Below are 124,261 nucleotides of genomic sequence, written 5' to 3'. Positions count from 1 at the left end.
TGTGTTTTTCAGATTCATAGATTCTGTAAGGAAGCCCACTGATGAGGAAGAAGGAAAGACAGCTTTTAATGACTGTGCTCTTTGTGTCCACAAACCAAAAAGCAGGGGAGAAGGAAAATTTTTTTAAGACACATGTATTTAATTCAGTCACAGGCATGGAGAAGTTCCCGTTGTTCAAAGCTGGGTGCAGGGATGTGCTGGTAAATTGGCTCGGGGAGGAGTGGAGGTAGGGAGAACCCAGATTTGTAGCACTTGCTGATTTCTGTGGTGTCAGTACTCTCCCGATGGCTGATTTAAGCTACCCATGGTTGTTTGGCTTGAAACAATCCTGAGTATTAATAACCAGCTCTCACAAGCAGCCAGGAGAAGTACCCCACTGGCTGTCATGGTCATGGCCTCAAGTCCCACAGTAATCAGGAAGGTCTTTTCTAAATCTGAGTCAAATATTCTTGGCCCTGAAATCTTGTCTAGTTGGCACCATGGAAAGAGGATTTGAGATTGTTAAATTTCAAGAATGTCATCAGGGAAATAACATTCTTCAGGGTTCTTCATGGTCCACCGTGAGCCATGTATAAAATCTCCCTGCAGCCGGTACTCAACTAGTGATAGGGGCATGAACCCTCGGCCCTGTCCCTCCCTAACCACCAGGTTTATTGCTCTCACTGGGCCCCTGCAAACCCTCAAGCCATTGCCCCCCTGAGTAAATACAATAGCCTCGATAGAACAACTGGTAAAATCCAAAAGGAACTAGTCCAACCTCCTCATTTCACAGATGGTGAACCTCAGCCAAAGAAGAAGAAATGTATCAAAGGTCACATAGGATTTTAAGTACTAAAAGTGTGACTAAAAGTTAAGTCTCCAGTCTGTCTGCAGTCCTTTCTAACACCTGGCTGTTCAAGCAATTAAACCTTATAATAAATATTTCATGATACTATTTGAATAGTACCCTATCTTCCAGATTAACTTGGGAGCAACATCAGGAAGGTGATAATTTGGCTGTTGGGAGCCCTGACTTCTTTCTCCTGCCTCTGCCTTTTTAAATTTCCTAGAGCTGGAAACATGAATCACTGCGCAGATAAGTTTAGCACTGCCCAAGTCAAACAGCAGCTAGATTCCCCACAGAAAGCAGAGCCCAAGACACAGGCTTGCACCCAGACAGTTTATTTGGGGACATAATCCCAGGGAAGCAGGGAAAGGCAGAAGTGCATGCTATTAAACTGTGGACAACTGGGACTTGAGCCCACTGGCACCCCGTGAGGAGTCTTATAGAATGAATTTCAGAATCAGGAGGACCAACTGCAACATGGGATGCCCGGTGCTAGCCCAGGGAAAACTCAGGTCCCTGGAAAGCCAGAACGAGTTGTTACCCTTTCAGAATCATCTGCCCAAGAGTCAGAAGAGAGGTACATTTCTCCACTAGTTCCTGTCCTGCAGTGGGTAAGCTGCCCCATGAGATGCCAACTCCCTTACACTTGCACATTTGTATATGTGAAAGTTAAAACACATTTCTGCAAATGCCCAAGGACATGGAATGAGAGCAGCCTCGAGGTGAGGCAAAATGAGATCCAGCAGCCAGGTGAAGGAATGTGGGTTCATCCATCCAGCAGCAGGTGCTGCAGCACTGGCTGGAGTCAAGGTAGGTTGAGAGAATGTGAGGTGGTGCTCAAGACGTGTCCAATACAGGGCATGGAGGGCATGCAGACAGCGTTGCTCCCTAAGCTGTTAGGAGTTCAGTAGCCAGGGACCCTCTGGGACCTGGGATTTGGTAACTACCAAAGCTGATGCGCAGTTTACCAGGCTGTTCTTTCATGAATCTACCCATGGCAAGATATGCAGCTTTCCTTCCTTTCTCCATTGCTTCCTTCCTTTCCTCCTTTGACAAATATTTAGTGAGTACCTACAAGACGCTAGAGACTATGTATGCTAGGTACCTAAGATATAAGAATAAAAATAACTAAACACAATCCTTGCCCTCGAGAAGTATGGAGAGGAGGGGCCAACCAGAAAAGAGACAGCTACAATATAACTCTAGTAGAGAGAATAGGCAGGAGAAGAATAAGGAAAAAGAAAGAATTCACAGGAGGAAGTAACATATAAGCTGAATCTCTAGGGATAATAATAATAATAATGATAATAGCAGATAACTTGGATGGGATGCTTACTAAAAGCCAGGCAATGTTCTAAGGTATTTATAGTATTAATGCAATTAATATTACAGAAACCCTATGAAGCAGGTGTCATTATTATCCTCAATTTAGAAATGACAAAATTAAACCACAGAAAAATTAAATAAGTTTGCCAAGGTTTAAGGCACAATGGCACAGACTGCTAGCTATTCATTCGCCAAAACTCATTTTCTCCTCTTCCTGGCACACAGCTAGACTACATTTCCCAGCATCCTTTGCAGGTAGGTGTAGCCATGTAGCTGCATTGTAGCTAAAGGAATGGAGGAAGAAGTGAGGTGTACCATTTCCAGGCCTAACTCATTAGATCCTCCATATCCTTTTCCCCCTGTGGATGCCTGCAAGGGCTGACCTTGGAAAGCATGTGTTGAAAATGTTTGCTGCTCCATTAGTTTGAGTCTCTAAATAGAGAAGGGTGTGTCCCACTGATTGTTCACCTGCCTAGGAATATTATTTGACCAAGAAATAAACTTTTATTGTATTTGAGCCATCATAGACCTTTGGGTCTTTTTGTTACAGCAACAATTCCACCTATTTTATGAATCTATTTGTTAAGGTAGTTAATCTATCATAATTAATATAGGTGCATACGAAGACATGGCAGAAAGTTAGGTTGAAAAGATAAATGAAGGGCATCGTGTATTTTTTCCCAGAAATACTGATGCATTCTTTTTCTGAGATGGAGCAGAAGGAAAATAATGGGTATATGCAGCTCCAGTTGGGTAGAGAGGATAATTGAGGTTCACATAGCTAACAATCTTTTTCGTGAGCAACAAGAGGCAGCATTGTCCTTCTGAGGGTGTGCTGGATGTGTGGGTGTGTGGTGGGGCATGTGGATGGGACCATGAGAAAGGTGGTGAAGAGTTAGAATAATGTGAAAGACAGTTAGGAGAGCAGACTTTGGAGCTTGTATCAGTCAGCTTCTTGTGGGACAAACAAGTAACACTCTAGGTATTTCAAGTAGAAGGTATTTGATACAGGAAATTAGGTGCTCACAGCACTGGTGGAAAAGGCTGAGAAAGCAAAGTTCAGCGGGATCCCCACTAGCTTTTAATTTCATTGCCTTAAGCCGGACTCGATGGCTCACACCTGTAATCCTAGCACTCTGGGAGCCCGAGGCGGGTGGATCCTTTGAGCTCAGGAGTTCGAGACCAGCAAGAGCAAGACCCCATCTCTACTAAAAATAGAAAGAAATTATATGGACAACTAAAAATAATATATATAGAAAAAAGTTAGCCGGGCATGGTGGCACATGCCTGTAGTCCCAGCTACCCGGGAGGCTGAGGCAGGAGGATCGCTTGAGCCCAGGAGTTTGAGGTTGCTGTGACCTAGGCTGATGCCAAGGCACTCTAGCCCGGGCAACAGAGTGAGACTCTGTCTCAAAAAAGAAAAAAAAAAAAATTCATTGCCTTAGAGCCAGAGAGCTGCTGCCATCCAACTTAGAAGCCCATGGGAAACCACTGCCAACTTCAGAGACCTCCACCATCCCAAGGCAGGTGAAATGGCAGGGGAACGTCATGACTGCTTAAAAAACTCATATGTGAGAAGTTACTGGGGTTTTCTAAAACCATAACTGCAAATCCTCTGATACTCTTTTCATCAAGAGATATGGCCTATGTCCTTTCCTCTGGAATCTGGGTGGGCTATGATTGTTTTGACCCATGGAGTATGGTGGAAATACAGCTATGTGACTTCAAAGGTGAGTTCATAAAAGGCCATGAAGCTTCTGTCCTGCTTGCTGAGAACACTCATTCTTGGAGCCTTGAGCTTTATCATGACAATCGATAACTGATACAGTGAGCTTCCAAGTTTCCAGGTGAGGCAGAAAGTCTGATATATGAATTATTCCTGTATTAATCAGAATAATTAATTAATCAGAAAACAGTAATCTAGGTTGCAAGTAACAGAAATCCGACTCAGACTTGCTTAAACACTCAAGGGAATTTATTGGCTTGTGTTATTGAAAAGTCCAAAGGTAGACACAGCTAGATCTAGACACCCAAAATTTGTCATCAGGACTCAATTCTCTCTTCTCTCTTGGTTCTACTTTTGTCTGTCTTAGCTTCATTGTTGTGTAAGTCCACCAGCAGCCTCCAGCTTTTACTCTATTGCATTAGTCACCAAGTAGAAAGAGGGTTCTGTTTCCCAATAGTTCAAGTAAAAGTCCTAGGTTCAACTTTCACTGGACTGACTAGGATCACATACCTATCCTTGAATCAATCACTTTTTTCCCCAGGGAGATACACTCGCTCTCATCTAGACCTGGGTCATGCATCCAACCCTGGAAACAGGGGCTGTGTTAGTACCAAAACCTTATGGATTCAGAATGAACAAAGGGGGGATTTCTTAAAAGATAATTGAGGTAATGCTACCAAAAAAAGTGTGTGGGTGGCAATAGATGAAAATAGCATGTCTACTACAATCCTCCGTATTATTAATGAATTAAAGAAAAAGAGAATAAAGTGATGACTGCTCAGCATTGACTGTTTTTCAAAAAAGTAGGCAGTTCACTCCTACCTGCAAAAAATTTCAACACTGATGCTCAAGTAGCCATTGCAATGCATGATACTTCCTCAACCCCACACAGATAAACCACATCTCTCTGTCACATAAGTGAATAATAAGACCAAGTGGCCATACACATCAAAGGAAGCACTTGCGACAGTCATAGAAGTGGTGGGGTATCTGAACTGATCTCAAAGACTCTTGAAGTCTGCCTGTGAGCTACCTGAATCATAAAATTACTTCCAAGTCCTCCTAAATGGAGAAGTAGCATAGTGCAGTGGCCAAGAGCTCCAATTCTGAACACAGCCCACACGTTTGGGTCTGACTGCTTTATGAGGCTATATGGCCTTTGCCAAGTTACTCAGTCTCTCTGTGCCTCAGTTTTCTCATCAGTAAATGGTGATAACAACAGAATTTACCTAGTAGGAGGAGTAATTAAGTCATTATATACAAGGCACTTGGAACAGTGTCTAGTATGTAGGAAGAGCTATAAAGTGCCAGCTATTAATCACCTGAAGATGCATGTGGCACCAAGTCCTTCAGAGCTGGAGGAAGAAAGTCTGGCACCATCAACTAAAGGTATGTGACCTCAACTGAGTCCCTTAGTGTTTCTGGGATTTATTTCCTTCTCTATAACATGATGGAAATTATATCTACCCTGCTTACCTCACAGGACTGCCAGGAAGATCAGAGGATGTAATGGATACTAAATTCTTTGAAAAGGTCAAAGTCCCTTATAAATAAGAAGTCTCATTAATACTAATTATCTCCAAAAAGATTACCTGCTTTTTGTGTAATCAGGGCAGTTTTTCATCCCACGCTGTTTTGTGCAAAGAATCATTACAAAAGAAAACATGCTGCTGACATAAAATAATGGATTCCCCAACCAAACCCAGTCCAAAAGTCATTAGAATTGTTTTGTGACTTGAATTATCCACCACCACCTTTTGTACCTGGCATGAATTAAAGTTTATTGTAATGGAAAGGGTATTAAACTGGTGTCATGTGCATTTTCCCAGGTGATTAATAGCTGGCACTTTATATTAATAGCTCTTACTACATACCAGACACTATTCCAAGTGCCTTGCATATAATGACTCAATTACTCTTCTGACTAGGTAAATTCTATGGTTATCCCCATTTACTGATGGGAAAACCGGGGCACAGAGAGACTGAAGGGGTCAGGACACCTGGATTCTAGTTCCCAGTTCTGCCATTAATTTTATGTGTCATCTTGGGTAAGTCATCTTATTTCTCTGGGTTCCCCTAGTCTGTAAAATGAAAATTGGATAAATGCTTATAATTCTGTGACTGTATAGCTCTTGTGGCAGAGGTGTTTGGGGCATTATGGGGTCTGTTCACTTCTTAGTAGGGCATTACTCATCACTTGGGTTAAATTTCCACTGAATTTCTGGAAAATACATCTTCCCAGACAGCACTTGATTGTAAATAGTGTATTTGATTAAGAGAATACGTCCACAAGTATACACTGAGCCCCACAATGTCTTTGTCTCTAGAATTCCCTATAAGTATAAGCCAAATTCAACTTATAGATGCTCCAGAAGGGGATGGCATTCTTCCTTTCTCTGGTCCCACAAGGCATCAGGCACTGTCCTCTTCCATGGACTCTCTTCCACTGTCCTTGCCTTGGGACTCTCTGTCAGCTTTTTGCTAGAGGCTGTTTCCAGAATTTGCTATGAGGGCCTATAAGGACCTATGTGATCTGCCACCCACATGTCCTCTGATTTTCTCTCCTCTTTACTGTGTTCCAGACATGTCCTGAACCAGCCTGGAGCTCAATCCTGCCTCAGTGCCTTTGCACTTGCCATATTCCTCTACCTATCTTTGTCCACATAGTCCCGTGGCTCCCTCCCTCCCTTTTTTCACATTTCTACTTAAATGTCATCATATCAGGGAGGCCTTCCCACCTTATATAATGTAAAAAAAACTCCCCCTCACTTTGCCCTGGTGCTCCCTGAATTTGGTACCCCGTAAGCTATAATAACAAAGTGCAAAACCAAAGTGGCTCATATTAGATAGAAATTTATTTCCATCTCATTTAACAGTCAAGAATTGAACAGCCTAACGCTAGGGACTCTGCCATCTTTTACTCTTGGCTTCTAAGAATTCCTCAATCAGTATTTCTCAGCCAGTGAGAAAGAGAAAGAAAGAGTCCAAGATAAGCAGCCTCATCTTTCAGCAAGTGACCTGGAAGTTACACAAAGAACTTGCACTCACAACCCATTGGGCTGAACTTGGTCACAAAGCTATACCTAGGTGCAAGGCGGAGAGGTGGGGGTGGGATTGGGGAAATGTAGTCTGTAATTCATGGACACATAATCAAGTAACACTTGAGATGGGGCCCTTTTCCTAAAAGATGAAAGGGGGAATGAATTCTGTGGAACAATTATAAGATTCTGCCACAATCTTCTTTCCACTGGCTATATTCTATCTCTGTAGCACTTATTGCATCTGACAATCTATAAATTTCCATGTTTATTTTTTTTCTCCCCACACTAGAACCTGGGACTCATGAGGGTAGGAACTTTGCTCGTTTACCACTGCACCTTCAGCCCTTACACCAGTGCCTGGCACCTTGTAGGCACTTATGAAATATTCATTGAGTGAGTAAATGAATTTTTTTTCCCAGCTGGTGTCTGAAGCACTCACTTCTCTTTCTGATTCATTTTGGATCTCAACAGGTCCAAATTTTCCTGGTTTTTCGTGTTCATGAGATTCTTGTCCTACTTCATCTTGGGGCTCCCAGGATTCAAGAGCAGGGTGTTGTCTTTTCAGATGCCCTCTCAGGTGGTTGTGATGTTCTCCAAAAGACTCCAGGTTGAGAAGGAGAAGGAATTAGGGACAGATGCATTTTTATTAATAAATTAATGGACTTTACTTTTAGAGCAGGTTTAGTTTTACAAAAAAAAAAAAAATTGAACAGAAAGTACAGAGAGTTCCCATATTAGTCCAAGGATGCTAAGGATGACATTAATGGCCAATACTAACTTGAAAGAGTGTGGCTTTGTCTTAGGAATTAAAAATAACTAAATTTGTCTCAACCATTTTGAACCTTTGCATACACTGTTCCCTCCACCTAGATAACACCATTTGTGTTCCTGCTCCTCCCCTGCCTAGCTAACTCCTATTCATCTTCCAGGTCTCAGCTTAGACGTCACCCCCACCCCGAAGCCTTTTCTGTATTCTACTTCCATGTCTAGGCTGAGTAAACTCCTCATGTGCCCTCCAAGTCCCTTGGGCTTAAAATTGTAGTGTGCTAGGTGTGAAGAAATGTGAATTTAAAAGAGCCAATCCTTCATGATGAATAGAGTGGGTAAGTGGAGCTAAATTTAAAATAGAGTCAAACAGCCACTTGCTGACTAAAGGTCAAACATGTACTCTGATTCTCCTGAAAACCCACACCTCTGTTCAATTTTGGAACTGTCAGAACTCACCTGACCAACCAATCAGAGCTCAGCTGTATGAACCAATCAGGGCTCAACTGTGTCAACCAATCAGCACTCAGCTGTATTGACCAATCAGAGCTAAGCAAGTTTGAGGCTTTCATTTGCATAAATGGACCTGAAGGGGAACCTGGACAGCAACTTTTTCTATGAAACTTGAAACCTCCCTTTGTTTTCTGGAATACACCTTTGTTTTACACCTAAAGCTGCCCTTCCCTGGTTTTCAAACTGTTCACTAGAACAATGTCTCTATCCCCTAAATCCCTTTTCAAAGATCTTTTGTTCACCTAGGCAATAAGGAAACAAAGATTAAAAAGCAAAACGTCCAGGAGATCCCTATAAAGCTAAAAAGGAAAGAATAAAGGAATTATATGCATAAGTTTCCTGGCTGGAATGAATGGGGAAGGCAGAGACATGACAGAAAAAGGAAACAGAGGATGGTATGGGGTATTCAAGCCCTTGGTACAAGGGTCAAAAGCTAGGGGCAGGGAGATACTCATAAGGAAATGGTGGTGCTTTTCATAGCTGCTTTGGATATTCGACAGGACCTCAGAAACTTAGCTTTGGGAGAAACCTTAAAAATCCTATCATGTAACCCACAGCCAATTCAGGAATTATATTACTCTTAAATTTGTCAGAGTTAAATTAAGTATTGTATGCTTTGTTAGTGCAACAAACATTCATTAAAAAACTTTTAAGTTCAAGGGACACAATGGTGACACAAAGTTGCAAATGTATGTGGTTTCTGTTTTTAAGGAACTTGTCAGGTAGCCAGATAGTAAAGGATAAATGGTCATTTATTTATCCATTCAGCAAACCACTTATTTCATGCTCTATGCACCAACACAATATCTTGAAAGATTGCTATTATTAACACTTCCATTTTATAAATGAGGAAGTTGGGTCTCAGAAAAGTTAGATGATTTGTCAAAGGTTGCACAATCATGGTGCCTGGCACCACTGTAAGCATCTATCATTAGTTAGCTTATTTACCCTGCACAACTGCCTACGAGGTAGGTACTTCTGTTAGCTCCATTTACATATAAGAAAATGGTGCTAAGAAAGGGTAACTTATGCAAGGTCATTCTACTAATAAATGGCAGAACCAGGATTCAAACCCAGACAGTCTGGTTCCAGTATTCATGCTCTCAAATACTGTGTTATATTGATATATTGTTAAACCAATTAAAGTTAAGTCAATATGTGGTTATATATAATGAGTAATGTTGACCCACAATAAGTGGCTGAAGCAAAAATCTCAATCGATGGAGGTTTATTAAGCCAAAGTTGAGGAAGCACTTGGGAAAAACACAAATCACAGGCGAAACTGTGGCTGTCTTTCCAAAAGGGAATTTGGAAGTTTCAGCAATTAAAGGCCTAGAGAAATTTAAAATAAAAAAGTGTGTGTGGGGAGGTGGTTAGTGAGACAAAGTGCTTAATTTCTTGTGAGACTCAGGAAAATCTACATTTTACATAAGATGAGATGAATGTTGGAAGAGAAAAAGAGAGTGAAGGAAGCATCAATTATGTAGATGTCCCTGGGTAAGTGGAAGAATGTTTGATCCTATCTTGTCTCTGTCCTGTACCTGTGAAGCTAAACTTGTAATTCATTATTACTGTGGAATCAAACAGACTTTAGTTTTAGCAGCTAGATGTAGCCTGCAGATCCAAAGCTACAATTTCCATGTCATTGCTTGTGGGAGACCAGCAAGGAATTTCCTTAATGAATGATCTGTTGGACCAGTTCTTCACAAGTGTTTGAGGCCTTTACCTTCTCTTTTGTATAAAGAGTTTGGGGGTGGGGGGGGAGAGGCAGTGGTCCTGAGATTTTTATTTTCTTTTTACAGTAACAATGCAAAAAAAAAAAGTCAACATAACTTGTGTCACTTCTTTTGGTTTGATTTTTCATTTTTCTCTCCATTCCTTATTGTCCAGTTAACTCTATTACCAAAAATAAATAACAGAGAAAGAAAAATACACAATTACACAGGGGTGACTTTGGCAATAGGTTGGGAACATTGCTTAGAGTGGGAGCTACTACCCTCAAGAAGCTTCTGTAGGCTTCTGATTCTCTGAAATCACCTACACGTTTTTGTGTGAATTAGCTTACTTGCATTTTTCTGGAGAAAAGTTTTACAGCTTTCTTAGATTTCTCTGAGGATCTGTGACCCATAAAAGACTAAGAACCCTCTAAAGAAAAAAAAAGGCCAATTATTAGCTTCCTGGAAGCCAACCAAACATTGGGCACTTCAGTATTTTATTATAAAAAAATAAAAACCATAAGTGCTACGAAGGCATTAAAATATTTAGAACTACCCTGTGATGACATAGAAAATGTTGATGCTATAATGCCAATAACAACAATTTGAAAGTGTTCTGTCCACTTTCTCAATTCTGATTACCTCCTCAATCCATGTATATTTGGCTTCCTTTCTTCCAGCTAGACTGTAGTTGTCAAGGTCCTCAGTGACTTCTACCTTGTCAGATCCAGTAACCACATCTCTAACCTTAACTTTCAGTATAGTTGGCCACTAGCTCCGCTTCCATGCCATGGCTACTCTGTTTCTACCTTACTAGCTCTTTTTCCCAGTCACAAACACCTCACACTTGAGATATTTAGGTGTATTTAAGGTATCTAAGTCACACCTTTAGCCCTGACCGCTACACTGAGCTCTATACAGCAATGTATCCAGTTGTCTACTTAACATCCCTCCTTGACTATCTGAGATGTAAACACCTCAAACAAAATATCTATTAATACAAACAGAATTAGTAATACTATTACTGTCTTTCTCGTTCAGCCCCCAGAACAGTGCCTGGCCCATAGAGGACTCTCAAGAAATAGTTATTGAATGAATGAATGAATAAGTGGGGGGTAAAATTTTTTAAAAATTATTTTTAAAAATTACACATATATGTGTGTGTATATATAAACCGTTTTTACAATTATCTTTAACAGCACAGAGACAGTAAAGTGGTAGGAAAAACACCAAAACATTAACAGTGGTTGTACATGAAATTAAAAGATGTTTCTTTAAAACTCTTCTGTTTTCCAATTTCATTTTTAGAGCATATTGGTTAACAATATGAGAATTTGGAGTCTGAGTGAAGACTGCCGTTTACCAGCGGCACAACCTTGGTTTCCTCTTGTGTCAAAGGGGCTTAAAAATACAACCTGTACCTCCTTTGCATTTATTTAGCATTCCCAGTGGGCTTTACTGTAAAATTATTGATGGAAAGAGCTCCGCACGGTGTAGGGTACATAGTGAGGGGCAGTAATGTTAGGTGATAATGATGACAGACTTGTTTTCTTTTATAATGAAAGTACATATTTTTCTTGCAAACTTTGCCGAAGTGAGTGAAATCAACTCCGCGCCCTTTACAAACCCGCCCCCTCAGCAGAGCGCTGACCCCTGCCGGCTCCCGGGGAAGGCTGCGCCTGCTCTGTCCTCGTTTCCGCCCACGTGACCCAATCAGGCTCCTCCCCGTCTCCAACATGGCGGCGCCCAGCGGCCTAAGTCGCACGTGAGAAAGTCTGGGCACCTGGGAAGAAGAGAGTACAAGCTTGTGAGCCATTTTCCCCTCCCTACTGCGGGTTGCATCCCTTCGCCCCTCCTGCAGGCCCTCGCAGGCCGCTGCCCCCCTGCAGCCATGAAAACAAGGCCCGTTTCCCACAAGACTGAGAACACCTATCGGGTGAGTGTGGAAACTTGGGTCGGGAGCTGCTGGTCCCTGCTGCCTCAGCCGTGAGACTGGCTCTGAGGGGACTCCAGGAGCTGTAGAGTTCTGGGCCAAACGTGAATCTCTTGCCTGGAGGCTCTGGCGAAAGAGGGAGACCCTGCGGGTGTAAACATGGGGTGGGGAAGGAAAGAAGTCTGGCCAGCAGATTTCGCCCGCAAATTTACCGAGTCTGGCCCGTCATGGGAATTCCCTTCAGTCCAGAGTTAAATTCATTATCGCAGGAGATTGCTTAGGTCCCATTCTCCCCTGCTCTTTTACCTTTAAAGACCGAGTTGGGGGGCGGGCCGGCTGGAGGAGGTGAGTGATTTCCAGCTAATGGCTGCTACAGCACTTTCTCTGTTTGCCGCTTGATAGTTTCTTTACAGGTCTTACTATACAACCGTAGGTCTGTATATGTTTTAAAACACTTATTGCGGCGACTTGGCTAGTTTCCTGTGCTTGTGGCGGGGTATGAAACCTAATAGATCTAGGGAGACCAATCGCCAGCCTTCACCTCACTTCACCGGCTAGCATGGAAATTTTATTTGAAATGACATGGTTGGAAGAACTTGTACAAACACACAGAAGTGTTCATTATCTTTGAATAGTAATGCAGTACATTTGTTGAAGGGTCTGTGTTTTTCAGTTTGTTTTTACACTTATTCTTTGTGATTTATCAATGATGTCTGCTTTTAGTTTCAAAACTCAGTTACACATTTTACGGTATAGAGAAAACACATCTGAAATTACAAGCAAAGCATACCATTAGTTGTAATGATAATACATAAAGCTTATTGAAGCTTTAAACTTTCTACTTTTACAAGGAAAATGCCCACATGTAATTATTATACAGCACTCTAACAGATATCAAGATCTGATAAGTGATGATGTATCTTAAATATGCCTTCTCTCCCAGTTTCTTACATTTGCTGAACGATTGGGGAATGTGAATATTGATATTATTCACCGGATTGATAGAACTGCAAGCTATGATGAGGTAAGAGAATGTGATATTAACCACCTTCAAATATTCATAGTTGGTGTTTTAGTTTCTCCTGTTAGAAGTGAATTGTTTTTCAAGCCATTCCTTTGTGAACATGAAATGCATTAGATTCGTGTTGTCTAATACAATAGTCACACATGGCAAATTAGATTTAAAGTAAATTAGAAATTCAAGTACTCAATAGCCATATGTGGCTAGTTGCTACCATATTAGACAGGTGCAGATATGGAACATTCTGTCATTGCAGAAAATCCTATTGGGTGATGCTGTGTTAGACAGTTAACTTGAAACTCAGCTGGATTTTGTGATTCTGGAGTCTCCCTTTTCTATATGCTGCAAATCCACATTCTTGTGGCTATAATTTTAAAGTGATTTTGAGCAAGTCATTTTTCTGGGGCTTAGTTTCTTTCTCTATAAAAAAAAAAGGGAGGCTAGATGTATATACCTTTTTCTAGTTCTTATCATGCCTAACTCTCATTCCTCTATGCAGAAATCTTTTTCTTTTTGCTGTATTAAGTCATTATTCTTCTGCTTACCTTTTAAGATCTTATATAACATGCCTTTAACTTGGGTATTCAACCTCATTTCTTACTATTCTTCCCTTGACTCTAGTCAAACTCTACTCACTTGTCTTTGAATGCATTGTCTCTACTGTGTAAGTTCAATATGTTAAATGATGTTATCTAAGTAAGCACATAATATTTTGGGAACTCATAGTGAAGGGGGCCTAACCTAAATTCTTTGGAGATCTAGGATGGGGTGTAAAAAAGGTGATCTAGACAAGGTCATGCCTGAATTGAGTGTTATTGTTTATATAGGTTTTAGCATGACAAAAAGGTTAGGAAAGGTTGTTCCAGGCTGAGGGAGAAGCCTATATTAAAGGATTTGAAGATAGAGGATGCATATCACACTCAGGAAACTGCAGAGTTTCTTGCAGAGTTTGTGATTATAGGTTTGTGTAGGGTGTTTGTGTGTGTTGGCGGTGACTCGGATAGGGGAAAGGGCCAGTTAGTAAGATAAAGCTGGAGAGGCAGGCAAAGATCATAAAGGGCTTCATATGTCAAACTAAGTTTGGATTTTTTTCTGAAGCTGTGGGGTATCATTCTAGGACTGTGTGCAGGGGAATGAGTGACATGATCAGGTTTAAGTTTTTTATTTCTCTGGCTTTAGTGTGGAGGAAAGAGCAGGACTGGAGTCAGGGCAACCAGTTGTAAGAATCTGGCAGTCATCTAAGTAAGAAATTATTATGCTATTGGAAGTCAATATGGACAGAAGAGAAGGAATCCAGAGATATTAAAGAAATAAAAAGGATAGGACTTGTGACCTACTAGGTATGCAGGGAGGAAGAGAATGGGGTTAAGGTTTTTGGTTTCAATAACTGGGTGGTTGAGGATGTCACTCATCAAGACAGATTTATAAGAAGAGGAATGTGAGGTTGTGGAGGGAGGATATTTAGTTCCTTTTTGGGTTTGTTGAGTTTGAGATACCTGTGGCCATCCAAATGATAGTGTCCAAAAGATGTTTACATATGTGGATCTGGAGTATAGGTGACTTCAGAGGTGGAATTACAGATTTAGCTTTCAGCATATGGTTTATAGTTGAAGCCACAGGAGAGGTTGAAAGCATCAAGGGGTAGAGTATTAAGTTATCAGAGAAGAGCCTGGGACGGGGTCCCAGGCTAGATGGTCCAGAATGGCCTTAATCACATGTCTGGCAGTTAGCTGGGGCTTATTGATCTTGGTTCTCCTCTTGGTCTCTTATTTTCCCATAAACTAGACTAAGTTTCTTTTCATGATGCAGAATCTTTCCAAGAGAGTGAAAGCAGGAGCTACAAGGCCTCAAAGCCTTGCTTTGGACATCACAGGGTCACTCCCATTGCATGTTATTGGTTAAAGCAAGTCATGAGGCCAGGCCAGATTCAACGGGTAAGGAAATAGACTCCATCTCTTGGTTGGAGGAGCTGCAGAGTTACCTTGTAAAAGGACAGGGACATAGTCTATCACAAATGGCTGGGCATGTGCCAGTCACTTTGCTAGGCTAGAAATGCCTTCTGCATTTAAGTTTTAAACTGTGATGTGTATTTCTCTTCTGCCTTAAAGGACACTAAAACAAAGTTTAATAGTATTCTCTTTTTTCCTTTTTATTGTCAATTGGTTTTATATCATTTTTATTTTTTAAAGATTTCCAAAGCACAATTTAAGGATTTCTTTCTTTTTAAGATTCTAGAAGATTTGGCATGCTGTTTGTATGCTTATGTGTTTGCTCTCTCTTTTTATCTCTCTTTCTGTATATACACACACGGTTTCCACACACATACACACATTTATTTATATATACACATAGGTACACATATATACACATTTATTGACTTTACCTTTCAGTGTACAAAGTAACATATACCGTGTTAACAAGCTAAACAATGTAGTGGTGAATTTAGAAAAAGCCTATTATCTCATGCCTCTCACCCCTTATTGCCAAGGAAACCAACATTGACAGCTCAGTATATGTGTGTTCTTCCACACTTTTCTCCATGCTCATGTAAATGTGTACAAACATCTATGGAGGGTTTTTTTTTTCCTAAGGAAAAACTGTATCCTACCATATATCTATCTCACTGCATAACTTGCTTTTATCATTTTGGGGGCATATCATCAACATCCTTCTAGTTCAATATAGATATAACTCTTTTTAATTGACACAGAATGTACCTTAGTATGTATAGACCATAAGTTATTCCAGCTATTTTCCTGTTGTTGGATATTTAGGCTGGTTAATAATGTTTCCCTCTTACTACAGTAAAGCTAAATAAACATCTTTTACTTATATGTTTGCAAATTTTATAAGAACTATATCCAAAAGTAGACTTGCTAGGTCAAAGAGCATACCTGTTCTTAATTTTAATGGAAATGCCAGATTACTTCCCCATAAGGTTGTAGCAATTTATATTTTCAAAAGCAGAATGAAAGAACTGTAGAAAGTTGACACATTTTTCTGTGCCTAAAATTGCAAAAAACACAAGTTTTTTTCCTTAGTGTGACTATTATATATAGGCTTCAGAGAATAATTTGCTGCAACCAAGTCAATAAAATGTTGTTTTTATAAATCATCTGTTGATGCTATACTTCTGATTGCTTTTTTAAGTATGTTAGTTAATGCTTCTTTTTTTAAAAACTAAAAGTTTTTAAACTCTTGGCTATCATTGTTTTAAGATATTAATATATCATTGTTCTATTTACTTCTATCATAGTTTTCTTGGAGTTGTCTGATTAATGGACTGCTTAAATCTTGACAGGAGGTCGAAACCTACTTTTTCGAAGGTCTGCTGAAATGGAGAGAATTGAACCTCACGGAACACTTTGGTATCTATTTTGTTCATCCATAATTTGCACTTTATATGTTCCATACAACTAAATAGTGGTGTGATGGAAAAGAACAACATATTCTTTTTTTTTCACTCAGGGAAATTTTTCAAAGAAGTTATTGACAAATGCCAATCATTCAATCAGTTGGTCTATCATCAAAACGAGATAGTTCAGAGTTTGAAGACTCATCTGCAAATTAAGAACAGTTTTGCCTATCAGCCGCTTCTGGAGTAAGTAGCATCTTGGGAGAAAGCTTAACTACATTTATCAGCGTTTTAAGAAAGGTCATGTTTCGTAGCTACATGTCTTAGATCAAATGTTTATAATTTAGAAACAAGAAGATTTTACCTTTTCTATTAGGAAAAGGTGCATTACCATTTTTGCTTTTGTTATATACTCCTGAAAGAACCCCATTTTTATTTAACACCATAGGAACAATTGACCACAACTTGTGATATAACGTACCTTTATCACTTGAGGCTTTACTTAGAAATATTTTGGTTTAATTAATCCTATGATCATAGGCCATCTATTATCATTAAATAGATTTGTAGCCTTTTTTAAAAAAAACTACCTAATCATTTGCTTTTTTTATAATCCAGTTTGGTTGTACAGTTGGCACGAGATCTGCAGACGGATTTCTATCCACACTTTCAAGATTTTTTTCTAACTATCACTTCAATCCTGGAAACTCAGGACACAGAGTTGTTAGAATGGGCTTTCACCTCGCTGTCATATCTTTACAAGTACCTGTGGAGACTGATGGTGAAGGACATGTCCAATATATACAGGTGACCCTTTTCTCTCTAATATATTTTTTAGTTGACTTTCCTTTTTTCATTGGCTTCTGTCTGACTCCAAACTACCTTTTCAGCTTAGTGCTTAATTATTTCCTTTATACAAAGTTGATTCTCCAGCCAAAATGGTCTGTAGTCTAGTCTGTCAGTCTGTGTTGACTTGGCCATCTCTCATCTCCAGCTATTAAAGTTATACTCACCCTTCAAAGCCTGTCTTGGGTTCCATAACCTCCACAGGTATTCCCAGGCACCTCATGCAGAAGTGAAAGCTTTGTACTCTGTATCCCCTTGGCATTTTTTAACCATTTATGCTACCCAACTGGCATTGTAATTGTTTGCTTCTAATGCAGTGCTGTCCTAAGAACCCTGTCTTAAACATCTACATTTCCCCAGCCACAAATATACTTACTAAGCCACAAGAGACACTCGGTATTTGTGAATAAATGTGGACAGGGGAAGAGGTGGAATTCTTTAGTAGCTTTTTTGTTTAAAATAAGGGAAAGATTGTTTATTAAGTCTGGGATTTGATGAAATTTTCCATTTGGTCTTCTGATTGTTTCTACATACTACAATTGGTGCAGGGATATTTAAGATCGATGATCAGCCCTTTACTCATCAATAAAAAGTGTAGGTGTGGGATAAGACAATAGATTTTTAGTGCCACCCTCTTTACCCTGCTAATCCTTTTCTTTTAGGAACTTTGAACAGAGAATGAGAAAGAAATATTTTTTTAGCTTTCACTAATTCTCTATGAAGCTTTTGGTAAAATGTGTTAGAGACCAAGATTATTTCATTAAACAACCAAGAAGGTCTTTGGGGAATATAGTTTATTTGGTTTTATGACTTGAGCTGTCATAAAAGCTGTCACTTTTAGGTCTGTAAGTCAGGCTCTTCAGTTCTCAATTTATTTGGTTTCAGTATAACATCTTCAGTAGCCTGGATATTTTCACTTGAGTATTACTGAAACCAAACTCAACATGTTCCTGTTCAAACCAGCTCTTCTTACCTTTTCACTCATTCCTATGTTTGGTAAATATGTACTGAGTATCTGCCATACGCCAGGCCTGATTTCGTTGCCTGTTTTCTATCAGTGGTACCATTTTTCCAGTCACAGAGTCTTGGCACCTTACAGTGCCAAATTGTTTTCAAGGACCCCAGATCTTCTTGATTCTGTCATTTACACACTCACTCAGTGAATATTTATTGGATGCTGTGTGTATATCAGGCATTTGAGATACAATCAAAACAAATAAAAATCCCTCTTCTTGAAAAGTTCACATTTTGGCAGGGAGAGAACATCTTGGACACACGCCTGGCATGTTCAAGGAACAGCAAGGAGTCCCAGATGGCGGAACAGCCTGTATGAGGCTGCTGGTAATTAGGTGATATCAGGGAAGTGGTAAAGGGGTCAGATCATAAAGGCCCTTTTCGACCAATGTAAGGTCTTTGGCTTCATTGCAGGGCCTCCTGGAATGTCTCTTGGGTCCATCATTTTCCATTCCCTCTCCTACCAGTCTCTTTCATGCCTGTTATTAGCGTAAGCTTGACTTGAACAACTTTCTGATTGGATTACCAGCCTCTTCTTTCCTCCTTTACTTCATCCTATATATTGCTGTCAGATTAATCTTTCTGAAAATATTCATTTCTCATTCAGCCAGTATTTATTAGTATTAATACCTGCTGTGAGCAAGGGGCTGTTAGATATTGAGGTTATGGCAAAGATAGGAGAAACACATTCCATGCTCTTCTATCATTAAGGAGACCAATTTAAGCAATGTGATCATATATAAGTAATTATTTAGTCATAGCTGCATGGCCGTATGACTTCGAGTAGGTCGCTTATGCTTTCTGTCTCACATTCATTATCCATAGAATGGGGATAATAATAGTACCCATCCCATAGAGTTTTTGTGCTAATTAAATGAAGTATTAACACAGAGTAAGTGCTTACATAGATGTAGGCTGGAACCCAAATTCCTCTGCTTGCTATTCAGAGCTTCATGTTTGCCTGGGCAGCTTTTATCTGCTGCTGCCCTCCTCAATTACATCATCCTTCCTGTTTTAGACAGACCAGCCTCCTTGTTATCTCTTGGCCGTGATTATTTCTGCCTGCCCATCTTTGCTCTCACTTCTATCCTAATATGTACTCTAGTCCCCACCTAATTCTTCCTGCCATTCAGAACTCACTACAAGTTTCCATTTTACATGGAGTCTTGTCTGTAAGAGCAGCACCACCAGTCCTAGGACTCCTAGTGTTGCGGCCTTCAGTCTTCTGTTCAACGTGTGGGCGTCTCCGTAATAGAATGAGATTTTAAACTGGTTTTATGCTTGCCGTGTCAAATGAGATTTTAAACTTGTGATATGCTTGCTGCATATTCCTTGCATACCTAGCACAGTGTTGGAACATATCATTGACATGTATGTCTTTATTAAAATTATATGATTAATTATGTCTAATTTTTTCTTGTGTAGCATGTACAGTACACTCCTGGCTCATAAAAAACTGCACATAAGAAATTTTGCTGCTGAAAGTTTTACTTTTTTGATGAGAAAGGTTAGTCTGATATTTTATATATGTGTTGGTAGTTGATCATCAATAATCTGATGGATAGAATCAGGTATCTTTTTTTAATGTGGTTATTATGGACTAGTTCTCTCTTTCTCTCTTTCTCTCTCTCTCTATATATCTACACACACACACACACACACACACACACACACACACACACACACACATGCAGAAACCTGTTACTATTTTCAGTTTATCTCACAGTAAGGTTTAGTCTTTGCTCACAAATTAATGTGATGAAATTTCGGTCACTCTTTCGTTGTTATTTAGGTTTTTGGAAGCTTTAAGAGTATATTAAAAGTGCCCTCTGATTCAAGTCAGTAAATGTATGAACAGTGAGATTAACAGAAATTTTTGTAATAGTTTCCTGGAAGGAACTGGCAGCATAATGTTATTTGTGTTTGTCTAAAATTTCCATAGTAAATTTTAGAGGGTTTTTGTAATAAAACAAAAATATTGGTATTAAATTTTTTTCATGTTCATAAAATACAAATATATGATTTACTTTAAAACATAAAATGTTGCCTTGTGTAGTTTTCATTGTACACACCTTCCTATCATACCAATGAATTCATGCTTTTGTGGGGCATTCCAAGTGAGAGTATACTCTTAGGGTAGTTTGAGATCATTTCAAATGTCTGTTTCTTCAGCATTTTTTCTTAAGTACATTTAAATATGAATATGTTGAGTAGCAAATAAGATTTCTTCATGTGGATATATTTATGTTTGTGAATGTAATTTTCCATTTTTATTTTACATTTTAGGTCTCTGATAAAAATGCACTTCTGAATTTAATGTTCCTTGATCTTGAGGAACATCCAGAAAAAGTAGAAGGAGTTGGACAGTTGCTCTTTGAAATGTGTAAAGGAGTTAGAAATATGTTTCACTCCTGTGCAGACCAGGTAAATAACAGTGAGGAGTACTTAGAGTCTATGTGGAAGGATTAAAGAGAAAATAGAAAAGATTGAGACAAATAATGTGAAAAGAGAATAGCCTACAATCAATAGAAAGCACTAAATGAGGAGTGTTAGAGGTTTAACATTTGTCTAATGTAGGCCCTGGGCAATTAGGTATTTTTACTTATAAAATCATTACTGTCGTCTTCATCCTGGATACCAGGAGGTAACATAAATTGATTAATGTGTTAGGGTAAGTTGGGAAGGGAGTAATTGTGTGATAAAATTACCCATCCCAGTTTGGAAATTCCTTTTGGACACATAGTTAACTTAATCATTAAAGCTGGCATAGCCTTGATTATTCCAGACAAGAAGTAGCTGATAAAATCAGAGTGGTAATCCCAGGGTGATACTTAAAGGTTTGTGTGTTGATTTTAATGACTTACATTCATTCCCACAGGCAGTGAAGCTAATTTTGCAAAAGCTAGGACCAGTTACTGAAACCGAAACTCAACTACCATGGATTTTAGTTGGAGAAACACTTAAAAACATGGTCAAATCCACTGTACTCTATATCTACAAGGAACATTTTGGTACATTTTTTGAATGTTTGCAAGTGAGTTCTAATCTTTAAGGGGTATGTAACAAGGAATCTAAGAGTTTATTATTGTTGCTCTTAGATTTGCAGAGCACTCCTGGAGATTTTATTTTATAATTGTTTTCTTTATACTTCCACACACATACTAAGATTTTCCTTCCCTCCACCCCCTGTACTATTTTTATTTGATATGGTACCCTGAGATGCAGTAGAGAATAGTGGTTAAGGGCGGCTCTGGAGCCAGACTGCCTCTGTTTGAGCTTTGGCTCTGTCTCTTACTTCTAGTGTCATTTGAGGAAGTTATTTAAAGTCTGTATTCCTCAGTCTCTTCATCTGATAAATGGGGCTAATAATATCCCCTACCTCGGGGTTGCTGAGAGGATGGTGAGTAAATACTGGTAAAGAACTCAGAGCAGTGCACTCAGTAAATGTTAGCTGTTACTGTCATTAGTGATTCCTGGTAAATGTGTCTTTTTCTTCCAAAGCAAAAGAATGTGAAAAGTTGAACTGTTCATTATTGGATTAACAGATGAGTTCGATATTTTGTATTTATTCTGTTACATTCTTTGTTTGCAGGAATCCCTCCTGGATCTAGGTAAAAAAGTAACAAAAACTAACTGTTGTGAAAGTTCTGAACAGATTAAAAGGTTGTTAAAAACATATCTGATACTTGTGAAACATGGAAATGGATCAAAGATAACCACACCTGCTGATGTTTGTCAGGTGGGTTCCCAAATTAATATGCCTAAGAGTCTATTATTAAAAGCTGAATGCCAAGTATGCATTTTTTTTTTTATTTTTACAGGTATTATCTCAAACATTACAAATAACCGATCTTTCTACATCGTGCCGGGAGACCCTCTTGGATGTCATTTCTGCTTTGATTCTAGGTGAAAATGTTTCCTTGCCGGAGACCCTCATCAAAGAAACCATAGAAAAAGTAATTTCAACAAATATTAATTGCGTGGTTAATAATATGTTTAGCAGTGAATAAGCTGCTGGGAAATACAAGTGAAGCATGACAAAGCCTCTTCCCTCAAGGAATTTATAATCTTGTTAAGGAGATGTGAATTGTATGCTATAATGGAACTAAGCAAAGTAAAGTGTGGTGAAAGCTAAATCTATACAGCAAGTATTCTGCAAGCATGTGTAGCTTACTGCGTCCTGGGTGTGAGCTGGGTATTCCAGGGTAAATGCTGTGATAGCTTAAAGTTTTTGATTGTTTTGGGGGACCTGGGAATGAGTAGTTATATTCTATGAACTGATCTGTTGGAGACAGATTGAATTATAACTATTAATTCTGCCTGGGGTTGAGAAACAGAAAGCTTTTCAAAGGACTTGTATTTGGGATAATCATCTAAAGTTAAATAGCAGCCTGCCAGTCAGAAAAGGGGTTAAAAACACTAGGAGAGGGAACAGCAAAAGCATGTGTTCATAAATGTATACAGTCTGGGCACATGGACACATGATGAAGTGTGATGTGATATCAGCAAAGCTCTGTTTGTCTTTCAAAAGTGAGATTGGGTTTTAGCCTGCAAGTAGTGGAGGGCCCTGGAAGAATTCTAAGCAGAGACATGATTTGCTGAGATCTGCATTTTAGTGAGTTTGGAAGATGGAATTGAGTTTGGAAGCAGGGTGGAAAATAGAAAGATCAGTGAGGTTCTTCTTAGCTTCAAGGAGTGCAGTAATATCCTTTGGGGAAGGTGTAAGATTGTGCTACTTGTGCTTTTGTAATTCTTTATAGCTGGTCTAGAATCAGGCAGCTTTTGGGCAGAGCCCTATGTATTTGCTAGGAATATACTGCCCTTTGCATCTGCTGAAATGCCTTTAGGGAGGGCTAAACATTTGGGCAGAAAACTGGTTGAAGTGTGCCCACCATTTCTTTCTATAGCTGCTTTTTGCGGGGAACAGGGAAAGTACTCTCTGTGTACTTACATTAATATTTTTTACTTGTGGTCCACAGATATTTGAGAGCAAATTTGAAAGATGTTCAATTTTCAATTTTTCTGAAGTCATGTTTGCTATGAAGCAGTTTGAGCAGGTAAGCAAGATAGTAAGTTTGGGATATTTTTTTTAATCGGTCATGATAAAATAATCGTATTTGAAATCCTGGAATTTTTATTTGTTTTTTGAGAGGAGCAGAATAAGTGTGTGATGTAATGTGTTTGTCAATGTTTCATTAAAGAAATCACATTCAGTTCTAGGTTGCAAGTAAAATTATTCTGTATGCTGAGGCTCTTAAAATGATACCCAGTAGCCAACTTGGTTTTTTAATAATCCTTTAGCTAGTTACAGAACCATGTGCTAAAATGGAAAAATCAGTTTCAGGAACTTTTATGTGAATTTGAAACATAGAAAATAGTTTCTGAAACAGTTTTTATTGGGAGAAAGGTGCGAATTCATTTCATTGCTACAAAACAGATACCTGAATGAGGTAGAAATGGTTCCTCAAATCGTGAGTTTATTTTATCCCTTTCTCCTCACCCCCATCAAACATCTGCCCCTCCTAGCTAGTAACCCTATAATATACTTCATGGAAAACTGTCCCTGTATCTGTCCTCTCATTCTTCCTTTTAATCTTTAGTCATATATATTCTCATATAATATATAGTCTCATTTGTATAAAAAAAAAAAAACCTGATAAAACCTTTTGTATGTGTCCTAGACCCTGTTTCTTTCTGCTCTGTGAGGATTCTTTAGTTCACTCGGGTTTTCTAAGCAACTGCTGCTTTCCCTTCTCCCCTGTTCCCTTTGGTCTTTTTAGAAAACAACAAAAAAAATCTTATTTTTAGCAGAGTATTACATGTATGTATGCAATTTAAAAGTCAAGCAAGGCTAAGAGGCAGCCATTTGTTCTCTCCTCTTACCAGCAGCAACCACATCGAATGGTTTTTAGCTATTTTTTTCCGGTATTTACATTTTTAACTCATCTGAATATACTGCCCTTCCTTGGTTTGTTAGTTTCAGTCCTCATTTGTAGACCTCTTCCCATGGGATATGAATTTTATTTCTTTTATGCCCCTCATCCTCCCAGTGGAGTTATGTCATAAATTTTGGTTGCATCCATATTCACCACACAGTTAATCCTTATAAACAAGGAGTATTTTATGATTACATATTCTTTTCTGTATGCCTTCTCATTTTTCCTAGAGTTTGTAATTGCCTCATTCTGTAAAAATGAGGAAATTGTTTTCTTTGACTAACTGCTCAGTGAATCTATCTTTGGACAGTGTGGTAAATGCCTTTTGCCTGCAAACTGTGTGATCATTTAGCAGCTCAATTTTTCTTTTTCTTCTTTCTTGGAGATATTCCTCCTGGAGCAATTCCAGTCTGAATGCACTGCTCTCTCAGCCCCTGCACAATGTTATACTGAGACTTCCCTTTGCTTCTCTTCTGTTTCTTGGATCCCATGTTTTTCTCTTGTTATAGTTTACTCTCTAATTTTGGAGGAATACATTTTCCAGAGGTTCCTGAGAAGAGGTGATTGAGATTTAGCACATCTGAAAATGTCTTTATATTCTCTCTTCACACTACACTGTTAGTAGGCTGGGCACAGAATGTAGAATTCTAAGTTATTTTCCCTCGGTTCGTAAAACATTGCTGCATTGTCTTTAGCTTCTGTTGTCCTGCAAAGAGGTCTAATGCCATTGTGATTCCTGATTCTTTGTTTATGATCCTGTTTGTCTGAAGTGTTAGAATCTTCTCTTTATTAGGTGTTCTGAAATTTATATCTGTTAAAAAGTGATTTTTTTTCTTATTTTTAGCTTTTTCTACCAAGCTTTCTGTCATATATTGAGAATTGCTTCTTAATTAACGATGCCACGGTCAAAGATGAAGCTCTGGCCGTTTTGACCAAGCTCATTCTGAACAAAGCGGCACCTCCCACTGCTGGTTCGATGGCCATTGAAAAGTACCCTCTGGTTTTCTTACCAGAGACAGCAGGGTAAGTTTTAAATTTTTATTCCATTTTAATATAATGCATCAAGAATACTGTGAAAAATGAAGATCTGTATATATCAGCTGGAATGATGTCCACAATAAGTTGTTATGTGAAGAAAGCAAGTTGTAGAACTACATACATAATACATGTAGTATAAGCTAATTTTGCAAAGTTAAAACAAAAACTATATGTAAGCATAGAAAAACATACGAAAGGCTACACAAACCTATTGACTTTGTTTATATCAGAAAGATGGTAAGGGAAAGAAAGAGGTGATTATTAATTTTTTAAGCCATTTCTTTGAAAATAATTGTAGATTCACATGCTGTTTGTAAGGAATAGTACAGAGAGTTTTCATATCTCCCTTCACTCAGTTTCCCCCACTGGTGCATCTTGCAAAGCATACTCGAATATCACAACCTGAAAATTGGCATTGGTACAATCCATGAATATTCAGATTTCATCAGTTTTATGCACTTTATGTGAGTGTGTATATGTGCATGGACATATAGTTCTATGCAGGTTTATCACGTGTGTAGATTTGTAACCACCACCAGAGTGAAGATACAGAACTGTTCCCTCACCACAAGGATCCCTCATGCCACCTTTTAATAGCCACACTCACCCTTCTGCTCTCTACTCCCTAACCCCTGGCACCCACTAATCTATTGTCCATTTTTATAATTTTGTCATTTTGAGAATATTATGTAAATGGAATTATACAGTATACTTTTTGAGACTGGCTTTTCCTCCTCAACATAATTCCCTTGAGACTCATACAAGTTATGTGTATCAGTTGTCCCTTCCTTTTCATTGCTGAGTACTACAGTATTTCTTGGTTTGAGTGTGGCATCGTTTGTTTAATCATTCACTTTTCAAAAGGCATTTAGGCCATTTCCAGTTTTTGGCTATTATGAATAAAGCTCTTATGACATTCTTCTTTTCATCTGTCTGAGATAGTGCCCCAAAATGGAATTGTTGGGTTGTATGATAAATATATGTTTAGTTTTATAAGAAGTGCCAGTTTTCCAGAGTGACATTTTACATTCCCACCAGCAGTGTCTGAGTGATCCACTTCCTCTGCATCTTTACCAGCTTTTGGTATTTATCACTATTTTTTATTTTTGCCAGCCTGATAGAAGTGTAGTGATATCTCACTATGGTTTTTATTTTTATTTATTGTTTTTTAACCAACAAGATCAATCAGACAATCACTGTAGTTTTAATTTGCATTTCCCTAATGGCTAATGATGTTGAAACATGTTTTCATGTGCTTATTTGCCATCTCTTCTATAGTGAAATATCTGTCTGTTCATTTCATTGGCTTCTTTTCTTTTCTTTTCCTCCGCTCCCCTCCCCTCTTGCCTTTCCTTTTTTTTCCTTTCCTTTCCTTTCCTTTCCTTTTCCTTTTCCTTTTCCTTTTCCTTTTCCTTTTCCTTTCGTTTCTCCTTTCCTTTTCTTTCCTTTGATGTAGTCTGACTGTGTTGCCCAGGCTGGTCTCAAACTCCTGGCCTCAAGTGACTCTCACCTCAGCCTCCTGAGTAAAAAAAGTCTTGAAATCTTTAAATTAAAGCCCTCTTGCTTTATTCTTCTTTTTCAGAATTGTTTTAGCTCTTTTTGGTTCTTTGCTGGTCAATATCAATTTAGAATAAGTTTGTCTATATCTATAAAAAACTTTGCTGGGATTTTGTTAGGAATTGCAATAAACCTATTGATCAATTTGGGGAGAATTAACATCTCTCCAAGGATACACAAAACAATTAACTTTGTTTTGTCAGGAAGATGTTAAGGGGAGAAAAGAAGTGACTATTCATTTTAAAATTATATACATACCTTTGCATTGTTTCAGTTGTTAAAAGGGCCATGGATTACTTTCTTAATTTCATTCAAAACAATATATACTCTTTAGAAGTTAAAAATCAAAGTTTATTTAAATAATTGAGAGGATTCAGCTTATTGTTTTCCAGATAGTTAAGTGGGTATACCTCTATATAGGTTAGGAAATCAGTTCCCTTACCATTCTTTTGTTATACTTAATTTTCTTACTTCTATTGGAGTAGTTAGAATTGTCATTGTGTTTGTGGTTTGCTTTGAGGCAGTAGGAATAGATATTCCTTGAGTTTGTGCTGAGTACTCAGCTTTGAAGCTTCCCAGCATCTGCTAAGGCGGGAGCTATTGTCGCCTGGTCACAGAGCAGAGCTGTTTAATAGCTTTTGAGTTTGATCACCATGAGATTCTGGAGGAGCCCCTCTTCTTACCGCCTCCTGACACCTTCTGTCTACCTTCAAAGTAGCTTCTCGATCAAAACATGCCAGCAGAGTCTTGTCGGTTTTTTCATTTACCGAGCTCTGATTCCTAAGGAATGGGTAATGAGCAACTCTTGTAGAATTATTCCTTTGGAACTTTTCTCTGGATTTTGCAACACGAAGCCAATCTCCCACAGACACATTCCTTGCAAGTGTCAAAACTGTGGGTTCTGTGCAATGGCAGTGAAGCTGCTTTGTTGGTCAGCTTCCACGAGGTGAACAAAGGCACTGACTGAGGCTGGGTATCAGGCCTTACATTGTCATCTCAGCTCTCAGATCCTCCTGGGGAGGTCGCATGGTAAAATAAACAAACAAAAATTTAGAGGTATTAATTTGCAGCAAGTAACACAACTTCTGTGTTCTTTCTCTGAGAAAACATTCCTCTCCCATCCCCCACAGAGACACGGTATGCCCATATGAATGAATGGCACCTTTGTCTTGATTCCTTCCCTGAAGTTTTAAATAATAGTTTGAATATTTGTAGTAACAATCCACTCATCTGAATGGTTTGTTGTGAGAATAAAAAGAGATAATAAATATGAAAAGGCTCTTTGGGAAATAAATTTATTCCATCATTTGACAATTATTTATAACATCAGGTATTGTTCTAGACACCAGAGTACAACAATGAGTAAGAAAAAGTTTCCATCGTTTGGGGATGTAACATTCTTGTGGGAAGGGATGTGGTGAGGCAGAGAAGCCAGTAGCAAGATGATTTTCGCTAGTGATGAGAAGCAGCCTGTAGTCCCAGCACTTTGGGAGGCTGATGCAGGAGGATAGCTTGAGCCCAGGAGGTCAAGGCTGCAGTGAGCTATGATTGTGCCACTGCACTGCAGCCTGGGCAACAGAGTGAGACCCTGTCTCTAAAAACCAAACTAACAAACGAAAAGGTAAAATAGCAATAAGAAGATACAATGGGGTGTTGAGAGGGAGAGTGAGTGGAGAGCAGGCACTTACTCCTTTCCTGAGATGGGACCTTTGGACTGATTGTAATGATGGGAAGGATCCAGCCTTGCAGAGATCTGGGTGAAAGACCTTCCAGGCAGAGGAAAAAGTTACTGCAGGGAATCCAGGACAGGAGTAAGCTCAGCATGTTTGAGCGACAGAAAGGAAGCCTCTGTGGTTAAAGAGTGGTAAGCATGGAGGAGAGTGTGATCAGAGGAGCTGAGGGAGGTAGGTGAGGGTCAGATCACACAGGGCCTTACCGGACAAGGTAAGGGGTTTGTGTTTTATTGGAGGAGCTCATTGGCAGGTCTGATAAAGCAGGGAAGGGAGTGACATGGCAACTAATGACTCAGTTTTTTTTAAAGCATCTCAATATTTGGTAAGACTTTTGCAGATTGTTGGTCATAGTTATTACTGAAAAGACTGTTTCAAGATGTGGTGACATCAGGGAATTGACAGTTGAAGTAACTTAATTATCTATCATGATTTCCAAACACTCAATATCCTGATAAGTATGAAACAAAAGAAAAGGTAGCTTTGGGTTTAATTTTAATGATCAGAAGGGCACAAGAGTAAAAACCTGATAGTCCACTTGATATTCCACTTCTGTTGCATAACAAGCTAACTAAACTGGAGTTGGAGGATAAATTGTAAAACAAATCATTTTGCTTATTATTTCTATGACTTTTCTTTTGATTAGATTTCTGTCTTACAAATAGGGCTGAGATATATAGTACACCAGCAAAAATGAAAAGAGGCAAACAAGAATAGTACCAGAATAACAGATACCCCAAACCTAGTGCCATGTCAGAAAGTATCATTGAATAATTATAGATCCTATTTAAGCAGCAGGAGAAAATTACTTTTAAATCATAATCATTCTAGTGGTGTTTTTCAGCTTCATCACAGTAAATTTGCAACATCATTCTCCATTTGTGAAGTAGTAAAATTCAGTCAAAAAGGAAAGGGAGATGGAAGAAGTCAGTTCATTCCAGTGAACTACCTCTCAGAAACGTGCCCTTGTTTCTCATTTCCCGTGCCCACCTGACCCCTGGGATACACCTTATGCTCCAGAAATAATACCTAAAACTAAAGGAGACTTCTTGGTTTAAGTTATGAGGCAAATTAAAATAGAAATAGAAGGAAGTAGAGCCAATGGAGTTGAAAAAGGCTTTCACCGAAAATTAAGTGACCCACATTTGGTTATTTATATTCAACCACCAGCAGCAGTTCCTTTCTCCGAGTGCTCTACAAAGGTAAGGAACCAATTTTATTTCAAACTGCAGAGGGCAAGAGTGATTGTATTCTTTCCTATTTTAAACACTTATTTATTTTTTATCCTTCAGATCCTATGTAAGGCAGAGGAGGACTAGATCCAAGGGAGGAAACAAACAATTTCCAGTATTGGACCATCTCTTATCGATAATTCAGTTACCTCCAAAGAAAGATACTACTTACTTTTCACATTCGTGGGCAGCTCTTGTGGTGTTACCTCATATTAGGTAAGAAAATAAACTCTGCTTAACATGCTGATTAACATATGTTAGCCATTCCTTGCCATTCCATGAGAAAGCCGTTGAGTGCCAGGCTGAACTTTTCCTTTTTCTCCCCTCTCCTTGGACAGACCTCTTGAGAAGGAGAAGCTGATACCATTAGTCACAAGCTTCATAGAGTCGCTCTTCATGACAGTTGACAGAGGGAGCTTTGGAAAAGGTCAGTTGCCATCACCGTTTGTTTTCTTCTCTTCTTTTCTGGCACACCCAAGTAACTGTAAGCACGTGAAATGTTAGAGAATAATACTAACATTGTGTTCTGGCATAACCCCTGCTGGATAAATACAGGGAAAAAAAAGAGGATACAAAGGGCATGTTTCACTTATACCACATAATGTGCTTGACCAGGTCATGGTTGCTTGAATATGAGGAAGGTAAAGTATCAAATCCCATGGCTTAGATGGCCATTCCTTTACAAGCCCCGGACTATGTCTTGTTTCCCGTCTCCCACACCCACCTGACCCCTAGCATACACTTTATGCTCCAGGCATTTCTATTTGCTCACCCTGAACAAGACAGACACATTCTTTTACAACTGTCTGGCTGCCTTTGTACATGTTTTTCCTCTGCCTAGAGACCTTTCTAGGCATAACACCTCTAGAAAGACCTTCATGAGTCCTCCAGACAGAATTAGGCTGCCCTGCCCAAAACACCATTTCCTATTGTATACTTATGTCTCCCCTACTAACCTGCAAACGGTAGTTTAAAACCAGGTGTTTTGTTTCATTCTAGCATAGCATTTTTTTCTAGCACATGTGTATAGTAGTCATTTATTCACTTACATGTTAGTGTGCTACATTCTATGTTAGACACTAAGCAGACATGTTAGAGAATAAAGTAGACTCACCACATCTCAAGTGCTCAGTGGCCACATGTGGCTAGTGGCTACCGTACTGGATTGTGTCTACATATTGGCACAAATATTTTTACCATTGTAGAAATTTCTATTGTATAGCGCTGATCTAGAGCCTAGAGTAGAGTCTGATAAAATCTTTCTGTAAAGGACCAGATAGTAAATATTTTAGGAATTGTGGGCCTCCTTCAGTCTTTATAGCATATATATTTTTAACAACCCCTTTAAAATGTAAAAAACCTTCTTAGCTTGCAGGCCATATAAAAACAGGCTGCCTATTAGATCTAACTTGTGGGCCGTAGTTTGCTGACCCCTGGCTAAAGACTAAATAAATGTTTAATTAGTGTCATTAATTGAATATATTATGAGTAATGGCCATAATTGGATAATGTGACTTATTATAAACTGGAGAAGTAAAATCAACATGAGTTTTATACCAGGATAATTTCTTAGATATTGAAAAGTCCAAGCCTACTCTCTTCAAGAGTCCTAGTTTTGATAATGCCAGTGAGTGGGACCGTTATACTTCATCCTCATCTTGGTTAATGAAGCAGTATTTTTTTTTAAGAGAAAGTGTCTTGCTTTGTTGTCCAGGCTGGACTTGAACTCCTGGGCTCAAGCAATCCTCCTGCCTCAGCCTCTCAAGTAGCTGGGTTTATAGATATGCCTCACTGTGCCCATCTCTGAAACAGACTTTTATTCACTACTTCTGAGTGTATATTTTTCTTGAGAGATAAAACGTAAGACTTAGAAACTTCTCTTTTCTGTTATATTTGGACATTTATTTGACAGATAATACTTTAAAAGGCACAAATTCACTTTAAGAACTTCCCATAAATAGCAAGTATTAGATAAATGAGATGTTTGGTGGTTCCTATGTCAGAGAAATAAGTAATGTGGTTTCTTCTATTTTTCTGCCCTTAGGAACCTTATTTGTTCTTTGTCAAGCTGTAAATACTCTGCTAAGTTTGGAAGAGTCTTCTGAACTTCTTCATTTAGTTCCTGTGGAACATGTGAAGAGTTTAGTATTGTAAGTAAACCTGTCTTCCATTTGGCTTAGTAATGGATGAAATATAAAAACCTCAGTTTTTGTGAAATGTTGGACATAAGAAAAATCTTTTTGATCTATTTTATACATGAATTGTATTCATGCAGTGAAATTTAATATTGATTTAGGTCCTCCAATTAAAATAAATACATTTTTTTGGCATAGTCTTTAATGATAGATTCATCTTTGTAAAAAGGGATATTTTATTGTGTGTGTAAATTAGCATTGTAAAGTTTAAAGGATTTATAATGCCTGTCATTCCCGACTGTAACATTGCACAGTGTTGAGCGTTTGTAACTTCTTTAGTGGTTTCAACATACACATTCCCACTGCTTTCATATTCTGCCTCAGCTTGACACGATCCACAATTCAGAGAACTTTCCTGTGGTCTCTTTTTTGAAATATGGAAGCAATCCAGTTTTTTTGTTTGTTGGTTTGGTTTATTTGTTTTTTAAAGTTTAGTTTAGCCAGGCCCTGATTTTTATAGTATCACAGGGCCATTATTGTACCCTTTCTAAAGACCAGGCCTGTTGAAAACCTGGTGAGTCTATTCCATTATATTCCCAGGCTTTTTAAAACAGATTTACTCATTCACTTTATTCCGTAACTACTTGTTTCCGTTTCTTATGTACTAGGCCCTTTTCTAGGCACATGGAAACAAACAGTGGATGAAACAGACAAAATCCCCTGCCTTCGTGGAGCTAATGTGCTAGCCAGAAGAGACACTAAGCAGAGTAAATAAGTAAAACATATAGCCTGTGAGAAGGTGCCAAGCGCTGTAAAGAAAAACAAAACAGGGCCAGGGGACAGGGCAAGTCCAGAGGTTATAACGGGACAGTAGCAGTTTTACATAGGGAGGCCTTAGCAAGCAGGAGCCACCTGAGCAGAAGCCTGAAAGCAGCAAGGGACTAAGCCGTGAGAATCCCTGGGCTCCAGACCTGGGGGCGGCGTGCGTGCTGACCCTCAGGGAGTGGGTGCCTGGCTTGAGCAGCACAAAGGCCATCGTGGCCCGTCAGAGTGAGGGGGTAGGCCATAAGAGAACAGGATGCAGAGGTGGAAGTGGCAGATGTGTATGGCTTTTAGGCCACTGTGGGCCCTTGCTTTTACTCTGAGTGAAAGGGGAGGCCACAGGAGGATTTGGGACAGGGGAGTGACTTAGGCCTACACAGGATCACCCTGCTGCTGCGTTGAGAAGTAACTGTAGGGAAATAAGGGAGAGCAATTAGGAAACTTACTGCAGTAATTACAAATCTGGGCAAAGTTTGAATTCTTCCATGATTAATTGAATTGGTTTAAGTTAACTTCTTTTAGGGAGGATTATTTCTTTGAAATCACCATATTGACCATATTGCATGTTCCCATTTTCTTGACTGTTCTGTTTAAACTTCTCATACTTTCATCCTTGGTGTAAGCAATTGAAGGTGCTGTGGAGGTTTGAAACAAAATAGCACAGAGTGGGGTCTGTACATCCCCTGGAAAAGGCCAGCTGGCCTCCCAGCCAGTGCCTCTTAGCCTTGCAGACTCGGAGATGTCCAACGGGACACTTGAGGGAAGGAATGTAAACTTCAGAGCAGATACAGGATTCTGTACTTGGTGCTGTGCTGGTGACTGGCTGAGCATGTTGGTTTCACAGCCAAGACAGCCTGGGTTTGAGTCTTACCTCCACCACCTACTGGCTCTGTAGCCTTAGGTGAATTAGTTGGCCTGGACTTCATTATCTCTCAAAAGGGGATAGTATTATAAAAAGAAAAAAGGAGGGAGAGTGGTAGTCCTTACCTCGTGGAGATTAAGTTGTACAATGTATGCAGTAATAATAAACAGATTGCATTTATTGAGTCTTTATTATGTGCCAGTCACTGTTCTGGGCCCATTATGTACATTAGTTATTCTTCACAACAGCTTCATGAGATGTAGGTGCTGCTATCATTACAGATGGGAGAACTAAAGTTTCAAAATAAAACCCTGGTCTGAACCACTGTCTCTCCTGTGGGTTATCGCGTTAGTCTCCCAGTGAGGCCTGTGCTCCAGCCTTGGCCTGCTGCTTTCTCTTCTGTACCCAGCAACCGGAGTGATTCTTTTAAATGTAGGTTAGATCATGTCATCCCTTGGTTCACAGCCCTCTAGGACAGTGCTTCTCAACTGGGGGCAACTCTGGAGACGTTTTTGGTTGTCTCAGCTAGGGGGTGGGGGCCCTGCTCCTGGCAGCTAGTGGGTGGAGGCCAGGGATGCGGCTGAATGAGCAGCCCGCAGTGCACAGCACAGGCCTCCACAACAAAGAAGCATCCAGCCCAAAATGTCAGTAAGTGCTGCTGTTGAGAAACCGTGCTCTTGTGGTACCCCGTCTCACTCCATATAAAATCTAACATCCTTATCACGTTCCTCAGGGCTCTGTTTAATCTAACCCCTGGCTGCTTCTGACACCTTCAGCCTCTCCTTGTTAACTCACTTCCAGCTGGACTGATCTTGGTGTTCCTGCAGACAAGCACACCTTGGCCTGGGATTTGGCATTGCTGTTCCCTCTGCCTAGCATGCTTGTCTTCTAGATATCCTTCCAGCACACTTTTCCACCTCCTTTGGTGGGCTCTACTTTCTTCCCCACTCCATGCTGGTCTCTCTCTCTAGCCTCCTTCCCCTAGTTTACTTTTCTCTACAGCACTCATCACTATCATCCTTACTAGGGTTTTTTGGGGTGGTTTTTTTGTTTGTTTTTGTTTTTTGGCTACCTCCCCCTACTAGAATATAAGCTCCAGGAAGACAGGGACTTTGTCCTGTGTTTACTGCTGTATCCACAGTGTCTAGAAAAGTCACTGGCACATAGTTTGCACTCAATAAGTATTTGTTGAACGAGGATGGCATATAGAGATTAAACAGCTTGCCCAAGGTTATACCACTGATGAGTAATGGGGCTGGGTTCAAACCTGGGCTGCCCTACCCCTGAGCCATGGGCTGGGCCACTCATCTGCACTGCTACCCGTGTTAGCTCGGTGCCTGGCACGTGGCAAACACTCAGTGAATATTATATATGTGTATTTTTATGTGATTATCATTTACAACTATGGATTGAAGAGACAGCACTGAATTTGTAGTCAAAATATTCTGCTCCCACCTCTGCCTCACTCACTGTTGCTAGGCCTCAGATATGAAGTGATGCTAAATGTCCATGTGAAACTTTTACGTGTTACCTTTTACATTTCCTTAATCAGTGATCATTTTCTGTGGGTGAGACTATAGTGTAAATGCTCTGAGCTATATGGTGCAGTTTGGGTCTAACGAATATCTTGTTGCAGAACGTTTCCTTTGGAGCCATCTGTGTTGCTGTTGGCCGATCTGTATTATCAGAGATTAGCCTTATGTGGCTGCAAAGGGCCCCTTTCTGAGGAAGCTTTAATGGAATTATTTCCCAAGTTACAAGCAAACATTTCAACTGGTAAATCCAAGGTAATGCTGTCTGTGGTATGTCCCCCATCTCTCTCCTTCTGTTTGTATATGGATGGCCAGTGGTTATCAGAGCCCCTTACTCAGAAAATGTTGCTGTGGGATGATTTCTGTTTAAAGTTATGATGCCTAAATATTGGCCTGCAAACTGATTGTGGCAGGATTAGTTAGGGAGATTAATAAAAATGCACATTCTGGGTCCCCACCCCCAAAGATTCTGATTCACTAGGGCTGGGGGGAACTGAAAAAAATCTGCATAGCTTTTAAAAGTCTTCTAGGTGATTCTCCTGCTCATTCAGGTGCATAGAAATACTTGAATACTATACGTTACTTAGGAGTAAAAAGCACTAGTTTTAGTTAAGTTATAAGCTTAATCAACTTCTTTCCACTAATTTACAGAGTTGCTCATAGTGTCATAGTTCAAAGAAACAACATGGTTTTATGGATAACCTTATCTTCTCAGTCCAGTGTGGGGGTTAATTGTTCTGTGTTCAATGAATTAGATGTTGCTTGGTGTTGAAAGTGAAATAAGGGGTGGAATAGGCATGTATTACTCTGGTCAAATGGCATATTTTTCTTAATTCTATAAAACTTAAATCTCACTGACTGAATCACTTTCTTCCTACAGTTAAACTTTTGAGTTTCAAACATGCATTTTACTTTCTCTAGATTCGGCTTTTGACAATAAGGATCCTAAACCATTTTGATGTTCAGCTTCCAGAATTGATGGAGGTATCTTAATTGTTCGAGTGAATCGTTTTTTAAAAAATATAATTTTTAAAAATACGTGTTATTTTTTGTTTTCAAAATGATACCTTTACATAAAATTAACATCCTATATAAATATAAAAATGATATTTTTTGTAATTCTTATTCCCACCCACCAACAAGGCCACCACTGAAAATCTACAGTTAATTGGTGCATATTCTTCCAAACTTTTTGAATACACACACATAATTTAAACAAAATCATGAGGTTTTTCCATAGCCATACTTCTAGTTCTACCTCATTTCTTTTGAAGTTTGAATAGTACTCCGTAGTTTAAAATATCTTCTATTTAGCCAATTCCCTGTTGATGGATGGTTAGGTGGGTTTTTGTAGTTTTTTTAATATTTTAAACAATACTACAGCGAACATCCTTACACAGATATATTTGTGTAGGGGAATATTCCCACAATGCACATTACTAGAAGCAGAATTGTATAGTGAAAGTATATATACATTTTCTTTATTTCAACAAATGTTACTAATCAGTTTGAGTGATTTTGAGAATTACTTTCCTGTTTTTTACTTGTCATTTTTGCACTAGGCAATAAACCTAAATTATCTACCAAAAAAGTAAATGGTGTGAGGAAAGAGGAATCATTGACCACAAAAAAAAAAAATATTGCTCATTTAATTTAAAACATTAACATATTCCAGTTTTTCTATTTTTAGACCTTTGTCACATTTAATACTCTTTTTGGAAAATCAAAATACTGATGTTCCTCCTTGGTTTTCTCTGGTTGCTCAGGAAGATGGGCTGTCAGAACGGCAGTCTGCCTTTGCTATACTGCGCCAGGCAGAACTGGTTCCAGCAACTGTGAATGACTACAGAGAGAAGCTTCTCCATTTGAGAAAACTAAGACATGATGTGGTCCAGACAGCAGTCCCTGATGGCCCGTTACAAGAGGTAAAAGGAGCATCCTTTTTTTTTTTTTTTTTGAGACAGAGTCTGGCTCTGTTGCCCGGCTAGAGTGAGTGCCGTGGCATCAGCCTAGCTCACAGCAACCTCAAACTCCTGGGCTTAAGCAATCCTACTGCCTCAGCCTCCCCAGTAGCTGGGACTACAGGCATGCGCCACCATGCCTGGCTAATTTTTTTTCTATATATATTTTAATTGGCCAGATAATTTTCCTTTCTATTTTTAGTAGAGACGGGGTCTCGCTCTTGCTCAGGCTGGTCTCAAACTCCTGACCTCGAGCGATCCACCTGCCTCGGCCTCCCAGAGTGCTAGGATTACAGGCATGAGCCATCGCGCCCGGCCCTTTTTTTTTTTCTTTTTAATTTATGCTTTAAATTCTGTTTTAGGAAGCATACCAAGTAGTCACCAAAAGAAAAATAATTTTTTTAAAAACAAGGTAAACCTGCACTTCTCTTAGATGCTTTGAGTCAAATAGTTCTGTCAGCTTTTTAAAAGTAGAAGTACCGTAATATTCTTTCTTCTGAGTATGTGAGGGTGTGAAGTAGTTAAGACCAAGCCTCCTTCAGTTTTTTTATTGCTTTTTCTGGTGAGATAGGGAAGTGGCTGCTTTAGTGGTTTGTTTTGCTTAGGGTCTGTCTGGTATTTCTTATCATTCAGTTGTCGCATCTGGCACATGAACATTTCTGAATGTAATACTTCCTATTAGCAGTTCTCTACCTCTGTGGTCCCCAACCCCTGAGGCCGCAGCCCGGTACCAGTCTGTGGCCTGTTTAGGAAATGGGCCTCACATCACCACCTGAGCTCCGTACCAACCACCACCCCTACCCATGACATCCCATCTCCTAAGCCCCCATCCTTGGTCTGTGGAAAAATTATCTTCCATGAAACTGGTCCCTGGAGCCAGAAAGGTTGGGGACCACTGCTAACTTCATCAGCCTTAGACCCTTAATGAATTGGACAATTTTGCAAATGATCCCTTATCAAAAAATTTTTTTTAACCAGTTTTGTTGATGTAACAGTTTAAAAATTTAGATTCCACTAAAAAAAAAAAACTTTAAAGGGGACAGTATAAATGATTGTGGTCTGAGGGTAGGATGTGGAAATGTGTTAAATAAGGAAGCAAAACTGACTCTTCAGTCACTGGCATCTTCACGCAACGGTTTAGGTAGAGTGGTCCAGGTTGCCAAGATCAAGGTCTGACTTTGCCACTTAGTAGGCCTGAGCTGCTCTGTGACTCTGTTTTCTTATTTGTGAAATAGGTAAAATAATAGCTCCTAATTCACAGGATTGTTGTGAGGATTACATGAGATCAATATAAAATGCTAAACAGTACCTGACACTTACTAAGCACTCGATGGTAACTATTATGATTATTAAAATTACTCTTCTATCAAACATACATGTAACCACCTATATATAACTGGGTGCTGGTGATATAAAAACCCAGCTCTTACCTTCAAAGCAATCACAGTCTTAGGGACAAGATTAGCTAGGAATCATGCCGGTGTTCTGCAGTGGGGCATGTTCTATGATAAATGCGTAAGAGAGTATGCGGGAAGGATTTCTGGGAGGGGTGATGATTGGCTGCACCTTGAGAGGGAGATAACATTCCATTTGAGAGGAAGAGCATGTGTAGAGGTGGCGAGCTCTGAGAGTTTACGTAATTTATTTAGGGAAACGTAAGTAGATTGATGAGGTTGAGAGTCTCTGGGCCTGAGTAAGGGAACCTCAATAGTCCTGTTTGATGTTATAGATAGTCTCTCCCCCACCCCATTTCAAACAGTTAGTCTACCTACTGTCTGGTTTACAAAGGTGATTGATCTGCTTACTGGCTGTCAGAAGGTAATGGTCTTTTTTTTTTCCCTTAATGAATTTGCTAGACTGCATATTCCTTGAGCGATTCAGGTCATGTATTAACCATCTGGGCAGAGTGCCTTGGCCCACATAGTAGCTTTTCAATGGACATTTGTTGATAGAGTGATAAGTGAATGATGAAGAAATTCTTCTGTTTGATCCCTATTATTCTCCTGCCATACTTTATAATTTTCTTTATTAGATTTTTTAAAATTTATAAACGCAATATATGTTTTTATAATAAAATAACTCAGAAATGCATAGGAAGGATTTTTAATACTAGGTAACCCCCTAGAAAAACAAATGTCTGTTAAATCCACCAAAAATGAGCTGGTTAAGAAAACATGGTCATTCTGTGCCAGTGTCCATTTCAAATTATGGTGGTCCCAGTGGCCACCATTTTTTAAAAATTGACAGTAGCAAGGTTTTAGTGTTCAGATGATGGATATGAAATAGATAATAATAAAAACAAACACCATTTACTTTGCCTGTAAAATATACAAGACAAAAATATGCTTACAAGAATAAAATAGTTCTTAATTTTGATACTGATTTCTGCCCTTGCCATTCTGAAAACAACATGCTCTCTTACTTCTTGATAGTCTATTGACACACAATGTTTTAAAAACAAGGCATTGTTTTACTGGGTTTAGGGGTTATGGGGCAGGGTGGAGATGCAGAAACAATGTGGCCCTCATGTTCTTTCCATCATGCCGTATTGCTGCCGTGCTTTGGGAAAATTCATTTTCCTTTTCAAAATAATCTAAAAGCAAAGCAATACATTTTCTTACACAATTAATTTGAAAATCAAGTCTAACCTCCTCACTGCACTCTTGGTTTGTGTATTTCAAAGTTTCCGTTGCATTAAATAGTTAAGAGTTTATCTGCCTTTAGTGAGCTCAAATAGTAAATCTCAATCCTGAACAAACTGAAAATATGGCTATTAATTATTTGAGCTACTGAATTCTTTTGTCCAAAGCAATACGGATTATTTATCAGTGCCTTTTAATTTTGCTGCTTAAAACCATATGTCAAACTTAAAATATAAAATTCCTGAGTTGTCTTGCTGCTTTTTGAGAATGCCTTACGTTTCCACAGTGCTTTGCGGCTTCCAGAATGATACACCATTTTATAGATATAGAACTTGAGGCTCAAGGATGTTAAAGTGATTTGCTCTGGGTTATGTAGGAATTAATGTTTAGAATTGGAAACTTGATCCACATTGTCTGACTCGGAGTCCAGTGTTTGAAATTGGATATAATTTTATATTATTCCCAGAGATGGAAGATCCATTTATATATCAGTTGTCAACTGATCATAGTTAAAATTACTTTAGCCAGTGTTCCCTGCACATAAAGTAAGGATTGGATGTTCCTTATATCTCTTTGTATGGATTTACTTAGTCTCTCTCCAAGCCTCAGGTATGCTGTTGGATCATACTTTAAAAATGTTATTCATAGTCATTTTAACATCATTTGAAATGCCACTATGCTGTGGCTGATACCAGTTGCATAGGAATTAAAGATGGAAGGACTTCATGTGCTGAGAGACAATGTGGCATGTACCGGGGAACTGGGTGAAGGGGAACTGCAGAAGGCTCACTTGCCCTTACTCTTGGGCTATAACCTTGCCCCCTGTGCCTTAGTCCTTATCTGTAAAAGGATCAGATTTTGCAGAATGGCCTCTCTATCTTTTTCTGCCCTAGCAACCTGTGATTTCTTTTTAGCAAATGTCACAGTAGGAATGAATTTTCTGCTCAGTATTCTGTATTCTGAATTCAGTCATTTAGTAAGAATTTGCTATGTTTTGGACATCAAATTAGGTGCTAGGAATACAAAGAAAATTGAGAACACAACCCTGCCTTCAAGAGATGTATAGCCTAGTAGGGACTAAGAGACATGTGAGCAAGTAAGGGGACAGTCAGGACAGGCTTCACTGAAGACATCACTCTCAAGCTGAATCCTAAACATCTGTCCAGGAACTCAGATGGGAAGGCTGTCATAGCCAGGCAGAGCAGAGTGAAGTAGAAATGGCATCTGAAATAGCCTCAGACATGTGCTCATGAAGCCTCAGCTATTCACTGCATACTTTCTTCAGTTTTCTGGCATCTGTACTTTACTGACTACAGTTCAAGTGTTGTCTTATCAGTGATGGCAATTTAGAAGGAAATTTAATTAGTCAAATATGTTTATTCAAATGTACCCTTTATGTGTGAACATCTGGAGTGAATTTTAATACTGTGTTTGCTATTGTGATTCTTTTGTGTTAAATAGTGAGTGACATTTTGGGGAGAGGAGGAAATAGTATGCACTGAATTTTGGGGTTGGTACCGACAGCTTTTTTTCTTAATGTACAAACTTCTTTCCAAACCTCAGGTTGTCCAACTCAGGATGTTTGCATTTCAGTACTTGTGTTCTGCGTTTCTTTTGTATTTTATTACCCATAAACTGGTCTCCTGTCATTGCAGGTGCCACTTCGTTATTTGTTAGGCATGTTATATGTTAACTTCAGTGCTCTCTGGGATCCTGTTATTGATCTCATAAGGTAAGCATGGGTTAAATGGATAAAGCTGTTATGCTTTAACTACTGCAGAATGATGGGGCCAGGATTATACTCCTTCTAAGTGTGATTTAAATGAATGGGCATAGACAATATTTACAATTACCTTAAATCCTTTGTGGGAGAAGGTAAAGAAAAAATAAACATTAATTTTTCTCTCTGATGCCACATCTTCAGTATTTCAAATGTTACATGTATGTTTCTTTGTGCATTAAAATAACTTTGGAGGACTTTTCTCTTTTTGCTTTATATGATATTTCTGTATTATTGAAATTTACAGTTATAATTTTTATAATGAGAGGTATATTATAATACTTGCATGATTTTATTTATATAAATTGAGCTATACTTTAAAAATAAGGGCTTTTTTTTAAATGAGATGCTCGGGTGAAAAAATAAAAATAAATAAAATAAATAAAAATAAGGAATTTTCAAAACCCTTGCTGTTTAGTATTCAGAAAATCTTTAGCTATAAAAAGGACCTTAACAGTCATGTCCAAAGTACATGTTGTGGCTCATATTTAGAAATCTTTTACAAACATTTGTCTTCAGATAGTCTATTCTTGTTTTTTATCACACTGGAAACATGTCACATACGGCCTTTCAAAACCCCAACTATTAGTTCTTATTCTTATTTGACAGAAGCAGAATAGACAAATTCCTTTCCAGTTTGGAACCGATTTATCCACCTTTTACTGCCCTTCATAGCCATCAAACCAGTGTGCTGAAAGCAAGGGCCTCCTGAAATTGTCTTCATTATTTTGTTTATTGAGCTTTCAGAAGGTGGGAAGAATCTGATATGTGTGTTACCAATGGCCCACTATCAAAAGTGTTGGTTCTTCAATTACTGAATGCCTTTAACAATTCTGCATAGTGACTAGGCTACCTTGCTGTTGGGTACATCTTTCTGTTTGGAAAGCTGGAAACAACAAGAAACCTGTCGGTTTGTTTTCCACGTATTTCCACAGCATATATAGTTCATGTCTTATGTAAAGTTTATACATATTCTTAGAAAATTAATGACAAAGTATATAGAATATTTGAGAGTATTGTTGCTAGGATATTGAACTATATATAAACACTTTACATGATCCATCTAATGTCTCTTCTTTAAGTTCTGCAAAGTGTGTTTCATGTAGTTAGTGAATGTTTATTTTGCCTCTGTGTTAATAAATACGTTTGATTTGGTGGAGGGAAACTTATTATTTTTGAAGTTAGTTTTGAACAGTTTTCACTCCAAACAACGGCCTCCTTCTTTTCTTAATGGGTTGTACCCCATGTCCCAGTCCCAGTAGTGTGTCTTTAAAAATAGTCTTCTTTTAAGGATCTACTTAAATTTTTTAAAATACCCTTTAGTGCTTTGTGATTATAAAAATAATTTGTGTTCAAATGCAGGCATTTTGAAAAATAGAAAACAAGTGCAAAAGTTGTTTACAGCCCCACACTAGGAGATAACCTAATTAACATTTTGGTTATGTCTTTTCACTCTTCTTTTCTCAGTAAGAGATCTCAAAATAAGAATCATAACAGACTTTTTGTTTTCTGATCTTTTCTCTTAGTTCTCATGCACATGAAATGGAAAATAAGCAATTTTGGAAAGTCTACTATGAACATCTGGAAAAAGCAGCTACACATGCTGGTACGTAAGGGGGCATGAGGAGGCTGGGAAGAAAGGTGGTTTGTTTAATTTTTACTGCTTGATTATGCATGAAATTGGGAAACAAAAAGGAGAAATGTATTATCTTTGATAACCTTTGAGTATGGTTTATTGTTTCCTTATAATACTAGAGAAAGAAATGCCCTCTCTTGAGGAGACACATAGGACAAATGTTGGCATTTCTCTAGTGGTTATGGTGACTTTTTTCTCTTGCAGAGAAAGAATTGCAAAATGATATAAGAGATGAGGAGAAGTCCATTGGAGATGAAAGTTGGGAGCAGACCCAGGAAGGAAATGTTGGAGATCTTTATCATAAGCAGTTAGCATTGAAAACTGACTGTCGGGAAAGACTAGACCATACCAACTTTCGATTTTTGCTCTGGCGAGCTCTGGCAAAATTCCCAGAGAGAGTAGAGCCACGGTCCAGGGAGCTTTCCCCACTTTTCTTGAGATTTATCAAGTAAGTGCTCTCTTCTAAGAATATGTCCCAGGTAGAGTATGAGGAAGAGAAGGTAAGAAGTATTAACATCCCAAATTGGCTAAGTTTTTTATACATCTGTTATGTTTTCAAATCATTGGCACATCTATAAAGCTCTGACTCTATTAGGTAACAGCTAAACTAGTTTAGTTCACCACTTGATTTTATGTGAATCATAATTTAACCAGCCCACAAATGGCATTAAAAAAAATTGCAAGTTATAAGAAGGACCCTGTTGAGTTTGCTCAATGTACAAAAGGCCTTGCTATTTCTTGCCTCGTTATTCATTGTTTTATTGCCTGCCCAGGGCTTGAAGTTATTTTCCAGTAACCCGACCCCAATCACTGTTTTGAGCCTCTTAATCTTTCCTGTGATACTAAGGAATGTACTCTGAGAATAATAAGAGCTTTCTAGAACATTGTTTTGTTTTGACTGGATGTGCTGTATGAGAATCTGATTGCATTAAAACTCTAAAGATGAGGGGTGTGGTGTGCAGAACAGTACTAAGCAATCAATAAAAAGTGTATCTTCTAATAATACTCTATTACATGGGAAAATGCTGTAGGGTTAGGTTAAGCAGGCCATAAACTACACCATGCTCAGCTTGTTTCAGAAAGAGCCAGGAGGTCTGAGTGGTTTCAGCAGAGTCATCCAGGAAGAATGTGATTAGAGATGCAGGCAGAAAGGTAGTGGGAAACCACACTGTGTAGGGTTTATAAGTGACAGGAAGGACTTTGGCTTTTACTTTCAGTGAAGTGGGAAGCCACTGGGAGTTTTAAGCAGAAGCACGACCTGACCTAAGTTTCATTAAGGATTTTTTGGCTGCCGTGTTGAGTGAGAATAGGCTGTAGGGTGGCAGTGGTGAGAGCAGAGAGACCAGTCAGGAGGAAATTGCAAGTCTGGGCAAGAAGCGATGGTGACTTGACCAAGATTGTAGCAGTGAAGATGGATATATTTTGAAGGATTTCACTTTGATAAGATATATTTTTGAAGGATTGCAACTAGATTAGTCCATGGGATTTGCCAACAGGTCAGATGCAAGATGGGTGTGTGTGGTGGTAGTGAGGAACTGGAAGGAGGGAGGGAAAGAAAAGGGTGGGAGTGGAATCGAGGATGTCTCTTGAGGTGTTGGTCTGAGCAACTAGAAGAGGGTTACCATTTAATGAGATTTGGAGGAATGTAGGAATTGGAGGTTTGTGGGGAGAATCAAGAGTTCATTTTTATCCATGCAAAGCTGGATAAATAAAGAATTCATTTTTAGATGCATTAAGCTTGGGATACTGATATAGATAGCTAAGTAAAAATGTCAAGTAGGCACTGAATTTAAAAGTTTGAAGTTCTAGGGAAGGTTTTTGATCGGGAGATAATAAACTGGGAATTATCGATACATTGTATTTTAAAGCATCAGACAGGGAATAAAGTCATATAGGGTGTGAGTATAAAGAGAGAAGACTTCCAAGGACTGACATCAATATTTAGAGGTTGATAGATAAGGAGCCAACAAGGGAGGCCAGGAAAGAGTGATAGAAGAAGAACCAAGACCACCTGGTATCCTGGAAGCAATGTGTTGACTAAGTCAGTCGGGAATCAGAATAAGAAATAACCGTTGGCTTTGGAGGTGACCTTAATCTGAGTGACCGACATGGAGGTAACCTGTACAAGAGTTGTTTTGGTGAATCTGCTGGGAGGATAGCCTGATTAAAGTTGGCTCAAGAGAAAATGGAGAAGAAAAATGGAAACAAGTTTGGGAAGTTTTTGTAGTAAAAAAGAAACAGACACAGAGTGGTATGTGTAAGGAACATGGGAGCAGAGATGGAGCTTTTGTTCTTGGGGTTGTATTTAAGATTTAAGCAGCATGTATGTGTATGATACTGGTGCAAATGATCCAGAAGAGAGGGGAAAATTGATAATGCAAGAAAGAGCAGAAAATGGCTAGAGCCATATCTCTGAATAGGTATAAGGAGATAAGACCCAGTGCATAAGTGAAAAGGCTTGCATGAATAATTCATTCTGACAAAGGTTGCAAGCAAAGATGCAGCAAGTCAGTAGATACGATGGCAAAGAGTAATGATTTTCTCTTTTTCACATAATTCTTTGATCATAAATTTATTTATAGAATAAGAACAGTGATATTTTAGGAGTTTTTTTGCCTTGCTTTGAAGGTCATATAAAATAATGTTTATCAGTTGTTTTGTGAATTACACAGGGCTATACATATGCCAGCTGGTATTAGTGGTGTTAGTAAGATATGAACTTCCTACCATGTTTATTTTCTGGGTTTTTCCCTAAAGGATAAGTTTACCCTGTAGCCTAAGGATAAAGACCTGACTCTAACAGCACAAGATGCAGTGAGAGTAGGGATGGAAAGAGAAGCCTATAACAGAAAGTAGGTCTCTGAGCTTTGAAAGACTTAGAGACTAAGATAAATAATTCTAAAAAATATTTAAATTAAGACTAGTTGGGGTGGAGCACAGTGGCTCAGGCCTGTAATCCTAGCACTCTGGGAGGCCAAGGCAGAAGATTGCTTGAGCTCAGGAGTTTGAGACCAGCCTGAGCAAGAGTGAGACCCCGTCTCTACTAAAAAGAGAAAAACTAACCAGGTATCCTGACGTGTGCCTGTAGTCCCAGCCACTTGGTAGGCAGAGGCAGGAGGATCAATTAAGCCCAGGAGTTTGAGGTTGCAATGAGCTATGATGATGCCACTGCACTCTACCCCTCTACCCAGGGCAACAGAGTGAGACTCTGTCTCAAAAAAAAAAAAAAAAAAGACTAGGTGGCACTAATTACCTATAAATAATACTATTATAGATGATCCAAACTAATGGAAAACCCAAATGTCACCTTTGCTTCTGACTTTGAAATATCTTATGGAGTTTTTTATTTTTATTTTTTGGCTAGCAATTTATATTTATAAATATGTTTCAATTAATTTGATATTAGAACTAATATGTGACTACCTTATAAACATTCTCTGAGAAGAACCAAATCAGGAGCAAGAATGAATTACTAACAGTGGCAACAGCATCCTAGTGCCAGGTGACATTTAATGAGTACTTACTGTGTGCTTGGCACTCTTCTAGATGCTTTGTGTGAATTATCTTATTTAAGAAGTCAGTGAGTGAACATGCTGTTCATGGAGATAAAGGTTTAAAATATGTAATATGTGGTTAAATTGAATGTTGATTGTATAATAGGGATGTTATTAAATAGATGATGGTATAGATTGTAACTGACAGAGCAGTTTTGCTCATTCATCCATTTTTTTATTATATGTTAGATTCTGCTAGATGAGAATGCAAAGTACATAGTATCCCAGCCCTCAGGTTGTAGTTTAGTGTATTACTCAGGAGGTTAAACTTTAACATAGAGTTTCTTGTTACAATATCCTCACACATGGTATCTTATCAGTGTATTTTTGAGTAAGGACTCAAAAATCCGTCTGATCAGTTTTCCTAACATGTCTAGCTCAAGGCCCTGCATTCAATAGACAACAAAATATTAATCGTTTGGATGAATGGATGAAAGTAACACAAACTCATACATTGAATGAGAGACTTCAAGATAATATTCATTAACTACAGCAAAGAACTAAAATTAAAGGGATAGAATTTAACAAGAACAACTGTGAATACTGTACCAACTATACAAGCTTAGTTTAGAGGAGATAAAACATAAAGACTTGCTGATTTTCATTACTTGAACATTCAGTTTGAATCTACGTGGTGTTGTGGCTTCCCCCAAAAGTTACAGAGCTGATAGTTCAATCTGTCTTATAAGACCGTACCTAGAGGACTGAATTTTGATGTGGCGGTATCTTTTTGAAAGAACATTGTCAAAGTAGAAAGTACTTGGTAGACAGCGACCAGCATGGTCCTGATGCTATACTTCAGTCATTTAATATAATTCACTTCTAACTCCCTTTCCCAATTGTGGTTCCAGAGACAGGGAGGCTGATTTTCAGCTCAGTCCAAAATGGACTTTTCAAATAAGTTCAACAGTGTAATAATGAAATGGGCTGTACAGTGCAGTTAGTGATTGACTTGTCAAATAGGGTACTTAAGAGGGACTAAATAAATAAGAATAGTGTCATAGAAGCAGCTTGACTAAGGTATCTCTGATGTCTCTTTGGTGTGTGATTCTGTGAACTGTGGACATCGCTCTGGTAAATAAAATTAGGACCTTTCGGATTAGCATCCCCACTTCATCTGTCTCATATCACTTTCTTTCCGCTGTAGCAACGAGTATTACCCAGCAGATCTGCAAGTTGCTCCAACCCAGGATCTGCGGAGAAAAGGCAAAGGGGTTGCAGCAGAGGAAATAGAAGACGAACCTGCTGCTGGAGATGATGAGGAGTTGGAGGAAGAGGTGGTGCCCCAAGAAGAATCCTCACAGAAGAAAAAGACAAGAAGAGCTGCAGCAAAGTAAGTTTAGCATTGCTGAAAGCTCAGAAATTCCCAGTTCTAGAAGGAAGGGGAAGAGATCTTCTATAGCCTAAATGGAAAGTAGCCTTGTACAAGATATTAATAATTATTTATATGAGTGTTACTTCTTCCCAGGATTTTCTTTTACAGCCCAAAGAAACTGTCAGTCTTATGAGGTTTTTTGGTTGGTGACCTATTATTAGTATTTTTTTCTTGTTTAGCCATAGAATGTTAACTTTAAGGGGACTTTTAGGGTCATCTGATCTTTTTATAGATGAGAGCTTTGGAGCCTGGAGTATTTAAATACTCTTTAACTTTTGTTCACTTTCATCGCATGAGGGCATTGTGTTTGTGTGCTAGGAGAACACATAATGGAACATCCTTTCTCTTATAAATAAGCATGTCAGCACTTTTACTCTGCCTTTTGCCTTGCCTCCTACTAGTTACTTTTTCCTCCTACTGTTTTACTCTTTTATTCTCTTATTCATTTACCTAAATTGTTACAAACCTGAAAAAAGAACTTATTATGCTTTCAGAAGTTACTTCAGCTTACTTGAAGATTGTCTGAATTGAGGTGTCTGAGATCCACTGGATTGGTGCTACTGGGTTACTTTAACACTTTAGATCTTAATCTGATGTGCCCATTTGTTGAGTATTTCCCGTGAGACATTTATTAATCCATCCATTCAGCAATTGTATTGAATGGCTTTAAATAAGTTACAGGTGCAAGGAAAGAAGTACGTAATTCTACCACAAAGACCCTGGGAAGACTTTTTGCAAAGGAGAGGGCAACTTCAATGCTGAAAGATGAAAGTTTGCCAGAAAGCTAGGACAAGGAAGGACTTGCCTGCTAATAGAAATATGAATAAAATAGAGACAGGAAAGATCATGGCCAAGCTTCATAGGACTATACGGTAGTCCCCCTAATCCGCAATTTTGCTTCGTGTGGTTTCAGTTATCTGCAGCCAGCCACAGTCCAAAAATATTAAGATAGTCTTCCTTCTTGGTAAGCAAGAGTCATAGTTACCTAAACCTGGGCCTCTGTTGCCTGACACCAGTATTTTTGTTATATGAAAGTAAGGAAGAATATATTCTACTACTTTCCTGTCTGCTGCATGGAACCTAGACAAGGAATAACTCCCAAAATCATCTGAGTTCAACTTTGGAATGTATTACTCTTTTGGTTACTTTCTTTCTAATTTTAGCTTAATTTAAGCCATTCTGAATACCTCCTGAATGATTTTCTGGGGTTGGGGTTGGAGCCTGGACTTCAGGGAGAGGCCTACCTGAGATTTGAGATTTCTGGAGAATTTCCTAAATACAAATAATTAAAACTTATTTGTATAATTCACAGTGAACCTGTGGGCAAGATGTTTAGAGTACTTATCAGAGAGAATAAAATTGATAGTGGGTACTATCAATTCAAGAAAATAATCTGTGTTCTTTCATTCTGTAACACTCTTCATTTTATTTTTGTTTAGGCAGTTAATTGCCCATTTGCAAGTTTTCTCTAAATTTTCAAATCCACGGGCCTTATATCTGGAATCAAAATTATATGAGTTATATCTTCAGGTAAGTGAAATAAATTCTTGGCACTATAATTCTTTGTGAACTTTTCTCTGTCATTTTCTTTGCCAAAGTAACTTTTAGTCTTTTATTAATTATTTGTTCAATAGGGGCCCATGTCTACATTTTAAGTACTAATTTTTTTTTTTTAATTCATAGACATATTTTCTGTTATCTTGAGAAACAGTTTTTGACAGCACTTATTTAGTTGATTTTAAGGGCATTTTAGGTCACCTGTATCAACAGTGATAATAGCAAAGCATGAATTATATAATGGGAATTAGCTTTTAAAAGAGGGTGCGAGTTATACCAAAAACACTTGGCTACTTTTTCTTTCTAGTTAAGTCTTTTTTCATGGAGGGCTAGGATTTCAGGATCTATTAGATTGAGTGAAGACAGATAGTTGGAATAATAATCTATTGCAGTCATAATATATGACCCTCAATTTCAGAAAAGGTTGCAAAAAAATTTTAATGTCAGAAGCACAGTAAGCGTTTGATGTCATTCTAAGCTATCTGGGGATGTAAAATGTTGTAGGTGAAACTTTTATCATTTTAGCAGAATATATCCATTTTCTGCCCATAAATTCTGATAGACTTTGTTTATAAAGCAGAGCTCAAAAGTCTATTTTCCATAGGAAGCAAAGTTCTTTTTTATTTTTTCTTTTCTTTTCTTTTCTTTTTTAGAGACAGGTCACACTCTGTCTCCCAGGCTGAAGTGCAATGGCCCAATTATAGCTCACTGTAACCTTGAACTCCTGGACTCAGGGGATCTTCCTGTCTCAGCCTCCCAAGCAACTGGGACTACAGGTGCACACCACTGCACCTGGATAATTTTGTTTTGTGCAGAGATGGGGTCTCACTGTGTTGCTTAGGTTGGTCTCAAACTCCTGGCCTCAAGTGATCCTCCCGCCTCAGCCTTCCAAAGTGCTGGGATTACAGGCTTGAGCCACCACTCCTAGCCAGGAAGCAAAATTCCAGACTTACTAATTGGAGAGGCCTCACAATCAAGTCATCTTTCTTGGCATCTTATTGACTACTGTCGCCCTTATAGGATAAGAGATTTTCCTCATTACATGATCAACCCAGTTGGCTTAAATCCAGATTCATGTACAGAATTGGCCTCAGCCAAAAAACTGATAGACTCCAGGGTCTAGCTGGCCATGGGATGCAGATTTCAGTTTCCTTTCCATTTTTTTCTTTGCATATATTCTATTCATCCTCCTTTACTTTCAGGAAAATGTAAGGCTGTTGTCAGGAATCAGCTTTAACTCTTATCTAAATATTTAGAATTTAGAAAATCTAATTTAGCAAATTAACACTAGTAAATTGGTATCCCATGGCACACGTATATATATGACTTCATTAACTTATTCTGTAAAATATCATTCTTAGTTGTTGCTACACCAAGATCAAACGGTGCAAAAAATAGCCTTGGATTGCATAATGACATATAAACATCCTCATATCTTCCCTTACAGGTAAGTTACTTGAAGCTTAAGGAAATGTTATTTCTTTGGCTGATTTTTTTCTTTCTACGTAAGATCCCCTTCTAGAATAATTTCTTGAAGGCCTGGGAAGTTTCCCTTTTTTCTAAGGCTATCATATTGCTATTTCTAGGCATGAAATGAAAACTAGAAGTATGTTTGTTAAGAGTTGTTTTCCATAGATAATAAAGTAGAAAAGAAAATATTAATTTAAAAATATGTGTCGAAGCTTATATCATTTCTCTCTCCTTGCTAATGCCATAAAATCTTGGTGGTTACTTAGGGAATCGTTATCTCTAAGAACTGAAGAAAGCTTTTATGTACTGCTCCTTAAACAGCTGAATTATGGACGAAATCTAATCTCTTCTAATCTGTTTAACCTTTTGAAATTTGGAAACCTGTCATTTTGGAAGAAATTTTTTTGTGAGGATTTTCCTTTATGGATGTCAACCGCAATATGAAGTATATATCTTATTACCCTGTATACGTATTATTCTACTCTTGCAGTTTTAAAAAGTACTGTTGATAAAATGATTTGTACTGTTTTCTATTTTTAAAGGGAAAACTTACAAAGGTTGCTTGAAGACAGAAGCTTTAAGGAAGAGATAGTGCATTTTAGCATTTCAGAGGACAATACTGTAGTGAAAACAGCCCACCGAGCAGATCTGTTTCCTGTTCTGATGAGGTATTTATACTGTTTAAAAACTGATTTTTTAAAAAGTTAACCACAAACGTGGTTATGAGTACAGTGGTATGATTCTTTCAACAATTGTAATAGAATATTTCATTTTGTGTTTTTTTATTGCTTTTTTTTTTTTAACTGGACCTTTTGGGGAAGTCAAATTGTCATAGGGACTAATTTAGGGTATTTTGTTCCTAACATGAAGAAAGATCTTACCATGATATTATTTTAATAATAATGTTAAAATTAAATCTGGTATTTCCCTAAGTTTTACTGTTGAGATATAGTAGAAATAATTCACCCCAGGGTCTAAATATCATGTAATATTTAATGATACTACTATTCCTTACATTGTAAATGATAGAGCATAAAGATGATCCATAATTAATAGAAGAAAGATCAGGCTGGGCGCAGTGGCTCACGCCTGTAAGCCTAGCACTCCGGAAAGCCGAGGCGGGTGGATTGTTTGAGCTCAGGAGTTCAAGACCAGCCTGAGCAAGAGCAAGACCCTATCTCTACTAAAAATAGAAAGAAATTATATGGACATCTAAAAATATACATAGAAAAAATTGGCCAGGCATGGTGGCACATGCCTGTAGTCCCAGCTACTTGGGAGGCTCAGGCAGAGGGATGCTTGAGCCCAGGAGTTTGAGGTTGCTGTGAGTTAGGCTGATGCCATGCCACTCTAGCCTGGGCAACAGAGCAAGACTTTGTCTCAAAAAAAAAACCAAAAACAATATATCAAGAATTTTTGGGGATCATGAAATGTTTCAAAATTGGATTATTCATCATATAGGTGTGCCATAGTTCACTTAACCAAGCTCCTTTTGTTGAGTATTTTGCTTGTTTCTGGGTTTTGTTGTTTTGCTTTTTGCCAAATAGATAATCTTACATTGAATCTCTGAGTCTTTGACCAATTTATTAGAATAGATTCTTAATAGGAAAATTGATGAACATTTGAAAAGTTTTTGATATATATTACCAAATTGCTGGCCAGAACAATTTTATTTTTTGACAAGTGTTTTATTTTTCTATGTGAATCTTTGACCTAATCTCTGATGATTTACTTAGAATAGATACCTAAAAGGGAGAAATATAGACATTTTACAATTTCTGATGCCAATTGCCCATTTACTTTCAAGAAGTTTGAACCACTTTATATTCCTAGCAGCAGTAGAATGTCTGTTCTCCCACATCATTCCAATACTGGCTGTTGTTTGTTGTGGTAATTATTTGTTTTAATTCTTGCTAATTTGTTGGTGAAGAATAATATCATGTATAACTTTACATTTTGTAGGTTTACTAGTTAAGATGAGCTGTTGAAAAGATTGTGGGTCGTTTGTGTTTCTTTTCCCATGAACTGTTTTTTTTTTAAATGTCTGAGAACTTTTATTTTCTGAAACCAGGTGAATGGTATTTCTGTCTGTTCTTATTCTTTTTGTTTTAATTTGATTATTTTATTCATTTGGAATTTATTTTGATGTATGAAATGAAATAGTTTTTTTTCCAAATTTTTTTTCTAAGTAGTTATCCCATTGTCTCAAGACCATTTAATAAAAATAAAAATCTAAACTTTGTTTACTAATTGGAGAGCCACTTTTAATATGCATAAATTTAATGTTTATGTGTAATTGAGTCTTCTATGGGATTTTGATGCTTTTGCATTAGTCTGTCCTGGTCTAATTCCATACTGGTTTGTTTACTATAATAATAATATTAATTAATGGCTTAAATGCATTCTAGTGTATATTAGAGGAAGTCGTCTCATTATTCCTTTCTTTCCAAAATATTTTGGTTTTTCTAGAATCTGGGTGAACTTCAGAACATTTACTCAGGTTCTCCCAAAATACTCCCCCTTCTTGATTTAGGTAGAAATGGCATCAGTATATTTCATCATTTAGTCACATCTTCCTCTTTTTGTAGTCTTTCAATAAAGTGTTTTAATTTTCTTGGCTTTTCATTTTACTCCTACATTTTGTTGTTGTAGATGGAATTTTCCCTCTTATATTTTCTAACTTATTTTTGCTACATAACTAATTATAGTATATAAAAGCTGTTCATCTTTGCATTAATTATTTAGCCATCTATATGACAAAACTTTGTTATTAGTTTTAATAGTTTTCATCAGATTTTCTTACATTTTCTACATTGAAAAAAATCATAGTAAATAACAGTCATCAGATTGTGTTAGTCCCCTGATTAAAAACCCTTTGACATCCCTTTTTCCTCAGAAAAAAATAGACAATCCTTGCTGCGCCCTGCAGGACCTAATATGGTAGCTCCAGACTCCAGCTCTAACCTGTCTCTTCCGCTTGACCACCTCCGTTGGAACCCACTTTAAGTTCTTTGGACTTGCTCATCCCTCCGCTTAGAACATATGACAGCCAACACCTCTTCTTCATGAGATCTCATCTCAAGTATTACACTGTTTGTCAGAGGTGCCTTCCTTGACCACCTCTATATAAAATCACACCTTCTCCTTTTACTCTCTAGTCCCTTACCTCACTTTATCTTTATTTTTCTTACTGTTCTTCTCATCCAGTATAGTCTGTTTCTTATTGCTTTTCTCCCCTGCTGGAAGGTAAAGTCCATGACCCTTAATAAATATTGGTCGAATTAATTTTGTGTTCTCTTTATATGATAAAGATATAAAGCCACTTTTTTTCTATTTATTAATCAACCTGTTGCCTACATAGCCTAGAATTAATTGGTAGTAGTGGTAGTGATTATCTTTGTCTTGTGACTGGATTTAACAGCAGTGCTTCTAGAGCAGTTGTTCAGTGGTCTGCTCATTCTTGGTAGGGGGGTCCCTGAGACACTGTCATGAGGTCAATACTTTATTATACTACTACTAAAACATTATCTTTTTTCACTGTGTGACATTTGGCCTGCCAAGGCAAACACAATGGTGGGTAAACTCCTGGTGCCTTGGCACATAAATCAGGACAGTGGTACCAAACTGTACTAATCATTCTTCATCGCCACATAATTAGAGTTATTAAAAAAAAAAAAGCTAGGTTTACTTAATGCCCTTAATGAATCTTGACCCTGAGTACATTTCTTTTTTACTGTTCTGTATGAAAAATTGAGGAGTATGCATAAAATACTTTTGATATGCACTGGTTGTCTTGAGGAATGGCACTTGTGTGAATATTTGATTTACATGCTGAACTACCCCTTTTGTCATAAAACACCATTTTTTCTGGGAAACTGATGGACCTTGATTCTTTTCAAACTTGGGTATTTCACAGGAATTTTCTTGAACATGAATGCAATTAGCCCACCACTTCAAGGAAAACAAGTGATATAGCATTTGTTTCCAGTGACTAAATTTTAGCATTCAAGTGAAAATTAGAGTTTTGGAAAAGTTTTATCTGTTGCTGTGAACTTGACAGCTTCCCAATACTTAAAGACTCTTCTGATGAGATGGGTGGTGATATTAACAAATGTTAATAAACATATTTCTTTTTTTGGTTTACAATGAAATGTATCAGCATTTGGCATCTCTGCATAACTCAGTAAAACAATGTTTCCCAAGTAACTTATGCATGTTATAGAATCATGTATGAGTAAAAGATCCAAAGTGCAAAATGGACAAATGGATCTCAGTGTTCATCATATTTGTTGATAGGGTTTCAGATTCTACAAGGCAGTTACCCTTTAAACTTGTTGAGGTTTGATACAGTATCAAAGTGGAATATCCATGATTATCTGGAAGTTTTAAAAATATTTCTCCATCTACATGTCTGTGTGAGGCTAGATTTTCTTCAACCCTGATATATTATTACAGTAGATTGACTGCAGAGGCAGATATGAGAATCCTGTTATCTTCTATTAAGCCAAACAAAAAAATAAATAAAACAATGCCACTAGTCTCACCAATTTTGGTGGGTAGTGGGGGGGAGATTTAGAAAATGTAATTATTTTGCACTAAAATATGTTATTTAACATTGTAACAAGTTTATTGTTAATATTTTTAAATGAATTAATAAACCAGTATTTTTAATTCCTCAGTTTTAGTTTCTAACATAGTAACTATCAATAGTAGGTAAAACTCACATATACAAAAGCTCTTTGGAGATGTCCATAATTTTTAATAGCGTAAAGTGGTCCTAATATCAAAAAGTTTGAAAACTACTGTTTTTGAATTCTGAATAAAGCATTAAGTTTTATCATGTTAAGAAAGTAGCTTTTGTTATTTATTTAGGATTTTATCAGGAATGGATGTTGAATATTATAGAGTGCCTATTGAGCATATATTAAAATGATCATATTAACTTTTTACCATGAAATATTGATCTATATTAATATAATAGATTTTACTAATGGCTCTTTCTTGTATTTCCTGGGGTAATCTTTATTTGATATTAGTGCAGCACTGACTACTGTAGTTAGAAATGTTGTGTTTTGTGTTTATAAGCAAGATTGGTTTCCAGTTTTTTTTTTTTTTTTCATGAACACTTCTCCATATCACAGTTGTACCATGTGCGACATCACACCCTGCTCCCTTAGCCTGGTTTTTTTGTTTTTTGTTTTTTTTTGTGTTGTTTTTTTTTTTTTAAATAATCGTTGTTGATTATTTCAATGTCTATGTTAAATATCTAATTTCAGATTTCATTTTTCCATCTTTTATAATATATCCATTTAAATCTGTTGAGTCGCTCTTTAGGAAAACAAAACAACTTGTGTTATGTTTTCGAATTAATGTGCAAACAAATAACATTATTTTGACTTTGCAGAATTTTGTATGGGCGAATGAAGAATAAGACTGGGAGTAAAACTCAGGGGAAATCTGCTTCAGGCACCCGGATGGCCATCGTTCTGCGGTTCCTGGCTGGGACCCAACCTGAGGAGATTCAGATATTCTTAGACCTACTATTTGAACCTGTGAAGCACTTTAAGAACGGTAGCTATCAACCACCTCTCATTCCAGATAGGTGTCATCTGCGGTGGACTTCTCACATCTCAGGCTAGGTTTCCCATGCTCTGGGACATCTTTCGAATGGGGTTGTTCCTCCCAACCTCAATGGGGATCTTTTTGCTGAAGTTCAGTTCATTTTAAACTTTAATTGAATTAGGTGAGATTCACAATTGACCCTGGGGATTATCAGCACCTTTGTGTTAGTAAGCCCCTGGTTAGAGGATGTGTCATTTTTTGTTGTGCATTTAGGCCACTTGAAAAATGGTGAATACTTATATAGTTCAAACAATAGATTCTTCTAAGAAAATCAAAGCATACTGCAAAATTAATCTTGATTGTTTTGGCGTTCATTCATTTACTGAGGCTTTTATCTGTTGAGTAATAACTTACTAAATACCTCCTGTTCCCCAGACACTCTGCTAAAAGTTAAAAATAGAAAACTGAGGATAGAGCAGACCTTCCTGACTATAAAAACCTCTGCTCTAGTTTCACAATTGCTTTGCTTTGCTTTGCTTTAGCCAAACACGGAGATTTATTTATAAGGTAGTCTGTTATATTTGTTTTGTATTTTTTCTACGATAATAGGTCCAGCTGTTTCCATTCAGTACAATAATGCACTGTGAAGGAGATTGGCTCCAGTGAATACAAATGTTTTCATTCGGTGTATAGCCCCCATTGTAGGAGGGTGGGTATAAGTGATACTCTTAGGGCTTGACCATTGAGGTGTGTGAATCAGTAAGCTTATGATCTCATGTCAGACGATTTGAAATAAAACTCGGGCAATAACAATTCAAATCTTTTCTGTTAATTCTGAAATCAGTATAGCAGCAGCTGTTTATAAGGTACTATTGTTTTATCTATTAACCAGGGGTAATAAGAGAAATAAAACATTTAATTCTCAGCCTTTAAGAGCTTATAACGCAGCAAGGCAGTTTCTGCAAAACTGCCGAACTCAGCATAGCTCAGTGAAAGATGAGAAAAAGAAAAATGTATGGAGCCGGGCATGGTGGCTCACGCCTGTAATCCTAGCACTCTGGGAGGCCGAGGCGGGAGGATCACTCGAGGTCAGGAGTTCGAGACGAGCCTGAGCAAGAGCGAGACCCTGTCTCTCCTAAAAATAGAAAGAAATTATCTGGACAACTAAAAATATATATAGAAAAAATTAGCCGGACATGGTGGCACATGCCTGTAGTCCCAGCTACTCAGGAGGCTGAGGCAGTAGGATCACTTGAGCCCAGGAGTTTGAGGTTGCTGTGAGCTAGGCTGACGCCATGGCACTCTAGCCTGGGCAACAGAGTGAGACTCTGTCTCAAAAACAAAAAAAAAAAGATGGGCCAGGCGTGGTGGTTCGTGCCTGTAATCCTAGCACTCTGGGAGGCCGAGGCGGGTGGATCGTTCGAGGTCAGGAGTTCGAGACCAGCAAGAGCGAGACCCCGTGTCTACTAAAAATAGAAAGAAATTATCTGGCCAGCTAAAATATATATAGAAAAAATTAGCCAGGCATGGTGGCACATGCCTGTAGTCCCAGCTACTCGGGAGGCTGAGGCAGTAGGATCGCTTAAGCCCAGGAGTTTGAGGTTGCTGTGAGCTAGGCTGATGCCACGGCACTCTCTCTAGCCTAGGCAACAAAGCGAGACTCTGTCTCAAAAAAAAAAAGAAAAGAAAAAGAAAAATGTATGGAAAGTTGCCAGGTGGAATAAAAGACTATTAATAACTCAGGTTTCGAGGAATAGTGTACAGAAATTGGGTTAGAATTGGGCTTAGTAACTTAGCTCTATCACAAATTTCTTACCCTCCTTCATCTCTCAGTCTCCTCATCTGTAAGTGGGAATAGTAAAACTCACCTTCCCTAGCTCACTGAACATTGAGTAAGAATCAAAAAGAGATAATATATGAGAAAAGTACAGTATCATCCATAAATCATTATATCAATAGAAAATATTGTATTATTGAGGGAAATTGAAAGAAAAATATAAGTCATGATAAACTAGCATTTCATTTTCCAAGACATCTCTTTCTCTTTGTTTTACCAGGAGAGTGCCATTCTGCAGTCATTCAAGCAGTAGAAGATTTGGATTTGTCTAAAGTTCTTCCTTTGGGTCGTCAGCACGGTATCTTAAATAGCCTTGAAATAGTATTGAAGAACATTAGTCATCTGATAAGTGCGTACTTACCGAAGATTTTGCAGATACTGCTCTGTATGACATCAACTGTGTCACACATTCTTGACCAGCGAGAAAAAGTGAGAGACTATAGATGCTTTCTTTCTTCTTGGGCTAGTAAGAGTCTGAGTTTTACTTGGGAATTGGGTTGAGCCTGAATTATTAACATCCTTCCAGGTTAAATCCTTACATAACCTCTTTAAAATAATCTTCCATATATGAGAATCTTAATTGTTATAAATACTTATGCATGACTAGAAAATGCAGATTGTATCAAGTGTATATTTTTAAAGGGAGTGGCATAGGAGTGAGTGGGTTAGTTCTATATAGTTCTCAGAAACCCAAGGCAGGGGTGCGTGAGCTAACATTTTGTAGATTTTAATTTCCTAGAGGTGTAAGATATCTTCCAACTCTCATTTCTCCAGAATGGTTAGAGAATGAATAGACCATTATTATCATCATCCTTGTTATTCTGAGACACAGTTGCCAAGAACTCTTTATAAAGTAAATGCTTAGGTACAATAAGTGTAATGTTTTAAATAAATATAAGCAGCAAGATCAGGCAAGACAAGTTAGCTGGCCAACTGCCAAAAGATGCTCAGTGAATATTTTCTGAATTGTATTCAAAACAGTGTATTTATGTTCTGTTGAAACAGGTCCGTGGACATGAATGTACTCTTTGGAGTTTAGGGAAATAGTCCATGTCTTTATGGACTTAAGGCTTCTTGGAGAAAGCGGGACTTGAGTAAAGGTCCAGATTCAGATTTCTGCTGTTGAGTGTCAGTTAATAACAAAGAGGCATTGTTACTTTTAATTTGGCTAAAATTCATTTCATTTGATTTATGGATATGCCCAGTGAACTGCCTTCACATATGGTTATGATAAGTGAAAACTGACAGCCAAAATTTAGGCAGCTTTTTTGGGCTATGCATGGATATGAATCTGCTTTAATGATGAAATAATCTTCTCTGATTACCAAGATCCAGAGGTTTAGAATACTCCTTCCATTTTGGTAGGCACCATCTTGTTTCCCTCAGTCTTTTGTTCATTCCTTCAGTAAATGTTCATTGAGCCTCTAGTATGTTTCTAAGCACTGGGAATGGACAGTAAACAAAGCAAACAAACATTTCTGTGCATGTATTTATTCAATAAATACTTACTGAGCACCTACATTGTGCCAGACATTGTTCTAGCTGGAAAATGAGACATGTAAGGACTCCCGTGTCATGGGGAGAAAAATAATAAATACACAAATAATTAGAATAATGTCAGATGATAGTAAGTTCTAAGATAAGCATAAAATGAGCAAACCCTCTGCAGATCTCTGAAACTCATTCTCTGCAGCACTCTCCTCCCCAGTACTCTGCCCTGTGAGTTCTAGCTGCCTTCAGCTCCGTATCTTCATCTCAGGATCCTGGACTCTCCCTGCACTAAGGCCTGACAACTCTCCAGGCAGTAAGCTGGGGAAATCACAGGGCTCATTTCATTTGTTTTCCTTTTCTCAGGGATCACTGCTCTCTGCTGCCTGATGTCCAATATCTGAAAATTGTTGTTTATATATTTTATTCAGTTTCTTAGTTGCCTAAGAGGGGAGAGTAAATCCATTACCTCTTACTCCATCTTGGCTAGAAGCAGAAAACCAGCAGAAAGGAGCATGTAGAATGGTCCTCAGACTAACACAGGGCTGAGAACAGTGTATGTTCCCAACAGCCAGAGCAGAAACCCCGTAATACAGGGGCCACCAGGAAGAGTTTTCAGAAGAGGATTGCCTCAGCAGTGGAGCCAAATTGGCCCTAGAATGAAGGCTACTCTGGACCCTACCCTACAAAACTTGAAAAAGTTTAACTTTTTCCACGTAAATTGTATCCCAGAGTAAAGTCCAAAAACTTTTAAATGATTTAAATGAAAATAAAATTTATAATGTCTGACATCCAGTCAAATATTATCAGGCATACAAAGAAGGAGGATAGTTTTACCCATAATGAGGAGAAAAAGCAATCAACAGAAGCAGGCCCAGAAATAACACAGGTGATTGAATTAGACAAGGACATTAAAATAGCTATTATAAATACACTCCATATATTCAAGAAAACAGAGGAAATTGTGAGCATGTTAAGGAGAGAGATAGAAGGTGTGAAAAATGTAACATAAAAGGAGGCTATATGATAGAAAGTGACCGGGGTAGGGGTGGATAGGCGCTGCCTTTATTAGTGCCGTCAGGGTCCTCGCTAAGGAGGTGATGTCTGAGCTTACACCTATCTAGCCACAGGAAGGACATTTCAGGCAAAGACAATAACCAGTGCAAGTCCCTGGGTGGGAATAGTCTGGTCGTGTTCTAGGAACAGATGAGGCTGCGGTGGCTAGAACACAGTGAGCAGGACGAGTTGTGGAAGGGGAGGCTCAACAGGTCGGCCGGTGGGCTATGTAGGACCTTGCAGGCTGTGACAAGGAGCTGGACAGACTTCCAAGTGTAATGGGAAACTGCTGCGAAGCTCAAGGCAGGGGAGCGGGAAGGACTATGTGGTGTTTTAGAAATAATACTTTGGTTGCTTTGTGGAAAAGAGACTATATAGGAAGCCAAGAGTGGAAGCCAAAAAATCTTAGAAAGTTGTTTCTCTACATGACATGAGAGCATAAGGGCCATGGGAAGAATTAGGTGAGAATCTTTGTTCATGCCTCATAGCAAGTGATGTGACTTTATCTGTGCATGGATATATTAAATCATGAAAGGTTTGAGGTTTTATAAAGACTGAGTCCTTCGCATTTTTGGTTAACTTAAAAGAAGTTACTCAGTACTGCATCCTTACTCCCAAGTCAACAATCAGTAACTCAGAGGATGATTTATGTAATTTCACAGTTCATTAGTTAGTGAGGTGTTAAGTAGTTAGTGAGGTGTTAAGTTTGTGGACAGCAGCTTTCTTATTTTTTTCTTTTGAAATTCTTGGACACACCTGAGGAATTCCTTAAAGTGCCATGATGAATTATTGCACAGTAAATTGGTTTAAGTAAGTTAAAGTTCTACATTTATGTGTTTGAGCTCAGTTACGTATTTACCTTTTGTGTCTTTCATATCCTTCAGGGCATTGACCAGGCATTGAAAGAAATATTGTGAAGGTGGTTGTTGGTTTTTTATACATTTAAGCAATGGGGTAACTTGTAAATGTACATAAACTCCGTCATAGTGACTGTTCCTCTAGGAGTTAAAGACCACAATTGCTCATTTTCAGGGTTTTTCTCCAGTTGATTCAACAATTATCGAGTCAGTTGGGCAGCTGGCACTGTAGTTACAGAAATAAATAGAACATGCAGAGAGTTCTCCATGGGGCGGGCAGTTGGTGGGAACGGGAGACATGTGCGAGGTGTCTGATACATTGGTGAGTGTTAGTTCCCTGTTTGTTCCAGTTGATCATGATATATCATGTTTTTCCAAATATCAGTGATAGTTCTTATCTTTCACCAAACATGATAGAGCTGATAATGAAAATCTTGCCCACAGAATTGAAGCAGAACAGAATGACTTGTGACTGTGTTGCCTTGTGCTTACATTTCATTTCCTCTGTCTTTGTTAACTTGTATAATGAGATATTAATAATTAGCTAAAAGTAGATGGTGTGTGGGATATGATTCCTCAGGCTTGCACAGCAAATTAATAGTATCCTTCCTCATATTCTCTTGAATTTAAAATGTGCTGTTTCAGATTCATATACCTCTGTTAAATCAGGGTATATCATACTTTCATGATAAATAACTTCCCTTTTTAGGTTGTCTTCATAAATTTCAGGGTAATTTTTATATTTTGATGTGGGTAATTAAGGCCATATGTAAAAATAAGTTGCTATTTATAAGTCCATAGCCCACAATATATTAATCAAGTGGGAAAAGAATTAGGGGTTGAATCTTCTCCCATTTGCTTGGTTTTTATAATGTCCCGTGCTTGGGAGAAATCTGAGGCCTTTGTGTCTCCTCTGCCTGACCTAACCCTCTTCATTCTTTAATATCTTGTAGAAATTCTGCATCTTTCATGAAGGTTTACCCTTCCCAAATTTATAGTAGTTCCTCCTCTTTTGGAATACCTTTGACATTTTCCATCTGTCACATAAATTTAGTAGCTTTGCCTTTAATAAGATGTTAAATTGAGGCCAGGACTGTGGTTGACATGCCATTGGACCCATTGGTGGGAACTCAATAAATTGTTCTGCTCTGAAACTGAACAAATGGGCTGCATATTTGTGATTTTATAACTCAGAGAGAAGGAGATGACAGTGGAAGTAGCCGTATTTGTTATTGTAAAAGTTTGCTGTTGACTCAGACCCACTGTAACCTCTATGCCTCTAAACGAACAAATCTTATTTTTTTCCAAATCGCATTTTTCTTTGAACTATGTATGTTGAGATCTTCCCATGCCTGGATTTAGTCACCTAATTCTCTTACTATACAAAGTATTTCACTGTATGGAAAAATTATAAATTCTTTAACTAGTCCCTTAGACTAATTTTAGCAAGAATAATTTAAAACTTCTAGTTTTAAAAAAGTTAATAATATACATGTGAAAACAAAAAGAAAAGTGACTTTCATTTGACATGAAGATATAATTTTTTTTGTTTCCTAATCCAAGACATTGTGATGGCAAAAAAAAAAAAAAACAGTTTTTTTTTGTTGTTGTTTAGCATGTTATATTCATGGGAAGAAATCAGAATTTTATTTGAAAAAGTTACTTGAATAAAAAAGTAAAACAGTGTAGAATACAAAACAATGACTCCAGGTGTGACTGTGTTTTTTCCTAAGGATAACTACTGTGATTTTACTGGGCAGCAATAGGGGAGTGCATCTTACTATTTAATTTTTTTAAGTCTCTGCTTTCCCTTTTTTTTTTTTTTAATTTTTTAATTTTTTTTTATATTTTGAGACAGGGTCTCTCTTGCTGCTTCTTTTATTTTTATTTATTTATTTTTATTTTTAGAGACAGGGTCTCACTCTGTTGCTCAAGCTGGAGTGCAGTGGTGCAATCATAGCTCACTAACTCTGAACTCCTGGGCTTAAGTGATCCTCCTGCCTCAGCCTCCCGAGTAGCTAGGGTAGCTAGGACTACAAGCGGTGCCATCGTGCCTGGCTAAATTTTAAATATTTTGTGGAGATGGAGTCTTGCTGTGTTACCCAGGCTTGCTTTACCTTCTTGTTCAATGAGAAAAGTGATACGACTTCCTCATTGATGGTCTCATGTAAATCAAAGTCAGAGGATTTAATAACAGCATTTCCAGTTTTATTCTTAACCATCTGAGCAAGAGTGCCTCTCTGAAGAGTCAGGAATAAAAATTATATATGTAGGCATTTTTTAATAGAAGATCATTGTCTTACAGATACAGCTGAGATTTATTAACCCGCTGAAAAATTTAAGACGTCTTGGAATCAAAATGGTAACGGATATCTTTTTGGATTGGGAATCCTATCAGTTCAGAACAGAAGAAATTGATGCTGTGTTTCATGGTGCAGTTTGGCCCCAGGTAAACTTTGATTTCTACATTCTGCCCAGACATCTTTTGTTTCTTCCTTTATTATTAATTCGTAGCATAATCTGCTACCCAGACATGTGGGAAGTTTTTAGACACTTTTCTTTGCCTTCACTACCACCTGAAGCTCAGGAGTTAGTTTCAGCAATACAGTGGCATTTATACTTAAGGCTAATTTCAATATGATTGTGTCTCTTAAGCAAATATAATGTAATTTTTGTAGCACCTCATATAACATTGCTGCTGGCTTTGACAAGCATGAGGGAAAATACACAGGTGTTTTTATTACCTGTTTCGTTGTTTGATTTCTCCAGTTGTAACTGATGGTGATGAAAACTGGTATGGTTAAAGACTATAGAAGAGACTCGATTTTAGAAAATATCTCTAGCTGCTTGAGCTCTTAGTCATTCCTGACCATTTGAAACGTAGAATACCTGGTTCCTTTCAAGCACCTGGCATTTCCATGCGTCACCTTTGCCATTTTTCCTGGGTAGCTGCTATTTTGGATACCTTTATTTTTTTCCATAATCTGTCCTTTAAATGTTAATCATTGTCCCTTGGCTTTTCATTCTCTGCTGTGATTTCTGTGCTTCTGCTTTTTGTTTCTGTTTTCTCTATAATTCTTGTACATGTTTTTATTTGGTATTCTATTTTTATTTGTCTTCTAGATCAACAGGCTTGGATCTGAGAGTCAGTATTCTCCTACTCCTCTGCTGAAACTAATTAGTATCTGGAGCAGAAATCCAAGGTAACCTTTTTTTCTTTTTCTTTAAACAGAGCAATATTTTAGACTTAGTAAAAACTAGTCTAGGTAACTAGAATGTAACTTAAGGTCTTTCTGTAAGTGAGTTACTTTAGGTGCAGTTAAAGAGAATGAGGCAGCTGAGTAAAAGCATGGAAAGATCTCAACATACATAGTTTAAAGAAAAATACAAGTTGCTACACAATGTATATAGTGTGGTCCAGGAAAAAATGCTTTTACGTCAAAACTAATACATTTTGCAATGTTTACAGTTTGATTAAAACTTGAAAATTAGAAGTATTAGAATTGATAGGGGCTGGGCATGGTGGCTCATGCCTGTAATCCTAGCACTCTGGGAAGCCGAGGCAGGTGGATCATTTGAGCTCAGGGGTTTGAGACTGGCCTGAGCAAGAATGCCACCCCGTCTCTACTAAAAAAATAGAAAGAAATTAGCTAGACAACTAAAAATATATAGAAAAAAATTAGCCAGGCATGGTGGCGCATGCCTGTAGTCCCAGCTGCTCGGGAGGCTGAGGCAGGAGGATTGCTTGAGCCCAGGAGTTTGAGGTTGCTGTGAGCTAGGCTGACGCCATGGCACTCTAGCCTGGGCAACAGAGTGAGACTCTGTCTCAAAAAAAAAAAAAAAAAAAGAATTGATAGGGATGTGCTTCCAATGTATGTAATAATTATGTCAGCAGTTTGATTTGGCCTGACAAAGGAAGAAACAGAATGTGAGACCTACCAGGTAGTTATATCATCACATGAACGTTACCATTTCCTTCATGCTTGCTTAAAGATAAAGCTGACTTGTAATTGGCATTCTATGTCTTTTTCCCCGTTCCTCGTTGAAAATCAGGACAACTTCACAGGCTTTGTAGGCTTTCTAGACCATTGTCTTCTATTCTTTGTAAAACTCCATCTAAATATACTTACAGCTTTCAAGGTCAGAAATAGTTTTTGAGTCAATGATGTTAAAATCCTAGCCTTGGTTTTTACAAAATCGGGATCATACTGTATAACTGGATTTTGATTTTATTATTTCAGGTATCATTATATCATGAGCACTTTCCTGTGTCATTAGTGTTTAAAAAGAAACCAAAAACCTTGACATTGTCTTTCTCAGGAAAACCTGTTTATTTTGCTAGCAGGAAGTGCCTTCATTTATTTCCCAATTTGATACAACAATTTCATATCTTTTTTTTTTAATCACTGAACATTTATAAGCGCTTTATAAGCATACTTTATAGGCATACTTGAGAAATGTGTCATAACCATGTAATTTTAATGCAAGTAAGCCATGAAGGACTTTCATCCAGGAAGTTTTTATATTAGTTGGGTCCTTATTCAAAGTATAGCTCTATGTTGTTGGATGCCACTTCATTCTCTTCTGCAATTTCTCAGTTTTTTGGTTGGGGAAATAGAAACCACATAGCAATAGAGGAGGTAGGCAGCAGAACATTTTTTTCTTTTTTAATTTTTTAAAATTTATTTTATTCTATTTGATATTTTTGAGACATAGTCTTACTCTATTGCCCAGGCTAGAGTGCCGTGGCGTCAACCTATCTCACAGCAACCTCAAACTCTTAGGCTTTTAAGCAATCCTACTGCCTCAGCCTCCCAAGTAGCTGGGACTACAGGCATGCGCCACCATGCCTGGCTAATTTTTTTCTATATATATTTTTAGCTATCTAGATCATTTCTTTCTATTTTTTAGTAGAAACGGGGTCTCGCTCTTGCTCAGGCTGGTCTCGAACTTCTGACCTTGAGCGATCCTCCCGCCTCGGCCCCCCAGAGTGCTAGGATTACAGGCATGAGCCACCATGCCCAGCCCAAATTTTAAATTTTAAAGTAATTTCCCTTTTGAGTAATCTTATTAATGCTCATAAACATACACATATACATATATATTGTTAAACTCATGAAAATTCATATGGACATGGTTTTAGAAATAAACATATTGAGAAATAAAATTATTATTATAATGTTTTTTCTTACAGATATTTCCCTTTTCTGGCTAAACAGAAGCCTGGTCACCCAGAATGTGATATCCTGACCAATGTTTTTGCAATTCTCTCAGCAAAGAATCTCTCTGATGCCACGGCCAGTATTGTAATGGATATAGTCGATGACCTTCTTAACCTTCCAGATTTTGAGCCCACAGAAACAGTTTTGAGCTTGCCAGTAACTGGATGCGTATACCCTGACATAGCAGAAAATACAGATGGTATGTATGCCAACAAAACAAATGACTTTTGAGGTAGCAGTTGTTTTCTCAGAAAAGAAAAAGTCAATACAATTTGAGTTTCTTAATCGCTTGTGCTGCTGGGCATGGTGGCTCACACCTATAATCTCACTTTGAGAGGCCAAAGCAGGAGGATCACTTGAGGCCAGGAGTTTGAGACCAGCCTGGGCAATATAGCAAGACCCTATCTCTACCTTCCTCCCACACTGCCCCCAAAATTAGCCAGGTGTGGTGGCTCATGCCTGTAGTCCTAGCTACTTGGGAGGCTAAAGCTGGAGGATTGCTTGAGCCCAGGAGTTTGAGGTTATAGTGAGCTATGATTATGCCACTGCACTCCAGCCTAGGTGACAGAGTAAGACCTTGTCTTAAAAAAAAAAAAAAAAGCAATAGCTTATGCTTATAGGTTTCTTTTCTCTGGGAATTAATACTAATTTATATAAACTGAATTTTCTTTGCATTTATAGAAATGCAGATTATTTACTCTCCAGGTAGTCTCAAGTATCCTCTAGGAAATTATTAAATGGTTTCTCCTGTCATGTCTCTGAATTCTGCTTACTGTATTATCCCAGCGATTCCCATTTTGTTACCAAAAATGTTTTAAATAAAGCCTCAGGGGCCTCATATAAGTTTTTAATTTAGCTAGTGATATAGTTCTTTAGAGTAAGAAAGTTACTTAATCTTCAGAGTTGAAATTTAAGTAAATGTTCATAGTATTAATAGTGAAGTACTTTCTTTATCATCATGAAGATATTGTACAATTATGCTTTAAGAGAGTTTATTAACATCAAAATATTAATCACTATCTATTTTAGAGTCTATCACAATAGGAGGAAGACTAATTCTACCTCATGTACCTACAATTCTTCAGTATCTCAGCAAAACCACAATAAGTGCAGAAAAGGTGAAAAAGAAAAAGAACAGAGCACAAGTCAGTAAAGAACTTGGCATTCTTTCAAAGTAAGTGACATACTGATAAAGATAACATTACCATCCTTGGTTTTCATGTTTTTTGAAAAATGTTATCTTGTTTTTTAGTTGTTTGAGCCTGCTAATAAGAAGCTAAAAAGATTTTCAGTATTTTAAATGCCCTCCACTTTTAAGTTAATGCAGAATTTTCTTTCTCTACTGGAATAATTAGAAACCTTTTATGGCATCTGCTTTCATTAAATTATATTAAAGGAACAGATTTTTCAAAATCCTAAAGTAGACTAATAGATTTGCTTGTTTAGCCTTTGCATATTTTGTTTAATTAAAATTTTTAGTTTTGTGGGATCACATAGTTTTTTGTTTTTTAGTTTAATTGATAAAAATAATTAAAAGAGCAGATTGTTTTAATTGTTTTTTAGGAGTGAAGATCTTGTAAGGATTTTTAAAGGGTCAGTTTGGCAATAGGCCTAATAGTATGTAATTGTGATTTCTGTAAATGACAAGGTTAGTAAACCTGAGTGTAAGAAATGATTCTATCTTAAATTTTTTAAGTTGACCATTACAGGGCTTAGTTGTTGAAAATTTATTTTTTTCTATTAACTTTCAGCAACATCAACAAAAAGTTATATATTAGAATCCTCTAGAAATTTCTTTGCCGTGTTTTATTTATATTATTATTTATATTATTATATATATTATATGTATTATAATATATATATTATATATATTATATATATTATTATTTATATTATTATTACATTTTTAAGTTATGCAGAATGGGAAACCATGCTAAATACACTCATTAAATATCATCACTGGCCACGTGGTAGTGGAAAGATGATGAAAGGAGATTAGGTACCAGAACGACCAGAGTTTGAAAGACCTGCTCTACTTTTCCTAGCTGTGTGACATCAGCTTCTCTGAGTTTCAGTTTTTCTCTGGGCAAAATGGGGCTAATGATTCCTATGTTGCAGGGCTGTCGTGGGTATTAAATTGAAATAACGTACATAAAACCTTAAGTCTTGGCACTTAAAAATGTCATTTCTTTGCAAAATAAAAAGTTACTAATTATGGGATTATAGCACTAAAGTTCACTATAACCTACCTACACAATCAGATACTGCCAAAGAAATAGAGCAGTAGTTATGAGCTTGATGTTGAAGAGGAGTAAGGATGAGCACTGCTAAATGGCAGAGTTAAACCTTGTATACATACACACATGCTTAAAAGCCTCCTGTGTATTATTGGAATGTTGAAATTGTGTCTTTAGTCCCTGATGTTTTTCTGCAAAAGGTTTAATTTCTTAGAGAAATACTCTTAGCTTGTATGTCTTCCTTACATATCCGTTTTTTTCCTTCTTTAGGATCAGCAAGTTTATGAAAGATAAAGAGCAGAGTTCTCTACTCATTACACTTCTCCTTCCTTTCCTCCACCGTGGCAATATTGCTGAGGTACAAACCCATAGACGTTTACTTTGTCTTTGAAATGGCACTTTATCACTAGGTTTATTTGTGAGCAACAGTTTTACTGGTTAGATTCTGTGATGCATTTGTCCTGAAAAAACTTAAAAGACTTTTAAACAGAAATAAAAAACTAGAAATTGAGGGAGAAATCAGGACCAAAATAGGAATGTCCAGAAGTTTCTAGAATAGGAAAGAATAGAAAAGAAGGTGGAGACATCATCATCTACCATCATCTATTACAACAGTATATATAAGTGTTATCCCCTTTATCTCGTTTGTTTAGCTTCTGATTCATTTCAGGATTTTTTTTTCTCCCTCTTTCACTTTTAATCAGTAACAAACTTGAAGCCCAAGAAGTGTATTGTATAATCTTAACTGTGGATCACAGTGGCAAAACTGAATGAAAAGCTAACTTTTAATATTTAGAAGTAGCTAAGAGTTTCTGATATGATTTTCAAACCCTAGTTCAATCTTAAGAGTCCTCCAGTAGCTCAAGCTCATTTATAATGCCTCAGTAGTGATACTGAACATTTCTTACCACATAGTAGTTCAGTTTAGAAAACCACAGATCAGTAGACAACTGGAAGTGTGTACAGTCGGCTATCTATATCCACAGGTTGAGCATTCGTGGATTCAGCCAACTGTGGATTGAAAATATTTGGGGAAACCAATAAAAAAAAATACAACTTTTAAAAATACAGTATAACAACTATTTACATAGCATTTACATTGTATTAGGTATTATAAGTAATCGAGAGATGATTTAAAGTATGCAGGAGGGTGTGCGTAGGCTATATGTAAATACTATGCTGTTTTATATAAGGGACTTGAGCATCTCTGGTGTTTGGTATGTGTGAGAGTCCTGGAACCAATCCCCCTTGGCTACCAAGAGATGACTGTACTTTTCTTCAGCAAGTTCATTTTTTGGGTTCTTTTTTGACTACTCAATAGAAGAAATTATGTTTCAAAACCAAGTTGTATATTCTCTTATTAGAATTAAAGGAAGGAAAAAATGTTTTGCACATTACTGTGGGTTTTATGTTAAGTTAAAATGCTAAAACCTTTTAAAAGACTGTGAAATAATTTTTCCAATTACTACTTTTACTTCTTATCCATAATTATTTTCTATGCTATAATATATTAAGGTATAAGTTGACCAGTTTTAAAAATTACTGAAATATGATTTCTTTTAATATTTCTTCTCAAGGATACAGAGGTTGATATTCTAGTGACAATACAAAACTTGTTAAAACATTGTGTGGACCCTACAAGCTTCCTCAAGCCTATAGCAAAACTCTTCTCAGTTACTAAGAACAAATTGTCAAGAAAATTGCTTTGCACTGTTTTCCAGGTCTGTAATATTTATTTTTACTCCAAATCACCCTTTTCTTTAAAAGATAACGAGGACATGTAAAGCATATTAACGACTTTCTTTGTGCCAATATGAAGTTTTTATATGGATTTGAGTGGGGGCCAGGCGCTGAGGGGAGCAGGGCAGAAAAGTTAAGGTTTTATTTACTAATAAATGTACTGTTTTCTTTCCTTTTAGACTCTTTCTGGTTTTGAGAGTGGATTAAAATATATTACTGATGTTGTCAAGGTAAGAAAGGAAGGTTTCTCTTTGGCTTCAAAAGTACTATCATTTTTATGTATTTAAGATTTATATGCGTTCAGTTATATCATTTCAATGGCATTTCTTGTAGCTTAACGCTTTCGATCAAAGACATCTTGATGATATCAACTTTGACGTTCGCTTTGAGACCTTCCAGACCATCACCGCTTACATTAAAGAAATGCAGACCATAGACATTAACTACCTGATTCCAGTTATGCATAATTGTTTTTATAATCTGGAGGTAGGTTTTATAGCAACAATTATATGGAAGCACTTTGAAAAATCAAACAGTTATATATTATAATAGGGAAATTCATAGAGACAAGTAAATTAGTGGTTACTGAGGGCTGCAGGGAGGGAGGAATGGGGAGTGACTTCTGATGGGGGTCAGGTTTCTTTTGAAGGTGACGGGAATGTTCTGAAATTAGATGGTAGTGATAGTTGCACAACCTTCTGAATATACTAAAAACCATTGAATTATAAACTTTTTGAATGGGTGGATTTTATGGTATGTCAATTACATCTCAATTTTTTAAAGATATGTAACTGTTACTTGAAAGTTTAACCTTTTTTATTGAAGATATGGTAGAAATAAAAGGTGTTTGGATTATATTAAGTGCCATGTTGCTGAACTGAATTAAAATCCAAAAATGGGGAAGATGAAACCCTCCGTTATTGTTAACCAGGTGGTAGCATCAGTAATCTCTTCGTGGCATCTTATAGTTACTCGTCTAATATTAAGGATTATGTAATATATAAAAAAATAATCTCCCCACTTGGGACTCATTCTTCATATATTATGCCAAATTTCAACACAAGGAATTCCAAGTCATTGCTTAGTTGGCTGGTTTGGGAATATCTTCTCTACACTCACTACCTATATTGCTCAAACCAGGAACTCTGGGGCAACTAACCAAAATTACACCAGCCATCTCTGTCCTTTTCAGTAATGACCTGATATTGAATATTGAAAAACTGACATTAATGAAACTTTTATTCTGCTTGCTTTGGGAAATAGAACTAATTAACAAGTACATTTCATAGTACTTCCTAAAATGAAATGACACTTCTCAGTAAGCATGATCTTTTTCAAAATCATTTACGGTATTATATTTCTCACAACCCTACATTTTTTGTGGGACCTTTCTCAATAGGGATTTTGGCACAGAGCAGTGACAAAATTCTGTAGATGCTTGCATTGGAAAAAATATTCCATGCTGTGGTTATTACTTAGAATAACTCAGGTTTTTTTCTTATCTCCAGTTAGGAGATATGTCTTTAAGTGATAATGCCAGCATGTGTTTGATGAGTATCATTAAAAAGCTAGCTGCCTTGAATGCCACGGAGAAAGAATATAGAGAAATCATTCATCGTTCACTCCTGGAGAAACTGAGGAAAGGGTTGAAGAGCCAGACAGAGGTATTGTAACTTTGTCTTTTAAGCACTACTGTCTGAGGTTGTGTTTGTTTTATTTCCCCACTTCTGCTGTTGTTGTGTAGAAAAGCAGCCCAGCTTAGTACATTTAGGTAAAGTACTTAATTGTTTAAATAATCACCAAACTAGAAAGGAGACTAGAAAGGAGAGCAGTCACTTTTGATTTTTTAACAATGGAAATGTTTTACTTTTAAAAAATTTTATGTCTGTGTCTTTTTTTTTTCTGTGTTTCCTCATATTATCTAGGAAAGAAATTCTTTTTAAAATAAAAATATTTATTTTCTCCACTTGATATTTGCAGAGTATTCAACAAGATTATACCACGATACTTTCCTGTTTAATTCAGACCTTTCCAAATCAACTGGAATTTAAAGACTTGGTACAGCTGACTCATTACCATGATCCAGAAATGGACTTCTTTGAGAACATGAAGCATATTCAGGTAGATGACAGTTCTGCTTTTTCCTGCATACAAAATAGGCATTTCGAACAATTCTGCCTCATTTGGAAAGACATGTTTTAACTGTTCCAAAAGGTTTAAGCTTCTTGTTTTGGTCTTCATGATCGTAGGTCAGATTTGCATAAAAAGTGATCATTTCCTGGAGTCTAATTCTTTGGTGGTATCACAAACCACAATTAATAATAGTGTCACCTTTACCTGCCTTTTCCTAAGACTTTTAAATGCTTTGGGTCCACTGTTAAACAAATGCTAGGGATTATGTCTCTGGAAACAAATCAAGGCACAGGTGTTTGCTCATATGACACATGGACTGTGTTTCACTCCTTTAATCTTTTCATGGAAAAAGAATATGATACTGAAATGGAGCTCGTTGTAGGTGAGATTATTCAGTAACTGATTCATATTTTATCTAACTCGTAGATCCACAGAAGAGCAAGAGCCTTGAAGAAACTGTCAAAACAACTAATGGAAGGCAAAGTTGTTCTGTCTTCTAAATCTCTTCAGAATTACATCATGCCTTATGCCATGACTCCAATTTTTGATGAGAAAATGCTCAAGGTAGGGCATTAGATCTAGAAACCAATAAACTTCTACCTATACCATGGCACACTTTGCCAAAATGTAGATGGAGTTGGTGACATCCATATTGATGTTGTCACCATAATTAGAAACTTAGAATAGTTCTAAAGCCCCTGGAACTGTGCCTGGCACAAATCTATACTGGTTATAGATTCTAGATTGACAGGTTGGTTTTTGGTTTTTTTCCTTTCAGTACTTTAAAGATGTTGCTCAGCTGTCTTTTGGCTCGTATTGTTTCCAATGAGAAGTTATTCCTAACTTTGTTCCCCTGAATGTAATATATGTATATATATTTTCTTTTACTGCTTTTAAAAATTTCTCTTTATCACTGTTTTTTAAGCCATTTGTTTATGATGTGCCTTAGTGTAGTTTCCTTTATGATTCTTGTGCTTGGGGTTCATTGAGCATCTTGGACCTATAGATATGTAGTTTTTATTAAACTTGGAAATTTTTAGCCATTATTTCTTTAAATATATTTTTGGATCCCCTTTTTGCCTCTGGAGACTCCAGTGTATTTTAGTAGGCCACTCAGAGTTGTCCCATAACTCACTGAGGCTTTTGCATTGGTTAGTTTTGTTTCGTTTTCTAGTAATTTTTTTCTGGATTTATTTTGTTTCATTTTCTCTAGCTGTGTGTTCAGATTTACTCATCTTTTCTTCTGCACTGTCTGCTCTGCTGTTAATTTCATCCAGTGTCTCTTCCCTCTCAGAATTGTCTTTTGGGTCTCTAGAAGTTCAATTTCAGCCTGTTTTTATCTTCCATGTCTCTCTTTAACATGCTCAGGCTTTGTTCTCCCTTCGTTTTTTTTTTTTAATATTAATGTTTTAATTACCTGTGACTATATTAAAATTTTATAACTCATTATCAAAGGCTGTTGTAAAACTTACACAGCAAGAAACCAAATGAAGTACAACCATAAGTAACATATATTGAGTTTAAGGGGATTTTTTGATCAAAAATAAGTCATCAGATTATAAATGTCCTCTCCCTTCTTGATATGTTTATATCAATTGTTTAATGTCTTTGTCTACTAACTCTATCATCTGTGTCATTTCTGGGTCTGTTTTATTGGTTGATTTTTTTTCTTCTCATTAGAGATATTTTTCTGTTTCTTTGTGCACCTGATAATTTTTTGTTAGATGCCAGACATTATGAATTTTACCTTATTCGGTGCTGGGTATATATGTACATCTTTAAGTATTCTTGAGAATTATTCTCGGATGCAGTTAGGTGACTTGTGAATAGTCTGGTCCTTTTGAGGTTTACTTTTAAGCTTTCTTAGGCAGGGGCTAATATGGTCCTACGATTGAGGCATTACCTTTCTGAGTTCCTGAGTTCCTAATGCCCCACATACCATGAGGTTTTTCACTCTGGCTGATAGGAACATGAACTAGTCTCATCCTTATATGGTCTTTGATGATTGTTTCGTCAATTCCTTTTTGGTGGTCCTCTCCCTGTCTCTTTCTTACTCAAGAATACTGATCGGTGCCCAGCTGAAGACTCAAGGGGCTTGCTCTCTGTGCAGCTTTCCCCCACGTAGCTCTCTTCTCTCCGATACTCTGCCCTGTGCACTGACTGCAGCAGCCATAACCTCAACTCTGTCTCCTTAACTCAAGGAGACCACTGGCCTCTCTTTGGGTTTCCTTTCCTGTGCTGCAACCTAACAATTCTCTCCACACAGTAAATTGGGGTAATTATAAGGCTCACTTCATTTGTTTCCTTTCTCTCAAAGATCACTATCCTGCACTGTTTGATATCCAAAGTCTGAAAACTGTTACGTCATATATTTTGCCTGCTTTTCTAGTTTAAGGTATAGAGGTAAATCCAGTCCCTGTTCTCTGTCATGGACTGAAAGAGATGTCTCTGAGGCAGTGTACTTTTGCTTCCTAAGTAGTGCAATATATTAGTTTTTGACATTTGTCAACTTTTGTGCACTGAATTTCCTTCATTCATTGTATGTAATCCTAAACCCATCAAGGAGGTGTGAGTGGAAAAGAGTCCAAAATATGTTAATATACCAAGTTAGCCGTGTATTTTATTAGCAAATACTTATTCTGGCATTGATGCTGTTGATTTATTTTACAGCATGAAAATATAACCATTGCTGCCACAGAGGTTATTGGAGCCATTTGCAAACATCTCTCTTGGTCAGCATATATATATTACTTGAAACACTTCATTCATGTCTTACAGACAGGACAGATCAATCAAAAGTTGGGTGTCAGGTATGGTCAATTTTTGTGATTTTTTTTTTTGTTTTATTTTTAAAAATTTTCAAATGTTTCTTATTTTGTTTTTAAAATGTAATTTTTTAAATATTTACTGAATGAGTCTTTCTATAATTTTATTTACTTTTATCTTTTACTAATGAGGTTATGCTAATGCTTGTTAACATACTGACTGCCACACTAGAAAAAAAAAAATTTCCCTGGGGACACAGGGTTTTATTATGAAAATAGATAAAAGCTTCAAAAACAAATGATCTTTTCTAATTTAGTGAAAAATGTGTTATTTTTTAATGTTTTCTGTGCGTGAGTTATATGCAACTTAAAAATACTTCACATGGTAATTACATACGCTTCACGAGGCCCCGGACTCAAAACTAGCATGAGTTAAATACAACTCACGTGGCAATTAATGTGTTCAAGTCAAAAATACTGATAAAAATAATTTTAGTGTTTATTAGACTTTAAATTTCCTCTCCTTTTTTTATTTCTTTTTTTATACCAACCAAGAATGAACTTGGAAAATTTCCTCTCCTTGTAATAGTCAAATGATCAAAGGATATTGATAATCAAATGAACAATTTCCATGTCCTTTTTTTTTTTAAACAGTTTGCTAGTAATAGTGTTAGAAGCATTCCACTTTGACCACAAAACTCTCGAAGAACAAATGGGAAAAATGCAGAATGAAGAAAGTAAGTTTTTAAAAGTTTCTTAAACTAGATTTTCTTTTTATTCTGGGATAATTTATGATAATGAATTAACGATGGCAAAATTGAACTTATTCCTCTTTTCTGCTCTTATAGCAGTGACTAGTTAGTGAGTCAGAAGGAAGCTAAAATGAATGATTTCAGTATTCTTGGAAAACCTATTTAACTATAGAGAAGGCCATTCTAAATTGTATTAGTGAAAAAAATCTGAGCTGTAGATTATTTACCTAGAGATCCAATTTTATTGTCTTATATGGAAAGAACATTAAGCAATGAATGCAAAGAAAATTTAATAAAAGAAATAATAAAAATTAGAGCAGCAATTAATGAAATATAAACTAGATATAATAGAAAAGATCAACAGAGCTAAAAATAGATATTTGAAAAGATTACAAACTGGCAAATGCCTGACAAGATTGATCCATAAAAATATTAATAGAAGGCATAATAAACAAGATTAGGAATTAAAAAGGGGTCACAATTAAATGACAAAGGTAAAATAATATGATCTTTGCATTTATAAATTTGAATATGTGAGATGTGCAAATTCTTAGAAAATATAATATAAAAATTAACTTTAGAAGATAATAAAAAATCCTAATGAACCTCTAACCATTAAAGAAATTGAATCTGCAGTTAAAAACCTCCTCATGAAAATACCAGGCACAGAATGTTTTATAGGCAAGTTTTACCAAACATTTAAGGAATGGGTGATTGCAGCTTTATACCAGCTATTTCAGATGATTGGAAAAGAGGAAGTACCCACTACCTCATAAAATTGGTATAACTGCATACCAAAAGTTGACAGACACTATGAGTGAAATATTCTTCCAACCAGTCTCATTCATTAATATAGATATAAAAAATCTTAAGCCAAATATTTGCTAATCAAATCCCACAATCAATAAAAGCATTTAAAAACATGCCCATGTTTTGGTTTATTCCAGAAATGTAAGGTTGGTTCAACATTGGATAATTAGTTAATGGAATTTCACACATTGGCATGTAAAAAACATATGATCATCTAGGTAGATGCAAGGAAACTATTTGATTAAATTTAGTGCCTACTGATGATAAAGAATGAATATCTAACAAAAGAATAGACAAATTCTCTTAACCTGTTAAATGATGTCTTTAAAAATCCTAATACAACATCATGCTCAGTGGTAGAGGATTAAAAGCCCTACTGCTATTAATAGTGAACATTGAACTAGAGGTTCTAGTCAGCACAGTAAAATAAGGAAAGATTGAACACTCAATAGGCCAATTTATCCTATTTATTTTGGCTAAAGGTACAGAAATATTCTGGCCTTCAGTTTGCACTATTTAGTCAGTTGAATTTACATTTTTGTAACTTTGCATAAACATAAATATTTTAAAATACTTAATTTCCTTAACTATTTCTTCTAAGGTAGTATAGTTATATTGCCTATTCTAAACTAGCTCAAATTATCAAAGTTTAGTGGTGTCCAAATTCATATGATATGAAATATTCAAAAAGGTAACTGAAATCTGGGAATGCTGTCTGTCCCAAATAATATATGTGTTCCACCTGAGTGTTGCTCTCTTACATGCTGTTTTATTGATCCTGTGCCTTTGATATCTCCATTTAATAGCTATCTAAAGTCACTTATGAAAACAGTTGCCAACTCCTTGTGATATTTCACAATATTCAGATTTTATTTTTACTTCTACCAAATTATTTTGTCCCTGAGAAAGATTGCACTGGGATATTTTATTAATGGTATAAGGGGATTACATATTTTTGTTGTTTTAGAGACAACTTTTAAAAAAAATCTTATATGAGGCATAGTTGTGATTAAGTCTAATCTTCTGCCCAGTCAGGGTGTCAGATAAGCAGTCTTACCAGCAAAGGCTGATTCTTAGTGTCTGAAGCACTAGGGAACTCCGTGGGAATACTTCCCTCCCTTGGATTAAATTCATATCATCTGTGGAATTACATACTCCAGGCATTGCTGATCTTGGGTTTCAGGTAGCTGTGAGAAATAATGGTAGCTCCCAGGGAGGTGCTGGATGAAAAAAAAAAAAATGTTCTACCTCAAAAGTTATCATCAACTTACCACTGTATGGCTCCTGCCCCTCAAACATCTCTTCTCCCTTCATTTTCCTCCATAGTTAACCTCTTCTGTACCACTCTTATTGGCAAAGCAGCATGAAAGAGCATCCATCACATTATGATGCAACAAGAGCCCGACCTACTGGTTACTGCTAGTTCCCAGCAGTCCCCTAAATTAACCTGAATCAGAGCTGGACCAACCCAGGGTGCAGCATTGTCGTTTAGGATGAGGATAAAGGAACATCACTGAACTGCAGTTCTATATGATGTTGAATTAAGAGTTGTCATTTTCTAGTTCTTGATTCTGCATGTTAGTAAAAATTGGTCAACAAAAATGAGATGGTGAGTCACAGAGGACAGTGGTCTTTTTAAGGAAAGAGAAAATAAATTCATTGACAAGGAGAACAATGAAGTTTGAAACATTTATTGAGCACCTATTATAGGCTGAGCTTTTATAGACTTTATCTCATTTGTCCTCATGAAGGAATGTTACATGGACCTTAGTGTTGGTTACCTCATATTTTTGATATGAGAAACTGAGGTTCAGAGACAAAGTAACTTTCCCAAAGCCAGTAAGTGAAATAAAGACTAGTAGCTACCATTTTTTGAAAGTCAGTGAAGTGTCAGGCACATGTTTTAGGCAATTATAAACTTTATCTCATTTAGTCCTCACAATAGCCTTGCAAGGTAGGTATAGCCCACTAGGGTTAAATGAATTGACCACGATTACATGGTTTGTTAGCTGAGACTAGTCTGGACTTGGCCCACAATACTGTGCTGCCTAATTTTCTTTAATAAGCTGAAACTTAGAATAAGGGACATTTCTGCATAAAAACTGTTGGCCACCATGTTGATTTTCATGCCCATGAGTGGAGGTTATTGCTTTTGGAAACCTTCTCCAGCCACAGTACTTTGGAAGCTTTCTTTGGTTAATTCCTTCCTGCCCCCAGCCTCCCTGTGCGTTCTCATATTACCTTGCACTTGCTGTTCCACATTCTTTTATATTAAATAATTGGCAGTTTATTTGTCTTTGTCTCTCTTTATGCCCTAAACTGTGAGAAAGCAGAAATCATAGCCCTCTCATTTACTGCTGTTTCCTCAGCCTTTACCTTGCCTGCCCACAGTTAGTGATTAGCTATTTTTTATTGAAAGTTAGATTTCAGCGGGAAAGGCTATTTACCACAACTGTATTGTTTCCTTATTTGATGTGACTTTTGTTGTTTATTAAACACAGACACAACTGAAGTGGCTGAGTTACCAGAGCATGAAGCCATGGAATTAGAGCACACGGGTGAGGAGGAGAAGGAAAATGCATGTAAGAGTTTGTCAGACGATGAAGAACTGGGAAACCCTGATCCAGCCGATTCTGAAGGAACATCAGCTAAGGAATCCGAGTGCGTCACAAAGTCTGTCTCTTTCCTGCCTCGGAATAAGGAAGAATTGGAGAGGACAATTAAAAATATCCAAGGGACCATAACTGGGGATATTCTACCAAGGCTACATAAATGCCTTACATCCACGGTAATAATTCTGTTTGGGGCCCAGCAGATCTGTGTGAACTCAGGTGTTGGTGGGGACCTGTCGCACTGAAGCTCTTAACGTTTTGTCTTCAGTGTTTGGACTTCCTTTTATCACAGTTCACCTCCCTTCTCTTACCTCGTCAACTTTAGGCTCATCTCCTGCTGCAGCTAGGCAGTAATTCTCCTCCTATATATCATTTTGATGTCGTAGATATGTATTCTTCTTTCACCAAAGTAGATGGTAAGAGACGGCTATGTCCAAAAAAGGTTATTAAAAAACAGAGTATGTTTCTCTTTTCTACTTCTTGCCCACTTCTTTACTATTCACAATTCATCTTTCCCTGGTAACAGGGATCCTTCTCAGTGTAAAACATGGGCCAGCAAGCTATGGCCCGTGGGCTAGATTAGCCTGTAGCCTATTTTTGTAAATAAAGTTTTATCAGAACACGTTCATACCCATTCATTTACATGGTGTCTAATTCTGCTTTTTCATTACAACAGTAGAGTTGAGTGACTTCAACAGAGACTGTAAAGCCAAAAATACTATCTGACCCTTTAGGGAAAAGTTTGTCAACCCCTGGTATAAAAATATTGATTTGGTCATTTAGTGTATTTGTAAATAAACCTTCTTTATTTGAGGTACTTGATTTATTATATACTAACAGTGTTACTCACACATTTGAAAGTCCCAATTGACACATATTTTATGTGAGTTTTCTGTACTTCATAGCAGTCTTAACCCACATCAGTGAAAAGTTGGCTTTATGTTTTTTTTCTGGTGAGTCCTTTGAAAAATAGGACATTCTTATTTCTATTATTTTTATAATTTTTAGAGGTTTATTCTCAAATTACACAATTTAGTTTGTTTTTAAAAGACACCAAACTCAGAAATGGGCTTAAGATCTACAAAAAGAGCTTGTCTTTCAAATGCAAGTTTGGGGTGCCGGTAGGTCCTTGATCCATTTATTTTCATTTTGGTTTAAGTTTAACCCAAAGTTTTCTTACAGACTAAAAGGGAAGAAGAACACAAGCTGATCAAGTCAAAGGTTGTGAATGATGAGGAAGTGGTTCGAGTTCCTTTAGCTTTTGCTATGGTTAAACTAATGCAGTCCCTTCCACCAGAAGTCATGGAAGCTAATCTGCCAAGGTATATTGTGTGGCAAATAGAAAAGTTCGGTGAAACTCAAAAGTTGATTCTTTTCTTCCTGGCTTTTAAATATGTCAGGAAGAGAAGTACTGTCACAATTTGCTGTGGTTTAGAATCCTGACTGGGAAATTTGAGTTACGAGTAATTGAGATACAAAAGGATATTTATATGTTTATTTGCTTGTTTATTTGATTAGTCATTTTTCAACTTCTCATTTTCTAGTATTTTGCTGAAAGTGTGTGCTCTCCTCAAGAACAGAGCACAGGAAATTAGAGACATTGCACGCAGCACTCTTGCAAAAATAATAGAGGATTTGGGTGTGCACTTCCTACAATATGTTTTAAAAGAATTACAGACTACCCTTGTCCGTGGATACCAGGTAAATTGCCTTATGTGCTTTATATTCAAGTTGGGTTGGAGTTCAGATATTTGCAGCTTAAATACTATAAGTCACTTCAAGAGCCCCTCACCAAAAAAAGGGGGGGGATTTTTAAAAATTATATAAAGCTCACAGCAAACACTTTAAATACAGATGCTTCTCCACTTACAATGGGGTTATGTCCCGACAAACCTATCATAAAGTCAAAAAATCATGAACTGAACCACTGTAAGTTAGGACCATCTGTATATAAAAATAAAGATGACAAGTAGGTACATAAGTAACTATGCCTTTACGATCCAGTCTATGGATTGACAAATAAGTATGTTTCCTTAGCCTATGATTATTGGCTGATATTTACCATGATAATTTTATGGCACTAGAAGCAACATAAAGAATGCAAAAAGCTTGAGAGGCAGCATAGCGTAGCGATGCAGAACTGGGCTCTGGTTTATACTCCTGACTCTACCACTTCCTGCCCGTCACTTCTCTGTGCCTCCGTGTCCTCCCCTGAAAAACGCTGACAATACAGCACCTACAACATACACTGGGTGGGTGAGGTGTCACTGATCTAATTCATATAAGGTATTAATACAGTAAGCTCTCAGTAAATGTGAGCTGGGTTGCTGTTGGGGGCAAAAACTTATTTCCTTCATAACACTTTATGTACCAGCTCTGATTACATTCAGCATTGGCAAGCTCCTTAAATCACTGGTTGGTTTTTTAAAAGTTCAAGACTCTAGTGCCTTTCTTCATAAATAACTGGCCTGGTTTAGTCACAGTAAATCCTAAGCATGATAATGTGTTTCTGAACATCTTTTGTACAGAGTGATCATTTGGTCAAAGGATTTAGGTAGTGATAGAAGTATGTGTCATTTATCAAAGCTTCTCCTGGCAATGCCAGATATGTGAACTGAGTGTTCTCTTTGCAGTACTTCCTAGATCTTATATTTTTCTACTGTGGTGTTCCTAACCATTCATATTCTTACCGTGCATCTCATTTTAGGTCCACGTGCTGACTTTCACTGTTTACATGTTGCTGCAAGGTCTCACCAACAAGCTGCAAGTCGGGGATTTGGACTCTTGTTTAGCTATAATGATTGAGGTAAGCTTTATAGAGAGGAATTTCAAAATTTTTTTAAATGGGCAAAGCATACAAAAAAATCAGTTCACAAAATAAGAAAGAATAATAGCCTACAAAAATGAAAATAATATATTGTCTCATCTTTTAGATTAGCTAATACCCAAGTGAGATGGGCACACTGTCATTGCCAGTGGGTCATAAATTGGTCTAATCTTTCTGGAAAGAAAGTTGACGTTGAGTACCAAAAGCTTTTGAAATGAGCAAAAATTTTCAATCATTTCCAAGAATCTATTCTAAATGAATAAAAGTGAATTCACCAGAGCTTTATTTATAACAGTGAAAAATAAGTAATCACTTTTAAAATTGGATAATGTACTAATTTGGGAGCTAGGGTTAGGAAGAAAATAAATTTGCCACACAACCTTTTGTTCATTTATTTAAAAATATTGACACTAACATTTTTTATCTCAATTTAAATATTTACATTAATTTCAATAATTGAGTTGCAAGTAGCATGAGAATTTCTTGAAGGGAAATTAAGCTACTCTTCGGTAATATCAAAAAAGACATACCTGTCTGTATAGTTATACAATTTTATATGCACATCTGTGAATGTTTTTTCTTTGTTTCCCATTAGTATCAGCCTTCAAGTGTTTCTGTATGTGTGTTGTTTGGTCCCTAAATTGCATTGAAAACAAGTGAATTCTAAAAAAAATTCTTACCATCTACTTTCAGTCCAGTCCAGCTTGCTTTCCTTTGATTTGGACTCACCAGTTCCTTTTTCCAAAGACTCTTACGTTGGCATATCTTACTGAGTTCACATGATTGCCATTTGTTCTTTTTCTTTCAAAGGTTTTTAACCGTGAGTTGTTTGGTGCTGTTGCTGAAGAGAAGGAAGTAAAGCAGATTCTCTCCAAAGTCATGGAGGCACGAAGAAGCAAGAGTTACGATTCTTATGAAATCCTGGGCAAGTTTGTAGGAAAAGATCAGGTTGTAAAACTTATCCTTCCTTTAAAAGAGGTAAGGCTATCATACAGAAGATCCTAATGCTGCAATATCATAAGTTCCTAAAAGGAGCCTTGCAGGGCAAACCATAACACTGTACGTGATCACCCACCATTTCTTTTGGTGCCAAGGGCACCAGTACCACAGGGCCACTAAAGGGCAGCCCTGAGTGCTGTAATCCAAGAGTCATAGTCCCTGATGTAAACTCTGAGATGAAAAAGGAAAGGCAGCTAGAATGAACGCAGGTGAATTTTACAGCTAGGTCTGGTCAGCAGCTAAGAATGTAAAGAAATCCAGAGGCACAGTGGTGACATCTGGGGCTGAAATTATGGGAAACTTTTACTTTATATGTTATATCTATATTTGAAATTTTATTAAGATTTTTTAATTAGAAAAAACAAACATTGGCAAGACTTTGGAATCAGATTGCCACTCCCATATTGCCAAGCGAAAGAGAACTGGCATTTATTGAACATATATTATGTTGTAACCACTGCTACGTTATCTCTTCTAATCTTTACAACCAGCCTATGAGATTGATGGTACTTATATTTTACAGATAAGAAAGTACAGGCTTGGGAAGGTCGAAAGGGACATAGTAAAGGAGGAAAGTCAGGATTTAGTTCCAGATCTTTCTGATCCAAAGCTCACATTCTTTCCACGGTTTCATTCTGCCTCCTGGAGAGCAGGAACTATAATTTACCCACCTTCCTATTGTTATTCTGTGCCTATTGCAGGGGTGAACATTGAATAAATATTATTAGTTCATTTTATTACACTTTTATGTATGAAACTAGAGCAAAAAGCACTGTCTAATGACATGAATTACTCTAATTCCAAATGTTTTGGTGCTAGATGAACTTCATACGTATTCCTAGACTGCATTTAGTTTTATCTGAGCCTGATCTAAGAATGTGAGATATGTTTTGAGGATGAAAAAGTGTAAGCAAAGCACATATGTCTGTGATGTGTATTATGAAATCCCTCAAAGTAATGAAAGTTATGAATACTATGTCTTATGCAAGATAATAGCTATGAAATGCTGAGTGCTTTGCCAAAGTGGATGATCCTGAGTTTCCAATAAGTTAACCAGTATCAAACCCTGAGGCTTGGCCATGGCAGACTTCATTCACGTGATTTCCTATGCATAGGGACTGTTCATTTTGTTGATTGTGTGTGTGTGCCTATAAATTGCCCCCTTTAATTGCATCTGGAGGGTTGGCGTTAACTTGGACTTCTCCCATCCTGTCTCTGACGGCGTGCCCTGAGCCCTCGCCTACACAGAGCTGGGAGGGAGTGGAAGAAATGCACAAACAGACTGCCCAGTGGTTGTCTCTGGGGTTGAAGTTACCTGTAACTTTTACTTTATATGTTATGCCTGTTTAAAATGTTAGGAATTTTTTTAATTAGAAAAAAAATTAGAAAGTAAATATTATATAAAAGAAAACTCATTATGTTTGAAAACTGTATCAAAGTGTAGTTCTGTGTTATCTCAGCATGACATTTATGTTTGCCTTTAGATCTTACAGAATACCACCAGTTTAAAACTGGCCCGGAAAGTGCACGAAACCTTACGCCGAATCATAGCAGGATTAATCGTAAATCAGGAAATGACAGCAGAATCCATTCTGTTGCTCAGTTATGGTTTAGTCAGTGAAAATCTTCCCCTATTAACAGAGAAAGAAAAGTAAGTTTGAAAACAATAAATAAATAAACTATCCTTTAGGTGCTTGTTTCTGATAAGCCATTCAGTGGGTTGTTTTCATAATTTGCTTCAGTTTAAAAAAACTATTAATATGTTCATCTGATTTGTAAGATAGTACTACTTTGTGATATGATACATTTCAACATGAGATTGTTTTTCTTGTGAATGAGGTAGCTGTGACGGCAGCCAATTATTTTGGCATTCTCTGCTACCATTTTGTTTTAAATATTTATTGAATCAAGGCTAGGATAGAATTTAAATATATACCTCTTATTCTGATTAAACAGATTTAGACCTTCAAAGATTTTAAAATACCTTACATATTAGTAAACTTCTTTTGGATTTTGCTTCTGTGTTCTAAGAGACTCCTTGGCATTTGTTTTCAGAAGTCAAACAAAGGGTGTATCCTTTTGCTGCTGTTCATCTTAATTTAAATGTATATTTATCAATCTGACCTCTATTTCTGAGGGTTGTACTAGTAACCGTGATCAACAACCTAATAATCTCTTCTGTGTCTTAGGGTTAAGGGGGAGAAAAACCTGAGCAAATGGCACGTTATTTAGGGTGAGCCCTCATCAACCTTAGAGGGCCACAGAAACTTTTTGGAATGCAGCTGACTGCTCTTTCCCCTGTTTTCGTTCCATGTGATTGACAGAAATCCAGTAGCCCCTGCCCCAGACCCACGTCTACCACCCCAGAGCTGCCTTCTGCTCCCCCCAACTCCAGTCCGAGGAGGGCCGAAAGCTGTTGTGAGCAGGAAAACCAATATGCACATATTTATTGAGTCTGGGCTTCGGGTAAGAGTAAACCTTAAAATGAGACTTACTACCTTCAGGGAGTCCGTACCTTTTAATCCTCTGCTGAATTTCTAGTACTGCTCACTTCCACTGGAAGTGCCTTACTATAAATAAACTCTCTAGGTATTTTTAAAGGTGCACTGGTCCATTTACTATATATCTCTTCTTACACTTACTTTGATGATATAACTGTCCCAGAATTAATGATTCTGACCTAATATTTACTAGGGTTTTACTGTTGCTTTCCCAATGAGCACCTCTAAATCACTTTGAATTTTTTTAAAAGATGGCGAACTTTTAAAAACACAGATCTGCCGGGTGCAGTGGCTCACACCTGTAATCCTAGCACTCCGGGAGGCCGAGGCGGGCGGATCGCTCGAGGTCAGGAGTTCGAGACCAGCCTGAGCAAGAGCGAGACCTCGTCTCTACTAAAAATAGAAACAAATTATCTGGCCAACTAAAAATATATATAGAAAAAATTAGCCGGGCATGGTGAGGCGCATGCCTGTAGTCCCAGCTACTCGGGAGGCTGAGGCAGTAGGATCACTTAAGCCCAGGAGTTTGAGGTTGCTGTGAGCTAGGCTGATGCCATGGCACTCACTCTAGCCCGGGCAACAGAGCGAGACTCTGTCTCAAAAAAAAAAAAAAAAACCACAAATCTGATCAGTTTATTTTCCTTTTTAAAACCCTTCATTGACTCCGATTTTTCCTAGGAGAGAGTCTAGTCTTTGTCTGGGCGGCAAGGTCCTAGCCTCATGACATATCACTCCAACACTCATTCCAGCCATACTAGTGTCCTTTCAGGTCTATAAAGTCACCACACCCTTTCCTATCCTGGGACCTCACCATGCACTCTTCCCTGCAAAAACTCTGAAAGCAACCTGCATTTGTATTTAATCTTTTCCTTAGAGTCTGTCTTCATGGCTAAGATCCATCAGGACAGGGATCACGTCTGTCTTGGTCATTGCTGTGTCCCGCGTACTGAGCCAGTGCCTGGAATCACAGTAGACACTGAGTAACCATTTGGTAAATGGACTTAGCATCTCAGCTGCTGAGTGAGCTCCCACCTTCTTGACTTACTGAGACTCTCCCAGTTTCTCATTTCTTAAAAATTTTTATCATTTTAAATAGAAGTATCTAAATATTTCTTGTTTGTCTCAAAATCGTTTTGCATTTACCCCACTCATCTGGTCTTATAGGCAACTCATGTTTTAAATTTTTAAATCTTTTAGCTGCTGCATCTGAGCCTGAAGACTTCTAAGATTAAGTCTTCAAGTGACCATGTGCTGGAAATGTTGGATCCTTTTGTGTCTCTCCTCATAAACTGCCTGGGTTCTAGGGATGTGAAGGTGAGTGTTGGTTTGCAGTCTATATTGGAGCATCCATGCCTGCATAAGAGCTGTGTGTGCAGAATACCTAGAACTTATGCCTAGGCTCATGCTTCATGACATGATTGAATTTTTAAAGGGATTTATGACATGAACCACCTCTATTCCCTACGTTAAGTTGCTTCCCAATTTAATAATCCACATGTTTGGATAGCACTTAATAGTTTTAAAAGCTTTCCTAGGTATGTTAATTATTTCATCTGATTCTCACAACAACTTCATGAGGTTGAATGGTGGTATCCTCATGCCTATCATCACCATCATCATCATCATTGTCAACATTGTCACTACTGCTATTCTGTGTTATCAATCCTAAAGATATCTCTCATTCTCATAACAATCCCTGAGGCATATATTCCTAATGATTCTGTTTTATAGATCAGAAAACTAGAGCTAGGGCCTAGTCACAAATCTAGGCTGTCGGACTCCAAAGCCTACACTCTCCCACTTTCTCATATCGCCTGCTTTACAGATGAAGGTGCTGAGAGGTTAAGAAACATATCTAGAGTCAAACACATAGTCAGTTGCAGAGCTGGGATGTAAACCCAGGTCTTTCTGGCTCCCAAGCTCCTTCTTATCTGTCTTCATCTAATCCAGCCCAGTGAGGTCCCTCATAGCAGCCAGAGCAGTAAGGGTTATAGTAGACAGAGCTTAACTAGCTGATGCAGGTGCTCACTAAGGTTTGGCCTCAGAGGTTCAGGGATTCTCTGTATGATCACTTGATCCCAGCAGGCTTTTTCCATATCCTTTGCATAGCACTTAACTATAGTAAGCAATAGTTAATTGTTTGCATGCTTAATTTCTGAGCCACTTACCTGCTCAAATGCAGAGTTGGTGTCCTTTTTTCTTTGTATTTATAATACCCAACAGAGTGCCTTGTATACCTAATATAAGCATAGTAAGAATGGATCACATTGATGTGCCATTCTAGAAAATAGAAAAGTCATTTAAGATGTATTTTTCAAAAAAGAAAAGAAATCCTAAAATTTGCCAACCTATCCAAATCATTAATGTGCATATAGGGTAGGACTATGGTAAGTAAGCAGCTTTTCTTATTTCCTTATGATCTACCTTCATCTGCTGTGGATAAGCAGTAAGTTCTACAACAGGGCATAGGAAACGTTCTTATCTTCTTACACTTTGGGCACAGTTCTTCCAGAGTGAGCTGGGCACAGCATCTTATTTATTCAGCTCAATTATTTATAGAGTCTGCACAGCCTGAGGTGCTGTATTGTTAGGTTTGGTCACTTCACAGTTGTGTTTTGTTTTGTTTTTTCAGGTGATCACAAGTGCTTTACAATGCCTGATCTGGGTCTTAAGGTTCCCTCTGCCTTCCATAGAAACACACGCGGAAAAGCTGACGAAACACCTTTTCCTTTTGCTGAAGGAGTATGCAAAACTCGGGGCTGCCAGGGGCCAGAACTTCCACCTGGTGGTAAATTGTTTCAAGGTGAGATGTCTTCATTTGCACTTAGAGAAAGCCAGAACCAGGGTTAACGTCAAAGATAGTTTCCCCATTGCCCTTAGTGGTCTTGGTCCACATGTTTTTAGAATAATTTGCTGAGGCTAGAGGGTTGACATCCTGTGTAGAAAAGGACACCTGGGTGTTAACATTAAGTCCTTATCGTTTCACTGGATCCCGACTTGTGGGATGTGCTGGCTGCTGACTTCACTATTGTACCTTGCAGTGTGTGACCATACTTGTCAAGAAAGTCAGGTCCTACCAGATAACTGAAAAACAGCTCCAAGTTCTACTGGCATATGCTGAGGAGGACATTTATGATACTTCAAGACAAGCCACGGCATTTGGTCTTCTGAAGGTAGAGTGTCACCAAAATGTTGGCTTTTACAGTTTATGAGCCTCACATCAGAAATTTAGAATAATGTGGAACATAATGTTTTGACTAGCTGTAGACTCCTAAAATTAAGTAATTTATAAAAATTGTTAATGATTTTGATGGGTCAGTTACAAGCTAACTTATCTACTTATGAAAGTGTTTGTACATGAGCTCTGAATTACCATTTCCAGAGAATTGTGTACTCTATTACAGGTACTCTATTTTTACTTATCATATTGAAAATTTTATTGGAAATTGGTTTTTTTTCTTATTATGGTAAAACATACATAATATAAAATTCACTGTTTTACCCATTTTTAAGATTATGTTCTTTTTCTCTTGAAGATACTTTCATTGTGTTTCAAAACTGCCAGCAACTACTTTAGCATCAAGTCTACTTATGTCCATCTGCAGTAAAACACACGAAATAAGTATATCTGTTCCTTTTGTATTTCAGGCTATTTTATCAAGAAGGTTGTTGGTCCCGGAAATTGACGATGTCATGAGGAAAGTATCCAAGTTGGCAATTTCTGCTCAAAGTGAACCTGCCAGAGTCCAGTGCCGACAGGTCTGTAGAAAGAGCTTATTCTCGTAGCAAAGGTTGGGCCCTGCCATATCTGTAGAGAGATGTCAACATTGGCTGCTTCTAAAGACTACTTTGTGTCATATTGTTGCTTTATTCTGAGATTCAGGCATCCTAGTGTAGGAGGTCAAGGAAGGCTTTCCTGAGTATGGACAGGTAAGCCAAAATTTGAAGGAAGAATGAGAATTAGCATTCCAGCTGAAGAGACAGTAAAGACCTGAGGAAGGGAAGCCTTGAGGTGGGTAAGAACTTAGTTTTGTTGGGAGCAAAATGCAGGTGAGTGGGCTGGGGGTGGGGAGCCAGGCCAGGCAGGACCTCGTGGTCTTGTTAGAGATTTGGGGCTTGTTGTAGGAATAGTGAGGAGCTATATATCCTTACATATCCTTAGGCAGAGGAGTGACATGATCAGATTTGTGTTTGTACATTTGCCCATCCCGAATATGAGCACATATTGTGCCCAAGAGGTGGCAAGTTATCAATTGGAAATATGGACTTGGGGTTGCAGGTGGGTTTGGGCTGCTGAGGAGGCCAGGGTAGAAGGGAGGAAGTATGTCCTTGTCCTTGGAAAAAATATGCTTGGCTACTGTTAGGAAGAAGGAGAACCAGCTGCTATAGCCTAGCATTTACATACATCACCTGTATTTAGAACTGCCCTTCAAAAGAAACAGCATCCCCATTTTATGGCTAAGGAAGAAGCAGACCTTGGAAGTTTAATGATGTCTCTTAGTTGTCAGTTTATTGATAAAGGAGGCTGAACACTATAGTGTTTTGAAAATGCAGCCTTTGGACACAGACTAGGCATGGAATTCTGGTATTGTCACATGAGCAGTGTTCTTATTCTCTCTGGGCCAACTTCATTCTCTTCAGCTATAAAACGGGATACTATCACGTACTTCCTAAGGGAGCGATGAGATTTAACTGAGAAACACTTAACACAGTGCTTGGCACATAGAAAGTTTTTAATGTATTAGTTATTTTAGCAGTATTAATATTATCACCATAGTGTTACTCCTGTTGAAGGGGAGATACAGGGTTGAACCACCATCCACAGTCAGTCCACCAAACTACACACTTATCAGCAAGATCAGCAAGCTTAGATTTGGAGTCTTAAACAGCCGTGCCAGGGGTGGGCCAGTATTTGACTCAGTTGGACACAAAGGGCAGGACCTGGATAAATGAGTGGGAGAAAGGAAAGGTCATGGTTATTGTTGACTTAGTAGGCAGACTTGGCTGGAGTCCATTGGAAGGCCTGTTTGATTGCCCTTCTGAAAGGTTTTTAAAACCTACCAGTGTGTCCCAGAAAGCAGCTTAGGAAACCTACAGACCGGATCCAAATAATCATCTGTGTGACTTTTGTTCCTAGGTTTTTCTGAAATATATTCTTGACTATCCCCTGGGTGACAAATTGAGACCAAACTTGGAATTCCTGCTTGCTCAACTGAAGTAAGTGTAAACCATTAACTATACAGGGGCAGGGGGGTAGTTTCTTCTTTCTCTTTAATATGGCAGCTGACTTGAAAAGGGCAAAGCCTAAACACGGTGGCACATTCATTGAGGATGCTATTGTATGACTCGTTGACTTGATTATCAAACATTGTGCATGGCTTCATATAGCAGTTCCGTAAGTTGCTTTTCAATCTAGTCTGACCATTCATTGTCTTAAGAGTCCACACTTACGAGAATGTTGAAAAATCTAACAAAATTACATTTAAAACTGCACAGTAGCCTCATGGATACATATACAAACATTAGAATTGGGGAAATGGAGTGTTTTCCATTTTTTAAGAAACAGACTGATACCTTGATACAATATTTTAAACTTTTTAAGTAATTATTGGTAAATTTAAAAGATACTAACAAATCTATCTAATGTCCTTGCCCTAGTTATGAACACGAGACTGGGAGAGAATCCACCTTGGAAATGATCACCTATCTCTTTGACACATTCCCTCAGGTACTGTGATCCCAAAGACAGGCTCTTCAGCTGTGTTTCCCCATGAGCCCTGGGAGCCGTCAGTCCTTGGTTGCGAGAGCATCTGTAGGAATTCCATCCTGAGTGTGCTCACAGATGCCTCCTTTCTTTTAGGGACTACTCCATGAGAATTGCGGAATGTTCTTTATTCCTCTTTGTCTAATGATGGTGAATGATGACTCTGCCACGTGCAAAAAGATGGCCTCCATGACAGTCAAATCCTTACTCTGTAAAATCAACCTCGAGAAAAAAGACTGGCTGTTTGATATGGTTACCACCTGGTTTGGAGCAAAAAAGGTTAGCATTGCTTTTAGCCATAGTTCAGTGACAAGCCTTAGCTTTTGGTGTTCATACTTCAAATAAGAATGTATATTATACTTTGTTGAATTGGTTTTTCCCAAATAGCTTTATTTTTATCTGATTATGCAAATAATGTATTCATTGTTTTTTCTACATACCCATTAAGGTAGAAAGTTTTGGAAAGCATAAGAAGTTAATAAAAAGTAACGTGAAACCCACTTGTATTCCTACTACTTTATTAATGTTAGCAAAGTACTCCACAATGTGAACATATTATAATTTACTTAAGCAGCCTTTGTTTCCAATTTTGCTTACTCAGTTTCTGGAATGTAATTTTTATCATTCTATCCACTTGCTGATTCTGTGACCAACATCACTGGCCCATCTTTGTGGAATATAAACAACATGTGTCCAATGTTAATGACTAATTTGTTTCATACCCACATGATTTGGGGATAAGGATAAGACTTCTTTCCACTTTGTATATTAGCTATCAAAACTCCATATTTTACTGATTTCTGGCATCAGAAAGAAATATTTTTTATTGTTTCTGAATGTTGAGGACAAAATAAGGCCCACCTTCATTTTATAATTTTGAAAGTGGCCTCCCAACTCCTGTTGACATTGTCCTGTGGTGGTTTATTTTTGGTAGCGCTTAAATAGACAACTCGCTGCCTTGATCTGTGGCTTGTTTGTGGAAAGTGAAGGAGTTGATTTTGGGAGAAGACTTGAAACTGTCCTTCCTGTGGTCGAAAAGGAAATTGATCCAGAAAACTTCAAAGATGTAAGTAATTTGCTAGGGAATAAAGCTTTTGCTAACTTTTACAGTTTTACTTGTGGTGGTATAGCTAATAGATTAAATATTATTTGTGTTCGAAAAACTTTATCAATAAAAGCAAACATTCAATGCAGTTAGAACTTCTTTTAAAAATAAGGTATAAAGTAAGTTATCTTCCATAGTATATAAAGATTAAAGTTTTTCAACTGGGGCAATTTTGCCCCCCATGGGACATTTGGCAAACTCTGGAGACATTGTCCATTGTGCAGCTGGAGGGTGGGGGGTGCTACTGGGATCTGGTGGGTCGAGAGGCCAGGGATGCTGCTGAATGTCCTGCAGGGCACATGGCAGCCCCACAGCACAAGATGTCAGTAGTGGTGAAGTTGAGACACTCTGGTGCAGATTTACATGCTGGAGTAAAAATGTCCATCCGATAATTTCAAATTGTTGCTTTAATTAACTTACATCCATTTTTAGATCATGGAAGAGGCTGAAGAAAAAGCTACAGATAGGCTTCTGTTTAATTTTCTTACATTGATAACGAAACTCATCAAGGAATGTAATATTATTCAGTTTACCAGGCCCTCTGAGACTTTGAGTAAAATCTGGAGTAAGTATTTCGTTTTTATTTAAATCTAAAAACAAACACATTTGTTGTGATGGAATTACTGAAAATAGTTTTGGGAATTTAGAATGTGAATACTTCAGAGAGTATATAATTAATGTCAAGGGAAAAGTCCATGAAAAAAAAAAATTTTAAAGGCCCTATCAGGTTGATTACAGTGAAAATTGTCTTTCTGAAAAAAATATATTTATGACTTCATAAGTAAAAAGTATTAACTATGGGGCAATAAAAGAAAGGAAAAAAATTCCCAAAGTCCTGCTTGCTACTTAATCATAATTTGGTATATATTTCTCTTTTGTTCCCTTTTTTAATTTTCCCTTCAGCTTTATTAAGGTATACTTGACGAGTAAAAATTATCTATATTTTCAGTGTACAACGTGTTGTTTTGGTGTGTGTGGTGTGTGTGTGTGGTGTGTATGCAATACACCACACACACACACACACACACACACGTGATCTGTATTTCCACCCAGTCTTTCTTTTTATTAAATGAACAAAGGATTTTTTGAGATGTTGCTTAGTTCCATATAAAGTTTTATATCCTGTTTGTACCTAAGTAAGCATATCACTATACTATAGCACACTAAGTAAATATCCTTTTAAATAGCTATATGATAGTCTATTGTGTAAATATGCCATAATTTATTAAACTATTTCTTCTGTGGGACAGTTATTGTACAGTCATGCATTGCTTAGCAATGCAGTTATGTTCTGAGACATGAAGTGATTTCGTCATGTATGAACATCATAGAATGTACTTACAAACCTAGATGGTATAGCCTACTACTGTACACCCAGGCAATGTGGTATATAGCCTATTGCTGCCAGGCCACAAACCTGTATAGCATGTTAGCGTACTGAATACTGGAGCCAATTTTAAGTATTTGTGTATCTAAACATAGAAAAAGTGTAGTAAAAATATGGTACATGTTGTAATCTTTTTTTATGAGTAGTGTTAAACTGTGTTATAATCTTAGGGGGACCACTGTCATATATGTAGTCTGTCGTTGACTGAAATGTCATTTAATGCATAACTGTATATCACTCTCTAAATAAAAAATAAGACCCCAGAATTTTTAATTTAACATGCTCAATTTTGCCTAGTCAGTGGAACATAGACATTGGAATGAGCGTTTAAAGTGCCCACCTGGTTTAGGAGCTAGAACTCAGGATTTGGTGAGAAGTAAGCTTACTGTATGACCTACTCTGGTTTGGCTCCACTAAGACATGGGCAGATTGTTACAAAGGTTCATAGCGAACAAAAGTAAAAACGTTTTCATGAAATATAGCAGCAGAGACTAAAACTTAGGTATGACACAGTTAATCTATCCTGTTCCCTGATACCCACATTATAAGACCTTTTAACTGTACTTTTCAAGCGTGGTTTATGAAGAATAGCATATAGCCTAACACTGAAGAATCAGGAGTTTTGGGGTAAGATCAAGCTGGGGCCCAGGCCTGGCTCTGCCTGTTATCACTTGGCACATCACTCAGTCTCTCTGAAACATCCGTTTCCTCATCTGTAAGATGAAAATGACAATTCCAACCTCACAGAATTGTGAAATCTAAATGAGATAATATATGTAACACACTTAGCCTGTCCCTGGCACATAAAAAGCCTTCAATAAATGATAGCTTTCCAGGCAGCTATTTGGAACCATAAATTTCACTAATCCTTGGAAACAAATGTGTATCTATTTACATATTTACATTAATCACTTTAGAAAATGTAAATGTTAATGCCACCTTATCTCCCTTGAATCTGAAACTAGTTCTTAGGGAATAAGTCTGTTTTTAGGCTTGTTCATACCCCTTTAATGTCATTTCCCAAGCTAAGAGTTGGTTTTCTAGTTGTTCAGTGTCTCCACCCCACTTCTCCCTAGCTCCTTGTGAGCTTCTGGGAAGCAGGGACTATTTTGTTCATCTTTTTTTTAAAAACTGATACATAAAATTGTACATATTTATGGGGTACATGTGATATTTTCATACATGCATACAATATGTAATGGCCAAATCAGGGTAATTAGGATATCCATCACCTCAAACATTTATCATCTGTGTTGGGAACATTTTAAATCTTCTAGATATTTTGAAATATACAATACACTGTTGTTAACTATATTCAGCCTACTGTGCTTCCAAACACTAGAACTTGTTCCTTCTATCTGTGTTTTTATACTCATTAATCAACCTGTCTTCATTCCCCCACCCCTCTTCCTAGCCTCTGGTATATTTTGTTCAACTTCAGTTCCCTATTCCAAGAATATAATAGATACTCAGTAAATGTGTAAATTAGTCATATTTGTCACCAAAGAGTCAGGGAAGCTCTGAGACATCTGAGAATTCTTTTTGGTTCCCTTAGGTCATGTGCACTCTCACCTGAGACACCCACACAACTGGGTGTGGCTCACAGCAGCCCAGATTTTCGGATTGCTCTTTGCCTCTTGCCAGCCAGAGGAGCTTATTCAAAAATGGAATACCAAAAAGACTAAAAAGAAACTCTCAGAACCTGTAGCGGTCAGGTTCCTAACAAGTGATCTTGACCAAAAGGTAAGGTTTTCTCTAAAACCTTTTCCTTCCTTTGTAACCTGTGTGAGATGTTCATTCTGGTTCATGTAACTATCTTTGGCCTGACCCTTGGGAGAAGCTCTTCCTACAGCTTGTTTCTCATATGAATCAATAGGAATGTTAGTAACCAGAGAGGGGTCACCCTCAAGGCCAAGGTTTTTCAAAGATAATTTTTAGACCACGAGTCCAGTCAGACTTCTAATTTGCTTATTCATCATGCCCACCTTCCATTATATGTATAAGCTCTTTGTCAACACTGGCAAATGTGATTAATACTGTCTGTCCTGCCTCCTTCATAACCTTGTTGATAACTAAATGAGATCATGTTCATGAACGTGTTAGGTGGAGACCATGATATATCTGTCTCTGATTTCCCAGGGCCTAGCACAATGCCTGGCTCATAGTGGGAACTCCATAAATAGTGAATGAGTGAAGGATGGAAGAGGAAGAAAAAAAAATGTTAGAATGTTGCAAAGTGCTCTGCTAATATTCTAGGGGATTATTACTTGTATCTCCTTAGAGTGTGGAAGTATCCCATTTCTTTGGGCTGTAATGCTTAGGGCAGGTAGAAGGGAACAATTACACAATTTCTGGCTATGAACCTTTTCTCTGTAGATCTATACAGCTAGTCATTCAGAGCCAAATCTTGTGTATCAGTTGTATTATGGTTAGTTATTAGGTTTAGTTTTTAAAACAACCAGAAATGTCCTGTGTTGTGTCTGCCAATGTCTGTTTTCTTTTCACAGATGAAAAGTATCTCTCTAGCCTCTTGCCATCAATTGCATTCCAAATTCTTGGATCAGTCTCTAGGAGAACAGGTAAAAATTGTAGTTCTCCCAGTTTAATAGAAGGGACTGATAGTCAACCAGTAGTCTAGGAATAGGCATACATTTGTTGTTGAATTAGATGAAATGTAGACATACTATTAAATACATGTACAATTATACATATATGTCTGGTCAACTCTGGCATTTATGTTTGGATTACTCTTTGTTCCATTTAGAATTAACCAATAAAGACAGGACACAGTGGCTTACACCTATAATCCCAGCACTTTGGGAGGCTGAAGTGGGAGGATGGATCCCTTGAGCCCAAAAGTTTGAGACCAGCCTGGGCAACACAGTGAGGACTCATCTCTAAAAAACAATTTTTTTTAATTAGCTGGGGTGGTGGCGCATACCTGTAGTTCTAGCTATTTAGGAGGCTCAGGCGGGGGGGATCACGTAAGCCTCAGAGTTCAAGGTAGCAGTGAGCTATGATCGCACCACAGCATTCCATCCTGGGCAACAGAGACCCTGTCTCTTAAAAAAATATATATATATAAATGGTGGCCAGGCATAGTGACTCACACCTATAATCCTAGCACTCTTAGAGGCCAAGGCAGGAGGATCATTTGAGCTCAGGAACTCGAGGTTACAGTGAGCTATGGCCGCACCACTACACTCCAGCCTGGGCAACAGAATGAGATCTTGTCTCTAAAAAAAATAGAAATAAATTTTTAAAAATGTAAATGGAGGGTCCAGAACAAAATCGTTTACTTATTTTGTGGGACTTTAAAGGGATCAAAGTTACATAGAAATGGGTTTGGACACACTGTAAGAAGGAACTTATCAAAAAATGGAGCCATCATCAACTTAATAGTCCTTTGGGGTTATTAAGTCCTGGTTATTAACCCCTTTGGGGTTAGTGAGTCCTGGGGTTTGTGTTAACCCAGTTGTTTCTTTTTATTTTCTAGTGGTGGAATACCTATTTTAGCTTATGCTCTAACAAAGCTTATTTGTTTCAAAATTAAAGTTCAATTTCTCTCCCTTGCCCTTTTTGTTAAAAAAGATTGTTAAGAATTTGTTGTTTGTGGCCAAAGTCTTATATTTACTGGAACCTGATTCCGAGGATAAGCAAGGTGAGATAAAAGAAGGCATGGAAAAACAAGGAGACGGTGTGGCCAGAGAAGCAATAGAAGAATCTGAGGCCTGTGCAGATGAAAAGTCGGAGTTTGACAAAGAAGAGAAGGAAGAGGCAAGGGAAGAACACAGCAAACCAGCCACGCTGCTGTGGTTGATCCAAAAGTTATCCCGGATAGCAAAACTAGAGGCTGCTTATTCACCTAGAAACCCCTTAAAGGTATGATGAATGCACAGAATGACTGAAAGTATTTATATTTTTAAAAAATTATTTTAATGGTATTAGTGATCCTCCTAAGTCCCCAGAAATTTTACCTTTTGAACTCCAAACTGCATTAATAACATCTGTCCCAAAATAGACTGAGCCTTGTTTTCTAAATTAGTGCTGTGTTCGTATGAATGAGTGCTAAGAGAAACATTTCAAATGAAAACTGATCTGTACTTTCAGAGAACATGCATCTTTAAGTTTCTCGGTGCTGTAGCGATGGACCTTGGGATAGACAAGGTAAAGCCGTATCTCCCAGTGATCATAGCTCCTTTGTTTCGAGAACTGAACAGCACCTATTCAGAGCAAGGTAACCCTGCTGCCTCTGTTCTCCTGAATATTTGCACATGAGGGTTCATAACTTCCCTCTTGAATATTTCCTTCTCCCTTTTTTTCCTCCCTCCCTGCCAGAGTTTGTTTTAAAAAAGAAAACTTGTGAGGTGTCAAGATAATTACTAACCAACAAATAGGCATATTTATATTTGATCATCCTCTTCTATTTGCTTTTTCCTAAATGTTTCTCTCCTAAAAGATATGTTTTGCTCCTAAGCGTAGATTAAATATTCAAAGAAAACCATGGTCTGGGGTGGTTCTAAACCTCATAGTGCTATGAGCAATAATGAACAACAAAATGTCATTAAATTCTGTTTAAGGCAAAAATATATACATTTATCATTTTTACATGAAATAGTTTTAAAATATCATTTTAATGTTTCCTCTTTTTCTTTTCTTGCCTTGCCTGGTACATTTGATACATTTCCCTCATGGATATTAATTGTTGGTAATAAGAAAAGAGAGAATTAGGAGTTGGAAAGAGAGGAGGTAAAGTAATGAAGTGAATATCAAAGCAGGAGCTTTTTCAGTCAACTTAAGAGAAGTTTCCTTGCTCTTAGCGGAAAATTTCGCAAGGTTGGAGCTGCTGACAGTCAGGTTCAAGTCTGATTCAGTTTGGGTCAGCCAACATTTAATGAGCACCTAGTATTTGCCAGGCACTGGGGGTTCAAAAGTGGAAAAGGCCCATTTTTCAAGAAGCTTGCAATCTTATACAGATGTCTTGAGCTCCCCTGAAATTGAATGCAATAATAATCTGGAGTTATTTCCATTTGTGGGGTAAAAGGGCAGGGAAGGGTGGGAGCTCATGGCTTTTGTCAGCTTCTCAAAGGAGTCTTTTATAAATAATAAAAAAAAAAAGCCAAAAAAGTGACTGTGCGCAGAGCTAAGCTTCTGTGCCCCCTGAGTTACAGAGGGGCTTGAGATGCTCTCTTACCTTTTCTCCCATCTGCACAGAACTGTGCCAGGTAAACAAAGGTAACCCGAAACGTTTCTGCCAAGGTCTCAAATTACTTTAATGTCTTCGGAGCCAGGTTTCCAGTGGGAAGTAGGCCTCGTGGTCTCCAGTCTCTTGTTGTAGCCTGGATGAGGTGGTGGCTGGGAGTGCTGTATTCAGCACTTCTGCTGGTTTTCCCATTTCAGAAACACAGGGGCCAGTTTGGGATCAGTATTTAGTGTTGCAGTAACATTGATAATGCTGCAGGAGTTTAAATGTTATATGTTGTCAATTTTGTTGTTCAAATGTGTCCTTTCCCACCTGATGTCTCTGATCATTGCTCTTTGTATGTGATTAGATCCTGTACTGAAGAATCTATCCCAGGAAATCATAGAATTACTCAAAAAGCTGGTTGGGCTTGAGAGCTTCTCATTAGCCTTTGCCTCTGTACAGAAACAGGCTAGTGAGAAAAGGGCACTCCGGAAAAAGAGGAAGGCTATGGAGGTAAGTTTGCTGTTTGAAAACACGGCATGTTCACTGGGCTTAATAACTATTTTTTAATCAGGGGTGTGCATGCGTGTGTCACACTTATACCCAGGGAGGACTAAAGGTTTGAGAGGCGGGGACTTTACAGCTGGGGCTCCAGATTTTCTTCAGTGGGCCTGTATTACATTTATGATGTTTAAAGGTAAACAAAATGGTGGTACATTTTCTGCATTTGATTTTTATTGGTTTAACATTTACTGTATAAGTAATATAAAATTTCTATTCTATTTTTTAAGTTTGTAACTAATCCTGATATTGCTGCCAAGAAAAAGCTGAAGAGACACAAAAATAAAAGTGAAGCAAAGAAGAGGAAGATAGAGTTCCTGCGTCCAGGCTATAAGGCCAAGAGACAAAAAAGCCACAGCCTGAAAGATTTAGCAATGGTGGAGTAATGTCTCCCTGTGCTAATACCCAAGTATAGTTTATACTCTCTCAACTTGCCCCAAAGTATGAGCTTTCTGGTGTATTCTGCTAGTCTGAAATTATAGCAGGTTTTATTATTTAAATTAAACTTTGGCATAGATTGTATAATATATATAGTTTAATGTAATCATACTATATTTTTAAAATTAAAACGTTTCATACTACTGCTTTATCCTCACTTGTCTAAAAAGCATGTGACACTAGCAATAGAGTTTAAAGCATAATTTTTAAACAAAAAGATACAGTTTAAAATAGCAAGAAAAAAATGTAGAAGTTAGGAATGAATCAAACAAAAGATTTACAATACCTTTATGAAGGACATTCTAAAACTTTGTCAAAAGGCATTAAGAAAGATCTGCACAAATGAAGAAATGTGACCAATACTCATGGATAGGAAAAATTCAGTATCATAAGATGCTAGTTATTCCCAAGTTGATCCCTTTGGTTAAATGTGTATCTGAGCAAAATCCCAAAAGAGTTCTTCATGTTAGCGGAACAAGCTGATTCTAAAGTTTATATGGAAGTTAACAAGCCAAGAATAGTGTGAACTGTTTACAGAAAAAGAACAGAATAAAGGGCTTGCCATGTCAGATATCAAAAGACAAACACAAAAAGTACTATCTAGAGAAGGAACATGTGATAAATTCTACTTCGTTAAAATTAAGAAAACAAAAATAGGCATTGCACAAAAGAAGAAACATAAATGGCCTATAAACATTAACATTTGGCTGATACGGCTGTACCAGTTCTTAAATACTAAAGTACTATGGACCAGTTGGTAAGTAGGCACTGCCTGGAGACCCCTAAGTGCTACCCTGGCTACCTGAGTCCCTAGACTTCGTACCTTCACACTCTAAAAGTTAAAAGATTAAGATCTGGACTAGTAGGGGTTCTCCTGCACCAGCTATGTCTAGTTGTTAAAAATATTTTGAATCATTCCTGTATTCAACCTCATTAGTAATTAGGAAAATGCAAATTAACATCAGAATGGAATTCCATTTCAAACCCATCAATTGAAAAGGGTGACAATACCAGGTGTTGGCAAGCATAGTGGAGCCTTATAAACCACTCTGGAAAGCAATTTGGCATCATCTTGTAAACCTGAAGGTGGGTATACACTCCCTGATCCAGCAGTTACACTCAGAGAGAAACTTAGAACCATGGATCCAAAGAAGACAGGTACAAGAACGTTCATGAACCATCGATAAAATTCAAGAACTAGAAGCAATCCAAATGACCTTCCCCAAGAGACTGGATAAGTAAAGTGGTGTACTCATACTGTAAAATACAGTATTGAAAATCAGCTAGTTACATACATCAATATAGATGAATCCTAGAAACACTGTTGAATAGAAGAAAAAAGAAAGTCATAGGGAAATAGAGTTGAATATCACTGTAATAAACTTGGGAAAACTTGGGGATCTGGATATGTATACATACATGATCTATAGAAAAAAAATAAGGGAATGATTTCAGAATTTTCAGGATAGAGGTACTTCTGAGAAGGAATAGGATTGAGACAGCGTATGGCGGGGCCTGAACAATTCTAATAATGTTACATGTCTTAGATTTGATGTTGGGCTCCCAAGTTTTCATATTATTATGCTTTATTACTTCCAGCTACATTACTTTGTGTATATCAAATATTTCATAATAAAAATGTTTTTCTAATGTGTGGCCAAAACACATTAATACAAAGTTATTAATTATTAAAATTAAAGTGTTAATACAAAGAAAACAAGTGGCTTTTTGGAACTTTAGTAATTACTTTTTTCTTTTTTTTTTTTTTTTTTAAATTATAGAGATGAGGTCTTGTTCTTGCTCAGGCTGGTCTTGAACTCTTGACCTCGAGCGATCCTCCTACCTTGGCCTCCCAGAGTGCTAGGATTATAGGCGTGAGCCACCGTGCCCGGCCAGTAATTACTTTTTTAAGGTTTAATATTTACTACCAAAATGGTAATAAGTGTTCACCCATATGGCATCTTTTACCTCACTCTACACTTGATGTGGAAGCAACATTCTTTAGTGCCCAATATATATGGAAGGGGGTGGGGAGAAAGAATCCATCCTATGTGCCAAGCATTTTGCATACATTTTGCTTAATGTTCATAGCATTCCTGAGAGATTCCTAAAATTGGTTCATATTTTACAGGTGAGGAACAGACTCAGAGTAAATAACATGCTAAAGGTGACGGAGAATGTCAGTGGCAGAGTCATAATTCAAACCCAGGATTTAAAGTCTGTGCTTTATAATTTGTAATTACGGGCTTAGACTATGACAGCATGTGACATAGGAATCAAATGTTCAAACATTCACTTCAGCATCTGTGCTTTGATGTAGTTTGTATCTTAAACAGGAGTTCTCACCCTTCTAAGGGCTTTGTAATGTGACAAAAGGATAAACGGGCATCTTGGTAGGCTGATTTTAATTAATTCTAAGTGATTTAAAGTGAATGTATTATTTTCATAAAAATTTTAAAATCAAAAAACAAAATACTAAGGTAAAGATCAGAAAGAACAAATATATCAGGGATATTGAGCACGTCTTTTGTTTTTAATAAATAAATATTTATTGAGTGCCTACTATGTGTCAAGTGCACCACACTAGATGCAAGGGATACTAACAGTAAATAAGACATGGTCCCTGCCCTCAAAGAGCTTACATTTCAGCAGTTTAAAGTGCATCTCAGGTATTCAGATAACAGCAGTAATTGCACCACTCTCAATGTCTCCTTTTTTTCAGTGTGACAATAAGACACAGCACAACTATCAACCAATTATAAAACAGAATGTTACAGCTGAAAGAAGCCTTTGGTATCATTCGTCCAGGTCTCATTTTACAGAAAAGAAACTGAAGGAGTGGCATTTGCACCGAGAACTCGTGTTTTGATTTCAGGTTTGGTGCTTCCCCATTATCAGGCTTCTCACAAAACAATGCTCAGATTTACTTTGTAAATATCAACATTCAAACCCTGGTAGCATACCTGTACAACTGATTCCTGCTAGAGAAGACCTTGTAATTTATACTCTATTAAGTATCCACCTGCTTTGTCCCATCCTGTTCTTTGTGATGAACCAGAGGGATCAGAATTATCCAAGTGCAGACCTTTGGGACAGCTTCACACCCTCAGGATTCAAGATTGCAAGGACTACATGCCCAGGTCCGCCTGCCACGACCTTACTTCCCCATCCTTCTATTTTTTGCAGTTCTCCTGAACTGCGGAGCCACCTGTACAAGCCTTACACCTCAGGGTTTAAGTGAATTTGTTTTCTGCATCCTTGATCTAGCATTTCCCAACAATGTGCCACTGACCAGAAGGGAACCCAAGTGTAAATTGCAGAAGTACCATTTCCCTAGCTGACAAACATATATCCTACTATTTCAACCATGAACATAATCTGAAGTGCCATAATGTGCCAGGTACCATACTGGATACTGGGGACATAAATATGAAAATGACAGTCTCTGCTCCTCAGGAGTAATATTAGTTGCACTGGAACACTTGTGGCTGAAGGAAGGTCTCCAAAAAAGACAAAATTAGAGAATTAGGCATGAGTACTGGGGATGAACAAGAAGAGTAAGAGTCCCACAGGTGAAGAGAAAGCTGCATTCACTGGAGCCAAGACAATGAACATAATTCATTGTCTGGAAGAGGCTAGAGGCCAACATCTAGGATGGTAAGGGCAAGGAAATGAACCCTAGTGTTCCTGAGGCCTGAGGGGAACAATGGTATTACACTCTCTTTACCAGCACCTAAGTTTTAAAATGCTGGCTGTCCCAACTTAAGTGAAAACAATTCCCCCTAATTTTAGTAATTACTAAGGACTATATTTACTTCTCACATTATAGCTGATCCCGTGGTGACTGGTAGTTTGAAAAGTTCCTCTGAACATGAATTGGTTTTTAAACTTACTGCCTAGAAGTAAGCCTGATTTTTAAAAGAATGCTTAATTTCTCTCTGTAGAATCAATAAGGTTTTGACTTTTAACCAATTAATTTTACATGTCCAATTACAGGTAGATAAAAGGAATGAAAGACAGTAAAGACATCTTTTATAATGCTTCTTAAAATAGATCTTTTTTTATTTAACGTCAATTTTTCTCTCTAATGTGTTGTAAATTCCATCAAACATAACCATTTAGGGTTGTTTTCACTATGTCTTGATCACTTCTAGTATAGAGAAATAAGTTTATAGACATTATTTTGAATCTACTGTGACTACTTTTACTAGCATAATTGTATTTGAGAGTTAGGTTATCTGTGTTGCTGATGTTGGTGTTTTCAGGAATATACAGTGTAGTTTATCAGTCAAGCTTCCAACCCAAAAGTCTTACTTTGAGCCCTATTCCCACTTCACTAGCAGGTGACCTTGGGCAAGCCGGTTGATAGGTTTATCAGAACCCTGGGTCCATGTCCATAAAGTGAAGAACTGTAACCTGTCCTACCTACCTCACAGGGTGCCCTTATAGATCAACTAGGACACAAGGTCAATATACGTAAAAGTTTTTTGACAACTATAAAGTACTATAAAATGATAATTACAGATAAGTCAGTAAAGTTCAACCACCAAAATAATAGTCATGCCTATAACCAAAAGCTTTTAAATGAAACAGTTTAATAAGAAGTGGTCGGTTAAGCAGATTAAGACTATATTATGCACACTATGTTCCTAGCCTACTCTATTGAGTCTAATCTTTGGAAAGACTTAATTCATCATTTTAAGAGAAAAAAATCTGAGTTAAGATATTTGTTAGTGTTTATACAAACAAGCTGCAACTACTAATTCAAAAATAGCAGGGTTTTCCCCCAACAAGAGTGCATTCTTTAATAGGACTATATCAGAATAAGAATTCCATACAAATAGAATATATGCCTTAACACAAGAAAGCAAGGAAGGAATATTTTACATTGCACAGAACATTCAGGTGATTCAATTGAGTTACCTCTCCAACCAAATGCTTATTTTTCGTATTTATTACAAACATTGCAGTCAGTTCAGTATATGCCAACAATCATATAGTTTTAACATTTAGTAGTGTACAGAACACTTGACTGTTTCCAAAGTGATAGGTGACGTACCCTTAGTTTCAGAGGAGCTGAAGGGATTGAATTACTGTCTGCTTTTTAATGTTTCAACCAACCTGTAAGAAAATGAACAGTTTCTTAAGATTAACTTTTAAGTATAAAGCATGATCATTTATAATATAGATTATATACTGGAGGTGGATTCCAAAATACTTAAAATGATCAAGGTTATGGACTCAATTTCTGTGAGGGTCTTTTAAGCTGTGAATTTGTCTGTGCTTTGAATAGACTGCTACTACTGCTGGGTTACATGTGGATGACTCAGGTAAAAACTAGTCAGTCCTCAAGGAGCTGATAATGAGTAGATGCACAAATCAATTACAAGACAGTGTAACAAGTACTATGCCACTGATCCATGACAAGGCATCTAACTGTGTGGTAAGGCAGTGGGAATGGAGAGACATCAGGGAAGGTTCTCGAGAAGAAGAGAACCTTAACCTAAGTCCTGAAGGATAAGGAATTGCAAGGGTGAGCTGAGCAGGGGAAAGGCTAAAAACTGGCAAAGAGCTGGCTTATCTAAGTAACTGTCATCAGGTAGGTATGGCTGAAATAAAGGCAGATGAACATGAAGACTGGTGGGAGAAAAGGCTGGAGGAACTTATGTGGTAAGCTTAAGTAAATCTAAATTTCATCCTTAAGACTAAAGGAAAATGCCACGTGGGTGTGCACAGTTGTGAACACAAATGCACAGATGGCTTCTGGAAATGTGATACTTGCCATTCCATTGCCTCATCAAGGCCAGTGCCTTTGGTGGCTGATGTTTTGAATATTTGCCATTTTCGGTCCTTCAAGGCAGGTAACCCAAGTGAATTTGCCATCTCTGAGGGGGTCATGGCCTGTTCCATGTCCTGCTTATTTGCAAACACCACTAAAATGGCTTTTCTCAGCTCTTCTTCCTAAATAAAATTGAATATATTTAATTTCCTCTAATCAATTTGCTTGAGTTTAAGGAATGTCAAAAAATATATTATTTTAAAAGCATATTTTCTAATTAACATATAACATTCATTATAAATTATGAAATTACAGATAAGTATGAAGAAAAGAAGCTTCACCCATAATCCTACCTCTCAGATATGATCACTGTTAACATTTTGATTATTTTCTTTTTTGAGACAGGGTCTCACTCTGTTGTCCAGGCTAGAGCACAGTGGCATCATCACAGCTCACAGCAAACTCAAACTCCTGGGCTCAAGTGATCCTCCTGCCTCAGCCTCTCAAGTAGCTGGAACTACAGGTGCATACCACCACGTCTGGCTAATTTTTCTATTTTTTGTAGAGACAGGGTCTTGTTATTTACTCAGGCTGGTCTCAAACTCCTGGCCTCGAGTGATCCTCCCACTTCGGCCTCCCAAAGTGCTAGGATTACAGGCATGAGCTACCATGCCCAACCTTTTTGTGGTACTTTTTACTAGTACTTTGTTCTGGAGATACTTATTTAGTAAATACATTTACACATTTAAGATTACATTTCTATATAGTTCTATTGCCTGCTTTAAAATATAAGCATTAAATCACAAATGCTTCTCCATTAAAATTTTTTCTAAAAAAAAATCAATGGCTAAATATACTCTACACTATGAATGGATGCACCATAAACTATTTAACTATTTTCTAGTATTAGACTCTTATTTGATTGTTTTTACTTGACTATTACCAGAAACCCAAGTGACAAAGTCTTCATATAGAAATCTTTGTTTGAATCTCTTTCCTTAACACAATTCTCTAAAAATGGAGTCAAAGTATGAATAGTTTTGGGGGCTCTAAACTGAATACATATTATAAATGGCTTTCCAGAAAGGTAGTAACAATTTTTACCCCACCAACAGTGTAAAAAACTTCCCATCTTCCTTGCAGCCTTAGTAGAATTGGAAATTATATATTTTTCCAAACACAGCATATCTCATTATATATTAGGGTACTAGAAATGCAAATGTTATTAGAAATATGTTTTTCTCCTACGAATTATGTTTTGCTCATTTTTCTATCGATTTGCACAGGGTCTCAATATGATTAAGTCAATGGTTTCTGGTTGGTCCTGGTTTCCTGCTTTATTTACTCTTATTGCTATTTGGCATATCTGAGCTTTTGGGGTTTTCTGTTTATGTTAATATAATTAAATCTATCTTTTCTTTTGTAATTCCTAATTCTTTGATTTAGAAAGGCCTGCCCTACCCAGAAATTTTAAACACATTCATTTATATATTCTTATAGCTAATGATTTTGATTTTTTACTCCATTTAGAATTCATTTTTGTGTACAAAGAAGGCAAAACCTAAATTGCATTTGTGTCTATAGGTTTTAATAGTCCTGACTTGTACTTGACCTGTACTTTACATAATATTTATTGGCTGAATCAGTTAAAAAGTTGAAGAAAAGAATCCAACTTTTAGTTCTTTCTCCATAAGATTTTATAAGTCAAATCCTAATACTACAAATTTTAACCTAACAACAATACTGCACAACTCAAGCACTGTAAACTGAAGTTAATAACCCATTTCTTTTAAACTATTTTATATGATAAAAATGCATTATATCATATGAGTTATACCTAAATAAAGCTGTTATTTTAAAAATCCATTATACCCAAGGCAATTAAACCTTATCCTTATGTTTGAATTTGGTCTAAGAAGCTCTTATAATAAATATGATGCTATGATGTGAAAAAAAAATAAGCAAAAGTTTAAAACTATTAAGTCTGCAATTTATAACTTGGATGCTATTAAGAAGTCGGTAGTCCAAGAAATCAGAAGTCCAGAGTCCTCTATTCTGGGAATGCTTTTACCTAGGTTATCAAGTGACCTAGAACTTACATTTAAATATTCAATGATTGGATAATTCAGAATCATAGTTTTGGTGTGAAAAGGAAACTTATCCATCTAATATTCTAACGCAAAGGCAAATTCATTATTAATCACAGTACATTTGATTATTTTTTAATCTTTTAGAAACATTATTTAATGCATCCTCTGAATTATCAGTTAATAAATGATCTTATTAACATCAGTGAATAAAATGTATTGAGTTCTTAATTAAGTGCTATACACTGTTCCTCATATCAGAGATATCAGGGTAAACTCAAAGAACTTACATTTCAGGGAGAGAGGCATACCTAAGTAAACAAATATATTCAAAAACAATGTAAAGACATGATAAGTGGTATAAGGTATAAAGTAGGGCAAGAGGTTAGAAAATAACTGAGCCTCATCTCTGGGGAAGAGACATATGAAAGGAAACATGTCGAGAAGGTAGCCATGCAAAGATGTTGGGGGAGAGCATTCCAAGCAGAAGGATTAGCAGGTGTAAAAAGCCCTAAGCCAGGTGTGCAAGCTTGTGATTGTAGAACAGAAAGAAGGTCTATATGGCTCAAGGGCTGTAAACATGGGGAAGGGTACAGAATGATAAAGCTGGGGCCAGAATTGTACCAGCAACCCAGAAATACACATTCCTCTGAACTTTAGTGCTTCTAAAATAGCTAAAAATAAAAAGACATTTTTAAAAAGCCATGTCATAGGAATGACTTAGAATAGTTGCTTTAGTTTAAGAGAGCTCTGAACCTCCTGGAAATCAAAGAATCTAGCTTAAAGAAGTTACAAGGTTGGATTTTTTGTCTCTAACCTCTCCCCACCAACTGTACTTTTGGAATAAGATGTAATCTGCATTTTAAAAAAAATGATACTAAAGGGATGAGGGAAAGAAAAAAAATATGTACTGGAGACAGCCAGCAATTGTAAATGATTTCCCCACATTTTAAAGTGGTAACATTTTCTTACCTCCAACATGGCAACTAACTCTGATTTGGAAATGCCAATTCGGTCTCGGTCACAACTGTCTACTACATAAATAACTGCATCTGTATTTGAATAATAACATCTCCAGTATGGCCTAGAGAAAATTCAAAGGGGAGAATATATTATTATTACTTGAGAGAAGAAGAAATAGACATGTCAATTTACATTGCAGGACTCAGGGCAATGATTTGAAGTATAGGTGGAGGGATTACATGCCAATTCTGCCCTGCTCGTGTTAGAATCAATGCCTTAATGATTCATTGTTTCTGGTGGATATATACACCATATCCCTCAGATGTGATGGGGTCAAAAGAAAGGTGATAAACATTAAATCACAGGACCATGGAGTTTCAAAATGAGTTCAGACTTTAGGCTGAGAAAATAAGTTTATAATCTATAAAATCACTAATGTACTAATAGAAAAGTTACATACAGACCTCATTGTTACATCTTATAAATCTTTAACTAGGAACCCCTTAAGAAGAATGGATTAAAATTTTTAATGCGATTTTATATAACAGCCATTAAATTAATCACTGAAGTCATCAAGAAACAGAAATAGCTAAAATTAGAAATAAACTCAAAAGTGATTGAGGAAATGAAAAGAATTAAAAGAAGGCAGAATGTTTGGGGAATGCACTACTAATCTTTTACGATAGTACCATAGTGAACAACTACTGATAGTCACCAAACATTCACAGCTACCATGTCAAGCACAAAATGCTTGGCAGGAGACCTGAACTGCAGAAAGCATCTATGTTTATTATTAGCCCTAATTGGTGGGCCTGCAAGGTATTTGAATCAATTCCAAAACAATCTGCCTCACAGAGGAGGAGCTGACAAAAACTAAATGGAGGGCCCTTTTTAGTTGAGAACTAACGAAGTAATAAGGTCTTGAGATTTTCATGAAAATTTTCATGTAAGTGATACCTGAAAAAAACTGGCTTCCTTAGATTTTAATTCAATGGGTGCTCTGAGGAAACAGTTTAAACTTTTTTTTTTTTAAATAGGATCTTGCTCTGTCACCCAGGCTGGAAGACAATGGCCTGATCATAGCTTACTACAGCCTCGAACTCCTGGACTCAAGCAGTCCTTCTGCCTCAGCCTCCTGCGTAGCTGGGACTATAGGTATGTGCCACCATGCCCGGCTAGTTATCTTATTTTCTATAGAGACGGGGTCTTGCTATGTTGCCCAGACTGGTCTCAAACTCATGGCCTCAAGCAGTCCCACTTCAGTCTCCCAAAGTGCTTTAGGAATACAGGTATGAGCCACCACACCCAACCTAATTTTAAATTTTACCTCATTTTCTCTATTCAAATGTAGAGTGGGATAAAAAGTATAAAAAATAAATTTAAAAAATATTTAAAATAAGATAAAAACATTTTTTAACCTCATTTTAAACTAGATGGTTCCATTTAAATTACAATAGAACATACATTTTGGTTTACTGCTGTTAACCCTTAAAAGAACCCGTAAATGTTAACTACCACAAAATAACCTAGTCATTGCACCATACCTGATACTTGTCTGTCCTCCTAAGTCCCATACTTGGAATTTAAGGTTTTTGTATGTCACCGTCTCTACATTAAATCCGATGGCTGGAAGAGAAATCAAATCAGTAGTATGTTTAGACTAATAAATTCTACCTTCAAAGTATCCAATCTAATTGAGTTCTAGCAGTTAATGGTAATCACTGAATCAAATTATTGGTTGTGATTTTATTCCATTTAAACAAAGATAGTATGCTTAAATACTATACACACACACACAAACATCAATTAGCAAAATCAGTACCATCTTAGGTTATATAAGAATCCCACAAAAGCTCTACAAATACAGTGTATAATTCTTATCTCAATGGAAATCCTATTAAATTCTCATAATACAGGACTGGCATATAAAGATAGTCAGAAAGTTATATTTAGAAATATAATACCTCTACAGCTGCAGAGGTATTATAAAAACTGGGATTTGGGGGCCAGGCTTAGTGGCTCACACCTGTAAATCCTGGCACTTTAGGAGGCTGGGGCAGGAGGATCACTTGAGGTCAGGAGTTTAAACAAGACCAGCCTAAGCAAGAGCAAGACCCCATCTCTACAAAAAATAGAAAAATTGCCTGTAGTCCCAGTTACTTGGAAGGCTGAGGCAGGAGGATCGCTGGAGCCTAGGAGTTTGAGGTTGCAGTGAGCTATGATGACGCCACTGCACTCTATCCTGGGTAAGAGCATTTTTTCCATAAAACCATAAAATAAAATAAAAACTGGGATTTTGGTAGGTAGCAAATAAACACAGATCAAAAACAAGAAAGGCTAAATTCTCAACTTCAGTAAAGACACAGCAAGGCTGTACATAGCTTTATGAAAGTTGGGTTCCCTTCAAAATAGATTGCCTTAGGGCTGGCAATATCGCAGACTGTCTGCAGACATCCTTAAGAGGTCATAGCTGGATGGTCAAAGGGGAGGTGTCCCATCCCCTTTCTCTGCTATCCTTAGGTGGCGCTCTAGTATCACATGGCTGAGACTAAATACTATTTTCATTGAAAGGAATCTGATAGTGGAATGGATGCTGAAAAAACTTTGGGGTGATATATATGAAGATTACTAACATTTTACAAACTTTAAAAAAAAAAGTAAAAAATGACAGCTGTAACTGGAAAATTAATTTTTGTTTTATATTTATTTGTATTAGTAAATGATGCTTATGCGTATTTGGCAAGGATATCTATCTATTATAACTAAAAAGTAACTATACTATGGCAAACCTTAATGAAAAACTAAAGCAAGTTCATGATGTTTCCCTTAGACTTAGGTGGGAGTGGCTGGGCGCGGTGGCTCATGCCTGTAATCCTAGCTCTCTGGGAAGCTGAGGTGGGTGGATCCTCTGAGCTCGGGAATTCGAGACCAGCCTGAGCAAGAGCGAGACTCGTCTCTACTGAAAACAGAAAGAAATTATATGGACAACTAAAAATATATATAGAAAAAATGAGCTGGGCATGGTGGTGCATGCCTGTAGTCCCAGCTACTCAGGTGACTGAGGCAGAAGGATTGCTTGAGCCCAGGTATTTGGGGTTGCTGTGAGCTAGGCTGATGCCACAGCACTGTAGGCCGGGCAACAGAGTGAGACTCTGGTCTTAGAAAAAAAAAAAATTAGGTGGGAGTGTAATCATCGTGTTCACCACCAGTAAGAACATCATTTGTACACGCAGGACAACAGTGTGGTGTAAAGCAAAACTCACTGACACACAATCCACTGTGCTGCCCTGCACATTACAGGGGCCCCCAAGAGATGCTGCAGCAGAGATGGGCAATTTTGAGTAGTAAAAACCAAGAGAATTGCAGCAAAAGGAAATAACAGATGCTGCAGGGTTCAAAAAGTTCTTTCTTAATCTGAGAGTTTAAATAGTTGTCTTTTTTTTGTTTTGTATTTTACCACACCTGAGTTTCTGTATGAGAGTTTAAATAGTAACAATATAGAAATACCTTGAGTGACAAAGTGCCTCCAAAATTATTTACAGGCATAATTTAAATAATCTTGAGAAAACTGTATGAACTCTTCAATTTAGTTTAAATGTATTAATCTTCTCTAAGTAGATTCAGGTCAACAAATGAAAAAGTATAAATAACAACAATATTCTTATATAATCAGACAGGACTATTAAGACTATTTTTCTAAGATAGCAACAATTCACTTAAAGTTGAGGTGATTCGTCTCTTAATATTTTTGAGGTACAAGGTAACTTCAACACAGTCTCTACAACTAGGATATTTAAAAGCAATCAATAATTAGCTAAGAGAAACTAATCTTAATTAAAATAGTAACAAATACAGAAAAAAGATACTTCACATGTGATATCACTTAACATCTATATAATTCTTTACAACACAGATTCACATAGTACTTTGATATATTTCATTTATTTCCCCATCAAAGCCAGTGGATACTGATTATCTTCATTTTATTAGTAAAGATACTGGCTCTCAATAAGGTTTAGTAACTTAAGACAACTTTTAAACAGCTATAAACAGCAAAATCCAGCCATATACCAGGACAGGGATCCTTAAATTACACCAAATTGCCTCTCAGTTTTTGAAAAAAGTGTTACCAATATTATGTTCATACTAGAAGTTTACAAACCTTATCACTTTATTATATGAATTATTTATTCAAAAATAGTTATACTAGATGGAAACCAATATAATCAACAATTAGTTTATCAAACCAACACTTACTAGGAATAGTAGTAACGACTTCTCCAACCTGTAATCTGTACAAAATTGTGGTTTTTCCTGCTCCATCTAATCCCAAAATTAAAATCCTCATTTCCCGAGTTCCAAACAGACTGGAAAAAATACTTGAGAAAAAGCCACCTAAAAATAATAAGAGAAAAAACATATTCAACATTATTTTGTGAACTAGGTCCATAAAACATTTAATCTTGCCCTTTGAAAGCTATATACCAAATTAAATAATATTTTCCTGGATGCATAGGTGCGTATTTTTTGTCCCCAATGAAATATATTATTCAACATCAAACAAGTCATTAGTGATGCTACTACGTCCAAAACACTGTGTCATGCAGGTTCATAAGATATGCTAAATAATAACAGAAATATGGCCACATGCCCTTGGAGAGCTCATTTTCTAATCAAGATAATAGGATACCTTAGCATGATCTCCTCACTACTCCTAAAACCAAAGGACCAGTCAGAAGGACAGTGGGACAATGATGTCCTCAAACCTCAAAAGCAATTGTTTTACAGCAGCAGCAGTACCACAACTATCTTCAATCAGAGAGGTCTCCACTAAGCAATATAACTAACACAAGAAACTAAAACACAGAAGCCCAAAATAACAAAAACTATTTTTGATGGAAAATACATTTTAAAAAATTAAAAAGCTACATCGGATGCATCACAAAATATTCCAGAAAGCTGCTTGTATGCAAAGTAATATAAAAGCACTTGTGGCACAGTCCCTTCTCCATCAAAAGCCATTAGGAAAGATTAAAAGAAAGTTGCATTAACAATATAAAAACAGTTGACAAAAGAAGTGATGCCACACTGTTATTTAACAAAGAGATGGCACAATTAAGAGCCGCGGAGTCTGGAAAAATGAATACACCACGGGCTAGAGAACCTTGAGAAAGTTAAACAGAATGGATGTGACTTGACAAAGTCCTTTCTACCATACACAGGTAGAAAAGAGGCGGTGGAAAACAGAACGGAAGGGCCTTGTGGAAGACTGAACAACCCTTGTGATAGGGAGCAGGAACTACATTCCCCAGAAAACCGTGGAGGGATTTAAACAAGCCGAAGAACGTGCATCTTCATTTGTAGGATGGTAAACAAGTTAAAGAATTTGCACCTTCATTTGGGCTCTAACCGGGTGGGGACATTACAATCAGCAACACAAGAACTGAGGTTAATATGTCATTCACTGACTAGAAATATCCTCCCCACTTCCTTCTTCATCTTATTCTATTATCTACATGAAAAGCTACAGCAGATAATCAGACAAATGCCAGGTTGGCTATAAAACATTATAAGCAACATCATCCCTCGGATTTTTCCAACTGACTCAGTCCCAGCGCTCTAGGAGAGAGAATCAAGCTTCCACCTTGGGGCCTGAGCTCATCTTTCACTCGAGAAACCTCAGCGAACCTGCGACTGACACGTTGCCAGGCTTCCCAAGACCAACCGTGCACGGCAAACGGAGCTGGGGAGGGGGGGGAGTTCACAATCAGGGGAAAGGACGTGGGGCCGGGCTCTGCGGACCCGCGCTGCTCTGGTCCCCTAACCCCGCGGGGATGAAGAGGAACCGGGCGAGGGCGAAAGAGAATGCGTGGGGCCTGGTTCCCCCCGCCAGGTGAAAATCTAAGACGCGTCAAGTATTCGGCGACCCGGCCCCCGACAACCCGGCTACTCAGGGCTTTCCAGGACGGACCCTCTCCTCCTCCCCACCCCAGCCCTCGGCCGCGGCCCCTTCGAGCGCGCCCGGGCGCCCTTCTTGGACCCCTCACCCATGATGAACCGCCCCTCCGCCCTCGTCGATCCTCAGAGACGGGCCCCGGCCTCAGCAGCGATTCCTGTTCCGGCCCCGGCGCTGCCACCTCCGTCCGCCGTGGCCTCCGGCTGCGGCCCCGCGGTTGCTGCCTCGCAAGCCCGGTCTGCCAGCAACTTCCACGTCGGCCTCCCGGCGGGGGCGGGCCCGGGGCCGCCGCGACTGCGCGCCGGAACGGCGGCCTGGGCGTCTGCGTCGCCGCTTTCGACCCGAGGTCCTCGCGCGCTGGGTGTAAATACTGTGGACACAAGCAGAGAAAAAAAATTCAAGGACCCGAGAGTTCCCCTGATGCTGCTTTCCTGGACAGGAAGGGCTTCTGAAATAGGTAAATTTGAGTTTTCATTTTAAATTCTGACACCACACAGTGGTGAATCCGCTAACCAGGAATGCGAGTCGAGTGTCGATGAGACAGACGGCCGGGCAGGACGCTGGCTCGGGCTGCCGCAGCGCTGGGATGTACGCTTGTCCTCGAGCGCCCGCGCGGGCGACCCACCTCCCCCCAGGTGCTTTCTCCCAGAAGAAAAAGGACTGCGTAATAATAATAGGAAGATCCCCGCGCCACCAATGCGGAGCAGCCTTACACCTGAGGCCACTAGCCGGAGGTTTTGGCCGTCGCGGTGGCCTGCAGGGCCGGCGTCACAGCACTCCGCCCTTTCTCCCAGCGACTGGGCACTTGGCCACCTTTCTGCAGTTGTCACTGTGGACTGGCTGGTCCCGATCACGGAGACCTGGGACTTGTTCTTTCCGGGAGCGTCGGTTAGAAGTAACGTAGGTTTTGACAGGGAAGTGTGTTGAGAGGAGGAAGGAAGCACACCTGGAGTGTGTCGAGAAGAGTTTCCCCTGGAAACCCTTTATTTTTATTTTATTTTATTTTTCAAAGGTTGAGCGTGTGTCTTAAAACTTCCTAAAGGTATACAGAAAAGTAAACCTTCTGTCCCTAACTCCCAGTGCCCTGGAGCTCCCCAGATGTAGCCACTGTCAACACTTTCTTAGGTTTCCTTCCAGATACCATCTTTGCATATTATGTTTTTATTTATGGTAGAGATTTTCATCCATTGAACAGAAGTTGGGAACTGCCTTTTTAGGTTTGTTGTTGATTGTATTTGAGAATTTTTCCAACTTGATTGAGGTATAATTGACAAATGAAAATTGTAAAATGTGTTTTGATATATGTATACGTTGTGAAATAATTATCACAGTCAAGCTAATTAACATATCCATCACTTCACATAGTCATATATATTATATATATTTTTGTGGTAAAAACATTTAAAATCTACTTTCAGCAGTTTTCAAGTATATACAATATATTAACTACAGTCGCCATGCTGTACAGCAGGTCTCCAGAACTTACTCAGCCTAACTGGAACTTTGTACCCTTTAACCAACATTTCCCCATCCCTCATCCACAGCGCCAGCCCCTGACAATCACCATTCTACTATCTACTTCTGTGAGTTCTACTTTTTTTCAATTTTACATGTAAGTGAGGGCCTGGTGTGGTGGCTTGCACCTGTAATCCCAACACTTTGGGAGGACAAGGTGAGAGGATCACTTGAGCTCAGTAGTTTGAGGCTCCAGTGAGCTTTGATGGGGTGAGATCCCCATCACTAAAAAAAAAAAAAAATGAAATATATCATGCAGGACATGGTCGAGAAAAAAATTTTTTTAAATACAGAAAGATAAAAAGTAAGATCATGAAGTATTCGTGTTTCTGTTCTGGCTTATTTTGTCAGGTTTTAGTCTGAAACTGTCATTTCTTGGCACACTCATGGCCCAAGAATGATCAGACACGCCAAAGTTAGGCAAACACGAAAATGAGGTTTATTGAGGAAAGAAAGATAGGATTATAGGTCAAGAGCAAGACACAGGTTTACAGAGCATGGTACATACACCACAGCTGACGACCGGACCCATCATCACAGCAGGGCAAGCAAAAGGAAGGGAAAAGAGAGAAGTTGGCTATGGTCTGCATCTTGTTTTATGGTGTCTGGGATACGGACTTCCCCGTGGTTGAAACATCACCACAGAACCACTTATATTGGACAGTTGGGAGTCACATGACCTGAGCCTTAACTATGCATGTGGGTTCTAGGTCACTTTCCGGACTTTATGGTACCCATGCTGCTTGGCCTGTGGGCTAGAGAGTCCTCTTCATTCTTTTGCAACTGGCGTGCCAAGTTCTGATTGGTAGATTCATAGGGTATTCCCTCCTCCCCCAGGTATGGAGAATTAGGGTCGGCCAGGACCAAGATGGGCACAATAGCACCCACTTTTGTCCCTAGGATACCCAGAATCCCTCACTATCTACCTAATAATTTCACTTAGCATAAATTCATCCATGTTGTTGCAAATGACAAGATTTTCTTCTTTTTCTTTTAACAGCCCAGATCTCCCCAAGAAGATTCTTCTTTTTTAAAGGTGGAATAATATTCCATTTATTCCACCACCATGCCCAGCTAATTTTTTAATTTTTTGTAGAATCAGGGTCTCTGTTTGTTGCCTAGGTTGGTCTCATGGCCTCAAGCGATCCTCCCCCCTTGTCCTCCCAAAGTATCGGGATTATAGGCATGAGCCGCTGCACTCAGCCTTCAAAATTCATTATTTTTCAAAACTTTGGGCTGGGCGAGGTGGCTCACATCTGTAATCCTAGCACTCTGGGAGGCTGAGGCAGGAGGATTGCTTGAGGTCAGGAGTTCAAGACCAGCCTGAGCAACAGTGAGACCCTGTCTCTATTGAAAATAGAAAAATTTAGCTGGCCATAGTGGTGCGTGCCTGTGGTCCCAACTACCCAAGAGGCTGAGGTGGGAGGATCACTTGAGCCCAGGAGTTTGAGCTTGCTGTGAGCTAGGCTGACGCCATGGCCCTCTATCCCAAGCAACAGAGTGAGACTCTGTCTCAAAAAAAAAAAAAAAGTGTTTGAGGAAGTAAAATAATAGTTATGCTAGAATTAAAACTAAATATTTAGATATTAGAATAATATTAGAATATTATCCTTCAGGCAACGATGTAGAAATGATCTCACCTGTTGAGTCTGCTCAAACGTCATTCTATTTAAAATTGCAACCTACCCTACATCCCTCTTGTCCTGATTTTTTTTCTTTTTTCTTCTTTTTTTTGTTTTCATCCATCGGACTCTGCTTGGTATATCCTGATGTTTTAATACAGCTTCTCACCAAACATAATTTGCTTACTTATTATGGTTATTTATTGTCTTACATTGACTAGAATATAAGATCTATGAATGCAAGTATTTTTGTCTGTTTTGTTCACTATTTTGTTTTTGCACATGGGCACGAAACAAATATTTAAGTTTCAAAATAAGTTTTTGAGGCCAATGCCATAAATACTAGTTTAATTCTTAACTTAAACATAGATTCTGCAATATTATTAAATAGTCATAACCACTTATCCTAATTTGATAGAAACGAAACTCTCATCTTCAAGTTGTTATATATGCAGGAAACCACTAGGTGGTGGTGTTGTTTCAGACTAATTCTTATTAGAATCAGGTCAATAGGTCAACATATTAGGTTGGTGCAAAGCAATTGCGGTTTTAGCTTTGTTGAACTCTGCCATTTGATATTGAAATACATTCTTAAATAAATGTGGTTATGTTATACATCATTTTAATGTGCATTTCTCTCTTTATGTTTTTTTGCTGGCAACTTATTACTTGCTGTTTATTTTATACTTTAGAGTATGGAAATGATGTTAAACAAAAAGCAAATTCGAGCGATTTTCTTATTCGAATTCAAAATGAGCTGAAGCAGCAGAGACAACTCGCAATATCAACAATGCATTTAGTCCAGGAACTGCTAACGAACGTACAGTACAGTCAGTGGTGGTTCAAGAAGTTTTGCAAAGGAGACAAGAGCCTTGAAGATGAGGAGCACAGTGGCCAGCCGTTGGAAGTTGACAACGACCAATTGAGAGCGATCATTGAAGCTGATCCCCTCACAACTACACGAGAAGTTGACAAAGAACTCATCATCAACCATCCTGCAGTCATTTGTAATTTGAAGCAAATCAGAAAGGTGAAAAAGCTCAATAAGTGGGTGCCTCATGACCTGAGCGAAAATAAAAAAAACTGTTGTTTTGAAGTATTGTTTTCTCTTCTTGTACACAACCGCAACAAACCATTTCTCCATCAGACTGTGACATGCGATGAAAAGTGGATTTTATACAACTGGCGATGACCATCTCAGTGATTGGACCGAGAAGAAGCTCCAAAGCACTTCCCAAAGCCAAACTTGCACCAAAAAAAGGTCATGGTCACTGTTTGGTGGTCTGCTGCAGGTCTGATCCACTACAGCTTTCTGAATCTCTGCAAAACATCTGAGAAGTATGCTCAGCAAATCAATGAGATGTACCAAAAACTGCAATGCCTGCAGCTGGCATTAGTCAACAGAAAGGGCCCAATTCTTCTCCACGACAATGTCCAATGGCAAGTCGCACAGCCAATGCTTCAAAAGTTGAACAAATCGGGCTACGAAGTTTTGCTTCAACCTCCATATTCACCTGACCTCTCACCAACTGCCTACCACTTCTTCAAGCATCTCGACAACTTTTTGCAGGGCAAATGCTTCCACAACCAGCAGGATGTAGAAAATGCTTTCCAAGAGTTCATTGAATCCCAAAGCATGGATTTTTACGCTACAGGAATAAACAAACTTATTTCTCGTTGGCAAAAATGTGTTGATTGTAGTGGTTCCTATTTTGATTAATAAAGATGTGTTTCAAGCCTAGTTATAATGATTTAAAATTCACAGTCTGAAACTACAATTACTTTTGTGCCAACATATAGCAAAATACTATAGACTGAGTAATTTATAGACAATAGAAATTTATTTCTCACAGTCCTGGAGGCTGGGAAGTCCAAAATCAAGGTGCCCGCAGATTCAGTGTCTGGTTAGGACTGATCTCTATTTCCAAGATGGTACCTCTTGGTCCATACTTACATGGTGGAAGGGGAAAGGCCACTAGAACAATGCCTTAATTTCTTTTATAAGAGCATTAATCAATTCATGAGGGAAGAGCCCTCATGTCCTAATCCTTTCCCAAAAGCCCCCCCCACTTCTAAATATTACCATATTGAGTACGGTAGTGCTCCCCTATCTGGGGTTTCAGTTACCCAAGTTCAACTGTGGTCCAAAAATACTAAATGGAAAATCCCAGCTGCATGCAGTGGCTCACGCCTATAATCACAGTGACTTGGGAGCCTGACATGTAAGTATCACTTGAGGCAGGAGTTCAAGACCAGCTTGGGAAACATACCAAGACCTAGTCTCTAAAAAAAAAGTTTAATTAGCCATATGTGGTAGCACATGCCTGTAGTCCCAGCTACTCAGGAGGCTGAAGCAGGAGGATCCCTTGAGCCCAGGATTTTGAGGTTGCAGTGAGCTATTATCATGCCACTGCCCTCCAGCTTAGGTAACAGAGTGAGAACCTATCTGTAAAAAAGAGAGAGAGAGAAATCTCAGAAATAAACAATTCATATGTTTTAAATCATATGATGTTCTGAGTAGCATAATAAAATCCTTTGCCGTCCTGTCTTTTTTTTTTTAGAAGTTACTTGCCCAAGAAGTGACAGAACTTAGATTTAAGCCTTAGTCTATCTAACTCTGAAATCCATACCATCAACCATATCTCTTAAATTTTCTTTTATGGTGTGCTGGTTTTTTCATCTGTGAATTGAAGGTATTTGTTTAGATCACAAGGGTCTCTTTGGATACCAACATGGAAGTTTTGTTATATAGACTGAGCCAACATGGCAGATACGCAGAAGAGACCTACCACTTAGTAATGGCATCAATGCCCAGGAATCAACCCCAGACACTCCTCCCACCAGATCTACCACAACAAGATTTATTCAGCCCCTACTGGTTGATAGGCTAATGCTGCAGGTGTATGTGCCAGGTAAAGAAGACTACAGAAGCTGGCAGTTTGCACAGTCTATATCTAGGAGGAAAAAGAGAAAGAACATTATGGCTACATATAGCAGTTCCTAAATCTGGATGTTAAAATTAAATTATTTGCTATGTAATTTTTAGAGGAATTTTAACTACCCAGCTATGCATTAACTAAAATGACCATTTATATAGTTAATCAAATTTTGTAAGATAGCTGACAGCTGTCATTTTTGAAGTTAGCTAATACATTTTAAAAAGTGAACACTCACATGATAAAATATACTACAATAGGATTTTGAAAATGGAGTTGAAAAAAAACCAACTTGGTTATTGGAATATTTGCTGTAACTGTTGCATTAATAGGAAAAAGAAATTAGATAACATTTGTGATGTAGAGGCATCTGAAAGTTCTTGAAAACTCAACTGGCAAAAGGCAGATTCATTAGGGAAAAGGCATACAAATTAATTTTATGTGTGTGAGCCGGGCACGGTGGCTCACGCCTGTAATCCTAGCACTCTGGGAGGCTGAGGCAGGTGGATCGCTCAAGGTCAGGAGTTCGAGACCAGCCTGAGCAAGAGTGAGACCCCGTCTCTACTAAAAATAGAAAGAAATTATCTGGCCAACTAAAAAATATATAGAAAAAATTAGCCAGGCATGGTGGCGCATGCCTATAGTCCCAGCTACTCAGGAGGCTGAGGCAGGAGGATCGCTTAAGCCCAGGAGTTTGAGGTTGCTGTGAGCTAGGCTGATGCCACGGCACTCACTCTAGCCCGGGCAACAGAGTGAGACTCTGTCTCAAAAAAAAAAAAAAAATTTATGTGTGTGCACAGGAGCCTTTAGTATGAAAACCCAAAGATACAGGGTAAATTGTCCATTTTTATGCTTAGGTTTAACAGTGTGGACAGCCATCTATAAATATGAATGGACAAAAAGAGTATGATCTAATACTAAGAGTGGGGAAACCCAGCAAGGCCTGTCTGTCCAGATTCTTCTTGGCTTCTCTGAGTAAGTGTTTTGTTTTGTTTTTTTTCTGGGTGTGAGGCAGGATCCTCTCCGGAATAGGAGGGTCTTAGGACCTACAGTCAAAAAAAGTATGTCAGATAATTTTTTATGGCCAGTTTTTACACAGAAAGGTAGATGGAAAGCTAGAGTAATATTTTTGGGTTTATGGGAAAAAGAGGTTCTGATTTCTGTGAACTGCCTTGGGGACGAGATAGTCTAGTTTCTGTGGCTAGTCTCAGAGAAGAATGGGATTCAGATGGGGGGCAGGAGAAAGTCAGAGAAAAACTTTTGCTTCTGAGGACTTCCTTTTGGGGTATTATTTTCTGAATCCCAACAATGAACATAATGGCTATGATTCAGATAACTAAGCCAGCTTGTATTACTTGTAGCTGAGAAAGCAAAGACATTGGAGTTTTATTTAAAAGAAAAAAAGAAAAAAAAAAAAAAAACCTAAGTAACCAACCAACAACTTGAAGCTACACAATCAGTCCTATTGACTTCCCAGTGATTAAAAATGGATTGTTACAGAAAAAACACCTGATCAATCATTTCTTCAGCCTGCTTTTCTCTCAAGTTCCTGTTCTGAATCTCCAACTATTTACTAGACAGTTCTTTATGAATATTCGCTCAAACTCTATATGTCTAAAACCAAACATATCTTTTTGATAAATAAAAAGTAAAACAAATAAAATTCCAAAAATCTGGTTTGCCCTTCTAATTTCCTTGTTTCTCTGCTAAATGATCTAAATTCTAACTCTCCTTACCATCTCTGGGTTACTGCAGAGGGCTTTTCTTTGGCCTCATAGTGACCAAACCTATTCATGCATCCTTTACCTTTTACTCTTGTACAGTAACCACTTAACTGATCCATCTTCATTTCTCCCCAGTCCTGCATTGTCCCAGGACTCTGCAGAGTCCCCGCAAACAAGAAGGCCTTCACCAGATGTGCCCCCTCAACCTTGGAATTCTCAGCCTCCTTAACTGTAAGAAATAAATTCCTTTTTCTTTATAAATTATCCAGTTTCATGTATTCTGTTTTAAGCAACAGAAAACAGACTAAGACAACCCTTTGAGTAATTATGAAATTCTATGCGCTATGATGTATTTATTGTCTTCTTCATGACTGATGCTATGAAGTTCAGTATACTGCTTCTCTTCTCTAAGGAGTTTTCTCCCTTTCTTTGCCTTTATATGAATCCAACTCATCTTTTCAATCTTTCTCCTGGGCAAAGACTTCCCTGACTACTCTAGTTCCCCAAACAACCCCTGCCGACACACATCTTTCTTTATTCTATTATAGTATTGTTGGCACCTGGAATTTTATATACATCATCTACAACCATTATCACTTATCATTGTGTGTATACAAGTGCCCCCTTATGTGCTTTTTTCTTTCCTGTGAGGCTTAGCACAATGCCTGACATATTTTAAGTGCTCAACAAATCATTGTTGAATAAATGAATGAATGAATGAATGACTCACTACAGCATTAGCGCTCCAGAGAGATGACAAATGTTTCAGTGTTCTATATAAGCTGTTTTTCAGAACATGGAGGAAAAAGCCAATGTGGAATTTCCCTAGTCTACTTAAACAAGGCAGTCCAATCTAAACAACAATTTGATCTATTCAAAAGTGAATGACATTAAAAATATCTAAAATGCGTCCATATTAACATTCAAATTTCTCTCTTCAG

General features: G+C 37.7%; 3 protein-coding genes across 3 annotated transcripts; 2 read left to right on the top strand and 1 right to left on the bottom strand.

Annotated features, from left to right (window-relative positions):
• Positions 1-11,633: 11,633 nt before the first annotated feature.
• UTP20 (UTP20 small subunit processome component) lies at positions 11,634-102,457 on the top strand. Its single transcript, XM_045553131.1, has 62 exons — positions 11,634-11,848; positions 12,789-12,869; positions 16,168-16,234; positions 16,335-16,467; positions 16,840-17,028; positions 19,507-19,588; positions 20,368-20,505; positions 20,960-21,115; positions 21,674-21,820; positions 21,903-22,037; positions 23,061-23,138; positions 24,862-25,040; positions 29,635-29,790; positions 29,913-30,001; positions 31,619-31,724; positions 35,030-35,180; positions 35,847-35,909; positions 36,692-36,850; positions 41,184-41,260; positions 42,835-42,914; positions 43,149-43,392; positions 47,646-47,831; positions 49,313-49,403; positions 50,792-50,877; positions 51,443-51,568; positions 56,305-56,471; positions 58,520-58,728; positions 64,006-64,149; positions 64,824-64,903; positions 66,895-67,121; positions 67,952-68,096; positions 69,430-69,517; positions 70,737-70,880; positions 71,079-71,129; positions 71,233-71,385; positions 72,408-72,563; positions 72,880-73,020; positions 73,459-73,596; positions 75,703-75,842; positions 76,452-76,534; positions 79,861-80,147; positions 81,154-81,293; positions 81,516-81,672; positions 82,679-82,777; positions 83,609-83,776; positions 85,282-85,448; positions 86,122-86,263; positions 87,496-87,612; positions 88,931-89,101; positions 89,340-89,471; positions 89,947-90,057; positions 91,436-91,515; positions 91,957-92,026; positions 92,159-92,341; positions 92,997-93,128; positions 93,600-93,732; positions 96,110-96,297; positions 97,062-97,133; positions 98,146-98,436; positions 98,665-98,791; positions 100,107-100,252; positions 100,531-102,457. The coding sequence occupies exons 1-62, from the start codon at positions 11,804-11,806 to the stop codon at positions 100,684-100,686; spliced, it is 8,379 nt and encodes a 2,792-aa protein (XP_045409087.1). The 5' UTR covers positions 11,634-11,803; the 3' UTR covers positions 100,687-102,457.
• Positions 102,458-105,524: 3,067 nt separating this feature from the next.
• On the bottom strand, positions 105,525-115,814 carry ARL1 (ADP ribosylation factor like GTPase 1). The gene is made up of 6 exons (XM_045553129.1): positions 115,615-115,814; positions 113,825-113,962; positions 111,112-111,193; positions 109,577-109,688; positions 106,521-106,699; positions 105,525-105,859 (listed from the first exon to the last, which is right to left on the bottom strand). The coding sequence occupies exons 1-6, from the start codon at positions 115,616-115,618 to the stop codon at positions 105,829-105,831; spliced, it is 546 nt and encodes a 181-aa protein (XP_045409085.1). The 5' UTR covers positions 115,619-115,814; the 3' UTR covers positions 105,525-105,828.
• LOC123639388 (translation initiation factor IF-2-like) lies at positions 115,305-123,510 on the top strand. Its single transcript, XM_045553130.1, has 2 exons — positions 115,305-115,980; positions 123,456-123,510. Exon 1 carries the CDS (start codon positions 115,433-115,435, stop codon positions 115,973-115,975), a length of 543 nt encoding a protein of 180 aa, XP_045409086.1. The 5' UTR covers positions 115,305-115,432; the 3' UTR covers positions 115,976-115,980; positions 123,456-123,510.
• The last annotated feature ends 751 nt before the right edge of the window (positions 123,511-124,261 follow it).

This window comes from Lemur catta, chromosome 6 (genome assembly GCF_020740605.2).
Source record: "Lemur catta isolate mLemCat1 chromosome 6, mLemCat1.pri, whole genome shotgun sequence".
In the NCBI taxonomy this organism is placed as follows: Eukaryota; Metazoa; Chordata; class Mammalia; order Primates; family Lemuridae; genus Lemur; species Lemur catta.
This window is presented reverse-complemented; position numbering and strand designations above follow the sequence as displayed.

Bases quoted from the DNA above. Each gene is read 5' to 3' on its own strand.
- UTP20 (XM_045553131.1), top strand. From the start codon at position 11,804: ATGAAAACAAGGCCCGTTTCCCACAAGACTGAGAACACCTATCGG. The intron at 64,150-64,823 runs GTAAACTTTGAT...TTTGTCTTCTAG, and splicing joins ATGGTGCAGTTTGGCCCCAG to ATCAACAGGCTTGGATCTGA. The intron at 100,253-100,530 runs GTAAGTTTGCTG...CTATTTTTTAAG, and splicing joins AAAAGAGGAAGGCTATGGAG to TTTGTAACTAATCCTGATAT.
- LOC123639388 (XM_045553130.1), top strand. From the start codon at position 115,433: ATGCGTGGGGCCTGGTTCCCCCCGCCAGGTGAAAATCTAAGACGCGTC.
- ARL1 (XM_045553129.1), bottom strand. The intron at 111,194-113,824 runs GTAAGTGTTGGT...TTTCTCTTCCAG, and splicing joins AGTCGTTACTACTATTCCTA to CCATCGGATTTAATGTAGAG. The intron at 105,860-106,520 runs GCAAGTATCACA...ATTTTCTTACAG, and splicing joins CTTGATGAGGCAATGGAATG to GTTGGTTGAAACATTAAAAA.